Source organism: Medicago truncatula, chromosome 3, assembly GCF_003473485.1.
Source record: "Medicago truncatula cultivar Jemalong A17 chromosome 3, MtrunA17r5.0-ANR, whole genome shotgun sequence".
Taxonomy (NCBI): Eukaryota; Viridiplantae; Streptophyta; class Magnoliopsida; order Fabales; family Fabaceae; genus Medicago; species Medicago truncatula.
In genome coordinates, this window is record NC_053044.1 from 38,184,496 (window position 1) to 38,327,188 (window position 142,693).

Sequence of the window (142,693 nt, forward strand, 5' to 3'; positions counted from 1 at the left end):
AAATCTACTCAAAAACTAAAAAATAATAAATGTACTCAAAAACTAAAAAATAAAAACATTTATAACAACTAAAATGTAAGTTAATAGCATTATAATTACTTACTTGTGATTTTGTTGAATAAATTTGGTTGGATTTGGTTATGTTTTTTAGAGAGATTTGTGAGAGAAATTTGAAGAACAATTTACGAGAGATGAGATGAATAATGGATGAGAGAGCTTCTGCCAGATTTGTAGCAGAAGATCCTCGGCAGTTAACTCCCGAGGTTTTTCTCGGCAGTTTACTGCAGCCGGATTTCTAATTCCTCGACAGTTAACTGCCGAGGGGGCATTTAGGTAAATTACTCGTGTGTTATAACCTTATCAAATGTGGGAACAACAATTCTCTTATAGTGGGCCTTTTGGTTTTGGGAAGCTAGAAGCATGTTTGCTATAAACGTGCCTTGGGCGTCGTGATCACATGTGATCTTTTTTTTTTTTTTTTTACAAGTATGGAGATTCTATCCTCCCTTTGTAAATTTAAATGTATTCGATAAATTAACAATCTTTTCTATGAGGGAAAGAGTTATTTATAGATATCTTTTAAGGAAGTTATTTGTCAATTTTTATAGTTCATAAGGAAACTATTATTTTATTGTTTATAAAAATCATACTAATTTTTTTTTTTATTATTGTATACAATAATCAATTTTCACTATTATGAATAATAAAAATCCATAAAAAATTAAATTCTATTCCCCTTACACTTTTGGTAATAAGATTTAATTATTATAAATTATAGAAAATATTTTTAAAAAAAACACATTTAACTATTAATTTAAAAGTCGGGTGTACCACTACACTAAAAATTTCCAGTGTATCTTAGAATTTATTGAAAAATTGACTCAAAATTTGATGTTTGAAAGTTTATCAAAATTGTGGCGCAATTGGTGTTAATCGTGACGCGATTTGGTTGAGCAATTTAGAGGTTTTGGTTCTAGAAAGTTCATGGCGCAATTGGGAGAAATCATGGTATGATTTTGGGTGAAGTTCAATATTGTACTGATGTACGAGCTCTAAATCATCGTGTGATCCATGCAAATCGTGGCGTGATTTTGTCGGTGACTGAGTACTATATGCCTTCATCCTTTAATTTTTTGGGAAGCTTCGATAGAGAGAATCTTGTCAAAGCAAAGGAGGGAACTTCGTGTTTGACTGTTTGAGCTTCTTGGTTGGAAAACACTTCATGAATACCTTGGGTAGCGAGATCTCATTAAAAAAGTGATAAATAAAAACTTTTTATTGTTTTATCTTAGGATTCATATTGGTTTGAGTGACTTGGTATAATTGATAGAAGTTAGGGATTGTCTTTTGTAAGTGTGGGATTTAATTTCATGTACATCTTTGTATCACGGTTTCATAGTGGATTGAAGAATTGTTTTCCCATGAGACATAGGATAAAAGTAAGCAAATTTCTTGGTACATTGGTTCTCTATGCTCTCTTATCTTTGTAGTTTTGGTTATGTTATGCTTGTGGTTTTGTTTACACTTAGATCCAAGTCCATTCTTGTTGTTATTGTTTAAGCTACTTTGATTTTTATTACTTTATTTTAAGTTTGATTTCACTACAAAATTATCTTTAAATATAGTTAATTGGATAGATTGACCCTATTGGCCAATAAATATATAATAGCACTTGAGATATTTTACAATAGTGATTTTTTTTCAAGAATAAATATTATAGTAAAATAAAAAGTATTATCAACAATTTAAAAATAAATTAACATAATTTTTAATACTTAATTTTCATATTCATTACTTTAACATGTGTCCTTACGATACATTTTAACATTTCCCTTTAAAAAAAAATAGATAACAATACTTTTATTTATTTATACCTTCCCAAACTAAACCTTGTGAGGGATCAAAATAAAAACTCAACCAAAGACAAAGTTGAAGAACTAGGCCAGGGAATTTGGACTCTCACCATTTTGTCAACATAATCAAATTTCACAGCCACCCCATCTATTTTGCAACAAACTGGTTTCTCAGACGCAAATACACTCATTTCCCCACAACCCCTCACCCCAATTTTCACCAAACTAGCATGATCATCAAACTCCACAGACTGAACAGCACCACCAGAGTTAAGCATGTTCACCAACCCTATTGGAGCAAACTGAATCAACCCTTTTGAAAACACCCTCACTGGAGACACTGTCATTAGCTCAAAACTGAATGGCTCGAGTGAAACTTCCAATTTATCGGAACACTTCATGAGCTTCAGTTTCTTCTCCTTGAAGAAATACACAGCAAACACATCCACACCTTTGATGCACATTGGGCTTTTACCATTGCACCATTCAATATCTTCAGGACTTGCATAACATGTAACTAGGTGTGAAAATTCAGACGCACTCTTGTTTCGTCGTGTCTCAGGACACCACCCACCTCCTTGGCAATTGAATAAGCCCAAAACACCCGTGTACTGTAACGATGAACAAAACAAAAACATGGTATAAATAAAATCACCCTAAATTTAAATTAAACGATACTAAAGAATTTAATCAACATTATATGTATACTACTATATTGTACAAATGGACACGTATATGTTCATAACGTGTTCGTCTATCTACTTTTATTGGTCTATCAATTATTATTTCTCAAAAATTAAAGGAGAGGATGTTTGGTGTGACTCACTTTGTTGAGATTCCAAATTTTGAGCATTGTTTGGCCATCATGTAAAGGGTCTTCAAACAAGCAATCTCGTGTAGGGAGTGCGTAATGTTGACAACGCAAGATAGAACCATCAGGCAAAACAAGAGTTTTAAGCAACTTGAAATTGTGATTACCGACACAATCGCTAACATAAATTGGTCCACCAGAGACAGCTCTAGAGGCAGCATGAAATTCAGCACAAGGGTGAGTGGATTGAAACATGTCCCAATCTGGGTGAATGAAATTTCCCATCCATAAACTGTTATAGGCACAATGTACCATGTGACAACCTTGGAGCCAATATGTACCATTTGGATCACCAGATGGATCAGAACACCAGAAATCATCTCCTACACGTCCAAGGGAAATGGCTTCTGTGCCAAGGAGAAAGAAGTCGTTGCAATGCTCCATGCTGGCAATAACTCCATTGCCATTGAAATGTTTCTTCACTGATGAGGTCAGTGCTTTGTAATAGGCTTTAGCAAGCTCAACACGTCCACCATACTCCTCTGATAGCATCTCAAGCAACTGCAAAAGGAAAATAAACCGAAATGTTATGTTGAGCTTCGAAATCATCTAAACAATATATATATAACTCCTATGTTTCAAACCTTGTGCTTGTTTCTTGATTTGAATAAAATTTAACATATTTGGATTGACTTTAAGTTCGATAAAATTACATTGGCATCGTGATTTTGTGAAGCTCGAAAGTGTATAGCTTTTGCTAAGATCATAGTGTCTCATTGTGATATGTCAATCTAAACTTGTACTTTGTGTGTGTTTTATACAATATGTACCAAGACCTCTAAAGTGTACAATATCTTATCTCAATTTATTGCAACCATCCCCACCGTTGTAAATTCTAGCATCATTCTCTAGGAGCAGCATTTAGTGATATCATTTGTAACCTTTTATTTATGATGACAAAGACTACTACTCAAGTCAAATGACCATGAAGTGAACCACCGCTAAAGTAACCGTATCCGTATTTGCCTTGTCAAACATGAAAGAGTGAAGCCTACTCGGCATAAGATCATTTAGGACCACAAAAATAAAAAAAATAATAATAATCATAATTGAGAAACAAAACAAAAGACAAGAGAGAATTTTAGAAGACTTACATGAATAACGTCAACTTTAACACCGTCAATGCCCACCGATTCCAAATGAGAGTGAAGCCCTTCAAACATTTCTTGGGCTAAATTTGGTGGCACTAACCCTACACCATTGTTAACAATCTTATCCACCGCTAAATCCTCCATTGTCATCTTCAGCCCCGGAGACAGCTTCGGAGTAACAACCTTAGCTTCGGGCATGCCCTTCACTTTAGGTCTAACCCCACCCCAATACCCACAAAGTGCATGCCAAACATAAACATTCTCAACACTCTTAAACTCTTCCTTCAAGTCCCTAATAAAACCACCCATACCTTTGTTACATTCATTTTTAGGACTTTTATATTCTCTAAATTTATAATTTTCTTCATATTTTATTAGCCTACATGGCATTTGTTCCCCAGCTGAGGTTCGGTTCATACCTTCTTGGTCAGTAATTGGATCATCATCATGACAAATGGATTGCCAACCATCGTCTATTAAGACTAGACCTGGAGGACACCCACCCTCTGTAAGACCCTTAACACCTTCCCACACACCTTTGGGATGCACTTTCAAATAAAATGCATCCCAGGTGCACCAACCGAATTTATCAATGATATTTGGTGGTGTTTTTTCTTGAAGTAACTTGAATGTTCCTAAGTGGGTCCGGATTACTTTCATTGCTTCTTTTACTAAACGGTAGGGGTCATTGCTGACGTGGATGTAAAGACATGATTTGAAGTGGGACTCGAGGACATGTGTTGAACCACTCTCTGTGCAGATGTCCACGTAATCATGGACACCTGGTTGAAGAGAGGTTCTGAAGGAGTTTTCGATGATTGGGAGAAGTAAAACATAGGGGCGTCCGAGTGATTTGTTTTGGTCAAGGATTAACATTTGTGTCTCATGTTCTAACTCATGTCCGTTGGTTCCGGTCCAATGAGTTGTCCACCAAACCTTAAAACGGAATATACTCATGAACCGGATTCCTTTGAGTTTGCCAAGTGGAACCACGTGGTGGCTTTTGGGTTCGGTGGTGTTGAAACCAACGAAGCAACCATGTTGCAACGTGGTATTGTAGTTGGATTTGGAATTATGGAGAAAAGGGGAAGGGGTGGTGGTTGTTATGTTGGGTGGGACTTGAGTGAGAAAAGGGTGGCCATTTGCAAGAAAACATGAGTCATTTAAGGTGATGGATAAGGGTGGGTTAGTTATTTCGACGAGGCCTATTACATCTATGGGTGTAGCTGTTTTGGTTATGCTCGGTGGTGCCATGGTGATTGATGAGAGACTGAGCTTGGTTACTACTAGCTAGTTTAACTTGATAGCTAACTTGGCTCTATGGTTGAAAATTGGTGGCCAGAGTGTGGGTTTATATAGAGAAAAAAGAAAGCCTACATAGTTATTGCTAGAAGGTTGTGTTACTTTACGTACTATAGGTGTGGATTTAGTTTTGTAATAATAAACCTTAACTTACGAATTGAGTTTAGAAGAGAATTTTCTTAATTACCATTTTATCAATAACATGACTAATTTTTAAAACCAAAACAGTCATATTTTAAAAAAATTGTGAAAGTAAATTATTAAAACTAACAAGTTGCATGAAAAGCAAAGGACGTTTCTGGAATGAGAGTATTATAACCGTCAACCGCTAGGAAAATTGTGTGGACTAGGTTCAATTGGGGTCCGCAGATTGTTCTTTTTCTTGGTGGGTCAACGGTTCCTCTGTAGTTTTATTTTATAACGTAAAGTTTTTCTCAACTAGTGATCTGGAACAATCCTTAAGGATCTTAAATTTAGAAAAAAAAATTATAAAAATTAAATGTTATAAATTTTAACGTATTGATTACATAAATTTTTATAAACAGTTATAATTAAAAGAAGTGTTTCGACGATACTCGTTAATATTTTTCACGCATGAAATAAAACTATTATTTCATTACTTTTCTAGATGTTTCGTGCGCTTGCGATTATGCATCTGGGTGCTTAAATGAAGTAACAAAAATGCAACGGCAAAGTCTAATCACCAATTAAGGTTAAGTTACTATGTTATTATAAACTATTTACATGTTGTAACTTGTCGATGTGTATTATTCCTATGATTTACTTTGATCAAATTTTTAAATTGATATATTTAAATAAATGTTTATATATAATATACTTAATTTATCTCAAACGAATATTTTTAAAATATTAAATTTTTATTATAAATAATTGAAGAAAATAATAATCAAAATTGTATATTACATGTAGTTGACCGTGACATATGTTTAAAAGTCAAGAGAGTATAATTTATTAAAAAAAATAAGTTTTTGAAAAGTTTTAGAATGGAAGGATTCTAAAATGTTTAGGCCCCGTTTAGATTGGTTTATTTTGAGCTTATGTGGGTTTATTTACTTCCATAAGCCTTTTTAAAGGTGTTTGAGTAAATAAATAAAAATAGCTTATCATAGTTTCATAAGCTGCTTATGTCATATTTTAATAAGCCTAAATTTTTAGTTTACCCTCCGGCTTAAGAAGAAGCTTATGAATTTATATAACCTCCTTTGATTATCTCTGGATCCATTTTTTCAAAACATATATTTTAATTATAATGTTAGTTATCTTTTGCGGTGCATGAGTAACAAAATTGTTATATACTTATCTTACTAAATTAACACACGTAACAAAGATTATTATTTTTTTTTTGAAGAAAGATTTTTATTATTTTTTTTGTTACGTAACAAAATGAAACTGAATATTAATATTTTTCTTATATGAATATCTTTTTGTTACGTAACTATATACTTATCTAATGTTAATTTTATCTTATATAAATATTGATATTTTTTTAAGGACGAATATTGATTATACTATATATATATATATATATATATATATTATAATATTGTTTTTTACATCTTGATTTTTTATCAAAAAAATTTTGATAATTGTGATTCGATTTTTTTTGTTAAATTAAAATTTCGATAATTGTTTATGTAATGTCACATTCAAACACTTCAATTTATGTAAGTACTTTTTAGTGTACATATCCAAACATAAATAGCTTATCAAGTATAAGAGCTTATGATGTAAGCTCTAATGTTATAAGCCCTAATGCTATAAGCATCTATATAAGTTGTTTATCCAAACGAGGCCTTAATTTATATTTTAGGGAAAATTATACCCACCTCCCTTGAGTTTTCTTTAAATGTCACAAACAACCACTCTAATTTTAAAATAAACACTAAGTTTTTAATAAATAATAAATAGATAAGTACCTCCCTTCTCTCCTAACATCTCTTTAACAGTGTTATATTTTCCTTAAAATTTAAACATGAATCTAAAGCTCTCACCATCTTTGGCCATTTCACGTACTATTAAAGACAACTTCCTCCGACAAAACCATTGAATTACTTGCTCACTCACTCAACTCTCCAACATCTACTACGGTAACGAACAAAGCACCCTTTCGATCATGGCAAGATGCTATAAATTTTTCGTACAGTCTGAAACAAAGCTTCACCCTGCATCTGAAGCATACAAGCCAATTTAAAGACAAAAAAAAAATATTAAAAATACCAAAAGGGGACCTGCAGATGAACACGATTAACTACAAGCCAATTCAATTTTAATTTTATGTTTGATAAATCACTATCTTGGTAACCAAGACTTGGTTGGGAGGCTCTGGTGGGTTTGGAAAACGAACCTTAAATTTGATTTTCTTTTTATGAGAAATTTAAAGTTGATTACAGAGTTTAAAGATAAAATTGGGAATGGAAAGAAGAAAAAAAGGAACATAAATTTATCTACATGAACACACTGCCACCGCAAAACTGCATGTATCCATTCGCTAAAGAATTTAGATTGATGTTGTTAAAATTAATTGGTTGTACATGCTTAATTGGTAATTCATAGTATCGCTATTTTGATAAGTTTTTTCTCAACTTAACAAATGGTTAACAGGGTTAAGTTGAGGGGAGGTTATGTATTTTTTGAAACTAGAGAAGAGGTATGTGACATTTAACAAAACCTTAGGGGAGGTCAATGTAATTTTTCCTATATTTTAATATTTATTTGATATTTTTAAATAACTGGAATAACAAAATTTTATTTTAGGAGAAACTTTGAAATAACAATGTGATAAAGGATTATATAAGACCTCAATTGCACTTCATTCATCATTAAAAATATCTTATAGTATTTGTAATCTATATCTATATGTAAAGTGACAACTTTGTATTGAAATTTTATTGTTTTATTGTCCAATTATACCTTTCATTTTTTTAATCTTTTTTTAGTGAACACCTTTCATTTAAGCTATTCAAATTATAATTTTGTCTTTTGTATAATATATTTAAACTTTAATTCAAAAAAATAGTTAACCATAATTTAAAAGCGATTAAATACATCTTTTAGTTCTTTAAGTTTAACAAAAATATCAGGTTAGTCATTTAAGTTTTAAACAAGTTCTTATTATCCTTTTAAGGACCTATTAAAAACTTAAAAACTTAATAAAATAAAATAAAAACATCAAATAACAAGTCAAAGGACCTATCTAAGACTTAACAAAACGTAAATGACTAATCTGATTTTTTTGTTAATTTTAAAGGACCAGAAAATGTTTTTTGCTGAAAGAGAGCACTAACGTCTTCCTCATTCTGCTGGTTTAAATAAATAAAAAATTATCACCTCTTAAAACTTGGGTTAATGGAAGAGATAATATTTTAAAAGAGAGAATATAAAAACGTTAAGATTGTTCTAACAACTAATTTCTTCTTTCATTTATTTGATAATCCTTACATTCACTAATTCTCTACTTATATAAGCAAGAATTTGGCATATTCTCTAATAAACTAAAAAACGACTATCATATTGGATCTATCTAAATCCCTCTAAAATCAAACAACTCATACTATAAAATGGACTTGTATCTAATAATTATACTATTATTAAACTCACCTTGAGTATTCATCACGCAAAAATACCCTTACATTTCCATTTTCAACAATGATATTTCATATTAGGTAGGACACACTAAAAATAGGACACAACATTTTTCTTTAGGTTTTGCTAGAAATTTTCATTTGCACATGCATATGTGCAACAAGACCTCAACAGCGGTTAATTAAACTGTCGATTCATTCCAAAAGTTTTGGAATAACCGACTTACTGTATTCACATTCTAATTTCTGCTCTGAATGGTTATGCCATTGGAAATGCCATGATCATACTGTTCAGAGTGGGTCGGTAGCCGTCTTTCGAAAACAAGGAACCAGCTTGTGAATCTGTCGCTAGAAATCTCTAGTGAATGTTGGATTGTTATGATTTTTTTTTTTTATCGTATATTACCAAAAAATAATTACAATAATTGATGTCTTGTGTTGTGACCAACTCTTTTTTAATTTTTTTTTTTTAAGAAGTTAGTAAATAGCTTAGAAACAGAAATGGTTAAATAAATAACTTATTCAAAAAAAAAAGGTTAAATAATATCCTTTTTTATTCAAATATATATATTTTAAATAATTAAATAATGTGAAAAAAATTTAAGACCAAATCTTGTACTCAAAAACATGTGCTCGATTACTACTTGAATGGAACATTTCGAACACTGGAATTAGTAAACACATCTTTAATGATGAACTTCACCTAAAGATATATCGTGGATCTCATTAGAGTCTAATCTTTCTGATGCAATTTACTCATTTTTTCTTTAATAGTTCGACTATAAAAAACTCATATCGAGTCTTACCACTTTACCTCATATATTAATATTTTAATCATTTAAAAAAATATAATGCATGATGTTATGTTTGGATGAGAAAAGACAGTGATATAAAAGAATGAACATGAATTGAAAATCATTGGAAAGAAATATGATTTTAAGGTTGTTTGGCATGAGTTTATAATTGGTTCATAACTTGTTTTCAAATTAAAGATGTTTTGGATACTTTACAAATAATTGAGGTTTTCATTTGGCTCGGTTCCAAATTATATGTTCAATTTTATATCACTTTACAATATCGATGAATAATTAGTGTTTTTATTTTCTATTATAATTTTATTATTTATTGTTGTAAAAAAAAAAAAACTTTTATTATTTATTGCTTTTTATTTCTTTTGATTTTTTTTCTTCTGAATAACTTTATAAAGTAACTTGTATTTTCTTTTTCTGGTACATAATAAATATATTTTTTATTTGTGTGAAATGACATATAATTTAAAACGAAGGGAGTGGCACATAAAGTGATGAGACATTCATGATATCACCGCAAGTGCACGATTTTATTATCGAAATAAATTATTAATCTCAGAGGGACTAGTGAATCTTAAGGTAACCTTTTTCTTTCTCAAGTATGTAAATAAAGAAATATTTTTGGATTTTTATATATGATGTAAGATGGTCGAAAAATGATTTGATTGTTGTTTTGGAAATATAAAATGTTAAAAAAAATGTCTAGCAATCAATGGAGTTCATCATTATAACGACACTCTAAATCCTAAATATAATATATTCACTATTGCATCATTCACTCAATCTCTAGTAATCAAAAGTGTCTCACAAACATGGCTACGGATTCTCATGGTTTTCTTGTTGGTGAAACCTATTAAATCCGAACATTCATTTTTACGTCCCAAAAAGTCTTATACTATTTTCAGTTTCAAACTTTTTTTCTAGCTTTATCTTTCCAGCAACCTTCCTTATTTTCACTTATTGGAATGTTGCCTAAGATTTTGTTAAGCACTATAAAACTAGATTAGGTGAATGCTTTTCCTAAACAAAAGAAAGAAATAGAGGTTTGTCATAAGACTATTTTCTATGACCTCAAGACTAAAGTAAAATTGCTCACTCATCAGAAGGATGAGCTACCTAAATAAAACAGAGAGAGTGCACAGAGTAAAAACAATAAAAATTTATTAAAATAACAATGCAACTAGGGTTGGGAATAGGCCAGGCCGGCCTATAGGGGCCTATGGCCTGGCCTGTTTAAGCCTGGCCTGGCCTGGCCTGTTTATTAAAAAGGCTAGGCTTAGGCTTTTTAAAAAGCCTATTTAAGTAAATAGGCCAGGCTTAGGCTATCAAAAAAGCCTATGAAGCCTAATAGGCCGGCCTGTTTATGCATGTTAGGCTTTATAGTGAACTTTTTAAATAGGCTTTAAAGCATTATAGTGAAATAGGCTTTTAAGGCCTTATAGTGATAGACAAGTCTTACACTCAAATAGGCTTTGAGACCTATTAAACCTATTTAAAAGTAGATAAAATGGAATGTTTAGTGAGGCCTATTAAACCTATTTAAAAGTAGGCCTGTAAATAGGCTTTCAGGCCAGGCCAGGCTTTTAAATAGGCCAGGCCAGGCCAAAAAAATAGGCCTATGAAAGGCCATAGGCCAGGCTCAGGCCTGCAAAAAATTTTGTAGGCCAGGCTCAGGCCTATCAAAGCCTGGCCTGGCCTGGCCTATTCCCAACCCTAAATGCAACTACAATAGATTTTTGGTGGTAAATGATGTCAAACCAAAGAAAGCCAAAACTTAATTACAGATTAAGCACTACAATGTTCGTATATTACAATCAGAAACCTTAGAGTAAATGACAATTACACAAGGATCATTCAAGTGTCAAAATAAACCATAAAACATAAGTTTATGAAGTCATTACGGCCCCATCACGGTTTGTTACAACATAAGAAGAGGCTCTAAGATGACATGGAAGGAATGATGGCTACATTTTGGCGATGAAACTTTTTTTTTTAAGAAAGGTTTTGAAACTTATTTGGAGAGCTCAATGAAAATAATTATTTCAAGTGTTGCTTGTTTTTTATCGAGTCTTCGTGAATATATGCTAATAAGTTGGATCAATTTATTGTTGGTATTGTTTGTATTTTCTTCGTGTGTTAACCTCCAATTTTAAGGAAATGTCTTTGATAATTTGTAGTTTGGTCGAAGGTAAGTAAAATTTAACTATAAATTATTTCACTTAGTAATCAAACTTTAATTTCTAAACAAATCGTCATAGGAGGGCTTGCTAATCACTTGACTTCAAGCACAAGTTTGATATTTTTATTTGGATTGTTTTGGACATAGTTAGTACCCTGATTTGACCCTATATTGTTTTTTTTTTTCTTTTCATAGGTAACCAAACAACTACTAGAAAAATTTAGGAAAATGCTAACAAGTACCCTTAAAACATTTGATAAAAAGCTTAAAATAACAATTTTATCTTTGAAATTGTGCATTTAACTTATTGAAAGAATAAAAATCAACTTTTTTTACATGAAATCTTATAATTATTTTATTTTTTATGTCACTTGTTCGCATAACCAAAAGTTTAACAGATATCTTGTATCGGTTAATTTAAATCGAACGGTGACAACACTTAGGTTATGTTTGGATGAGAAGAGAAAGTAAGAGGAAAATAGTGAAAGGAAAGATTGTATGAGGAAAGAAAGAGAATGAAAAGTGAAGGGATTGTTTTAGTTGTTTGGTTTAATAGAAAATGGATTAGAACATTGGAGGAAAGAAAGATCTATTTTTTCTAATTGACATAGATACCACTTAGGGGTGCTTTGGACTTTTCAAACATAAGTTGTTGTTTTCCCAACCTTTCTGTCCCTTGGGAATGCTAGAGACACTCTCTTTTGAACACTATCTCCAACACCCACTTTCTAATTTGCTTAAATCATGGTGGATCTCACACTTTGGAAATGGGTTCCGCTTAAAGTGGTGGGTCACACATTGATTTAAGCAAATTAGAAAGTGAGTGTTGAAAAGAGAGTGTCTTTAGCATTTCTCGTCTGTTTCTCGTCTGTCCATATTGCCGTGGAAAGGTTTTTCGTGTGGGACGCATGTGTCTAGTTAGTTTTACTTCTTCCAAACCATGGAAAATGTTTCTTTCCCTTGTCTTTCTCTCCCTCTCACTATCTTTCCATAGAAACAAACACACCCTTAAGTTTCTGTTATTGATCACAGATCACAAGAACTTGCTTCCAACAAAGGGGAGAAGCACTTAACCTATGGACCCAGAACCTCAAAATTCCGAAAATAGCGATTGTACCTTTGTTTGGGACGAAAATTCGCAGCTTTACTTTCACGCCAGGTTATTTTCCCTGTCATTTCGAGAATGTTTGAATTTCAATTATACAACTTGTCATTTCGACAATGATATTCATTGCATTTGAATTATGAATATAATGACAAGCTTGTGTTAAATTTCTGGTTTTGTTGCATAGGTTTATACATTTGTGGGTATTAACTTATTTATTACAAATTTTCCCTGTTATTGCGCAGTCTTAAGCTTGTTTATTAACTGTGATTGTGCAGTAGTGGATTTTATCATGATCCTAATGCTGGCTGGTACTATAGCACCAAAGATGGTGTTTATTACAAATTTGAGGATGGAAATTATGTACCTTTAGATTGCAACAAGGTAGGTTTGGCCTTCTAAGCGTCTGTTTGGATTGGTTTATTTGAATTTATCTATCCACCGGCATAAGCGCTTGTGAGACTGTTTGAGAGAACTTTTGAAAACAACTTGTGACATGTCCATAAGTTGTTTTCAACTTATACTAAAGAAATTTATGTTTTCTATCTTTTGTTATAGAAATAGCTTATGCGTAAGCGCTTATGTTATAAGCTTAAAATTAAGTTGCTTATCCAAAAAGGGTCTAAGGGTCGTTTGGATTGGCTTATGAAAAATAACTTAAGCAAATAAATAAGTTTTTATGTTAATTCGTAAGTTCTCGCTAACGAAAATTGTATCTTCGTTAGCTGTTTTTTCATAAACTACCTTAACAAGCTTATGAATAATACATAAAAGCTTATATATTTACGTAAGTTGTTTTGCATAAGCTCAAAAATAAGTCAATCCAAACAGGCCTTAAGTCATTCACATCTCTTATTTTCTAAAATAAACTTATAAAAAATTGTAATTTCAAGTTGGTGATTGAAGTTTTATTGCTTGTGTTTCAGGATGATGATGTTGAAGAAATATATGTGTGCAAAGAAACCAAACCTGAAAGAACTCAACAAATACAAGACATTAACAATGAGGAGGATTGTGCTTCCTTCCTCGGAAACGAAATTGAAACTAACCAACAGATAGGAACCTTGACCGAGGAAGCAGGGGATGGTAAGTAATAATGTTAACCTGCAAACTTTATTACCGTATTTTATTGAATACTCCTATGCTTTGAGGACACTTGATTCTCTCCTTTGCTTTGAGCATCAACATTTTGGTGTTTCAGTCAAGCAGCAGTATTAATATGAGTAGCTTAAGCCTTCTAAGTAGATGTCTTTGTAATAGATGCAATGAACTCCACGAACAGTCCAACTTGTGGAAACCCTCCACCACCATCGGAATGGTATCCTCCTTCCTTCCACATCCTTTTTCTATTGATGATTATATGTTCAAAAAATTCTTAAAATTAATTATTTTGCTAACCAACAGGTTAGAAGACACACTTATTGATCTATACTTATCTGGCTACAACAACATAGCAGTTAGTGCAGCTGATACAGTGACAGACCCCGTGGAAACCAATGGATATAACTTCACATTAGAAACTGATGGTTTGTTCCTAACTTATGTAACTTTTCTGTTAACAAAAGTGATTACTGAGATCGCTCTTAAATCTATGTGTTTCTCAATGTATAGCTTACAGAAATGCTGAAATGGGAGGTGACTGGACCACAGGCCCAGCAGATGAAAATGGCATGAATGATAATGAAAAAACTGTAGATGACATTGTAGCTTACAGCGATGCTTATGAAGTAGAAGAAGGTGAGTGGATTCCAGATCCAGAAGATGAAAATCACTTAGCTGATGGAAGTTCCATAGATGAAGGTATTTCCACTTTGCTCGCAAGCCTAAGGAATCATCTGTAAGCTTGTGTCTACTACTAACTGGCATGTGCTATTTCATTCTATCTCTATGTACTTGGAAATAGTTTGCCAAAAAATTATGATGATGTGCACTATGGGTATACTGCAAAAATAAATGGGTTGTTTCCTTGAAGGTTCAAGTAACTAAGAAGGGCTTGTTTCCTTGTTTATTCAGTAATCTAGTTTTCCTTGAGTCCCCTGCTAAATGCTTTTGTTTCTCTGCATGGACTTTATAACACTGTTTCCACGCCATGAGTGAGATTGCATGCCGATTTTGTTCATATGTTTGATTTATACCATTACAGGCATCTTGTTCGAAGAAGAAAAATGGCGAGCTCAGTATGGTCAAGTCATTGAATCAAGGGAAGATTTGGTTTTAGAGTTTCCAGTTTTGGACTTGTGGAACTGGGAAATGGTCAGAGCATCCAAAAAAGATGGAAAAGATAGGGTGGCAAGGTTGGTTGGAAGACTGGTCAAACAATCTGCAAAGCGGCACCCATCTATCTCCTCTGTTGAAAAGAAATTTAGATCTGCTCCTATCTGCGAAGTAGATCTCGATCTGGTACGCGTCAAAACAGGTTTGCATTTTACTCTTGTATTTGCTGGTACACGTCTAAAACAGGATATAGCTATTATGAAGTGAAATGAGAGGCAACCATATATAATTTGATTTTTTATTATCTTGTTTTAAGCCTTGTTATTATACATAAATTTCATTTTAGAATCATGGGCAAGTTACAATTTATAAGCAATAGGGATAGTGTGGCTTACATGGAAAGTTTCAAAATAAAGCTGTATTGGGATTTTACAATATTAGTGCTAGTACTTCTTGGAATGAACACGGCTTATTGTCATGCTCTTTTATCAGGACAAGTGTATAGATTGCGAAACCCAAGTGCGAGATATGTGGCTTCATTATCAAGTTATGATTCTGCCGATCCAACAAAAGATTGGGATTTTCCTCAGTTATCATCTAATACAAATAGCACTCATGTCTCTAAGTCAAGTCAAAGTACTCCTTCTACTTCAACTGAAATTCCTATGGTGAAAGATTTGCCCACGTTGCCTAGTCAGCTTTCTGCATCCAAGGTTTGTACTCGGAAATTGAAATCTATCAATTAGTTGCTACTTTTTCCCCTTCTCCCATGATCACCCTTCATGTAATTCAGTACATCAAAAAGATATCTTCAGAATCTGTTAGCTTTCAGCTCATTTACGGTTTTGCCATGCCAGCAAATAAAATGTCAATATAGAGATCGCGCGGCTGAAAGAAGAATCTTGCATGGTGGCTTTGGTGTTGGTCCAGGGCAGAAGAAGCTTGGTGTCGATGATGATACAACATCATCGCCTGATGCTTGTCCAGAAGTAGCTACAGAAGAGGCCTTGAAGATGTCATTTGGACCAGGTAGTTATGCCAGAAATCTTCTGGAAGGCATGGGCTGGAAGGAGGTATGGACTGAGTTCTCTGGTGCAAAATATTCCATTTTTCTTTATTGAATTGAAATTCTTAGGATTATTATGTAGTTAGTCTTTCCTATTTAAAAACTATACCATCGGCATTGCCAACTAGCTTATAACAGAATTGCATCATGTCATCATCACCAGGGCAGGGTGTGTGATAATATTAAAAGATCTGGTCCTCAAATCTCAGATGACACATACCCTATATTTATATGAACTGTACCAATATATACGCATTAACACTTTCTTACTATATTTGTCAACAAAATAAATAACACTTTCTTACAATTATTAAACCATGCACAATAATACAATAATGTAAAGTATTAACAGCAGTTAATTTACGCTTATCCAAATAGAAAATGTAGAAATTTGGGGTCTAACTCATCCTTACAAAACCGGCTTGTAAAGTGTAGAGTGCCTCCTCAAATGTCGCAATTAGGAGACTAGGGGCGGATCTCAATAAAGACGGAATTTTCAACAGAAAACAATGTGAATTTATTATAATGACAAACTTTGATTATGTTACTTTACACTTTTTTTTACTTACATTTTACTCAGTTTAGATGAGCAAAATTCACAATTATTATCGGCAATTACCTTTCTATAATTTAATTATATTTTTTTAATGGCACTTCATAGATAGTTTATGTTCCCACCCTTGTGCAGGGAGAAGGACTCGGCAGTTCTACAAAAGGTTTGGTGGAACCTATTCAACCAGTTGGAAACATTGGCAGTGCAGGCTTGGGGTGGCCTCGTCGATGAACAAGGCTGACTATGTGTCAGCACCACACAGAAACTTACCTTCAACCACCAGAGCAATGTAGCCTATGTTTTTATTACGATTAGGATTAGAATCTGATACATTTGAATTTACAACACTCGCAAACCCTACCCACCCACCAGCCACTTGCGTTAGACCTCGGTGGTAATGTATCCTATGTGTTGTACATCACCCTCCCTTAAATACATGGTAATCCAGTTAAATCGCATTTGATCGTGCCATTGGTGTTCGGGTTTTTGAGAAAGAAGCAATTCTTATTTCTAAAGTTGATTCCACTCAACACAATTTGTAGTTTCTATGGTGGAATTCTACACAAATCAGTTCTATGGTGGAATTCTTATGAATCAATTTGTCTCCTAAGAACATTGCAAGTAGGTGTGTTCACGGTGTGTTTTGGATCGGTTGAGGCAGTAACTCATCCGATCCAAAGATAAAATTATATGCGGTTCGGTTGGCTTTGGATGATTAATCTTAAAAGCGGATAAGATCCAATTTAATGCAGTTTAAATTGGATCGATTTTTGGATATCCAAATTACAAATTGTAATACTTTTATTAATAATATTATAAAAATATGGTAAAAGAATAGGTTTGATACAGAATATAACATGATTTATTAAAAATTAATAGTATAGAATAACAATGATTGATTATCTTTCAGACATGAAATAGTAACCGCGGTTCGGTTTTATTTAGTTTTGACTTTGAATAAATCAATCCAAAACTGGAAACACCCGAGCAATTTGTCCAAACACATCAAATAATATTTGGTTTTGTGCGGTTTTCGATTTTTCTAAATCGGTTTGGATTTGAACACCCTAAGTTGCAGCCTTACCGGGATCAAAATTCGAACCCCAAATTCTCGACTTATTCATCTAAGCCAAAAATAAATATGAATCAATTTACCTGCTGAAATTAATTTATTTAATCAAAATCAATTCTATAGAGAATCGAGCACACAGTGCCATGGTTTAAGGGGGGTGATTCTATAGAAAATCAATTCTATTTATAGTGGTCAACATATTGGTTTTAGTTTTCAAACTTGTTTCCTATCTCGCTTGGAACCAACAGAATGTTACAAGAAAATTGTTGTCGACACATTTCATAGGGCTGAGAAACACATGTAAATTACTCAAATGCCCCCTCGGCAGTTAGCTGCCAAATTTGTTTGAAACCGGATGCAGTTAACTACCGAGGAAAACCTCGGCAGTTAACTGCACACTGTTGTTTGGGTTGCAAATAGAGATACTCCAATCAATGACACTTCTGGAATTCTATCAATTGACCAAAATGGAAATCTAGAAGGAAGAAAGAATCACGGTTCATGAATTCTGGATTGGCAAATTGTTGTACCAGATTCCAACGTAGCGAGAGGTGGACTTTACTGGAGTGATGAATCCAAGAGCAAAGGTTTTAGATTTAGATATAAAAATCTCACCATCTTTTATGCGTGTATCAGAAGAACAGGAACAAAAAGAAAAGGCAAGAAGGAGTAGAATCAAGTAGCCAATTGTTAGTATTATGTAATAATAACAACTTGTTGTGTTAATGATTTTGGGTTGTGGCAAGGTAGAGATGAGTTTTTGCAGAGTCCATTAAGTTCCTCTTTATGAGAAGAAGAAAATAGGAGGAAGAAAGAAGGAAGGTTCATGAATTCTGGATTTTCATTTTCCGCGGCAGTTAACTGCCGAGGTTTTCCTCGGGAGTTAACTGCAGCCGGTTCCAAACAAATTCAGCAGCTAACTGCCGAGGGGGCATTTGAGTAATTTACATGTGTTTCTCAGCCCTATGAAATGTGTCAACAGCAATTTTCATGTTACAAAGTAGCACCATCTCCAATGAGGATTATATTCCATTTAGAGCAAGATCAAAATTATTTCTCATCACAACAGCTAGTTTGCTTGGAAAAAAGAGGTATATCAAATGGAATCAATCAAGATCAATATAATATACAACCACCAGTAGAAACTTAATAATAAAAAAAAAAGTTTCCTACAAAAAATTAATCCAAAATTAATTCTCAGCCTCCTCAGTCACCGCCTTATCCTCCTCAGTCGCTGTCTTATCCTCCTCAGTCGCTGTCCTATCCTCCTCAGTTGTCGTCTTATCCTCCTCAGCCACCGTCTTATCCTCCTCAGCCACCGTCTTATCGCTGTCACTCTTACTATGTGGTGCATCAGACCTTCCATCCTCCGCTAAGTTCTTTTGCTGGAGTTCATGTTTCAGTCTTTGGATCTCCTGACCTTTCTCGTCTAGCTTCTCTTGCAACATAAGAACCTGCAGAAAAAATCCATAAGTAGGGTTTTCACAATATAGTTGGTTAGTTATTAATTTCAAAATGGTGTTTGGTGTCAGATCTTTAGAACACAATCATGCATGGTAAACCACTGATACAAAGCACACAAACATGCTATTGGGATGGGATGTTACATGTTTATACTCCCTCCAACCTTGAATATAATCAACAAATTTTTAAATTTTGATGGTCCAAAATATAAGCAAATTCTATATAACATTAGGTACATAATGATATCATATCATTCTTAAAATACATTACAATTAATTTAAAATTTAAGCGGAGGGCGGTTAAATTCCATAATTTCAATCAATCTAGGACATTAAATTCTCCAGTCCTATTAAAAATTTAAAAGAATAAAATAACATAACAAATTAGAAGACATAAGATATTCCAATATTTCATCTTTTCACGTTAATGAATTTTCACGTTAATGAAAATAAAAATGTCATCCTCTTAAAACTTTGAGATTCAAAATAATTTATCTATCCAAGAGGAAATTCCAATATTTCAACTTTTCACGTTAATGAAAATAAAAATGTCATCCTCTTAAAACTTTGAGATTCAAAATAATTTATCTATCCAAGAGGAAATGATATTATTAGTTTTTTAAAACTTAATACAGGTCAAGTTTTTTAGTCTAAAAAAATAAAGGTTTTGTTTCGTCTACTTATTTATTCAATTCACATCAAAACATTAATTGATGCAATGTAAGCCGTTTTCCAAATGCAACTGTTGAGTTCCTTCAACCTTGCAAATTAGGTTAGAGGAATCTTCCAACAATACTTTTCCCTTTTTTTCTCAAATTAATTCATAAACCAAATCCAATCAAGCATTTTAGAACTGAACATGCATTGCAACTTTCATATCATAAATAGAAAAGGGGGAGAAGTGAAAACCGTTTCATTTGATCTCTCCACATCATTTGTCAGTCCTTCCATATGCTTCTGCAACCCTGTAGTTAATGTTAAGGATTAACATTTACATAAATTGCAAGTGTGTGGCTGGCCATATAATTATAGATATTAGATAGATCAACGTATAGACAATTTGCATGTCTCTTAAGTCAAAAATAAAAAAATCACATTGCAGCCCCAAAAGTCTGCAATTTTAAAGAAAAGAGAACATGAGGCAACTACTCCTAACAAACAACTAACATGTTAAGAAGATTGTAATACAGAAATTTTTCTAGCACGTTATTATGATTCAAATGAAAAGTTTTAAAGTCACAAAATAACATTATTTTACGCAATGTTTGATATGAAAATTAACATGACTGCAAATACAAGTGCACACATCAGTCTCATATGAAAGGTGACAGCAGTTACTTAGTTGCTGGAAAGTGTAAAAGGATTGAAAAAGCCAGAACATAATAAAATGAATTTCATTCAGCTAAAACCTTCAAATTGACTTCTGAGTTGTGTATTCTGAGACTTCTGCAATGCAAGTTTCATCGTCAATTCATGTATCTGCACACCAAAAGAATGGGAAAGGACAATACAAAGATTAATTTAGCAGCCATGAATACCGAAAAATACATTGGGCACATTAAGCTTCTAATTTATTGGTGTGTGAACATATGAAAGTGTAAAATTTCATCCTGCTACAAGTACAACACATGAATGGAAAGGGAAAACATGACAATTAAGGGCATAAAGCAATACAATGGTAGCACCTTTCCTTCAGAAGCTTGATTTCCGATCTCCTCATTTTCTTCTTGCAGGGTTCTACATTTAGCCATCAGCATCTTCCCCATCTTGCTTTGGGAAGTAAATGTTATGGCCGTAATGTTATCTTGCAAATCCTTTATTTTTTTGTCCTTCTCCTCCACTAAATTCTGATAGGATGATAACTCTCGTCAGAACCACTAAAAAGGTGTGATTTTGAGTCTGTGTGTGTGTACGCATGTGAGGAAATGTTGAAATGAGGACAGAGATGTATAAATGAAACTAAAGAAACGTGAAATCAACTATCTTGAGCAACAAGAAAAAGCAAACAACACAATACATGGAACACCCTGGATTCATTTCTGCAATTTAAAGGTGCTTCTCTATTCTAATATTGTTGAAATTTGGGGCATAACTCATCCTTACAAAACCGGCTTGTAAGGTGAGGAGTGCCTCCTCTTTATAAACTCTTCTCAAAAGTGCTATCTATCCGATGTGGGACTAAATCCACCCCCTCAAAGCCAACACAGTGAAGGTGTTGGAGGCTGCGATGAAGGCTAACCAAAGGTCGCAATTTAGGCGACTAGGGGCGGAACGCAATTAAGGCGGAATTTCAAACAAATATGCCATCAGAAACCCCTAATTAGACATTCAAAAACCACCATCTATCATAAAAGTTATCAACTTCGCATCAATTTCCAAACACTGTCTGCATCGCATACCCAAAGTACATAGCTTGGCTATGCTTTCCTATAGTGTTAGGCTTATTCCATCTCATTGTGGGACTTCCAAAAACAAAAATTTCTTAATAAATTCGCCCAGTTGTCATGTGATAGAGTACTAATGCTATATAACAACACTGCCCATGATGTCAACAAGATGTTCACTTTATTTCTAGGTGAAAAAATATGAGTGGCAACTTGAACCAACCTTCTCCTAGTGCAACAAGAGTTATGACATCTAATTTTTCCCCAACATCCCTATGTATGTCCTTGAACAGGAGAAAGTGGTCGACCAAACTTTATTCAATAAATGTGAGTATTAATTAAATTAAATTACAAACCTTCAAACGTGTGAACTCTTCATGAACAGCCGGATCTAGTAACAACCTCCTTGCCTGAAAAATACATCCCAAAGAACATCAATGTATTTCTGTCTGAGGAAAATTACTAAAATAGAAAACAAGAATGGAATACAAGATACAGTCAACTCGATACAGTCAGTCAGCTAACAGAGATGCCACAGTTGGACAATAGAGCAGACAGTGATAATGTAAGCACAGAAGAACCACTTCAACAACAAATTCAATGTCATTCCTCGTTTGTCACAGCTATTGATGTAAGTTAAGTTAAAAGGTACACAACTAAGCACTTCTCCACTAAGCGGAGTCAAACACATGGATCAAACAATGCGTAGATAGATCATTATTGGTGAGCTAGTATAATTTCGAGGCAATGAGGGACTTCAAAACCAGACCCCACTCTGTTTTTACTTGTTAGATGGGTGTTTTTTGCCCTTGTAATGCATGAAACATGTACCACTTCAAGTTGTGTGTGGTGTATGGCAAGGGAGGCATGAAAAAAGCTTAAATTTTGTTTCTGGATGTTTCTTTTATGAAGTAGCATAACCAGTAACCAAACATTGGTATTAGATACATATACTGCTCATTATTTATATTTGATGTTACAAGACATTTGAAAAATTAAGTATTTCTATAGGTACAATTAACCATACGCTATAAGCATACCTGCATTGATGGCGGCTTGAGTTGTACTTTCAGATCCCGCACAGCAGACTGAAAGTTTCAGACAACCATAATCAAATTAAAAAATAATACTACTGAGAAAAATAAGAAGCACGACAACAATAATAATAATTATTGGAAAAACTCAAGTCCCACATTGAAAAGAGATTAGGTCTGAAAAAAGTTTATAAAGAGTCACGCCTGTATCCTTACAAGTTGGTTTGTAAGGATGAGTTAGGCCTAATAACAAAACCAAAAATGGTATCAGAGTCTATCCATTCGGCTACCCGCCAGAGTATTCATGTACAAAACCTAACAGTGTCAGCTGTGAGGGGGTGTATTGGAAAAAACTCAACTTCCATATTGAAAAGAATGGCACCCCTCCCCTTACAAGTCGGTTTTTAAATGATGAGTTAGGCCCAATATAAAAACCTAATAGAAATATATCAAATCTGGAGCTTTAGCAGCAAAAACCATATTGAAACGATTCCATGATAATTCTATGTCTTGGTGTCATTAAAAGCCAGCTATCAATTAAGTAAAGGACGCTTCGTTGAGAATTATTAAGCACAATATTGTAAAACCTCAAAACAAAATAGTTTGATGTTCTTTCTTGTCAGATGTACATGAGAGTTTGAGACCAAGAAAGACTGTCCTTCACAATTATTCCTACTACATTCATACTATACTTTTTTTAAGACAAACAAAGGGAACATACTTAGGTGGTGGAGCTGGATGCCAAAAGGAAAAACACACTCAGTCAATCTAATTGCTAAACAAAACAAGAATCTTGTGTTAAGAATATTACTTTCAACTCTGCTATCTCTTGCTCCCGTTTTGCAAATGTTTTAATGAATGCCGATTCTTTTTTCTTTGCCTTTTCAAGCTGACAACCAGTAGAGAAATTATAAAGAGTCAGCAAAACCAGTCCAGAGATAATGTATTATTTTGATGAAAAAAATGAAACTTTGATTCTAAACCTGCTCTCTCAATGACTCTTCAGATGATTTCAGGGCCTGAAGATAATTCATCAACATTTTTGGCTCTAAAAATGGGAAAGATTAAATAATTGTTCAGGTGTACATTTAAAATACAGAAAATAATAGTAGAAAGAACTAAATCGTGAACAGTTAAAACAGGTATAAAGTATATACTTCTTGCAAAATACTCAATGCAAACAAACCTGGAGTAGCCCCAGCACATACAACAGGCTCATTTTGAATTGAAGAATGCCAACTATGAATCTCAGACTTTGCGGCCTCAAGCTCACTCTGGAAATACAGATTTGATCAAATCTTCTAAGAAAGAAAGACGTGAAACTAAACCATGTATATGACAACAATCATGTGTGCAACAAGACAAAACAACCCTCAACTCTAACTGATTAGGGTCAATAATAGGAACGAATGAAGGATGCAAGAACATTCTGTCTGAATGATATCATTTCCATCCAAAAACTTTACATGAAGGTTGAAGCCTTTTCATTGTGAACCAATCATGAGTGTCCAAGCGTTAAATCATGTAATTTATAACCAAAGAACATTTCCTTCAGTAACGAAAGTTCAAATTATTTTATGTAAAAAAAGATTATTGAATTGAAAAGAAAAGAAAAAAAATGAAAAAGATAGAGGCGAACATAAAGGAGAAAACAATGTGAATTATTACGAGGAAAACGTACTTGGCATGTAGCAAGCCGATCCTTACAGCTCTGGAGGCTGCAAAAAACATGGTTACAAAGTAATATTACATCTCAATATAGTAATCTAATCTAGGCATAGCACAATAACAATATGATTCACAGTAGTTATGCTGAGAAATACCTCTCACGAAGTGACAAGATCATTCCTGTTGTTACACCAGAGGCAGTTTCTTCAACTTTAGATTTGGCCTACATCACAAATGATGGTAAAGAATCTAAGAGAAACCGTAACTGAAAATTGAATTGCTAAACAATTGCAATGTGTACATTGCATTTTATGTTACCAAGGGAACGGAAGTTCAGTTAGTTACAATGGAAATATAACCTACAATAGGACCTATGGGAGCTCTCATAAGCTCAAGTAGATGTACTCCCTTAATAAATTCTTATTTTAATGTTTTGACTAAGCTAAGTATATTATTGGTAAGCTTATTATAAACAAAGCATCTACTTCGGCAAAGCCAACTTTCATTGCTCACCAATACATCAACAAATAAACACCCCCAATCAAACCAGCATAACTAATCATTAATGTACTTGAACTTTATGAACCACAGAGACAGACACTAAAGCTCAACCATCACCCTATCAACAACAACCAAGCCTTATCCCCCTAAGTGGGGTCAGCCACAAGAATCAAACGAAGCCATAATGCTCTATCATATATCGTATCTCAATCCAAATCATTAATTTCTAGATTTGTCCTAATAGTTTCTTTTATAGTTTTTCTAGGTCTTCCTCTGCCTTTAACTACCAACTGTCTGATCTACTCTCCTTACTACAAAATCAACAGGCCTTCTCTCTATATGTTCAAAACACCTAAGTTGACTTTCCACCATCTTTTCTACGATAGGTGCTACCCCAACTCTCTCTTAATGTTATCATATCTTGTCTTATCCTATTACGAATCCAACGCAACATTCTCATCTCTGCTACGCTTATTTTGTTCTCGTAGAGAGTTCTTTACTTCCCAACACTCAGCCACATACAACATTGTCGGTCTTACAGTTATATGATAAAATTTTCCCTCCAACTTCGGTGGTACTTTTGCATCACATAAAATACATGAGGCTCTCCTCCATCTCAACCACCCCCCACTTGAATTTGATGGTTTATACTTTACAACTCCCTCTAGCTCAACCATCACCCTCGCCATACAAAAATGTTCAAATTGCACTAATGCAAGAACAAATTAACATATTTCCAGTTGCTTCTTTTTCTATATCCGAATACTTAACTCATAAACTATTCTCCAAGTCCCCAACACAGTCAATGAAAGATAGAATACCATAACATTCATTATCATAATCTAAAATACATCACATAACAGATTCGAGTAATGGATCAATTACCTTCTTCGGTGCAAAAGGATCATTATCATAATCTTCATCGTCATAATCCGGAGACGGTCTCTTAGTACCTGTAATAACAAACATAATTAACAAATCACCCAAAACGAATTAAACAAAACACAAATTGAGTATCAAATCAAAAACCTGAATGCCTTCCACCAATTTCACCTCCGAAATCGAAATCCTACAATCAAAACAATCAAAAATAAGTTCAAAGAGAATCATAGAAAACAATGATGAGAAGTGTTAACGTTTGACAGCACTTACATCGTCGAAACGAGTTGGGGAAGCCATGAAGTTGAAGTAACTCTAGGTATTGAAGAAATCGGAAAAGAACGGGGTGATGGAGACAAAGTCACGGACGAAGCACGTGACTTCTGATGCGGAACGATTGTTCTGAGTTCTTCTAATTCACCATAACCCCTTTATAAGTTCTGTTCTCAGAAATAAGACTTAAGGCTGCGTTTGGTTTAATGGAAAGATTAGAAGAGGGAGAGAAAGTCAGTGGAAAGATTCACTTTCTATAATTTGAACACTGCAAACAAGAAAGAAAAGAAAGTTTTAGGCAGGACCCACACTAAAATCTTTTCGGATTGGACGGAAACAAAAATGGAGACCATATTTTGTTGAAAAAGACAAAAATAACCCTGTAACGCTTTTTTTTCTTCAGAATAAACAATGTATACATTGGTATTAAATCCCTAAAAAAACAATATATGATGTCCCTAACAAAACAATATACAATGCTCAGACAACATTGCATAAGCAAAATATATCTTTTTGAGCAAATAAGTAAAATATTATATTTTTTAAACTGCAGCGCATTAAAAATTATCTACAAATTACTGTCGTTTTGCCGGTTAAAATTCTTGTATTTAAAGTTGGAAAATCATGTCATTAAAAAAAAGTTAGAATATCATGTACTCAGGATAAAGTTGGAAAATTGTTGTTAATATTGTTTAATTGAAAATTTTAAAAAGTTTATTTAAGATTTAATTAATAGTAGTAAAAAAATTGAATAAAGATCAAAGAACAATTTTAAGGTTATTTTTTTCATTGTGCAAATATTCATCTTTCACTTCTCTTATTTTTTGGCCTATTTGTATAATATATATTGTATATATTAGTAATTCTATACAAGGGTATTTATGTTAATTATTGAACATAGATCTTTCTTTCCTCTTACTTTCTATTATACTTTCTCTTGTATCAAACAATCATAACAATCATCTTACTTTCTACTTTCTTTCTTTCCTTGCATAATCTTTCCTTTCTCTTTCTTTCCTTTCACTTTCATTCATTAACCAAACACAGCATGAGAGATGAACTCACTTGAAAGAAAATAAAAATAATAAAATGGTTAAATGCGTGTATTTTTTTTTAATTTTTATTTTTTAAGTTCGGTGGTAAATATGTGTCATTTAATTCTTCCGTTTTTTTACATTGTAAAAAAATAGTTTATGTCCCCACAAATGTAGTTCAGTTGGCACCTATAACTTAAAAAAAAAAAAAAAAATTATGTCTCATAAATATTTTCGAACTCCAAATTCTCCGTTTTTTTACACATAATACGCATTAGTTTACAAATGTGTTTTATAGGTTAATCGTTGACCCGTGTTTTTTTATGTATTAACGACAAATATTTTTTCTATATTTTTTCTTAAATTCATTAGTGGCAAATATTTCCCTTAAAAAATTGATAACAAATGTTTATCTCATGTTTTTTATGTATTGCTAACAAATATTTGTCTCGTGTTTTCTAAAAAAATAAATTGTTTTGGGTTTATTTATATAATTATCAATGACAAATATTTGTCATGTATTTTTTACACGAAAATTGCTATATGTTACGAAGGATAATGGCAGACGGTTAGCTGTGAGCATGGGACTGGAAGATTTGATTTGCTATTCAGGCTCTCAACTGCCCGTCAAGCTTATCACAGGTGATGTTTCTAAGTATCATGCCTATGCGGTGTTCATTCAAAACATCAAAGATATCACAGCTTCCTGCAATTTCACTATCCAACACACACTCAGAGAAGGTAACCAATGTGCTGATTTTTTTACCAAGCTAAAAGCTTCTTCAGACACCAGATTCTTGGTCCATTCGTTCGCTCCCCAGGATCTCCAAGACATGCTGAGAAATGATGTCATGGGAGTTTTATTCCGTAGAGCTTGAGTTTTAGCTTTTCCCTCTGTTTCTTTTTCTTGTTTGACTGTTAGCTTTTTAACCAAAAAAAAAAAAAAAAGGATAATGGCAGACGAATGCTAAGAACAACAAAGCACGCCACTTTAAAGAAACCCAAATTTATAATTTTATCCTTTAACATAAATCATGTCTATGTAATTTTCAAAATCCACGGTTCACATTGATAAGAATTGTTGTTTACACATTTGATAAGGCTGAGAAACACGAGTAAAATACGATTTTGTCCCGGCTGCAGTTAACTGTCGAAGAACTTAAAACCTGAAATTAAATAAGGAAATACACTAAGTTTTTCCTTAATTAAATTTAATTCTTTAATAAGGAAATATTTGTAATTATTTGTAATTAATTTCATTGATGTCTATAATTATTCAAGGTAATAAAAAATATTCTTTTTTTTTAAGGTAATAAAAAAATATTCTTAATCTTAACCAATATATATTCTTAATATTTATTCTTTTTTTTTCCTTAATATTTATTCCTAATATTTATTCTTAATAGTGCTAAGATTTGACTCATAAAATTAAATGCAAATTACATTCAATTTTCTTAATATTTATTCTTAATAGTGCTAAGTTTTATAAGAAGATGTAAAAACAATTTTCATTGGCTATTGGTTATGCAAAAAATGAAAAGGAGAGAAAATTGAATGTAATTTACATTTAATTTTATGAGTCAAATCTTAGCACTATTAAGAATAAATATTAAAAAAAAAAAAGAATAAATATTAAGAATATATATTGGTTAAGATTAAGAATATTTTCTTATTAAACATTTTTCTTTTTATATTAATTAATGACAAAATTTTGTTCTGTATTTCATTTTTATGTACATAACATTGCTGAGTGAAGCTTGGTTGCTTGTGTGAAAAGGGAATGTTGTTTTAATATATGTCTCGTGTTTTTTTATATTTAGGGTTTTGTTAACGAATGTCTTCGGAGCATTGGTTAAGAAACTAAAAGTGAAAAGAAAAGACATGATTTGCATTAAAAAGAGTAATAGTTCAACTTTTAAAAAATAGAATACACAATTTCAACAAAAAAAAAATTCTTTTTTAAATTTCTTAACCAGTGCTCCGAAGTCACCGGTTAACATTTCCCTTATATTTATACTATATATAGAAGGGTTGAGTTGATTAACACCAACTTGTGACCCATGTGGGGCAACAAGATGATTGAACATGGCTATGTCTCAACGGGTAAATGACAAATAAAATGGGCATTTGACAAATAATGCAAGGGTGAAGGTATAACCGTAGGGTATCCAGTAAAACTTCTCGTATTTAAACACGGCTTTTTAGCCAGACTCGATGAAACCCGCAACCCGTTTGATTGGTATGGGCTAAACAGGTTGGGTATCCCATCTTCAGAGCTTTAAACACACAAATCCACATACAAATACACTATGCTATACTCTCTAATCCGTTTGCGCTTGATGTAGGCAGACTGGCTGCGCGTATTGAAGATGAAGTGGCGCGAAAGAAAGGTTTAATAAGAAGAGTGTAGATTTGAGATCTAGTGTCTGATTGACTTGAAATATACCTTTTCGGAAAGGAATTTACCCACGAGTAGAACTCATGCATTTGCCACGATGTAGAGGTGAGTTTATCCATTTGAAGTCATCTTAAAGCCCAAAACCGAAATTTTATTATTTTAGAACAACTTTATTATTTATGTATTGTTTTCAGTTTGTTATTTTTGTTTGTTATTTCGCTAGTAATGTAAGAGGCAGTTTTTTTGTGCTTGGCGCTTCTTCACTTGAATAATCATTCCTGCTCATCTTACTCCACCTTCACTGCAATGGCTGCTCACGCAAAGGACGAAGCGCACCTAAACGCAACAATCCCGAAACACATCCGTTTATTTGAGGCTATTCATTTAGAGCTACAGACTCGTCAGCTATCTCTGTCGCATGATCCAATAAAGGTAACACCTTTGCATGTTGCTCGTTCTTTTTTTGTTTCCTGAGAATTTGGATTATAATGATAATGATAATATGGTGTTTGTTTTATGTAGTCTCCTGGGACGAAGCATGGATGCAAGCTTTGCATTGGACCCTGCACTACCACAGAAAACGTATGTGCCTTGTTTGTTGTATTTTGTTGATTCATGCAGTTTTCACTGTTTTGTGTATCAGAGGATTTTCTAATCAGTTATTTATGATGTTGTTTTGTTGTTTAGGGATTCTATTATGATGCCATTTATTGTAACTTGGGTTTGAAGGATTATCAATTTAAAATAATTGAGTCTGGGGCATTCAAGGTTGTTGTGGTATTATTCCTCATTCTTATTTGATTTATATGATAATTAATTTCATTTATATTGAATGTTTGATGTCCGTCTACCAACAATGTGTTTGGAATTTTGAAAAATTGGACTTGATTTGGCAATCAAATCATGTGTCAGCCTGTTAGGAATGTTTAAGAACTGGAAATGATTTTATTTTTAGGTGTAAAAATCTTCTAAATTGAGGTTGTCAACTTGCATGTAATGTGATATTCACCCTTGAACTTTAGCGTTTAATTTTATTTTAATTTATTAAAAAGAAACCCAACGAATTCCATATATAGGCTCATCAATATCTCATTTTTACAAAGGGCTCCAAATGAAGAACTAGATTTCTAAAGCAAATCAAACCATTTTTTCTTTTGAAGATTCTAAACACAATGCAAGATGTTTTGACATCCCTCCTTAATCTAAAAATTATTCTTCTGTTGTTATAATTTGTTTTTTCAGTGCCAAACTTGTGTGTTCAAAATCATGAACTCTTCTTTAATTTGTTCAAAATAAATAAATAAATTATGAACTCGGATTTCTTGGGTGTTTTTGTTCATTCATACTATAAATAAACATTTTTATGTTTGTAATTAAACATGATGGATGATAACGAGTATGTTTGCAGGAAAAACAACCCATTGAAGTGACACGCGATCAGGCACTTGAGATATTTTCTGATGATAAGTTTAAGGCAAGTGCATTCACACTCTTGTTTCTGACATTAGCGTTGTTATCTTTTGCACCAAATGATTATATTGTATGAACTATATGCCCCATTTTATTTCACCTATAATTTATGATATGACAATTTGCTGCCTTGGCTGTATGACAATGGTTATCAGGTTGAAATTATCAACAATTTGGCCCCTGACGAAACTATCACAGTGTACAGATGCGGTCCCCTAGTCGATTTGTATCGTGCATGTTTGGAGGTATGTGTTTGATATGTTTTATGATACCATTTTTAGTTGAGTTTTATTTATCTGAAAACTTGTAACAATGCGAACACTTTGGTTTTTGGTTTTGCATTTCCAGGCTTCTTCAGCATATTGGAGGGGGGGCAAAAATAGAAAAAGTTTACAGAGTGTTTATGGCATATCGTATCCTGATCAAAAGAGTTTAAAGGTGATTTCATTTCACATGTTATTTTTTAGTAAAAACCATTCAGCTATGCATAATCACAAACTGTGTTGTGATGAACTTGGTGTTTAGTTGAATTACCTCTAAAGAATAAGAAAATGTTGAATAGTTGATAACAATATCAGTGGTCTAGATCCTCTGCGCTGTGTTACTCTGCTATTTTTGAAATAATGCTTGGATTTTGCTGTTGCTACGTGTACTATGCTTATTGTAAATAGTGTCTGCTGTTTGTGGTATACTGAATGTTCAGCTGAAGTACCTTGTGGAATAAGTAAATGACTAATCCATAGTTATTGCATTTGTTGGCCTCCTAGCTCCTCTATGCTATGCTACTTTGCTTAGCTTATCATTGTATTTTTTATGTAGTGCGTGGATAGTGTTTCTATCTGTGCCTGTAGCAAAATAGTGATGGACCCTTGTTCAATAATGCATCTTTGTCATGGAAGCTGGTCTATAGTTTTAATCTTTTTTTCACGGTGATACCAACTTAAATGCACGTCCTTCATAAAGCTATAGTTTGTAGCGTTGCTAAAACCGCTGTAATGATAGTACATTAGGACGCGAGAATTTAAGAGACGTCTGACTTTCCAAACATACACTAACTTGCATATTGTTGTAGCTGTTTATATAAATTATTATAATTGTTTTCCTTCTCTGCTATTATGCTGAGATTAAGAGGCCTTCACCGTGTTCATTTTCTTGTGATGCTGTAACCACATTCCAATTTTTCATGGGTTATATTTTGGCTATATTTTTTATAACTATATAATGCCACATGGAATCATATTAAATATACAATAACGTTATCGATTTTCTAGGTATATTGGTGTAGACCAATTTAACCAGATACTGGATTTCTAGATATTCTAGCCAGTCTTTATACTGGCTAAATTTAAAAATCAATTGGGTAACTGGCCAAAATGTGAGTACTGCTTGTGGTTTGGGTAATTAAACCAGTCCAAGGTTTCTTTATTTGAAAATATAAAATACTATAAAATATCAAGCCCCAATTCTGCGTGCCGTTCTTAGCACAGGGCAGCAATCAATCACTGATACTTGCAATTATTTTACAATGTGCTTTTATAATGTACAAATATATTAAGAATTGTTGATAATGTGGTGCTCCATTATGTAAGAATTGTTAATAATGTGGTGCTCCATTATTCTTGAGGGTGAAATTGGACAACATCTTTATTGTATTTAATGAATCTTTGTGGTTAAGTTGTAGGATTGTGGCCATGTCATATGGTGTATTATGATTTTATCATTTGATTATGCTTCTATCTTATTCTCTCCTTATTTTAGGAATATTTGCATCAGCTTGAAGAGGCTAAAAAGTATGATCACAGGATTTTGGGACTGAAACAAGAGCTTGTTAGTCTTCATGAGTGGAGGTACAGTGAGGTTATTCTTGTCTGATTACAGAATTTAGTATGCTTTTCTTACTGCTAACTCTTGGTCTGTCCTGTTTATGTTAGCCCGGGAAGCTGGTTTTTTCTTCCACATGGTGCACTGATCTACAACAAACTAATGGACTTCATTAGAAATCAATACAGACACAGAGGCTATCAAGAGGTAAAGTTTTAGTGTATATGTTTCTTGATAGTACTAGAATCAATCTTTTCTCACGTGCTCAATACAACTTACTCAAAATTATCACCGAATCTCTTCAAAGTGGATCTGTTGAAGCAATCTAGTCGTGGTCTTTATCGGTCTGTATTTTGTACTTCTTTAAATATGCTGTTCCATATTAAATACTCTGTCATCAAGCTTAATTTGGGAGCCACCATATTCCGCCAAGACAACGTGGTCACCTTCCTTGACAGACAATGGAATCAAATTCCCAGATTTGTCTCGTGATCCAGGGCAAACAGCTACCACATTTCCAGAATTAAGCTGGGAAGTCTTCTCTGGGAGGAGAACACCGGCGGAGGTCTTGGAAGGAGGGACAATTTTTTCAGCAAGGATGCAATTGAAGGTTGGAATCAAACGCTTAGCCATTTGCTTCTCTTCCTGATGGAGCTGTAAGCGTTCAAGGAATTAATCAACGACGTGTTGATAGACTAAACTGATATGGTTTTTAAAAAGTGAGTGAAAAAAAAAAAAACAAAGATACCAATGCAAAGCCTCAGTACCACAGCCAAGAAATTTACATCAAAGAATAAATCTATTCAGACGGTAATTCCAGTTCAAGTTTCATCGTCATCGGCTTCACTAAAACAAAAATCAACAAAATTGAAGAAAAAAAAAATTAATATTATAATATATAGAAATGTAATCGCACAAATCGGCTCTGCAGGATCATTATATATAAGATCAGCAGATTCCTATCAGAATGCGAAACAAATGATTAACACTCTTGATTTTGGTCCAATCATAGCATCTTTGATCAGAGCTCAAATATATGTAGCTATCAAAGACGTGGCATCAGACCCAATAACAAAAATTAATGTATAAGAAAAAACCCTCGAGAGACTGAATGATCTCGACCAACAACAACAAATGGTGGCATCGACAGATGAGATTGTTCTTTGGATCAGTATTTCTTTCAAAGAAAACAAGTGAAAATGAAAATGAATTAAAAATACAGAAGCCTCAGTACCACAGCCAAGAAATTTACATCAAAGAATAAATCTATTCAGACGGTAATTCCAGATATGTTTTATCATCATAGGCTTCACAAAAACAACACAATCAATGACCGCAAAAACAAAACAAATTTATAAAATAATAGAAAATGTAATCGCACAAATCGGCTCTGCAAAATCATCGTATATAAGATCAACAGATTCCTATCAAAATGCGAAACAATTGACAAGCACTCTTGATTTTGGTCCAATCATAGCATCTTTGGTCAGAGCTCATGTTTAGCTACCATAGACGTGGCATCGGACCAAATTACAACAATAAATTAAGAAAAAGAAATGATGAAGTTATAAAAAACCCTCAGGGGACCCGTTTCAAATCTCACACACAGCTCCGCAGAGAAATGATCTCAGACCAATATCAACAAATGATATCGGCTGATCAGATCATTCTCTGAAACGGAGCTGCTTTTTAGTGTGTCATACGGCACTTCCTATCAATTATTGGGAGATCCTCATCACTGGGTACTATACATAAACTAATTCAACAGTTTAAATGCACTAAACACAAGCAATCATAATTCATTCATAACCCTAAAATTTATAACCTAATACCCTAGCAAAACCTTACAGCTGAACATGTGAGGAATTGAACTAAAAGAACTCACAACTCAAGCACAGGAGACACCGCTCCGCCGCTGTGCAGCTGCAGACACGATGATTTTGCAGTTATATGGTGTTTACTGATTGTGGGCTAGGGCATCACATTTGTTTTGGGCCAAAAAGTGCTCTTTATACTTTATACGCTCTAGCTTTGAAAACGTCCCCCCCCCCCCCCCCCCCCAAATTGTTTTTAACTAAAAAATGTAGTACTATTTATTTAATAAAAAAATCAACATCTTGAATATCACATTTCTATATCATTAAATCCATAGTTATTTCTTAGTTCACCAATGCATTGTTATACAGTTCACCATGTTAACTTTCACCTATGAGTTTTTGTAATCTTGTTTAGTTTTTCACATTAATGACCATAAAAATAGCTCATCAATTCTATAAATAAAAAAATAAGAATTGCTCCAATCACTTTAAAAATTGAGTTTTAGGATTTGTTTGTGAGTTTGGAGGAGAGAAGAATGGAAGGCTTTGGGGTTGGAAAATACAAGGGAAAATGGAGAAATTTTTCACATTTTTTAAAGAGTAAATTTTAAGAGAATGATAAATTAATATTTATGATTACTATATTTTTAATTTTACAAATAATATAATAACATATATTAAATTTTAAGAATTCATATAAACCCTCAAAACCTGCTCCAATACAGTTTTTGAATTCTCGCAGATGAGGAGAGTTTTATACTGTGAAGAAAAATTAACCACCAAAAACACTCCTCTTCAATTTTCCTGTACTTCTTCCACTTGCTCATTTTTTTTTTCAAAAATTCTCCCCTCCCTTCACCTCCAAACTCGCAAACAAAGTGTTAAGGAATTTCTATAAAACTCAAGGGTTGTGCTTGTTTCATGGTTTCAAAAAAAATCCCGATTTAAGTTTTCCTTGCAATCTTATTTTCGTGAATATTATTTCACAAATGTGCTTGCCAAAATTCATAAACATTGATCTTTTTAGTTTGACTGTTTAACTTGAAAGTTATTTGAGGTATCGACTAATAGCTCTCAACAACGAATCTCGTTCGTCAAAAAATTATGTTGTGATTTTCTTAACTATTCTAAAGAGTGTTTGGTATGGTATTTTTTTTTTGGGGGGGGGGGGGGGGGGGTTTGAGCTACTAAACCAAGAAATGCACAAGATGAAAGATAAAGATAGAAGTGTGAAGGGATAAAAGCGTTTAAAATAGTTTGTTTGATGTTTGTTTGTTGAAAATTCTTACAAGTTCAGTATTTATGGGCAAACACTGGTCCTGCTTTCTCAAACGGCATGGCTTACGAAAATTAGCCTTGCACGGTCATTTATTCAAGTAATATGTGAATCCTCCCATTTATGGAGTGTGCGGCGCCCTAGAATAGGCTTGATTCTTCTATTATGTGGCATTGTCTGTTGTTCCTATCCGCACGTAACTTGTTCTTAGGATTCTACGGTTAGCGACACTATGAACATTAAATATGGATAAGTTATCCAAAAAAATAAATTTGAATAAGGATAAGTTATGATTTTACTCTCATGTGTTCGGCTTTTTCGCTCGCCTAACTTGTAATCAGCACCAGAAAATTCTATTGAACCTAAATTTTATACAAATAGTAATTACCGAGCTCGAATAATGTCATCATTTGCACCGTAAAACAAAAATAGTCGTTAGAAATCCTATATCAGCTTGCGAATGGGCAAAACTTGTTAACTCAGGCCGATTTGAATACTCCAACAATAACCATGGTCTCTTCGGCTAATTTAGCAATATCTCCCGATCATTAGATAAATTATTTCTTTAAATTATATTAGTTAAGTAATTTATTCATCACTCTGCCTTCTTTCTCCTCTTATGAACGAAAATTATTTTGGGGCTCTCTAAGATAATGTTAATCTTTATCCATGTACAAGTAAAGTGACTTCTAAGGTGTTCCTTTTTTGAACTTCCTTTCGTTTGTGAATGGTTTACTGCCCGAAAGAAATTGAGAGTTCATAACAAACCCTCATTCTACCCATGACTATTTGGTTTGACTTCGTAAGGTAAAAGCAACCAAGGATCGAGAGTGGAAAAAATGTGGTATCTACGAGATGACAATTTCCAACAAAATATTTTTATCTTTAGTTTCTTAACTTATTCCTTAAGAATCAAATCTTTGGACTTTCTCGATAAACTTAAACTAACTAAACATTGTGTGTTTCTTGCTAATAGGTTTAAGAGGATCTATTGTATTGAGATTTTAAAAGAATGTGTGATTGTTGACTTTTTGGGGTTTTAAAAGACTTTATTCCAAGGATTTTTCACAATTAAAATTTTTAAATCAGGATTTTTATATTTTTTGTAAGTAAACTTCGACGATTTCAAAGAATTTATGAGATTGAAAGGATTAAAATTTAATATTTCAAAAGTGAGGGAAATTTTTTATCAAATCATAATATGGTTAATAACAAAACAACAGAACACTTGTGAATCTGGAATATTGGTAGGGAAATACAATTAACCTGCTCAAAAACATGTTTTCTTGACTGGAATTCTAACAACAAGAAAGAATAGCAATAATATAATATGGATGTCTCAAAAAGTAGGTATTGACCCTACTAATACTAATTGTATTCAATTCATTTCCCTAATTTATGGTTACAATTTGGTCCCTATGATATTCATCCCAAACTTTTTAATAAGTTATGGAACCAAATTGATTGATTTAAACGAATAAATTATTCAATTTAAGTTTGAGAATCAGAAACTAAATAACTTGCAGTAAAATACTTAGGTGTGGAGTAATCAAAAACTAAAGACTGTAAAAAAAAATTGTAAAAAAAAATTACAGCACATAGTCAATTTAAGAAAACCTATAATATGTACCTAGTTCACAATTAGTTAAACACAACAACAACATGGCTAAAAGGGGCCCTCGAAAATTTAATTCCCGGATGGGGAAAAAGAGCATCACGAGTTGTTGATATTTAGCCCTGTTGATTGACAATCTAAATATGATCACCACATAAGTTGAGTGTAGGTCATAGATACGCCAATGAAAAATTAAAAAGTGTAAACTTACAAACCATTGTATACATTCAACAAATTCAATATTCTATTATATTCAAGACAAAATTTATTCTTGTATTGTGATATGGCTTGGTTGTTTTGGCGCTTGGTGTTTGATTGGTTGGGTGTTAATTATTACTCCGTAAAATTTATATATGCATTTTGCTTGTTGGAGCGATGAGGACTCGAGGCGGTTAAAGAGTGCATTTTGGTTGATTTGGCATTTCCGCTTTATGGATGATTTGGAGGGGAAGAAATGCAAGGATTTTTAAGAATCAATTCAAGCATATTGCCGAATTGGTGGATGAGGTTAAGGCCTTGTCTTGGTGTTGGGCGTTAAATAGGCTCCGTATTTCATCTTGCCTATACTACGAGTGGTGTTGGAAACCAAGGGAGTGCTTACTTAGGAGGCGTTGATTGGTGTTTTGTGGATCGGGGTTTTAATGGCAGCAACTGAGGTGTTTTTTGGGCTGTGATTTCCTGCTGTTTGGGATTGTTTTTGCTGGTTTAGTTGGGGTCTGCAGCTGTGTTGTCCGCCGTTTGACAGTCCCAGCGGTTGTTTGGGTTCCCTTTTGTTGTTTTGTCTTTGTCGGCAGCATTATGTGTATCAGCTTCCTGCCTTTGTCGCCTGTATTATGGTGTATTGGCTTTGGTTTTGGTTTCAGCTGTTGTTTATTTTCCCTTTGCCTTTGTCGCCTGCATTTTGGTGTATTGGCTAATTGTAATTCTTGCCTTTAGCACTTCTTGTGCTAGGATGTTAATGATTTCAAAACAAAAACAAAAAAACTTTTGCCTTAAGTGTACAAGTTAACACTATCCTAAAATAAAATAGGTTTTTCTAAAAGAAGATGCATCATACATCACGAGAGAAAAATGTATGGGGTTAAATTTTTAAATAAAACAAATTGAGATTAAATTTGTTTTTTTCATACTTTGAAAACATTTTTAACTTAAATCATATTTTATAATTATTTTCTTTGTTTCTAAAAAATATATTTTCTTTGTGTCAACACTAATAATATGTCATCACCATTGACCGCGAACGATCACTCCTCCAATCACCATCTATAGTCGTTGATGACCACTCATGTGTTTGGTACCACCTCCAACAACCATTGTTATTAAAATTAGGTACTACTAAATAAATAGTTGTATAATATTGTTCTGTAAATAACAATAAAAAATATTATTGTGGTTTTCAACATAAGTAGTGTGATTCACTAATATGACTAAAAATGAGTCGAGCGAATCAAATTTGACTTGATAAAAATTTACGAAGCAAAAATGATCTATGTTTTTCATATATTTATATGTAACTAGTGTATTTACCCGACGTTGTCTGGGTTAGACATATAATTAAGGATGACTAAAATTATGTTTGCATGGTATCCACAAATAAAAATCACTATGGACTGGACCGGTAGAGGACTAATATCTTAATGAGTAGTGATATTTGAACATCTATTTGAAACAACTTTTGAGACAATCTCTTTTTTCTCTTTTTTCTTGGTCAAAAACAATGGAGAGAGAAAAATGAAGAGAGAATAAAAATATAATGTGAGTATGTGAAAGAAAGTTGTCAAAAAGTTGTCACAAAGTGGTTGTACAAATATCATTTATCTATCTTAATGGGTACACTCAAATATAATAATATAAACCATATTTTACGTAGTCGTAAATTAATAGATGCGCTGACGGATGAAATTAACTTGATTTAGTAAATTAATAACACATATAGAATAAAATAAACGTAACAAAAAAAAGGATAAAATAAACATATTTTTGTTATTGGACTCACATTAATCCATACATGTTTCGAAATTAGTAAAATCATACAATTATCGTATTACTTAAATAAAAATTTCTCATCATGAAATAAAATATATCTGAATTTTATAATTAATGATTTTTGTTTGATCAGTAATTTGTTGTCAAAGTGAAAGTGTGTGGAAAAATATTTTTGTCTTATCCAAACAGAAGAAATAAGTTTAAGAGATGTCAGTTCAATGCTAAGAGCTTGACTTTGTAACTTTAAGATACATTGTCCAAATCTCACGTGCAACGGTTGTAAAATGATCATTGATGCCACACTTATTAATAATAAAATTCCACATGATTTAAATTATATTATAATAATGCAATTTTTTGTATAAAAAAAAATTATTTTACTCATTGATATTTCCAAATACCTTAATATTCATTGATACTCGTCTAACGGGATATTCACACGAATGTGAGAACGACATAAATATCATTTTTTTATCAAATAGAGACTTAACTATTATGCATACAAGTGGGCATCCATTATTATCCATGGTAATAGTATAGTAATTAGTAACAACATCAACAATAAAATAATTATAATTATTATAATAGCAAATATTATTAATAAAGTAACAATTCCATTGATTTTAAAAAAAAAATTAACACTTCCATTAAAAATAAATAATCTCAAAGTATATATATAGAGAGAGAGAGAAAAATATTGACACAATCCAAAGAATAATACACACCTTACAATAATTGATTGAAAATTGATAAAATATTTATTTGACGTTCAAAATAGCTACAATAATTTTTTGTGAATATATACATCTAAAAAGAACAAATGAAAAAAAAAAACATTGATAAAATTTAGTTTGTTATGTTGTTGCTTTACAAATGAAAATGTTCAACCTCATTTTTTTTCTTCTTGTATACCACAAAACGTAGTAAAATAAAATCAAAACATACTAAAGAAATAAACGAGTATCCGTCACTCTTTCTTCTCAATACAAAATTGAAATACCCATACCAAAAAATAAAAAATGATGAGATGAAAAAATAAACATTAAATATGAAAATTTATATTGAGAATGGAAATGGCCAACCAAAAAATGGAGTGATCAATAAAAGTTCAGCTTAAAAAAATGAGTTTTTGATAATCACTTATTCACATACAAAACAAAAGGAAAAATGATTTGTATACAATCTTTTCAATTCTCCATGTATGGCAAACACCACTTCTATTTTAAGTAATTTCAATATTGTTGCAGGAATCTTTTTTAACACAGTGTTAATTACATTCAGTGTGCAGTAGTGTTAAGATTCTCAACTTATTTGGAATTGATGTCCATGATTTTACATGTTTAACTTTTTGAATTAAAAAATAATTAAAATTGTAATCATTTTTAGTGTAATATATGGAGAATAGAACATACCTCCTTTAGTAAGTTTATATCAAAAGTTGGAATAAGTTTAATTAAGCCATATATTCTTTATTAAGTTCAATTGTGTTATATAATGGATAACAATTATTAGTGTCAGCTAATCAGGAATCTATATTGCAGCCCGTGTCGTATTATTTAAGTGTTGACATTCATAAAGTTAGATACATTTACCAAGTAGTTTTATTCAACTCAATGCATTAATGCACATCACATTTTTTTTTTGCGTGTCCCTACAAACAGATACATCCAGTACTGTAGCTAATTGTGGTAAGATGAAAAAACCTTTCATAGAAAGAGGTTCTGAGTTCAAAAGAGCAGGATGAAGAAGAAAGCTGCAGATCACGGTGTTTTAAAGGTATTATTTATATGCATAATTTCTGCAACAAATTTGGTATGTTAGATAGATGCATTTCCGAAGTATTAATCTGGTTCCATTGCATAACCCTTCAGAATGATCTATATTTCTTTGTAGCATAATTGGACTTCCCACTTTTAATTTGATTTAATGATTTGGAAGTCCAGATGTACGCAGGATGTTAATACATTAACAATGTTGTTATCATTGATTTATGATCTATCAATATGGTTAGCACTATAATAGATTCTTTCATCACCTACATATAAAGGAAGAGCATGAAAACTTATTTAGCAAATCATTTATAATGCATATTTTAAATATCTCATTCTGAATATACGATTTGTATCTAGCATTAGTCCGAGAACATAGTTTTGATTATAATTGTTTATATATTAAACAACATAAAAGAAAGTTTTGATTCAGGTATCCTTAGAGTTAACCTGATAGGTTGTGATCTAGCTATATATAAAGCTAGAACCGGATATCTAAATATATCAATATCTAACATTTACACTTCATTCTTTCAAAATTTTATATAAAAGGAGGTTATAACCATTGGAAGGTTATTAGAACCCCTATAAACAGTAGGCCACTTGATTTGTTTGACATTGTTGTAAAACTATATATGATGCGTACATGTTTGGATAATAATTCAAAAGATAATAAAAAACCATACTCATGGAAGACAAGTTTTATATGAAAGTCTTCATTTTTCATGTTTCTACATGTCTTTCTCTTATTAATGTTTTTATTTTGTCTAGAAAGGTTTGGACAATCCACATATTCTATCCGTCATTTGTTAAAGATGAATTTTAGTAGGTTATAAAAACCCTTATCACCATTTGAAAAATATTGAAGTTGATACACTATACTATAATTCAAGATATTCATTATACAGTAACCGATGATTTTACTTACTCTGGATCCTCTGCCACTTTCCTCCTTATCCTCATAGTCCCTTGACATTTTCCTCATCTTTCCCTGCTCCTGTCCAGTGCTTAGAAGGCACCTTCAAGCTGTAGAGTTTTACAAGTTAAATTAATTCATGTAAATATAGTGCAATTATCTGTGTGTAAATAATGAGTACTACCTCTGACATAACCTGGTTATGCATGGAGTCTTCAGCGGGTATCTAGAAGCTGGAAATAAGTTTTTATTCTCAATGCTTTTAAAAAATTTCTGAAAGGCATTATCTTGGGACTTATAATAAACCATAGTTTTTCTTCCGGTATTCCACTGATCCATAAAGTGTCCCAAATCTTTTCTAATCCCCATAAAAGTATAGCCTTCTGGATCTCAACATCTGTAGAATTTGGTCCTAATTTTGTAGGAAAGAATTTTACAACATTCTTCAAATTTTGAACTCTTCTTGATTCCTTAATATTTCAATAAGCTAAAATTTGGGGGATTTCATCCTCCTTCCGAATCACTTTTGCTAAATTGAAGATATATCTTAGCCCTTTCACTAATCCCTATTTTATTATTTTCTCTTAATTAGCCAAGAATTCTCTAATTAAACTCATCTTAATTGAGCTTTCTTGAATAACTTTTGGTATTTTAATATGATGTAATCTAATGTTTTCAATATCCCACACAAAACACACCTGGGGTGTGGAGGTGAAAGGTTTAACCAATTTTTTCATGAACCATCTTATGTATAAATATGTTTACAAATGAACTGGTAAATCAACACATCATGTAGAATACAATGCTTCAACTGCTGCTCTTTGTAGAGCACCATTACATCTCTCTAGATAACCGGAAATTCTTGGATTACATGACTCCCTCTCAACGACTCCTGGTTGTTCTGTCAGCCCAATTAATTGATTCAATACATTAAATATGGTAATATATTGCTATATTTTGCTCAACTTTATACATACCTAAACGAATGCGATGAACAACGATACCGGTTGTATCCACTCTTGCAGTGAGATTTTTCTGCACAAATTTTATCAAAAGTAAAACATTAGTCTAAATTTATTTATGTAGAAGGGATGCGATTCATTTTAAGAAAAATACTAACAACAATCAATTTTGCAATCTTGTGTTTTTTGTGTCTGATATTGTTCCGCATTTCAAGTGTGTAATATACTCTTCTCCCAACAATTTACCATAAAATAAAAACACAGTATACCTAATCGGTTGATAATGACGCGGACCTTAGGCCTACTCAGGTTATTTACATTTTATTATCATGGTCGAGCTAGTAGTGAACACATTAATGAAAAACAATCGATAAATTTAGATACAAGATAATCTAGAACAAATCAAGGTTATAAATTAAACTGCAACTAGAATCATCAATTAACATATTCGTGCAACAAGTGGAGCAAGATATAGACCTTTAGAGTCAGGTAGAACGCGGGGATCTCTGTTACGTTTTTGTCTACCTCCACTTTTGTGATCGGTTGATATACATTGTTCAAACTCAAATCGTAAACCTTCACAATTCTTTCGGTTAATGGGTTGACTTGGTGATACCCACAATCAATGACTCGATCAGAAACATCATTTTTTCTATGATGTAGCATTTGTTTTCTTTCACGAGATGTACACCAAAGTTTATTGGAAGAGCGCGTTCATAAATACGGAGTGATTGTTTTGTTTTTAGGGTTAGCGATTTGAAGAAGGATATGAATGACACCATAGTTGAAAAGTCAAAAAATCCGAATTTGCACAAATCTTCTAAAAGATGAAAAACTTTGTTTCTCCGAGGCTCCTAGTCTAATGAGACACTAATAATTGTTATCCAATATATAACACAATTGAACTTAATAAAGAATATATGGCTTAATTAAACTTATTCCAACTTTGGATATAAACTTATTAAAGGAGGTATGTTCTATTCTCCATATATTACACTAAAAATGCTTACAGTTTTAATTATTTTTTAATTCAAAAAGTTAAACATGCACAATCACATACATCAATTCCAAATAAGTTGAGAATCTTAACACTACTGCAAACTGAATATAATTAACATTGTGTTAAAAAAGATTCCTGCAACAATTTTGAAACTATATACAAACACTTTCTGAATACATATACTTTGATTTTTATATGATATATATCAACCACTTTCTAATGATACTTTGATTTTTTGTTTTTATATAACATATATCAAAACTTTCTAATAATGTTTACACACACGAACTTAGAATACTTTCACTCACTTTTGATTTTAACTAACTAAATCACAAATTTTATCATCATGTTTTTTTCCCCAAAAAATTATGGCTACAAAATTTGACCTCATTGAAAACATAACCATGAATAACAAGTACAAAAAGATTCAAAATTATGATCATTAGACCGTATTGAATTCAAAATTTCAAGGATCAATACCAGATTGATTTATTCAATATGATTGTTATAATTGAAATAATATGCATAAATTTCTATTTCTTTATTAACTTTTACAAACTTACAAGATTTTACATTATTTATTTTATTTTTCTATGTTAATTTATCTTTTCGAATTTATTTGTTGTATTTTATTATTATTTTTAGAACATTTGTATGCTTAGTTATTAAAAAAAAATTGCTAACTTTTATTGTTCCTGGTATTTGAAGGAAGCACAATTCAATGCACTATGTGGAGCCTGCAAACATCAATCTATGTTGGTTGAGGACTATAAATTCAAACGGACTTGCTGTGAATACATACTATTCTTTAAGAATATAATCACCATGAAATCAGTTGATGATTCAATTATTCATTTTTATGCATTTAAGTTCACTTCGTATGATAAAATTTTTAAAGCCAAGAATGAAGATTTATACTTAACTAATAATTTTTTAAAAAGCTAATTTGTGTATCTATTGTATATTTGTTTGTTATAGTTTATTTTTTTACATTGGAGATTAACCTAACCTTTCATATTATTCGAAGATATCATTGGAGTAATACCTACAAAGGGAGAACACATAGAATACAAATGCAGTCACCACAAATTATATGCCTCTGAAGTTAGACGACCTCATATAAATATTATTATCATGTTTTTGTTCTACATTAATAAACTTTGGTGGTGATCTATACTTTAATTTATTTGTAGGGGAATAAAGAAACTCAGACGCACATTGTGGGAACAAATGCAATTGAGTGCGTAACAACATACCTCTAATTTATTTTATAAATACTATACATATTGATTGCTACTATTATAATCCATGTTTTGATAGATTATTTAGACGGAAAACTAAAATCAACATTTCTTGGCTAAAAGATTTAAAATATTAACATGGTATGCTTGTTAATAATTTTTATTTTTGAATTTAAATCATTTTAAATTCAATATACTTATATATGTATATGTGTACACAACCATATTTAATATGTCTAACACGGGCAGTGCCGGTCACTAACCTAGTGTGTGTGTATAAATGATGTATTGTTTGGATACAATTATTACTACTGGGTAATGTCTCAGAACTCATATGTTAATAAAAGAGATACAATCATGCAAATATTTAAACATTAAAATACCATAGTAGAAAAAGAAAAGTATTGTATTATTCTACCCGAAACATTGAAATATCTGAGAATCTGCATTTGCTTGGGCAGAAAATGAACCTGATGTTTGAAATTGGGGGATAAGAGTTGTTGATTGACCAAAATGACTCTTCAATCAACTCCAAAAAATGATTGGCAAACGCTGATCTTAAGTTCTTACCATTAGTTTGCTAGTGCGTTCTACATGACATTAGCAAAACAATTTTATTCGACTTCATCTCAAACAGCCCACCAGTGTAACACGTGTCAACTACAAAAGTGACGGCAGAGCCTTCAGACAGCTCTTCCAAAAACCTTTTTTAACAGCACAAGATTTAGAGGTAAATCATCAACACTAAAAACGAATTTTTTCTGGTTACCTTTACCCCCACCTGACAACTGAAAAATACAACTAATGCATCTCTAGACTTAGTCGCCTTAAGTAAATCGATTATCTTGTTTAGAACTACTGCACTATATCTCGTGAGTTTAGCCCAGTTGGTAGGGATATTGCATATTATATGCATGGGCCAGGGTTCGAACCCTGAACTCTCCACTTCTCCATAATTTATTTGTGTGAGCTCTAGCCACCAGGCTACTTGAAAAAAAAAAAAAAAAACTACTTCACTATTAAGAAGACGACGAAGTTTATTTTTGTTTCTGTCTAACATCAAATGTATATTATTCTCTTCGAAGCCGAGATTTTGAAGGAGATTCTTAATCTTTTCGGATTCATCATGTGTATAGTTCATATTCACATCTTCATACCTCAATCCGAATAGAGCCTCCCATTTTATTGTGCAAGGATGTTGATCTGGATGACACCTCCTAACTATTTTCTCACTTCGACATGGTGAACGAGGCCGCTTAAGTGAAGCGAAAATTTGCTCACTCCTTCGAGAAGATCCATCCGATTCAGTTTTCTTAATAATCTCCTAAAAATCGGGAGAAGAGAAGCGCTGCTAAAATAGTATATATCAAAAAATTATAAATGTATTCAATTATCAACAGTACTATAAAATATTTTGTTTCGAATAATAAATTAAAGTTGGGTTGTTTGACGGGGCTAGACTGGGAGTTATCCTTGCTCCCCGTCCTAATCTATCAAAATATTTCTCTCCTCATTTTCCACCACAAGAAGATTTTGACTCTCGTCCTCATCCTTGCATATTTCCACCGGTCTTTGCGGTGAATTCATAAAGATAAAAAATACATAAACTCTATTATACCTTATGAATACATCAAAAGAGAAAGTTGTATACACAATTCCCTCTTAAAGTTGATCCTAAAACTTGTAGATTAATTTTATTCGTATAAAAGCACTAATTTGGTCTCTCTACAAAGCAAAGATTCATACATCATATTTTAATAAAAAAAAAAAAAATACAAAAACCAAAATGGTATGAAAGAAAAAACATTCGATCCATCGTAACAGACTCCGTGAAAAATGAAAGTTTCTTATTTTCAAAGTCATGAACAAATCAAGCACGGATGCACAACTCTCAGAACCAATGTCCATGATTGTTTTCAAGGTGATACGTTAGAAAAGGAATCGTGTTTCAAATATTATTTTTTTAATAAAAAGGTTATGGAAACAATCAAAAATGAGAATATATGAATTTTAAAATGATTTTGTTTTTGTAGTTTAGTTGTACCAAAAACTCTATTATTTATGTGCAACAACACAATTTATTGATAATATCATAACAAATATTTTTTTGTTAATTAATAATTTAACAGTTTAAAGAAACGTTTATATTATTTATTATTATTGGGTTGTAACCGACTAAGTTTTTAATGTATGATTTATTTAGCTATAAAAAATAATAATAATTATTATTTTCATGTAAATAATATATATTTCAAGTTTTCATGAAAGTTTTGCCACATAGCACATGTCAATTAATATATACACGTAGAAAAAGTTTTAAGAAAAATAAAATTAGAATCCACTTGGGTTGATTTGGTGGGTGTTGGTTTGTGAACTTGGAGTGTGCTCCTCTCAAGTTCATGTTCGATTCTCCTTGCGACAATTTTAATGGGCTAGTTTGATTTCTAAACAAAAAAACACAAAACTTGACTCAATGTTGTTGTTGCGTGAGACAAACTTAATTGAGAAAACATGGCATATATTGAAAAACAACTTTTATTATACTTTATAAAAATCAGTTCCCAATTTGTTATCAATATACAACTGAGTTTTTGCATAATCATCCATTTATATAAGAATAAATCTATTAGCACAATGTATATATTGTAAATTTTGCTCACCAGCTCTTTTAATGTCATATCTATATTATATCTTTTTTTTTTTTTTTCGTGTATGAATATGTTTTTAAGTTGCGCGAAAGAAGAAAGATGAATCAAAACTATATTTTGAATCCTAGTGTTATTTTCAATAATAACCATCAATGATATTTTTAAATGTATCTTGTATTTTTAAAAGACAAATAATATGCACAAATAATTTGATAACTAAACATCTATGTTATTTTGAAAATTCCAAAAACAATATCTCATTCAATAACATTCATCTTCTTTTTTGTACTATCTATTTTGTATTCTCTTTTAACATTAACCCAAACGACTAACCTCATATTTTTGTCAAACTTTAAAGGATCAAAAGAGGTATTTGGTTGAATTACACTCGCTATATAGATTCTATTTTTAGAAATTGAAATGCATGGTATCCCTCTATAGTGCAAAGCCTCTCTAACAAGGGTCATGTTTGTTTATATTAGAATTTTCCAAATAGCTAGGAAAACCTAAATATTTTTTAATTCTGTTTGTTGTACAAATGTGTTAAGTTTGAGTAAGTCTCATTTGATTCTCATCCACATTCTTGCTAAACCTAAGCTCTCATTAATTATTTTGTTGTTCAGTTTGTTTGTTTTTTGTTTCAAGGAATCATGAAGATCACTATTATGTTAAGCACCTTAAAACTTACTTTTGTTCAATTTGTTTGTTTTTTGTTTTAAGGAATCATGAAGATCACTATTATGTTAAGCACCTTAAGACTCACTTTCACTCTTTTGTTGCTAACAAAAATGCATTTTGATGTAGAGCGTGCACGATAAATTTGCAACATGGCTGATGTTCTCTAGTGTGCATGCATAATCAATAAAAGTAACTTAAGACATCTACTTCTGAGAAGGTTGCTCTAATTGTTTTTAACTTGGGTACCAATAAACTAAAATCAATTTTGTATGTTTATTTGTTCAAGGCTTAGATGCAGTTTTGGTAAAAAATTGATGGTCAAAAAGTCGGGATTACGTTTGTCTTGTGTTTGTGTGTGTTTGGTGTTGTGTCTTGTGTTGTTTACGTTTGTCTTATGTTTGTGGTTCTCTTTTGTTTCTTGTGCATGTGTTGTTTTTGTTTGGCTTTCTGTTTGTGTGTGAAATGTTGTTTAACTTCCTGATATTTGCAGTCACTTAAAAAGTAAATAGTTTTTTTTTAGGAAACTTAAAAAGTAAGTAGTTGTTGTCTAAAGAATCACTAAAAGTTCAAATGTGAATAATACATGTTGGTCGGAACCAAACCAAGTTCAGACAAGTAAAATATAGGGACCGAAAACATATTTAACCCTAAAATAATTGGGACCCACTAACTGCCACATCAGTCCGTTAAAGAATTAACCGCAGAGACTAATTTTGATAACATATATAAAATGTGAGGATTTTTAAAACATTTAATGAAATGTAAGGATAATTCTTCAAAGGGACGCAAAGTGTAAGGACTAGATACATATTTAACCCAAGATTATAAGAGGATCTCTTTGTGGAGAAAGAATGGACAGACAATGAGACTATTCATGTTGCTAATATTGGTGGTATTCATGTTGTTGATGTTCCGATTGTGATTATTGAACCTGAACTTTGAAGGAGGAGGAAGAAGACAGGGGTAATATGGTAATTTCACACCTATTTGGTCTTAGTAAGGGCAGAAGGGTCATATTCATTGGTTTTTGTTGAGTCATCATTGTCATAACCCAGTCAACATGTGCCACATGCAACATCAGTAATTAAATGTGTTTAGGACGAAAACTAAAATAATTAGTAATTGTAGGGAAGCTTTGGGAGGATAATAAGTACAAGGACTAAAATTCAATTGAGTCCTATTTGCAGAGACTATAGACATGTTTAAGCCTTTTCTTAATGGTACATGGATTATGTTTCCAACTTCATCGTGTTTCTCTTAAAATAAAAATTCTGCCATAATCAAATAACCTTTGCTTTCAAGTTCCAAAAGGTTTTTTCAGTTGAGATTTCAGAAATTGGAGATAGCTCAGCAAGATTTGCCATTTTTTCTTGTTTCGAAATTGGTTTCTTGTTTGCAAATCTAAAATTTTAAGACCCAAAATTAAAATAAGTTGAATGTTGAAAGTTAAATGAGGGAGAAAGAAAGCAGTGCAATGCTAACATTTTGCAATAATGAGGCAATTTTTACAGACACACAATGCACCTTTTTATACTAAAAACCTAGGGCTAGAGTAGAATTAAAAAACAATAAAATTTGGGAGTGATTTTGGAGGGAAAAAATTGAAATCGGATTGGGTGAAAATAAAGCTGAATTTTTAATTTTAGCATAAACAATTGGATTGAGTATTTGCATATTTGTGTTGTGTCAAAGTTTGGGGTCTATAGACTATAGTCCAAAATGCTCAAATCAATTGGATTTCACTTTACCTAGCTAAGATATACTTAATTTGCCTCTATATTATTAAATTTGATACTTTTATTTTCAACATTTCACTCAAATCCAATTAGATTAATCTCTTTAATGGTTCAATTGTGATTTTCGTAGTTTTCTTTTTGCTTGACCTTTTTCTTTCATTCTAGACTGAACATAATGGAACCGGCCATGTGGATACATGTACCCCACCATTTTATTTGGGTTATATTTCTAAAAAGTAGGACCTACATTGATTTAAGGGTTAAATATATTTTTGGTCTCTATAAATATGTCAACTTTTTGTTTTAATCCCTCTAAAATTTTCCTTCAACTTTTAGTCTCTATAAAATTTTCAATCACTACTTTTGGTCCCTATTTTTAATTTAATTTTTGTATTTTTTAATGAAATTGTGCATAAATGTGTAAAATATTCTAAAAAAACTTTCTTTAAAAAATTAGATTTTTTTTTAACAAAACACAAATTAAATATGAATTTTTAATCGTAAAAAATATAAAAAATCATATTAAATTCATGGTTTGTTAAAAAATTCTAATTTTTTTTGGAGTGATTCTTATAATATTTTGAATTTATCTGAAAAATTTTATTAAAAAATATGAATTCTACATATGTGTTTACTTTAAAAGAGGGACCAAAAGTGAAGATTGAAAATTTTATAGGGACTAAAAGTTGAAGGAAAATTTTAGAGGACTAAAATGAAAAATTGACATATTTATAGGAACCAAAAATATATTTAACCTTTAATTTAACCCAATTAAAAAGTAAATATTAGAAAAAATATTTAAAAGAGAAAGCTGCTAGCACATTAAACTTTAGTGGTCAAAGGCAAAGAATATGCATAATGCTCAAACTAATTAGACTTCACTTCATCTTGATTGTATACAATTAATTTGTGTTTATATTGTCCGATACTTCTGACTACAAAGATACCACACATGCATGAAACAACAAAAGTAGTGCTTGAAGGGGTTGTGTGGCAGGTCGATGGGAGAAACAAATAATGTTTGCATGTTGGGAAACATAATGGGACCCTACACAACCCATAGTTTGTATTTCACCACTCCCTTGTTGAAGGGTCAACCTCAATGTCTATCTTGTAGCCCATAATTCTCCAACACATCTCATCATTTCTCATATGGATGTACTAACGAAAAATCGAACCTCTCTCATATGTTTGTTTGTAAATTTGAATTATCAAAACTTACATTGCATGCTAGTTGCTAGATGCCATTGTTTTTTTCTTTCTAGATGCACATGTGTTAGAAGTACATTCATGCTTATACCCTTTTTCTCTGTTCATTAGTGGATCATCGAGGGGTCAAAAACAAAAACTTAATACCACTTGAGTTTTATGCCATTGTAACAACTAAGCTAATAAAAATACGATAGAGAACATATTTTTACCAGCTCAATTGCTACAATGGCATAAAACTCAAGTGGTAGTAAGATTTCATTTATACTCCGCTTAATCCAAAAATACCTTTGTCAAAAAATTAAACCTCGAACAACCTTGAAAATTTTAATGCAAGTGAGTCAATACTTCAAAATTATAAGAGAGAAAGACACTATATCTCCGCTTAAAAACTTACATATTATGTATATGGATGGCTTATATTGTACATTCCCATTTTATTCATTTATAAACAGTGTGGAACTAAACCACAACACTTGAATCCAACACAAATAAACAAACAATTAGCTAGGCAAAAATACATGTGATAAAGACAAAGGGGATAAGATGATAGACTTTTCTTCAATTCCGTGAAAAGATGAGAAATGGGATAAGATGGTGATGTTTTTATATTGAAGTTAGAAAGTGCAGCAAATTGGATCCACACAAATTGATTACCACCAAAAAAGTGAAATTAAAAAGATAAAATGAAAAGGAGGGAATTTAGTTTTAACTTCAGTGGTAATCTTCATATAATGATCTGTGGATACTTAATTAAGCATCATTAATCACTTTTTATCGGTACATAATCATAATTATGCTACTGAAAATTTTATAACCAAAGTATCAAGTCCATGTCCACATAAAGACGACTGAAAAATGCAAGCCACATAGGTTAAATATGAGAAATAATTAAATACCGAAAAATCTTTAACTTATACAAGACAAGAATTTTACAAAGATTTATGCCAGACCGTTTTAGTTGGTTCTAATCAAGTAGATGTCTCTCTACCAATGATGTTGCTAAAACATTTTCATTAGTTCTAAGCTTCTAAGAGAAACAAGTTTCACTTGTTAGGCACACATTAGCTAGGTAGGTTGGTACAAAGGATTAAACAATAATTTTACACAGTAAATATGTATAGCTTTATGCACTACTTGGTGTACAATGTTAAACTCTAGGGTAACGAATTTGATTTGACAATGATAAAAAATATGTACATATGTATATAAGTATATGGTTTGGTTTGAGTCCCACCCACCCTCAATATATTCTCAAATGCTATTTTTGTCCTTGCAATAATAATAATATTGTAAAACAGGTAAAGCCCTTCCATGAAGGCAACATTGAGATACTTAGCAGGAATTGCAGGGCCTAGTGGTTTTGGTTCAAATTCAACAGCAGAACAAGTTACTCAAAATTGCTCTTCTTTCCTTCCTTCCGGTCTAACCGCTCTAATCACTGGTAAGTCTCACATCGGTCCTCTTGACCTTGAGAATTCAGTCTCCGCAGTTGTGCACGGATATACATCTGTTCACCAACAAAAATCTCATACACGCGCGCACGCACACACTTTTTTGACCAAGTTGGTTATGTATGGTTTATACTATAATCTACTTATCTTTCAAATTACTTTGTTTGAGTGAGTCTTCTTTCTCATGAAGGACATGAGTGAGCAAGCATGGCTGTGCTAAATTGTAGTACTTGGTTAATTTGAAGATTCTTGTATGCATGTTTTTTTTTTCTTTCTGTAGTACTTGTATGAATATTTCTATTTTTTTGTTGTTTTGGAAATGAGCATATTGCTATTTCTATTTGTCAAGTCTCCATTTTCTTTTGTTTGTTTAGTTTAATCTTCATCCTATCTCTGCTAATTACATTTTATACAATAACTAATTTACTTGTTAAGCTTTCATTTGGAAAAATTGCATGGTTGGTTCTTACTTATTGAGTTGCAGTGTTTTGTCTCTTCTATGCACATGCCTTTTTGTTGGATTTTGGCCTCATTGATTATTCCCATTTACACTCATAATCTCATTTTCTACCCCAAAAATACACCTTGCTCCTTTTATTGATCATCATAATTTAACAATGAAAAAAAAATCCCAAAAGAGTTGAGTATTTGTATTGTATATATTTTGAAGTATTTTTTTTTTATCATTAATGGACCAGCTATTCTAAATTAATTAATGAAGTTGTTATTGTTGTTGAATTTTTACTTGGAAGGTGGAACTTCTGGTATTGGAGCTGAAACAGCTAGAGTGTTAGCAAAGAGAGGAGTGAGAATTGTGATTGGTGCAAGGGACTTGAAGAAGGCAATGAAAGTGAGAGACAATATACAAAAAGAGAGTCCAAATGCTGAGGTTATTCTGTTGGAGATTGATCTTAGCTCTTTTTGTTCTGTACAAAGATTTTGTTCTGATTTTTTAGCTTTAGATCTTCCACTTAATATTCTAATGTAAGTTTTGTCATCATATTGCTCCACCTTTTCATTTTATAATAATTAACATAGTGAAAGAAAATGGGTAAAAGTAATGATATTTTATGATATGTACACTAATGGTTAGAATAAATAAATTTTACAGAAACAATGCTGGTGTATTCTCTCAAGATTTGGAGTTCTCTGCTGAGAAAATTGAGATGACATTTGCCACAAATTACTTAGGTACATTTCTAATTCTTAATTCTTAATGCATATTTGGTATCATAATGGTACATAATGAAAGTGTTGATATTTTAGTGAATTGCAGGACATTTTTTGCTAACAGAAATGTTATTGGACAAAATGATAGAAACGTCCAAGAAGACAGATATTCAAGGAAGAATAATAAACGTTTCTTCTGTCATACATAGCTGGGTGAAGAGACATGGTTTTTGTTTCAAAGATATACTCAATGGAAAAAAGTACAAGTACTTTCTTATTTGTTAAAGTATGAACAATTTCAATTACACTAAATTTAAATACTCAATGGTTTTTGCAGCTATAATGGAACACGTGCTTATGCTCAATCAAAATTGGCCAATATTTTGCATGCTAAAGAAATAGCTAGACAACTCAAGGTTAGATTAATTAAAAAAAAAAAAAAAACTAAAATCTTTATTGTCTCATATGTGAATATATAATCATCACATTGCTACAAGAAAGTGGAAACAAAACTTTCTATGCATGTTGGTCCCACTAAAGCATTCATATTCATATATAATTATAGGCAAGGAAAGCAAGAGTAACTATGAATGCAGTTCATCCAGGTATTGTAAAGACAGGAATTATTAAATCTCACAAGGGGTTAATAACAGGTAATTAAGCATATAAAAAGTTACATTTAGTTTGATAATTTGAATCTAAATTTCATTTCATCAAAGGATGAATATATGACATTTGAAAATTCCATGCAGATTCCTTATTTTTCATAGCATCAAAGTTACTGAAATCGACATCACAGGTTTGTAAACATCATTCTGTTAAATTTTGTTAAGCATAGGGTACCAAACCCTGCAAAGTTGCAATGACTTTGATTGATGGATTGATGTAAACATAAATGGGGAACAACCTCAAGCAACTATATAGACATAGTACAATTACATTAATTGTTGTGGACTATGTAATATTAGAGAATATTAATAGTAATAGTAATATAATTATATAATATATCTCACAATTATATGTGGTGGTCCCCCAGGGTGCAGCAACTACATGTTATGTGGCTTTGAGTCCAAAAACAGAAGGGGTGAGTGGGAAATACTTCACAGATTGTAACGAGAGTAAGTGTTCTCGCTTAGCAAATGAAGAATCAGAAGCTCAAAAGTTATGGAACAATACTCATGCCTTGATACACAAACGACTCCACCAAGCAACAAACAATATGTAGTATTCCTCCTTAATTTTCTAGACTTAATAGTCTATAAGATATTGTATATATTGGATCATTTTGAGCTGTAAAAAAAAGGCAACGTAAAATGACTGATATAGTAACCCCCTCCCTATGTGTAGTTGGCCAATTTGATTTGTTGTACAAACAAGAGATCACCCTATAAAGCATATAACCATTATAATAAAGCAAATATGCATGAGAGCCAATGCTATATATTCCTTGTAATCGATTAGTATTATTATTACTGGTGTCTGGTAGTATCCAAGTATCCAAGTCTCAACAACAGACATGTTACATGTGCATATGCTAGCATATACTAAATGACCTATCAACATCAATATGGCATATTAGAAAAGGAAAAAGATAGCCAGACATCCTTTTTCATACACTTCTTATGTACACCCCTATGTATTAGGGGTATTTGAGTAATTTTACATCATATCATCACCCTTTTTCATCTCTTCTTTCAATGTTTTTGCCACGTGTCACAAATATGTGTGGGTGTAAAAGGGTGTATGCCACCTAAGGTGGTTCATGTATAAGAGCTCGTTAGAAAAAACCATTGCACGGGTACACATATCATCAAATTCTTTTTATTGTCATGCACATTAAAAGTCACTAGTAAGAAGTTTGTCGAAATTTGCTTGTATTGATACAGGTGATAGAAAAAAAAATGAACCAATAAATTAAAAATACAAAGAAAAAAGTCTTGATTTTTTTTCTTCGGAAATGCTAAATAGTGTCTTAAGACATTGGAAACTGGTGAAAAGTGATGAATTTAACTTTTTATAAATTAAAATATTGTTGAATCCAATACAAACCTACTACTCCTTCCGGTCTTATTTACTTCATTCGTCTCAAAATGATCGTCTCTTTAGCATTTTTTTCTCCGTGTCGGAGTGATTGTCACTTTAGAATACTAATTCAACATTTTTTTTTTACTATTATACCATTATTTATTAATTTTCATCCAAGTTAACTACTCCACCAACTACAATTAATAAGGATGTTTTAGTAAATGATACTAATTTTACCATTAAAATCAACACAATCAATCATTTCATCAAAAATCGTGCACAAACCTTAAATATCTACTCCTTCCGTTCCTTTATAATTGTCACTTTTGCATAAAAATTTTGTTTCTAATTAACTGTCGTTTTCAAAGTTCAATGTATCATTAAATGTGGCTTTGCCTATATTACCCTTATATATTTATTGCAGAGAGAGAAATATATGAAATGAAGCATTAAATAATTAAGGTTATTATAGGAAAAAGATAATTTGTTGTATCAAAAGTAGTAAAAGTATTTGTTGTCTTGATTTGTGTAAAAAGACAAAATGAGACAATTAAAAAGGAATAGAGGGAGTATTATTTTGAAGCGGAGAGACCGTAATAAACAATTGACTTCTTAGATTCATTGAGTAATTGATATATCCGATCTAAAATATAAACCGGATACATGAATTACTCAACAATTTTAAAAAAAAAATTATTTCTTATAACTACGACCGGAGGAAATACTTGTTAGCCTAACCTTTTTTTTCAACAAAACTTTCTTCAATACACCGAGTACAAGACTTAAAAAGTTTATGAACGGTAAAAAAGGGGGTGCAAATAATAGTAACCTATTAACCCAGTGATAAATGAGGCCCAATACCTCCCGAACATTCTGAATTCTCTCGCACTTTCTTTCTCTCTTTTTCGTAGCAGAGAAACTTGAGAGGAAGCAAGGTTTATGAATGGTGAATTTTTGTGAGAACTGAGAAGGAATAATGGGTATCATCAACAACAACAATATCAAAATAAATAGAGAAATTGAGAAGGTGAATGGGAAGGAATTGAATTACAGTGAATTTGTTGAAAGATATATGGACAAGAACAAACCAGTGGTGTTAACTGGATTAATGGATCATCATTGGAGAGCTTGCACTGATTGGGTTACACCTGATGGAAAACCTAATCTTCAATTTTTCTTCAATCATTTTGGTTCCTCCAAAGTTCAGGTACCAAAATTTCTACTTCTAAATTAATCAAAAAATCAATAAATATTTAAGGTGTAAGGACATTTAATTAGAGCTATAGAATGATGCAAGTTAAAATCTTTTGAATGATTAAATTGATTAGGAAAAATGGGTGGTAGTTGAATTTGAGATTCCTTTAAATATTTTGAAAACTAAAAATATGGATGCATGTGTGGTGATTGAAATTTTGGTAATGGAAAGGTTGCAGATTGTGATACCAGAGATTTCACTGATCAAAAAAGGGAGGAGATGTTGGTCTCTGATTTCCTTGAACGTTGCCTTGAAGTTGAGGGTTCTGCAGTTCAGTGCAGTAATGAAAATGGTGAATGTAATGGTGACTCTGTGTCTGTACCGTATTTGAAGGATTGGCATTTTGTCAAGGTATGGTGTTTATCAAGTATAGTTGTAAAAACTTCAATTTAAGGGGGTGCCAAACTTACTACTGAAGTTGAGGTTTTATGTCGTCTACTTTTTAATGATGTCGTCGTTCATATTATCAAGCTTGATGATACATGAACTTAAAATGCAGGGGTGATACGCGTTATGCATTTTGGATTACAAAATTCATTTATTGTTCCCAATTCCCATTCACTTTTGGTTCTTGGTCAAAACTATTGTGCAAATGAATTTGCATTGATACTGTTGATTTGCTAGATTCCGATTATGTATAGAATTTTCGGGCGTTCGTTTTTCTGTTTGTTAGTAAGCTAGCTCCCCGTGTTATCAATCATTGAACTTGTGGAATATTTAGTTAAACACACGTGTTACCAAGTTCAAATGGAATTTAATAATTTACCAAAGTTTGTCCTTTTCAACAGAGAATCCTCTTGTTGCATCAGAGCTATGGTATGTTATATTATTGTCTGTACAGATGATGATTTACTAAGTAATTTCTTTTTTCCAACTATTGCAGGAGTATCCAGAATATGTAGCATACATAACTCCAACTTTCTTTTGTGATGATTGGCTTAACTTGTATCTTGACAACTTCAGAATGAATACTCATTCCGGCAGTGACCAGCAAAATAAGGAAATATGTTGCTCTGACTATCGTTTTGTTTACATGGGAGTTAAAGGTTTGATTTTAGTTGTAATGAAATCTTCAAGTGGCAATGAATTTCAAATGATTCTGCACTTTTCTTTACAAAGACACGAACAACGCAACCGTAACTTCTTACTTTCACTTCTTCTGGCAGGATCTTGGACTCCTCTACATGCTGATGTTTTCAGGTCGTACAGCTGGTCAGCAAATGTCTGTGGAAAGAAGAGATGGTTTTTTCTAGATCCTTCACAGTGCCATCTTGTGTTTGACAGGCATGAATGCATTTTCCTAATCGAAATTAATGACTTTTTAAAAATAAAAAATAGAAGTTGGGCATTGTGGTACAGAAAGATAGATTAAATTATCAATACATATTTGTTATTCAAATTACTTATGTACTCTGCATTACTATAGTATTGACATCCACCTTGACCGAAATTTCTATAGATGATATTCCCTCATACCTCTCTTTTTTTTCTTCTTCTTTGTTTTGGGCTTCTCTCTCCAAAGTTTTGTGTGTTTTTCTGAGGTAAAGGGTGAGGATGGAAGTGCTTTGATGTATTGTCTTTTTGCTTGGTCTGCAGAGCTAATTTTCTATAATCTTTGATTCAGGAATGCGAAAAGCTGTGTATATAATATCTTTGATGAAGTATCTGACTCAAAATTCCCTGGTTTTGAAAAGGTAAAATTATAGCTTCCATCTTCTGATAATTTTATTCATTCCAATAACATTTCCTGCTTCAGCCTTCAGGTGAATTTGTAACTTATGCAGGCTATCTGGTTAGAATGCACACAAGAAGCAAGGGAAATCATATTTGTTCCCAGCGGATGGTATCATCAAGTTTATAATTTGGTGAGTTCTGGTTCCGATATTGATCGCCGTTATATTTATGCTTTATTTTGAAAGGCGTTCATACAGCCCCTTTATAGAAGGAATATTTTGATGTTCCAAATATAATAATGATTGGGCCAAGAAATTTGATATGATTTAATCATTTGATTGTATCTCTTTTGTTCTTTCAGGAGGATACAATATCTATAAACCACAATTGGTTCAATGCCTATAACCTTTCTTGGGTGGTAAATTGAGCAATACGATCAAGTACATATTTGCGATTCAGTTAGACTCAAGGACAAATATAACTGTACTAAGTGTATCACATAACTTTTCATGCTATGACAGTGGAATTTACTTTTGAGCGACTACAACGAGGCCAAGGAATACATTGAAGACATCAAGGATATATGTGATGATTTTGAAGGTCTCTGCCAGCGCAACCTTGCTGCTAACACAGGTGCAGTACCGTGTATCATGAAATTTTCATATGCTGTTGTGGCAACCTAACCTGGCTATCTTAAAGATCTAAATCGGCAATAACATAATCACTGGTCATCTTATATTCATTATTTAATGATTTTGAGATGATCAACTAAGTATAGAGGGTCACAGATTTTTTTCCAATATTGATGTCGCTAGTTTGTATAATTTCAGTTACATTTTTTAGGTATTAATGCCTGCTAGAGCAATTGACCTAACCACATAAACCAACTTTTGTAGCAAATTTAATAGAAACTACATTTTCTTGACATACTATATCAGATCGAGGATGCTTTGACTGATTACATAAGGTGAACTAACTTTAGTCTTAAAACAGGGATGAATTTTTTTGACTTCTTTACTTTCATTGCATACTTCGCATTGGCCAACTTGGTGCTCCTTTGCTACATATATGGAAGAGTTGGAAGTACCACTGGAAGTTTGTCAAGAGTAGCTCATCATTTATCTTTAAATATTGGCTCTATTAGGAAGGTTGCATCAGATATGAAACACGTGCATGCTTTAGAAGGGACTCGTGATTGCATCGTGGATATGATAAAAACATTTGAAGATCCTAGGTTTTCCAAATTCTGCATGCAGGTGGGAAAAACATATTTAATGATACATGAGCAATCCAATCTGTCCTCTGATTTTGAGAGTGCTTCATTGGTTGATTTGGTGGACCTCTGTGTTTTGAAAGCGTGCACTTCTTCTCAGATTTACACACCTGAAGACCTCATCAAATTTATAGACAATACCATCGCAGAACTGGGAGATATTAACATGGAGTCATCTGTATTGCACGTTGCTTGACTGTTCTATTGAAATTCATATTTGACAGCTGATTCTGACTACACTTGAAGTTGGGACCAGCTACCGCTGTTCACAAATTTTAATTCTTGCCACCTGATCTTACGAGACAAGAATGTTGCCTTACCAGTTACCATCCATTTGGCGCATGTCGTTGTCTAAGTAATCTTTCCTCATCACCCCGTCTTTAATTGAACTCTCCTACTTATCTTTAACAACATATCTCTATGCTTCCAATTCCATATTTCTACTTCTCTTTAATGTGTTCCTTGCTTTCCTCTGGTACATCTGGCTGTTCAGAAAACCTCTTTGATTTCAACTTTTCAATCTTGTGTATGTTCCAGTTGTTGGGCCTTCATTTTCTTTGTGCCCACAAAAGAATGACTTTTGTCTGACCATATTTTTTCAACAGCATATAACAACTTTAAGCGCATAAGTGAGAGGAACTTGGTTAGCGTATAAAGGATTGGTGACAGTCTTGGTCAATTTTCCTTTTGCAAGAAATGAGTCTGAATGGTAGTTTTGTGAAAGGTTGAATGTGGTCCACTGAGTTTCTCATCCCAAGACTTTATTGAGGCCTTTTTGATCCTACTGTGCGCTTGATAGATGAGTGGTTGGATACCTTGTATGTTGTTATGTAATTTACCAACATAATGTTGTATTGTATCTCAAATATTGGTCAAAGCTCATTAAATTATTGTTTTAGATAAGGAGGGACACATATTGCTTCAAGATCATTACCCCCTATGATTATCTTATCGACCATCTGGTCCGTATAAAAGGGAAACAGAGAATGAAAATGGTCTGTTATGCATGTTTGATTTTAAAAAAATAATAATTCTTTTAATTTTTGTTAAATAATTACAAAACGTGATATGCACAATTGAAGACCTATAGAGTAAAAATTGTGTCCAAGACCACACTAGCAGTGTTTTTCAATGGAACTGCACTGTTTTTCTTGTAGAATAGGAAGAAAGCACTCAAAATAGCCTTTGTTTGCTACTGTTGCAACTGTTTACATCTCAGAAGAAAGTGTTTTAAGTGTTCCCCTCGTATGATCAGCCTTTCCATTTTTACCTTAATTTAGACCATCATCTTTGGGATTACTGTATGATCCTTTGTGTTGCACATGGCAGGCACATACCAAATCCAAGTGTCCATTCTAGATTAACGAACGAGGAAAAACATGAGTCGGTTTCCCTCTATTCGGAATGTCCTCCTAATAGAGTAAATGGTGCAGTCAAGACAATGATTATTCGACTTTCTAAAATATTTTCATCTTGAGAAGAGAACGATACTTTACTCTTTTTGTTGTGTCTTTGAGGAACAGTACGTATATTGTTACATTATCATATAGCATATTCAAAATAAGTTTTGCTGTATTCTTTCAAAAAAAAAATGAAAAAGTGTTGTTGTATAAATTTATTTTCACAATTTGATCAATATGCATAAACTTATTTTCACGATTGGATCAATAAATCTCACAATTAGATCAAGTGAAATATGATGAAACTTATCGATATAATGCTAAAAAACAAACTTGTGCTAGTTGCAACATTTTTTTTATTTTGGTCAAGTGTTGCAACATTATTTGACTAGTGAACCATAGACAGCTATTCTCTTTTTCATGTATCATTTTGTTGAATGAATTTCTCACTTTCTTCTTATTCATCTGGCCGTTCATAAACCAATACGTCTTTTGATTTCAACCTTTCAATTGTGTATGTTCTGGCTGTTAGTCCTTCATTTTCTCTGTGCCCAAAAAATGAATTACCTTTGTCTGAGTAATTTTTTTTAGAAGCAATGCAATATCATATATCAACTTCAAGTGCATGGTCAATTCTCCTTTTGCAACAAACTGGTCTGGATGGTAGTTATGTGAATGTGGTCCACTGAGTTTGTTTGTATTCCAAGACTTCATCGGAGCCAGTTTTTCTTTTATGGAAATGCACCATTTTTCTAGTAAAAAAGGAAGAAAGTACTCAGAGTAGCTTTTTCTTGCTTCTGCTGCATTTGTTTACATCTCATAAGAAAGTGTTCTCTCTCACTTATAAATCCAATCATGTGATTAGCCTTTCCATTTTTTACCTTAATGTAACACATCATAAATCTCCCGCTTAGATGATCATCTTTGGGATTATTTTCTGGTCGTTTGTGTTGCAACATGGTAGGCATATACCAAGTGTCAATTCTAGGTTAATGAATGAGAAAAAACATGAGTCTGTTTCTTTCCTTTTTTTGTCTGGTTTGGGAATTTGGAATGACCATAGAATAGAGTAAACGATGCAGTCAAGAGTCAAGACAGTGATTCTTTTACTTTCTAAAATACTTTCGTCTTTAGAAAAGAGAACGTTATTTTACTCTTTTTGCTGTGTCTTTGTGGAACAGTATATTGTTACGTAATCATTTATCATATTCAAAACAAGACATGTTTTTTTTCAGTATTATAAATAAACCGTCGTGCTTCCTAATTTAGCATTGTTAAGCTTCCTATTTACTGGAACCATTTCCTTCTCGGTCTTATGGGGTTGCAGGTCTTCTAGATTTGTTTATAGCATGCTTGTTTTATGTTTGTTGTGGATTTGGATTGCTTGCAATCACAATCTCACATTTTATAAAAAATCTAGAACGAGCTTAAAATTTGGATTGTGCTAAATCCAACAACCATTGGCGAGATAACTATGTGAACGCATGCAATCCAAATATGTTGTTCTACACATGCAAAGCACAGATGGTGGAACTTGTATTGAGCTATTGGCAGCAAAATATGTGGTTAACATCGGAAGAAGGAAATCCCGTGAGCTTAGCTCAGTTGGTAGGGATATTGCATATGGGGGTTCGAACCACAGACACTTCACTTCTCCACAATTTAATTGTGTGAGCTCTAGCCACTAGGCTACTTGACCAAAAAAAAACATCGGAAGTTCATTAGTCAAAGTCAATTACTTCATCTTTCACAATGTTTAAGTTCTCAATGAATTTTAGTAGTGAAATAAATGGGAAGAAACACAATAGCCACCCTAGATATTTACATGTGCATGACCCCAAAAGTGAAAATGAAAATCTATATGGCAAAAATACATATAATTATATATGACCAAAAGGGAAAATGAGAGAAAAAAGACACAGGTGTAACAAGGAAGCCTGTAAAATAATTAAATCGGTGCCATTTATCTTCATGGGCATTTAACATTCCTTCCAGGACCTCCATAATAAAAATAAGTTCCCCAAACATTGTTATTACCCTGCTTAATGTTATAACAACTAGAATGGTCAGCCAAATGTTGAATATTAGCAAGAGGAAGTAAGTTATTGTCCCAATCAATGACTTGTAAGTTTCTAAAATAAGCTGCTTTTTTAAATCCTTCTTCTGCAAAATGGCCACTTCCCATTTGAGTGTCAGTGTGGTAACCCTTAGAACGAGCATTCACAATCTCTCCACCAAATTGTACCATGCTTGCATGACTCCTCAAGTGACTGAACATGTTTGCTGGCCAGTATCCAACTAATTGTCCTCCGTACTCTAACCACCAGTGTCCATGCTTTGGATCCTGTGTGTTTACAATGATTTTTCAGCATACTTTGCATTGTACTAATGTATAAGCATGCATATATACTTCAGTACCATTCAACTTGGTCATTGAGTGGACCACTAGAGACACATTGACCAAAAGACATTTTAGGAAAATCCACACCGGCAAACAACCACCACAAAAGTAGTAAGATTAATCATGGCAAATACACTTGTGGTTATTTTGTCTTAAAATAGTAGTTTTATGATTGGAAATATGTGTTAGAAAAGGCTTCACAGTAATTTAAATTGTTACTTTGAACTGCTTGTTCAACATTCTTTTTAGTATTATTATTGGATGAAAGTAGAAATTAGAAAAATAAACATCATGGTTATTGGTGAAGTTCAGCTTTTGAGTATGAAGAAACCATATACAGTAAGACCAGCATAAAAGTTAAGCGTGAACCACTGCTTTAAAAAAGAAACAGAAAGGACATAAATAAAGTAAACTCCACTAAGGTCCCCCACCAAAAAATTCAACAAAGGCATCAAAAAATGAAGCAAAAATATTAATATAACATAAAAAGGTAAAATAAGAAATAATGCAGTAACTATTTTAATTAGATTCAATGTTGTAGTTCATATTCACAAGGGTCTTGTTAACGAGTGCCTCCGGGGCACTCTTTAAGGATTCAAAAAGAAGTAATTATTTTATAAAAAAGTGAAATATTTCGACTCCTGATGCATTGATTACATATATTTCCATGATAAGTTACTATTTAAAGCCCTTAACTAGTGCCCCGGTGCACCGGTTAACATTTCCCTAATCATAATTATAAACCATTATATAAACCTTGTGGCTTAAGTAAAGAGAAGAGTTGATTGCATTTTTCTCCTTGATTATTGTTGAATTGAATAAAGTATTAATTCTCACCTTCCAAATCATTATACCAATATCAAACTGTCCACTGTTATAAGCTGATGTAGGGGAGATTGTTGCCCCTATTGCTATCTTGTTATTAGTTTGGATAAAGCCTGAACACAATAAGTTGTAGCATCCAGTTGTTTGATATGCATCTGTCTGTTAAATAACACATGTTTTTTAAAATCAATGCACAAGAAAAGAGGTTGAAATAAGGAAAAAGATGCATAAGTGATTACTATTACTATATTATACTCACAGTCCAATAAGTGAAGAACCTTGGATAGTTGTCACCATACAGTTCTGGACTTACCTGAAGAAAGATATAGCATACAATGAGAATGAAACAATGCATTCCTACTGACATTGAAAACTAGTGAGACTGATTTCAGTTTTTTCTTTAAGCTATTCAGGATAGCTTAATAAAACAGCTTATAGGTTATTTGAAAACCTTTATTTTATTTTTTGATATAGAAATAGCTTATACATAAGACTTATATGATAAGCGCTTAAGTTTAATTAAGTTGTTTATCAAATGAACAATGGATTTCAAATGAAACATGAAGTGGAATATTTGCATACTAATGATAATTTAGGGAGGGGGAAAAGTATATGGACATGCCTGCCAACCAGCTTCTAGGGTATTGAGATCATTACCAAAGGAGCCAGCAATAACCCATATCTGTGACAAGCTAAATTCATATCCATCTGTTACATGAGGTGCCCACACATTTATGTTTGCCTTTGCTCCAAAGTATTGATTTCCATTTACAAAAAGAATTGCATGCTGTAATAAGATTAATAAGATGCATTTAAGGTTGTTAATAGACAGATATGCAGCAATAAACATAGCCCTTTTTCTTTTTAGTTTTTGCTAGAAAAGTTATACATGTTTGGCATCCAATAACCAATGTAGGTACAAGAAGATCCTTCTCGTGTAATTCAGGATTTTGATATTACTTTTCTGAACAAACAAGAGACAAACAAACATAAGTGGTGATGTCCCTTCACTGTCTGTTAAGGTAGTGCTGTTCTTTTCTTTCTGGGAATGAAAGAAAAATTAGAGGCAAAGATTTTCCTCGTAAATGAATGCACAATTTGGATTGTTAACGCAACTAAAAAACACAATTAACCATAATTTACAACATGATTAATCATATATTCAAATTGTGCTAACCATCCAAATTGTTGTTGAAATTTACTGTCAAATTTATGTGTAAAAATATCATTGAGGTTACTATTTTCTAAATATCTTAAACTTTGATATTGAATTTGAAGGCACTGACCTCATGATCACTACTAGTTGAATCTCTCCGAACAGGTTTTGGTTTCCTTCCAAATCTTTTGATAGAACTTGCTCTTAGAATATCATCTTCTGTTGTTCTTCTGATTGGAACAGTTCCTTCTGGACATTCTTCACCAGAATCAGTCCACAACTGTAACCTCTCACTAACCTTTTCTCCATTGTTGTAGTATCCATTTGGCCTTTCTGGTGGATCCTGTAAACCTTAACCCTCTTACTTTCTGTCTCTCAAATAAACTAAAAATCTCAATGCCTAATTTATAAATCTTAGTTCAAATTAATGCAAAGTCATTTTGTATGCTTGAGTGGTTATTGAAATTATTACCAATGGTTTATGCCCTTTAAGCTTAGGATGATCAAAAGCTGGTTGATGATGAGATAAAATACAATCTATCAAATCACCATCTGGACTCTGCAACAAAATAAATAAATAAAAAGATAAAATAAAGTTAAACTATGTTTATATAAGCTATAAACTGTTTTCATAGGCGATCACTGAGAGCTTATAAACATGTCATAAATTGTTTCCATGACCTTCTCAAACAGTCTCACGAATGTTTACGACAGTATATAAACTCAAATAATCTAATCCAAAGAGGCAAAATATCAGTAACACTGCCACTGGTTATAGAGAAAAGAAAAATGCATGCCTGAATTGTCTTCACAGCAGGCTTATTGATTTTCATGAGGTGAGTTCTGATTCTTCTTAACTTAAGCAACTCTGAACCTGCTTTATAAGTCTGGTTAGTCTTCGAGGGGTGGATAGAATCTGAGACAATAGAGTGATGAGACAATGCTGGAGTAGTTGAAGTAAGAAGAAGTAACAACAAAGAAACAAAAACAGGTAGCATAGGTGGAGTGTTTTGAGAAGTGGACAATATGAGAGAATGGTTGTGTGTACATGCTTGTTTTGAGGCAATATGGTGTTGTCTTTTTGTGTGGTGTGCTACAAAATATGGTTCTTTCCTATGTCTTTTCAAGGAAACTGAGTATTCCTTTGCTTCCATTCTAATTCTAAACAGAACAATTACCAAGAAGTGAGTGATAGTGAGAGAGAGAGAGAGAGAGAGAGAGAATAGTGGTTTGAATTTTATGATCATACATCACACCAACATATAAAATAGAGTAAGAATCTACTACTATTAAGGTAGGACTGTAATTTCTTGTTTCCTGTTCTCTTCTAGCTTGTGTTTTACATGTCGTTATTTATTTTTTAATACAATTTTACATGTCATTATTATAGAATTAGACATAAATAAATTGAAATATTAATAAATATTGTCGTTATAAATCAATTTTATAGTTGAAACCAAAAAAATAATATAGTTTATGCTCAAATGTTTAGGAATTGTATGAGCTTCAAATACTACATTGTATGAGCTTTGTGATTAGTGTTTTATAGGTGAGGCATATGCCTCCCCTTGATAAATTGAGGGTAATTTATCTTATAAGTTGAATTTAATTATGGTACAAATGAGATGAAGATCACATGTTGAGTGAAGGAGATAAAAAGGTTTGATATTCTCGAGATGAAAATGATAATTGATTGAAAGAAAAAACCTATCAATGAGGTCTACATCATCTCTTGATGAATTGAGGGTAAGTTATCCCTAATTGCAAGTATGGTTTGATTCTCCAACGAAAGAGATAGAGATCACGTGTTGAATGAATGAGATGAATAAATTTGATGTTTTTCATATAAAATAGTAACCAATTGTAAGAATAAAGATTAAAAAAATAGAATTTTTCTTTAAAAGGGATAAGTTACCCCCAATTCATAGAGGAGTAACATAAAAAAAACTTATCAACATATTTTACGATTTACGGCTCATTTAAATAATAAAATCATATTTTAGGGCTTTACACAAGACAACAACCAAAATCATACTACCCTTTTACTTTTTCTTTTAATGTTAGCCTTTTACTTTTAACAACACTTTTTTTAAGGGTACTTTTTAAGTTTTAACAACATTTATTTTCTTTTACAAAAGTTTTAACAACAGTTGTATAAAAGGAGTGGAATCAAACGAAATCCCAATGTTTATTATAAAGGTTAATTATTTTGTAGGTATTTAAATTATTTTGTAATTTTTAAATAGATCTCTAAACTAAATAAAGTGTAACCTAAAATAATAATTTTTTTATTAGATTCTTTTGTTACATTTATGATAGTTAATCGTTGACACACATTCAATGAAATGACCTAATTAAAAAAAATAGTATAATATTTTATTGATCTGTTTTTTTAGTTTAGAGACAAATTTGAAAATTCATTAATAATTTAAAAATCTAAGTTATAATATGTATTAACATTAGAAGAGGGTAGAGATAAACAAATAAGAGTTGGTAGAAAGGAGAGAAGAGACGAGAGGGAGAGGGAGAGATATGAGATACGGTAGATATGATAGAAAAGAGAAGAGAGAGAGATAGAAAAGAGAAGAGAGAGAGGTATGAGAGAGATAATTTTTATCATGTACCTTTCTCGTCCCCCTCTTAGAGTGAAATGAGATATTGTAGAGAGAATAAAGGGTAGAAGGGAGGGGGAGAAGTATGAGAAGAGAATTATCGAGAGATACACAATAAATTTCTCTCTCTTCCTTGTTATATGACAAAAACAAAAAGATAGAGACATGATTGAATTTTTTTTTGACATAAACTGTGTTTAGTTTGAAATATTAATAGAATCAGAGATTAATTTGAGAACAACTTACAAAGACATGTACTAATTTGATGGTTTGCTCAAAGTATATTATTTTATGCAAAAAAATAGAGAAACGATAAAGTGGGTGAAAAGTGATAAGAAGGCCAGCATTATGAATATATGAAATTCTTTCATAAAAAACCAACTCAACTGATTGTGATTACAAATGAAAAGAAAAATATATTATTTTATAAAAACACGAATTGTAAAGTTTAATCATAAAATAATAATAAAAGAAAACTAGTGTAATTTTTTTTATTATAAATCGGATATTTATGTGCACAAGAACGTAATTTTAGTCTCTATAAAGTGTTTTAAATAGAAGAGGTTGTATATCACGAAGTTAATTATAGGTCACAATTTTTATAAAAACTAATAATTTTCACCCAACAAATGTAATTCATCGCAATGTCATTGTTGCTAGAAAAACTAGTCATAATCTTTTTGTAGCTATCACCTTTAAGAACACCACTTTAATCCTCAACCTAGGGGTGGACAACAACCAATTTCGGTCGGGGTTCAGGTTCAAAATGCCAATCCGCCCAAAACCAACAAGTTCAATGTCACAACTCATTTCCGTCCATACGAGTCTCCAATTTCAACGGGTGGCAGTTAGGCGGTTTCAAGGGTGGTTCGGGAGGACAGTGTCGGTTGTGGATCAAACAAAATCTTATGCTAAAACTTCGAAGAAAAAAAACAAAATTACAGTGCAAAAATAAAATAGAGGAGGAAGAAGCTTTCTGGTGAAATGGATCTCAGAACAACAAGGATCTGAGAAAATAAGGTGAAGTTAGATATAGAGAAGCAAGAAGCAATATGATTTATTATCTAGAGAGTATACATTAGCCAGAGAGAAGCTATGTGTGTGATTGTGTCTTTGTCTTTGGAGACTTGAAAGAGAATAGACAAATCCAGAAAGTTGGAGAAGTGTTTACAGGAAGGCATGGGCAAAAGAGAAGAAACGGTGCAGCAAGATGAAATGAAAGTATTAGGGTTTGTGAAAATTTTAGTATCAGTGGTAGGGTGTTTTGTGTTAGACTGGGTTAGGGAAAAACTGAAATTATTTGGGCTTAAGGCAACACCAAACTAGTTTAGCCCTGTATTTTATAATGAGGGAGTGATGCTACGAGTCAAGTTCGGTTTGTAACGATGGTTTCCACACCCCCGTTACCATCCATGGTTACCCAGTAGAATCTGTTTTCTTCCCCTCCCAACCGCCCGAACAAATTCGGACCGATTGTTTGTCATTTTTCTCTCGCGGGTCGACCTAACTTGTCCACCCCTACTTAACACCAACATCAAGTCGACCAGTTTGGACCTCAATTCCGACATTAGCCTCTCAAGCTCGCAATACTCATTCCTGCATTTTGACTCACTACTTATCCATTAATCTGGGCCTAACTATTTTTCTTAATTTTCAACAAGCTCGATAAATAAGTCAGACTAAGATACAAGTGGAGCAGAAACGACTCTATCTCTACATTGGACTTGGCTACGCCGATGATTTTCACATCTTATTTGTCATATTCCTATAGTTTCATCAACGCATCACGCCACATGCTACATACATTAAAGGAACTCATTCTCTTAACAATGAGTAAAACCTTATAAAAAAAAAAAAAAATCCAAATATCAATTTTTCACTCTAATTGGATAGGGAGTCATTTTTCTTCATTTTCCATGTCCACAAAACGCTTGCAATGGTGGAAATCAACTATAAACATCCCATGATTTATATGTAGTCACATACCATTATTAGTTACACAAAAAACATAAATATATATTTTAAATACCACGAACAAAAATGGAAACAATAATCCCTAAAAAAATCAAATAATGTCGTATTATATCGTGCCTTTAAGTTTGACACATCACAAATTTTAACAAACAATACATCATCCCCCCAATGAGTTATATACGTGTGCGACCACTATCCACACACATATCACCGTAAATAAATCTAAAAGATACATACATTTCTTCATCGATAACATCATAAGTAAATGCTTCCAAAATGACACTTGAGGTGCTACCTCAATGAAAAAAGCTTTCATTGTAATCTGAATGTGCTGAGCTCAAATTCTCACAGACAATTGTAAAATGGCCATCAGTATCACTTATTAACGAAAATTATATTTTCCCTAACTTTTTTTAATATTCCCAAAGTGGTCCATGGAAACTCGAAACACACTTTCAACTAAAATATTATTCCATTCGACATCAACCCAATCATACACTCCCATAATCTAAATTTTCAAGTAGAAGCCCTAACTTTCATTGACGTTTCTAAGATCTTCAAATTTTCACTCAATAAACATTACCATCAACGACCCATCTATCTTAGTCTTTCCTTGGCCACAAGCTAGATCATAACCCTAATTTATCGTTTGACAGACATAAAAGCTTATAATCAATGAAAGTCGGGGGAAAAGTGATGATACGACCAACATTTTGAATATGCGAACGAAACTTCTTTTTTTAATAATAAATCACCAAATTAAGATTTAAATTTAAGACTTAAAAAAATAGGAAATCACAGAAAAAGAATACTTTTGGTGTAAATCATATATGACTAGTGTAGTTGCATAGATTTAATCTCTCAAGTATTTTTCTTTGAAAGAATTCAGCGAAGAAACTCAAACACACATTTTTTTAAGATCATCAATTTTTCTTCGAAAGACATTAACCTCATTGATCCTTCCATCTTAGTATTTACTTGGTCACAAGCTATGTCATAGATGTATTATTTAACCTACATAAAATCCGATAATTAATGAAAGTTGGTGAAAAGAGATGATGCGACCGACATTATGAATATACAAAATAAACTTTGTTTTTTAAACAATAAATCACGGCATTAAGATTAAAAATTAAGTAATAAAGACTAAAGAGTATTTCTTTCTCATAAAATAAAAAAGTGTATTCATACAAAAATAAAAAATCAGGGTGTCCAATATTTTTTTGGTATAAAATCAAATATCATATACGTAATTGCATAAATTCAGTCTCACTATAAAGTTCTTTTTCTTAAAAAAAAGTCTAACAACAACACTCAACAAATCTTAAGAAGTAAAATAATTGTGTGCGAAAGTACGTTTCAACTTATTGAATATTTGAAACTAAAATTTAACAAGTAACTTACAAAACATCTCTATAAAGTGTTTTAAATTTACTATACTTACATAAATATCAGCCTCACTATAAAGTGATTGCTTGGAAGCTGTGAAGATCTTCATTACTTCCGGTAGCCATAACTTACATGTTTATGCTTCAACCATTCTCCAAATATTTGAGGCCTTACAACAAGAAGAGAACTACACTTTGGTGTGTAGATTTCATGACTAAAGAAAACTCTCATTCGACTTCCGGTGTTACTTGGGACCGTCCATCACCATGCATGGAGTTCTTCTCTTGAGTGACAAGCTTGGAACTTAAGTTCCTTTAGTTTTTTAGTTTTTTTACTTTGTAACCCTACCAAAAAAAAATGTACTATACTTAAGGTAGGAGACAATCTCTTCAAACACAATTTTTTTTGTACGTTAATAATAATTTCATTTTTTTTAATAAATAATAATTTCATTATTGAAAGTGTGACAATTTTTTTTTATATTTTTTTTGAAAAAATGGCGTGACCAAAGTTTTTTTTTTACAAGGTTGTAACAAAAGTTAAATTAACAAAAATTAATTGAGCTAACATGTGCATAAACAATTGAAAAATAAAGGTGCTCTCTCTCTCTTCCCTTTCCGTTTTGTAAGTCGTCGTCAAAACTCTAGTTTCATCTTCTTCATTCATCGAAGATGGGTGATTTAGGGTTAATATTGACCCAAAATCACCCTCTAACTCGTTTTTCTCTTTCCCTTTTATTGAAATAAGTGATTTTCACATTTATTTCGTTATTTTATTTTATTTTGTGATCTCGTCGTCTTTGTGCGATGTTGGTTTTGTCTATCGTCTTTGTGTGATGTTGTTTGTCTTTCTTGTTTCGTTCAAGTATTTGTTCAGTTCAAATTGTCAGAACAACTTCGATCAAGTGCAGATCTAATTAATGATTTTGGTGTCGTCCACATTGCATATCCGGAGACATGGGTATTCCGGAGACTTGAATATAGTCTTATGTGTAGGCTTTTGTACTTTGCCGTTTTATGCTATTAACATGAACGCTGCGAGTTTGTTCATCCTTTTTGTTTTTAGCAAATTTACGTTGTATTGATGTACTCTATCAATTTTGAATGAATGAATATCATTTATTTTTGTAAAAAAAAAACTAAAAATTATATAATATATAGTTTGATGAAATTTTATAATAACAATAAAATATATATAATTTTTTTTAGTCAAGTACCATAGTAGCTGAAACTCACACATATAATGCGGAGAAGTGGGGTGTCGGAGTTCGAATCCCCGACCTCTGCAAATAATATGCAATATCCCTAACAATAAAATATATATAGTTACGGGGCCAAGCGAAGAGTGAAAATTGATATCATACGCAAAGCACGTCTTACGAACTAATTCGACTGTTCCAGGTTTCAGGTTAAGCTTCTTCTCTCTTTCTATTTTTTCTTCTATCTTCAACTTTCTCTTCCGATCCAAAATCAAAACCGTTATCGTAATCGAAACTCACCACTCTCTTAGATCTCTTTCTCTCTGAAACTCATATTCTCCAAGCTCGTTATTTCTTCCTTTTTTCTCCAATCGCTTCGCTAGGGTTTCCACGAACCACTTCCCTTTCCTTTCATCATTCAAGGCAAGATAATTTTCCTATAAAAAATTGTTAATCGTGCATTCAAATTCAATTGCAGACGATATTTAACAAATTGTTAATTTTTTTCTTAATTTTTTTTAAAATTTTTTCATTCGGACCATGCTTAACACTCGGAAATTGTTATCATATGCATGTGATTGTTGGATCCACTTTTCTGCAAACGGTTAGGTTTGTTTATGGATAAGATTGTGAAAGTGTTTGATTCGCGAGAAGATCACTGCTATTATTATTATTATTGGATTTGAATGTAAACGTGTCTGAAAATGTGGTATTTGATGGAGTTTGTTATAGCACATGTTAATTTTTGTGATTCGTAGTAAGAGCTAGTAATTGTATTCATTAAGTGTGTTGTTGACAGAATTGAAGCTAACCATATATGGTAAAAAATAAAAGAGCGAGGTTGTTATATATGTTTTTAGTATTATAGTATGCATTAGTTGATTTGGTAATTAGAATATAATGCCTTGGTGGAAATTTTGTACACGTGGTAACGGAAAAAACCGGTGTTGTAGAGGCTACCTAGGGGAAATTTTATACACGTGTTAACGAAAAAACCGGTGTTGTAGGGGCTATGCTGAAGTGCCATAGCGTTACTATAATCGCTATCTGAAGGGCTTTGGCGTTAATATTAATTTTACCGCTATTCGACAACATGTTGTCCTTAATTGTGTAGCAAATAGGAATAGTGGTTTGTTAAAATTCGACTACGCATCAGCGCGATAGCACTGCTATAGCCGCTATTTGACAATTCTTAAAAGAAAGGTTATTTTAGTCAAATAATTTGGGTAGTGATAGATGGGTGTCATCAACAAGTGAACTTCTCGATAATGTTTGAGATTTTGAGTTTAATTGCTCAATTATTTAGATTAGTTGTCAAATGCGGTGATGAAAGATCAAAACAATGCAATAAGAATAATATTTTGGACGAGTTGTAGCATACAATCACAGCTATAATATTATGAGATACACGTGTCCTTAGCTTTTATTGAGAATAAGGGTTGATAACTCTGGGACTATTAATATTGAGATGGGTTGTCAAGAACTTTTTGCTACAAGACAACCATATTATAATAAATCACCCTATGTCATTCTTGAATGGTTTAATAAATTAATAGCATTTAAGGAAGAGTTCAATCCTGCTCTCCCTCTCTGAAATTTAGCGGTAATGTCATAATTGCAAATATATACTTAAATAATTGCAATATATCATATTGACGGAATTGTCGTTCTCTCTGTATCTTTTTATTAGGTCCTTAAATTGGCTTGAATGATCGTGTCGCGACAACCAGGCTATGACTTCAAGTATGTTGAGTGGGGATCGAAGGTAATTTTGGAATTGTGTGCATTGGAAGCCCCTAGAATTGGGCTAGTGAGGAGGGATTTGGGTATTCAAAAGCTAATTTGTGCCTTGTTATGCATATCATCTTGTGATACATCCTTGTAGAAAATCAACTGTTTTTTTGATCATATGATTTTGATGCTAACCACTAGCTTCCTTAAGCGAGGAGGTTTCAAATTTTCATCCTTCCATTTGCACATAAATGCATTTTTATCAATACACTAAATATATATATTAATGATGATAATACTGCGTAGGTGGACCTCTTCCACCAGAAGAGGTGGTATGACCGTGTTGGGGAAAGTTGCAGTTCCAAAACCTATAAACTTACCCAGTCAGAGGTATTTGATTTCTAGTGAGATTATTTACCGTCTCAGTTATCCAGTGTTTTTTTTTTTCCATGATCTAAACTTGCTTATTTTCTTTTGTTTTAAGGTTAGAAAATCATGGTCTGGACCCAAATGTGGAGATAGTGCCCAAGTGAGTAAATATTCTATTGAGCCGACTAATATATATTTTTCTGCTGCTTTTGTTCCTCTAGATTAGATAATTGATTCTTGTGTTGTCTTGTATTGTTTAGGGGTACCCTTGGCTGGGGCAGCAAATCATCATCTTCTGCATCAAATGCATGGGGTTCTTCTTTGTCTCCCAATGCCAATGCTGGGGCTAGTTCACCCAGTCATCTCAGTGCCCGTCCATCATCTGGTGGAAGTGGCACGCGACCTTCAACTTCTGGTAGTGATATGGCTTCTGAACTAACTACTACTAGTGCATGGGGTTCAAGCTCTCGGCCTTCATCAGCATCGGGGCCGCCAACTTCAAATCAGACTTCACAAACATCATTGCGTCCTCGCAGTGCTGAAACAAGACCTGGTAGCTCACACTTATCTCGATTTGCTGAACACGTGGGTGAAAACTCAGTGGCATGGAATGGGGCTAGAACTACAGAGACACTGGTAAGCTTCTGTTCTTATTTACGGTTAATCACTTATATGGTGTTAAAAGATTAATAGATTGATTTAATCAATGCTGAAGATGTTGCATCAACAATGACAACAATTGATGCGGGGTTTTATTCTCTTGTAGCTAACAAATTTCCATTTTACATCTTCTATCTTTATATGGCTTGGGAATGATGCATATCTTGTCAGTGGGCGTAGTTTCTTGGTTAATGAAAGTGTTAGCATATCTAAACAATATCTCATATTAGTATCTTATGATGCATGCGAGTTGTATCTCGTTTTGAGACGAATCTCTAGTGTGCATTTTTTTTTTTTTTTTTTGTAAAATGAATCTCATCTTGAACACCGATGAATTTGGATTCATTATGATGAACCCCAATTCGTTCTAATGAATCACTACCGCTATATTCATATAATGTCTCTATCCTATCCCGATCATCAAACGGGTCCTAATTATCACGTATCTTTTTCTATTAATTGCACCATTTTTTTTAATTAAAGTTTATTGTTGTTAACTATTTATTCATTCTTTTTGGCTTTTAGTTGATAATTTCTCTGTCTTAACTATGCTATCTTTCTTTTTAAAAAATTGAGTGTTTAAATATTTGTATTAGAAATTACTACCGTATAGACGGGCACGTTCACTAACATGCCCGTCTATCCGCTTTTCCGCTGCGCTTAATTGTATATATTACATCAGACATGTTTGACAAATAAGACTAAAATGAACTCTTTCAATAGTGTCAAATAGTGTTCCTATTTGTAGTGGTGTTGCTCCTATTTTATTGGGGTTTAACTAATTCATAATTAATAAGTTAAATTCCTATTGTAGTGTTGCTGTTTCCATTTTAATGGGATATAATATTTTTTTAATTAATAAGTTAAATAATAAAGTAAAAGGGATACATTTGTAAATGTAATAGTTTAAATGAAGGATAAAATTGGAAGTGAAAAAGTCACTCCAAAATCATGTATCCCCTTTATATATAGTTATAGAAGATTAATTAGGTGTCCATATTATATATAAGGATAGAAGATTAATTAGGTATCTATAATCTTTGACCTATTTAGCTGCAGTCTTGCTGTCAGATGCTCCACACTAATATCTAGATTGGCAACCATAAAAAGGGCAGCCCGGTGCACTAGAGCTCCCGCATATGCAGGGTCCGGGAAGGGGTCCCACCATTTGGTGTATTGTACGCAGCCTTACCCTGTTTTACACCGCTTTAGAAAATATTGTGGGAAATGACGGAAAGTGTCCCAACTTTCCAAGACTAATAAGGCAAGGCTCAGCGTCAGAGATTACTAGGGAAACCTTTGTTGGCTTGGCACATGCAAATCTGATCTACCATACACTCTTAACACTATAAGCCAATTCAGGCATGACTCTAGGGTAAGATCATTTCAGGCTAAGTGTTAGATTCTTAATACCTTAATACCCAACAACCGTGCCAAAAATAAGACTTTGCTTCTTTCCAAATAGTGGAAATTTTGCCATGAAGATCAGTTACTGATTGAAGGTCATCATCTGGTTGTTATGTTTCTTCTACTTGGAAACTATTAACATGGAACAGATGCATACTGTAGTTGCTCAGCGTGTAAAAGCTAAATTTTGAGCTATGGTTCCAGGTTGCTGTAACTTGCAAGATATTGTAATGTGGATGAAGATTATATTGAATGATTTGAGTATGAAGTATGATATTCCCATGAAACTGTTTCTCGACAATAAATCAGCCATCACAATATCCCAAAATATTGTTCTGGATTACAGAACAAAACACATTGAGATAGACTGGAACTTAATCATGAAGAGATTTGTAGAAGACTTGTAACCGGAATATATTTTCCTTTGAGATTGTTTGGAAATGTACCAAGGGATTACTTACAGGGTGCTATTAGGATCTTACTAGCCAGGTGAGAATGGGTTATATCTCAAGGGGGAATATTGTAATTTGTAAATGTAAAAAACGCCAATTTAGGACAGTATATTGCTGTACATGTTTACTGATTTATATCTCTTGTTTGAACTGATTTTCTCATTTATTTTCCTTTATCGGCTTAAACCTATACAATGTTAACCATCTCTGTATCATTAACTAAAGAATACAATCTTTCCAAATTTCTTTCAAGTTATTGTTGTAATTACTAATATCAGGGATGTTATGGAAGGTGATTTTTCATGTGTCTGATATTGTACCACTGTCCTAATGTAGGGAATTACACAACGCAAGAATGATGATTTTTCTTTGAGCACCGGAGATTTTCCTACTCTTGGTTCTGAGAAGGACAAATCTGTACATGATGTTGAGTTGCAAGGTAGCTTATTATGCATAACTATTATCAGCATTGATAGTAGTGCTGCCTTCTTTTGTCTTTACTCTTTAGATGCCTTTGTATTTTTAGATTTTTATAGTTTACACTGCATGCGTTGTCCATTGACGAGTGATTGCTGTAATATCCAATGCCCTGCCCTGTCTCAGACACACCTTTCATTTACTCCTTAAACTCCTAGCAGTTGCTGTGTGAATATGCACCCTGAAACTTGAATTTTTTTTATTAGAAATTTGTATTTTTCCCACAGTCTGTCACGTTCTGGTTCCGGAGTATTTTTTGGTCAGGTAAGACATGAAAAGAGATTGGGATGCCCGATTACTTGACTTTTTCTCTTGGTTTGCTATTTACTTGTGAGAATGTCTTATTAGCTTTATACTATTTTTTTTAATAAAATCCCTTTAATAAAATATGATAAGATTACGGGTGGCACATCTTATTTTGGTTTAAATTGATTTTCTTTTATACATATCAGTATGGTACTATAAGTATTGAATTAAAATTTGCTTTTGTTTATTAATCATGTTTACACTATATTTTGTTTCACTGTTTTTGCTGCTTTGTTTAGTCGTTTTGTTTGTATGACATGGATTTTAAAATAGTTGAGAAAGAAAGAGTGTCTTCAGAGATGTTAATTGTTGTCTTGAGTTTTGATTAAAAATTTATCAACCATTGGCAGATCACAGTTCTCATATTCGGCCAGACTCTTCTTCTGGACTTAGGAGAGATAAAAATGAGACCTCAACCATCGGTTCGTCTTCATGCTCTTGCTGTTATATTAATGTGTTGATGTGGTTTTTTGTTTGAATTCGGTGTTGGTTCTGTTTGGTTTTGTTACTGCCTATTTCTGCTTCTAGGTTTTGTGGTTTATCATTGATGGTGATGATTATGTGTTGCTTGTGTCATAGATGATGTTCCTGTTCATGATAATGCAAAGGGTGAAGCTATAAATTCTTGGAGAAGAGACTATCAAGCTTTTAATGAGGGTGGTATGAGGCCTGGAATAGAGAAATGGCCAGGGAATCTCCAGACTTATCATAATATTCCTCCTCAACACTTTGATGTTTGGCGTGGTGCTCCAGTAAATAACCATCAACGTGATATTTGGTTCAGAGGTCCACCCAATGGTCCTCCTTTTGCTCCAGGTGGATTTCCAATGGAACCATTTCCATTTTATCGTCCACAATTTCCACCTAATGGTCTCGCCAATCCACCTCAAGTTCCTCCTCCTGGAAGTGGTCCAAGAGGGCAGCATAATAATGGAGAACTCTACAGGCCACCTCATATGCCTGATGCTTACATTCCTCCAGGTATGCCATTGAGACCTGGTTTTTTTCCTGGCCCAATGGCCTATGAAGGCTACTATGGTCCTCCAATGGGATATTGTAATTCAAACGATCGTGATATCCCTTTCATGGGAATGGCAGCCGGAGCCCCTGTTTATAATAGGAACTCAAGTCAGAATCCACATGAGCCTGGCAATTCGCATGGTAGATCTGGTGGACATGATCCTGCGGTAAAGCCATTGGCCTCAGAACCGGTAGAATCCAGCCACACTCCTGATACTGTCGGACCCTACAGGGTTCTTCTTAAACAACACAACAACTGGGATGGGAAAAACGAGCCAACAAACTGCGAGGACTCGTTAAAAACTAATGAATCATTTGTCGATATGAGGGACCAAGTGACAGTGTCTGTCCAGGAGAATGATCATATTAGGAACATGAAGACAGATTTAAGGAGGACAAGTGCTCATGGCAAAGAAGCTTCTTCTCAAACATCGGGAAATCAAGGATCTAGTTTTGTAAACAATGCCAAATCACTTGAAAGCACCAGAAGCTTTAATAATGATAATATTGCAGCAAGGAAATTGGATGGTGTAGTTTCTAATACACTAGAAACTTCATCAAGATTGCCCTCCCCTCAAGATTCCTCTCTGATTCAAAAGATAGAGGGTTTAAATGCAAAAGCCAGGGATAATTCATCTACTAAAAGTAAGGAGGAGAGGAGGAATAAGTTCCATCCTGATAGCCATGCGGAAAATGAAGGCAGTGCTGGTGTTGTGTTTCCTGATACAACCCTTGCCACTGAAGTTAAAAATCCAACTGCTCGTGGAGTGGGTGCTTTTGGAGGCGAAAAGAATTTTGAATCATCATCTCTCAGTGGAACAGCCACATCCAGGTTAGCCATTTTTTTTATATTAACTGCTTGAATTGTGGTTCATTTACTGTGGTGAATATATTGAAATGCTTATCCACAGGCATATTTCTCATGGCATGCAAGGCAGAAGCAATCATCGTAAAGGAAGACTTGATGCTCAAGATGCTGATGGTTGGCGAAAGAAGTCTGGGGTCATAGATTCTTCAACTTCATTAGGTGCACAGTTGGATGCAACTAACATTCTTGTTGGTGAGCATCAAATATCTGTTGATGCCTACGAAAGGTCTGGGTCCTATAGCCAAGTAGGGCGCGAAGGAGAGTCTATGCAAAACTTGGCTAATTCAGCTGATAACCATGCACAGGTAATGCACACACCATTTCTGTACTTACTGCTTGCTATGCTTACATTGAAATCTTGTACACTTTGAAACTCTTCAGCATGCTAATAATACAAAAGAGTTGGCCAAGCAACAGACTAAGCAACGGCAGGAGGAAGAGGTGGAGCGGCCTAAAAAGCAAAAGGCTAAAAGTATAGTGAAGTTAGGTGAGGTAAACAAGCGCACACAAGCCGTGGAAGGGTCAACACAGAAAGTGCATGATGCAAATTCTGCCCTACAGAATAAGCAAGAAGCATTTCAACCTTCTGAATCAGCAACAGCTTTGGGTAAATCTGGAGCAGCCACTTCATCTGTAATGCCTAATGACAATGATGCCAACATTAACAGAGTTCAGAAAGCACCCATCTTGTCCAGTGAAACATCTTTAGAGACAGTAAAGAATGCCGACAAAGAACCTGTTCTGAATCACAATAAATCAGCGACCTTGTTCCACAATGTTAATTGTGGTGATGCCACTAATGCTTTACAGGTTCACAACAATGTCGCATCAAGGCAGAAAAGAGCGGGCTATAAACATAAAAATAATCTTTCTCAAGAGAAGAATTTGAATGTTTCTACAACCTCAAATGTCCCAAAAGTTGAGAATCACACAGTGGCTCATGTTAATGTTTCTTCTGGCATTGCTGCTGGTACAAATGAAGTTATTTCAACCTTCAGCTCAGGCTTACCCATGAATTCAACTTCTACGGTTGAGTCGCCTGTAAACCAGAAAAGGAAGAATAGCAGGAATAGTAAAAACAAACAGAAAGTTGAAGAGCCTTTGTCCGTGGCTGCATTACCATCAGCAACTGCAAAGGAAGTCAATCTTTCTAGAAGCTCTGTTGAAAATAAAGCCAGAAAAGACGTCGAATTAGATCAGGGCTCAGACCAAAGATATATAGAAAATGAAGAACCTTATGGTAGAATGAATGGCCAGTTGAAATCACAGCATTCTCGTAGGATGCCAAGAAGCTTGCAGGCTAATAGACAAGCAGAGAAATCCCATGGGAGTGATGTTTTGATGTGGGCACCTGTTAAACCGCTAAACAAGATAGAGACCTTGGATGAATCAAGTGAGAAAAGTAAAACTGAGGCAATTGTTCCTGCAAAGAGTGATCAGCAGGTGCATAGTTTAAAAAATAAGAGGGCTGAAATGGAGAGATATGTTCCAAAACCTGTTGCAAAAGAAATGGCTCAGCAAGGAAGTTTACAACAAGTGGTGTCCTCGATAAGTCAAGTTCCAACAGATGACTGTGTTGAAAGAGTTGATTCTGGTCCTCATGGCCCCCAGAATACTAGGCATGCTATTTCAGGTGTTGGAAAAATGGGTTCCGTAATGGAATCTAAAAATGGAGATAGCAGGCAGAGTAGGGCTTGGAAGGGAAAAGCACATGGATCATGGCGGCAAAGGAATTCAATAGAATCAAATGATATGCATGACATGCAAGATGGAGTGAACCATGGTTCAAATTCCTGTCAAAATATTCAAATACCAATGGAGCGTCAGCAATTGCATGTGTCTGAAACAAGCTTGTTGAGAGGGCATTCAAAGCATGCCAATGACACTAGTAAACCTGATGGCAGGGAGAGGCAGGTTCCTTTTAGACGACAGAAGGGCACTGGGGTGAACCATGAAGTTGATGAGAAGAAAAATGCTGGGGACACAGGGAAAACTGAAACATTGTTATCATCGTTTGAGCAAAATCAACCAGATCTCAATGCTGTTTCCATGGAAAGTCAAAGTACTGGAGATCGTATTTCATCTCATTGGCAACCCAAATTTCAGGCATCAACTAATAATCCGAGAGGTAACAGGCCCAAGAGAAAGGAGTCTGCTCATGCTGCTGCTGGTGTATCATTTTCAGATGGTCAAGACAACGAGTCTGGCACTCTTACAGCACAACCTCCCAGCCAATCAGTTCCGGAGAAGTCAAAGGGTGGGGATGCTTCAAATTTAGGGAATCCAGGGACTGTAAGAGAGACTAGAAATGCTCCACCAAAAGGCCGTCCCCACTCCTCGAATCAGGTAGCTGCTAGCTCAAGTGAGCTGGCTCCACCAGGTATGGATTTTAGGCATCAGCAACGTCCATCATCTGGAGGACGCAGAAATGGAAACCAAAACCGTTTTGGAAAGGGACATGAATCTCAGGGAAACTGGGAAACAACTGCCCAAGATGAGTGGCATCATCATAACCAATCTGGTAACCGGGAAAGACAAGGTCCAAACTTTCATAATCATCATGAGTATCAAACTAATGGGCCACATGTTGGTGACAGCAAATCAGACTACTCTGAACGGCCTGAAGATGGTAATTATCAGGCTGGGGGAAGATTTAGGGAGAGAAGTCAAACTCACTCAAGACGAGGTGGTGGAAACTTCTCTCGCCGCTAGTTAGAGTGGTGGTTTTGATTAGAAGCTGTTAATGAGTAGTGGTTCTACTTCAAGATGGTTTTTGTGCTCCATCAGAAGCCCATATGTATTGGTGCTTTGTTCAGTCTTATTGGGGTATATTTAGTGCAGGTTTTGGATGATTTGAGTTTTGAATGGTAATTGCAGTTGCATCAGTTATGTTCTGATGGTCGGTAGGCATTGGGCAGGGCTAGGAACAATGAAGACGATGCCTCCTTTTTTTGAGGCTGGGGAAAGAAAAAGTTGGATGGCCGGTGCCCTGTTATTTATTATTCTTCATATGTATCTGAATGAAAATAGTAATTTGATGGCATCGCTTTTTGTTTCTAGTTTCATCAAAACTGCTGTCCATTGACTCTGTACTTGTTTCTTCCTTTCTATTTTATATAAGCTTATATATTTTTGGTTCCGACAAGGTTTTTGAGTTTAGTTTTTGAAAAAAATATTTTTTTTGATTGCTAACATATTCAAAAGTATTGAGTTTATGATGACATTTTTTAGTATTTATTTGTAACCTGTATAGCTAAATGAAATTCATGTTGTTATTGTCCCGTGTCTTTTCCCGCCCTTTTAACTCTAGTGTGAGGGGGGGTGAGGTGAGAGGCTAAGGTTCTCTAGTAAGACACATATTTGAGTTTATGGATTATAATTTATATAACTTATAAGTTCATATGACTAAAAAAAGGCCTGTTTGGTTAATGACATTTTTTCATGAGCTTATAACATTTTTTTTATGTTATTTCAAGTAACTTATAGTTTAAAGCTTATAGATTATCAATTTTCTTCTTAATTTTACCCCTGCAATCTTAATTGAAAAAAATAAATATTAATACTTTTTTTAATGTAATTTTATATTTATAAGCTACTTTTAACTGCTAATTTTATCAAACACTACAAATTCATTCAACTAGCTTATCAACTTGTAAATCATCCGTTATACAATAGCTTATCATATTTTTTTTTTTTACCAAATAGTAAAATTTCAGCGGAATAGTCACAACATTCTCTTACGTAAAATGAGTTCGTGAACTAGCTCTATGAGAATTAAGATAATTAACTCAACCATCTCTTTCACACTGAACACCCAAAGTAAGAACAGTTTATATCGATTTTAGCAATTTGGATGACTCATTTTTGTGCATCAATTTTTAATTTTTTATCGAGACAACTTTTTCAAAAATATAAATTTCATTAAGATGGGTTACACATTCATAAATATTTCTAAACGAAAGATGATGTGAATATTTAGAGTGAGAGAATAAAATTATTGTACTATTATTAAATTTTAACTAAACTTGGGTGTAGTCGATTTTTTTGGAGTGTTTGGTATTTTCATTAAATTTTATTAATTAAACTTGAGTGCAATAGAATTTTTTTAGTGTGGTTAGAAAAAATTATGATCTATAAATATGTATATATATATATTTTTTTTTTTTTGAGGAAATGATATATTTGTCTTACGAGATAAAAACATGAATCATAGGTGGAAGAGCAAGTGACTTTTTTTTTATTGTCAGTGTGTCAGATTATTGAACCCAAGTTAAATAACGAAATTTCAATCTAATAATTATAGGGTTTATTAAGTTTTTGGTCCCTATAAATATCTGCAGTTTTGTTTTTAGTCCCTATAAAAATAAATCATACTTTTTAGTTCCTACAAAATTTTCCGTTAGTGTTTTTAGTCCCTGTTAAATTAAAATTTGTTTAATTATGCTTAAAATTTTAATTTTTTAATGATTTTTGACATACTTGTTTAAAACATTATAAAAGGTTCCGCCATAATAAATTAGCTCAAAATTTTATTTTTAAGTCCAATTTTTCTTTAGTTTTATCTTGAATTTTTGGCGTTTAAAAAAAATTATATTTCATTCATTGCATGTTAAAAAATTCTAATTTTTTTATAAAAGAGATTATTATAATGTTCTTAACATGTCTGTTAAAAATCATTTAAAAATATAAAAGTTTAAGTATAATTAAACAAATTTCAATTTAATAGGGACCAACACATACTTTTAGTCCTTGTAAAATTAAAATTTATTTAATTGTGCTTAAACTTTTAAATTTGTAACATATTTTTCACATACTTATTTAGAATATTATACAAAGTTCCTCCGCAAAAAAGTAACTTAAAATTTTATCATTAGGTCCAAATTTTCATTAATATAATCTTGAAAATTTGGCTTTTAGAAAAATTCATATTTAATTCATTACATGTTAAAAAACTAAAATTTTTTATAAAAAAGTGTCTTACGATGTTATGAACATGTATGTAAAAAATCTTCAAAAATTTAGAAGTTTAAGCATAATTAAACAAATTTTAATTTAACAGGGACTAAAAACACTAACAGAAAATTTTGTAGAGACTAAAAAGTGTGATTTATTTTTATAGAGATTAAAAACAAAACGGCAGATATTTATAAGACCAAAAACTTAATTAACCCATAATTATATAAGGTAGCGAGCAAGTGAATAAGTGGTATGTGCAATAACATTTTTTCATTCATATTCACATTCACACGCAAGTTTTGAACTAGTTCTTTCTACTGTTCTAGGTTAAGCTCTCTTCAATCTCTACGATTCCAAATCCAAACGTTGCCGTTATCCAAAACACTACTCTCGTAGATCTCTCTCTCTCAAAACTCACATTCCCCAAGCTCGTTTCTTCCTTTTTCTCTTCAATCGCTTCGCTAGGGTTTCTACAAACCACTTCTCTTTCTCCTCATTTTACCCAAGGTTTTTCTCCTTAAAAAAATATCAATAACCGTGCATTCTAATTCAATTGCAAACCATGTTTAACAACTTGTTAATTTGTTAATTTTCCATTCGGACCCGGCTTAACACTCTGAACGTGTTGTCTTATGCATGTGATTGTTTGTTAAATCCACATTTCTGAAAATGGTTAGGTTTGATGAGCTTGCTGTAGCACGTGCTAATGTGTTGTGAGCATGAAAATGTCCTTAATTTTGATTGTAGATAAGTGCTTAGAATTTTAAGATAGTAGAGAAAGTTATGTTAGTGGCAAATGTTATGTTATAATTCCAAATGTATGCATAAATAGTTGCAATATCTCACCGTCTCTTTGTCATCAGGCCGTTAAATTGGATTGAATGACCGCTTGGAGACAACCAGAGGACAACTTCAAGCATGTTGAACGGGGAGAGAAGGTATTTTGGACTTGTGTGCATTTGAAGCCACTAAAAATGGGCTAGTAATGTGGGATTTGGGCATTCAAAAGCTAATTTGGGCTTTGTTATGCATATAATGTTGTGATATGTCCTTGTAGAAAACAAACTATTTTTAATGTGTTATGATTCTGATGCTAACCGCTTGGTTCCTAAATTGAGGAGGTTTCAAATTTTGATGTCTCCTTTATGTGCACATGAATGCCTTTGCATTAATCTAATGATGATAATATTGCACAGGTGGGCCTCTTCCACCAGAAGAGGTGGTATGACCGTGTTGGGGAAAGTTGCTGTTCCAAAACCTATAAATTTACCTAGTCAGAGGTATTTGATTTCTAGCTGAACTATTTACCTTCTCCGTTGACTAATATGGTTGGCTCATGATATAAACATGTTTATTTTCTTTTGTTTTAAGGCTAGAAAATCATGGTCTGGACCCAAATGTGGAGATTGTACTCAAGTGCAAGTGGGTAGATATTTTATTAATCTGGCTAGTAAGTCGTTTTCTGCTGCCTTTTGTCATCTAGACTGGGTAATTGATTCTTGTGTTGTCTTATGTTAGGGGTTCCCTCAGCTGGGGAAGTAAATCACCATCTTCGGCATTAAATGCATGGGGTTCTTCTGTATCTCCAAGTGCCAGTGGTGGGACTAGTTCACCAAGTCAACTAAGTGCCCGTCCATCATCTGGTGGAAGTGGAACCCGGCCTTCAACTTCTGGTAGTGACAGGGCTTCTGAGCTAACTAGTAGAGCATGGGGGTCAAACTCTCGGCCTTCATCATCATCTGGTGTACCAACATCAAGTCAGACTTCTCAGGCACCATTGCGTCCTCGCAGTGCTGAAACAAGACCTGGTAGTTCAGAATTATCTCGATTTGCTGAACATGTGACTGAAAATTCAGTGGCTCAGAATGTTGCTAGAACTACAGAAAAACTGGTAGGCTTCTGTTCTTTTTTGCAGTTGAGGCTTATGATACTATCATCGGTCACTTTATACAATGCTTTTCTTGTGATATATGGTATTAATAATTTTTTTTTATTAATTTAACCAATGTTTTAGATGTTGCATGGACAATGACAATAATTGACGTGGGAGTTATTCTGTAGTGAATAATTTTCTATTTTATAGAATCTACCTTACTATGGTTTAGGAACGATACATAGTTTAAGATGTTGCATGGACAATGACAACAATTGACGTGAGAGTTTTATTTATAGAATCTACCTTACCATGGTTTAGGAACGATACATAGTTTAAGATGTTGCATGGACAATGACAACAATTGACGTGAGAGTTTATTCTTCTGTAGCCAATAATTTTCTATTTTATAGAATCTACCTTACTATGGTTTAGGAACAATACATAGGTTGTCACTGGGCATAGTTTCTAGGGTAAGATTAATGGAAGTGTTAGAATATCTAAAAAAATATGTCAGAACTTTTTTATTGTATTTTAAAGCTATTTTAAAATATATTGGATGGTTGTTTTGGACAGAACACATTAGTGATGTTTAATTCGTATGGCTTACACCATTTAGTGGGAAAAGGGCTTTGGTTGTGCTTGTTGTATTCGACATTCAACTCAAAATTGAGTTGACAATCGTGGCATTACTGCTCTGCAGCATGTTTCATGACCTCTGTGACATGCAGAGGCAGCAGTGCGTCACATTTTGACGGTGACATGTCCATCACACTACATGGATGAAGATCCCACTTTGCCCTTCTTTATGTTTTCCTCTTCTAGGAAAATCGACTGTCCTCCTGCCTACTCCCACCTCTCTTTTCTACTTTCAGCAGCCCACCCGTTTTCTTGTGATTTTCCAACGAGTCAGTGGTTTTCTGGCCAAGTCCTATCTTCTTCACATGTTTTTTTCCCCCAATCCTGGCATTTTCCAGCAACTTTACCCCTCTGCCACAGCTGTTCTTTATTGATTCGGTTCCACTCTTTTCGCCCTTGTTCACAGGTCTCAACACATTTTTTATTCTGTTTTTTCCTTATTTTTATTTTCATTTCTTTTGGCTGTGATGTGTATTTACTACTTACCACCTCACAGTTAACAGCATGCTAATTTTGATCTCACAAGTTTATTCATATTGATAACTTTTTTAATTGATTGCATCATCTTTTTAAAAATAAAAAACTTCCTTCTATGGTGTATTCTGTTTTTGATAAAATTTTGTGTTCATATGTTTGGTTAATAAATTATTAGTTAGTTATGTATCCATAATCTTTGGGATATTAGCGGGAAACTTTGTCAAAGATTGGAAACCAATCCATATAATATATCGTGGAAACATTCAGTTGTCTAACTGAGAAAGTAATCTTCGGAGTTGTTTCTAGATTTTATTCTATTCCCTGCTTTATTTCCTTATGTAACTTTGGTTAGTAGTCATAGGCTGCATTTGTTTCAAAACTTTTCATGATTTATTTATTGAAATAATTTCCCTTGTAATACCATGATGCGAGTACTATTATTGGGCACCTTTTAAAATGTATTTGGCTAACATGTATAACATCCCCAAGAGTAATAAATAAAAGCGGGATGTTGAGGTAGTTATAATAAGAATTTTAATAAAATATTAATATAAAACTTCATTCCTTCCCACTGGAATATAATTTCCCAACCACTTAGGAATAAATTTTTAACCCTGTAACAAACATAGGTATACACAGGAATGGATCCTCTCAATTTCCCAATTTTCATCCTTAAATCTCCTCTTTTTATTTCATTGAAAATCCTCTTCCTCTCTCCTTTTCAATGGAAGGTGAGAACTTCAATGGACCCTCGTGTCAAATGAGAGGATCCAGTGCCAATTTCAGTGGGCTAGTTTGGCTTCTTAAAAAAAATAAAAACGAGGATCCATTCCCGAAATATGCATTTCCTACCTATATATTCCTGGAACATGTTTTCTAAATTATTTGACAAACACATCCTTATTTTAGCGGATTTGGAGTTGTACTAGTAAAAGTAATGCTACAGTAGTATTTAACCTTGTTATTTGTAAAAATAAGTTGAGTCATCAACTCTTTCCAAATTTGTTTGAAATCCATGTGTTGTAATTATTTGAAGTGATGTTATCAAAGCTGATTTTTCATTTGTGTCTGATATGTACTACTTTCCTAATGTAGGGAATAACACAACGCAAGAATGATCATTTTTCTTTGAGCTCTGGAGATTTTCCTACTCTTGGTTCTGAGAAGGAAGAGTCTGTACATAATTTTGAGTTGCAAGGTAGCATACTATGCATAACTATTATCAGTACTAAAGTTATTATGGTTTTATATTGATTAACAGTTTTACATTGAAAATAGTGCTGAATTCTTCGATCTTAGTCTACATTTATATTTTGTTAATTTTCACAACATTGATAATAGTGTTTATTTACTTTTCTTAATTATCTGGTGCCATGCCCCGTCTCCTCTCAATTTTCCCCTGGAGTTCTTCTCAGTAGTTGTTATGCACCCAGAAGGTTAAAGGTTTTTTTATTAGAAATATCATTTATGCCCACTGTCTGCCATGTTCGGGTTTGAGGGGAGTTTTAGCGGTGTTCTTTTTCCGTGTTAGACATGCAGAAAGATTGACATACTCTATTACATGACTTGCTCTCTTAGTTTCTAGGTGTTTTCATTTGCCATTTTTTTTGTGAGGCGGTCTTATCGTCTAGATTTACTATTCTTTCCTTAATAACTTTTTTTAATAAAAAGGAAAAAGTTTATGGGCGGCAAAGTAACGGATCGCCAAAACTCCACTACTATTCTTCAAACAGTCGAAAAATGTAAGGACAAAATATATTTAACCCTTTTTTATTTACACACATTTTTTTTACTAATGTATTATTTAAGTTTTTAGTCCCTATAAATATTCACAGTTTTGTTTTTAGTCCCTACAAAATAAAATCACACTTTTTAGTCCCTGTGACATTTACCTTAAGCATTTTAGGGACTAAAAATGTTGATGGAAAATTTTTATAGGGACTAAAAATGCTGATGGAAAATTTTATAGGGACTAAAAAGTGTGATTTTATTTTGTAGGGACTAAACAAAATTCTGAATATTTATAGGCACCATTTATTTAATTAACCCTTTATTTTTTAATATTTTAATTTATGGTTAAATGTTTTTCATCCTTATAAATATTCCAAATTTTGGTTTTAGTCCCCAAAAAAATTTCTTCGACTTTTAATCATCCAATTTTTTTTTCCACCCATAGCTTTTATGAATCTAAAAAATATAAGCAAGGTGGCAAAAAAAATGTGAGTAAGAATATACAAAATCACACTTTTTAGTCCCTGTGACATTTACCTTAAGCATTTTAGGGACTAAAAATGTTGATGGAAAATTTTTATAGGGACTAAAAATGCTGATGGAAAATTTTATAGGGACTAAAAATGTTGATGGAAAATTTTATAGGGACTAAAAAGTGTGATTTTATTTTGTAGGGACTAAAAACAAAATTCTGAATATTTATAGGCACCATTTATTTAATTAACCCTTTATTTTTTAATATTTTAATTTATGGTTAAATGTTTTTCATCCTTATAAATATTCCAAATTTTGGTTTTAGTCCCCAAAAAAATTTCTTCGACTTTTAATCATCCAATTTTTTTTTCCACCCATAGCTTTTATGAATCTAAAAAATATAAGCAAGGTGGCAAAAAAAATGTGAGTAAGAATATACAAAATGTTACAACGTCCATTAGGCTAGTTATAACCAAATATAAAGCGTTTCTTTAAAAAAAAAGAAAGTATAAAGCGTTCCTTAAGGGGACGTTTGTTTGAGGGTTACATAATTTATTCCTAGGTTTTAACTTCCCCAGGAATTTAAAGGTTAAATTTTTTTCCCAGGAACATCTAGAAAAAAGTTTTTGGTTAATTGTTTAATTCCTGGTAACTTTTTTAAAAATAATTCCAGGTTACAAGTAAAATATGTTTGGTTTGCGATGTAGAAACCTAGTAATCGATATTATAATTACACAAATGCCCCCATTGTATAAACCATAGAAACATCGTGTGTTAGACAAAGTGATCCTTCTTTACACTCTGGTAGATATGAACATGGGTAGTTGTTTTATTAAAAAATAATTGAATTAATTTAATAGGGTTAAAATTGGAAGAAAATAGGAAAAGCTATAAGCTCAAAAGCTACTTGAAATAGCATCTCAAAAAACATTATAAGTTAGTGAGAAAAGCTATTTACCAAACACGTCTTATTCTATCAAAACAAGCTTATAAGCTAGTCCAATAAGCTATAAGCTAGCTTATGTGTGTTACCAAACACAGCCAAAGCATTAACGGAAATCTCAATAGTTCAAAACAACTAATAACTTGTAGTTCTAACCAGTGATAAAAGATAAAAAAGATCTAATTATTCTCCTCTTCCCCAACATAATCATTATCCTCATTTTCAGTTAGTTAGGCATCTCCTTCAACTTCAATTGAATTCTCAGAATCAATAGCAGAGGCTTTTTGCATATCGGTGATAGCGGTTATGGCTTACATAGTGGAAGATTATCTTTTTAAAATATCAAAAATAAAATAATGTTGAGCAAGTGATGAGTTTGGGTCTCATTTAAATGATAATCTTCCACTATGTAAGCCATAACCGCTATCACCGATATGCAAAAAGCCTCTGCTATTGCAGTGGTAGTGGAATCGTAATAGCGTATCAGCTTTCGTGATGGTTGCTCAAAATCCCGATGTGTAATAGTGGTATAGCGGCGCTATTCCGGTTATATACATGTCAGTGTAGTACTATAAGTCTGGAATTTAGAATTTACTTTTTCTTTATCAATTCAGGTTTCGACTATATTTTGCCCAAGTGTTTTTGCTGCTATGTTCTTTAGTTTTGTATGGCATAAATTTTGAAACGGTTGAGATTTAAACTATTATATGCTGCTGTGGCTTTATGATGTTAAGGAATATATTTGCTGAGATCTAAATTAGTGACTTTAGAAATTGTTGAGATTTTATTTATCGTTTGTTGTGAAAAACTTACGTACCGATGGCAGACCACAGTTCTCATATGCGCCCTGGCTCTTCTGCTGTACTTGGGAACAAGAAAAATGAGACCTCAATTGTTGGTTTGTCTTCATGATCTTGCTGTTATATTAATATGTTGGTTTAGTTATGATTCTTCCTATTTCTGCTTCTAGGATTTTGTGATTTATCATCGATTGTCATGATTTTATGTTGCTGGTGTTACAGATGATGTTTCTATTCGTGCAAATGAGAAGGGTGAAACCGAAAATTCTTGGAGAAGAGACTATCAGGCTTTCAATGAAGATGGTATGAGGCCAGGAATAGAGAAATGGCAGGGGAATCTACATCACTATCCTAATGCTGGTATTCTTCCTCAGCATTTTGATGTTTGGCGTGGTGCTCCAGTAAATAGCCATCAAGGTGATATTTGGTTCAGAGGTCCTCCTAATGGTTCTCCATTTGGAGTTCCTGTTGCTCCGGGTGGCTTCCCAATTGAACCATTTCCATTTTATCGTCCACATATTCCACTTACTGGTCTTGCCAATCCACTTCAAGTTCCCTCTCCTGGAAGTGGTCCAACAGGGCAGCATAAGAATGGAGAAGTCTATATGCCCCATATGCCTGATGCTTACATTCCTCCGGGTATGCCATTGAGACCTGGTTTCTATCCTGGACCTATGGCCTATGAAGGATACTATGGACCTCCAATGGGCTATTGTACTTCTAATGAACGAGGTGTTCCTTTCATGGGAATGGCAACTGGACCCTCTGTTCAGAATAGGAACCCAAGTCATAATCCACCTGAGCCTGGCAATTCACACGGTCGATCTGGTGGACATGGACCTGCAGGAAAACCATTGGCATCAGAGCCAGTAGAATCCAGTCATACCCCTGATGCCGCCAGACCATATAGAGTTCTTCTTAAGAAACATAACAAGTTGGATGAAAAAAATGAACCAACAAACTTGGAGGACTCGTTAACAACGAATCCTTCATATGCCAATGTGAGGGACCAACCAATAATTCCTGTCCCGGATAATGATTGCAGAAGGAACATGGATATGGATTTAAGGATGACAAGTGCTTGTGGCAAAGAATCTTCTTCTCAAACTTTGGGAAATCAAGGATCTATTTCTGTCAATAATGCCAAGTCTCTTGAAAGCATAGGAAACTTAAATAAATTTGATAATTTTTCGGAAAGGAAAATGGATGGTGTAGCTTCTAATACACTAGGAATTGCCTCAAGACCGTCTGCCCATTCCATTCTGATTCAGAAGATAGAGGCTTTAAATGCAAAAGCCAGGGATAACTCTTCTACTAAAAATAAAGAGGAGAGGAGGAATAAGTTTCACACTGGTGGCCATGCGGGAAATGAAGCTCGTGCCGGTGTTGCGTCTCCTGAGACAAGTCTTGTCACTGAAGTTAAAAATCCAACTGCTCGTGGAGTGGGTGCTTTTGGAGGCGAAAAGAATTTTGAATCATCATCTCTCAGTAGAACAGCTACATCCAGGTTGGCCATAACTTCTTGATATCAACTGCTCTAATTGTTGTTCATTTATCATGGTGAAAGTATTGAAATGCTCTTGCACAGGCAAATTTCTCATGGCATGCAAGCCAGAAGCAATCATCAGAAGCGAAGGCTCGATACTCAAGATGCTGATGGTGGGCGAAAGAGATCTGGCGTCTTAGATTCTTCAACTTTATCAGGTACACAGTTGGAAACATCCAACTTTCTTGTTGGCGAGCATCAGATATCTGTTGATGCCTATGAAAGGTCTGGGTACTATAGCCACATGAGGCGCGAAAGAGAAGCTAGACAAACCTTATCTGATTCAGCTGATAGCCGTGAACAGGTAATGCATACACCATTTTTGTACTTACTACTTGTTATGCTTGCATTTAACTCTGCCACAATTTTAAAATCTTCAGCGTGTCAAAACAAAAGTGTTGTCCAAGCAACAGAGTAAGCAACTGCAGGTGGATGAGGAGGCTCGGACTAAAAATCAAATTGCTAAATCATTAGTGAGGTCAGAGGAGGGAAAGATGTTGTTCAAGCAACAGACTAAGCAACTGCAGGTGGATGAAGAGGAGCGGATTAAAAAGCAAAAGGCTAAATCTCTAGTGAGGTCAGAGGAGGGACGCAGTCGCGCGGAAGCAGTGGAAGGGTCAATGCAGAAAGTGTATGCTGCTAATTCTCCCCTACAGAATAAGCAAGAAGAATTTCAACCATCTGAATCAGCAGCAGCATTGGGAAAATCAGGGGCAGCTAATTCTTCTGAAATGCCTGATGCCAGTGATGCTTTACAGGCTCAAAACAATGTTGTCTCAAAGCAGAGAAGAAGTTATAAACAAAAGCATAATCGTTCTCTAAGTAAGACTTCAAATGTTTCCACCACCTCAGCTGCCCCGGAAGCTGAGAATGACACTATGGCTTATGTTAATGTATCTTCCAGCATTGTTACCAATGACGTAAGTTCGTCCTTTGTCCCAGGCTTACCCTTGAATTTAACTTCTATGGTCGAGTCATCTGTAAACCAGAAAAGGAAGAATAACAGGAATAGGAAAAACAAACAGAAAGTTGAAAAGATTTCATCCTTGGCTGCATCACCAACTGCAAGCTCTGTTGAAAATAAACCCAGGGAAGACAGAGAGTTAGATCAGGGCTCACTTCAGTCATCATCCTTGTCTAAAGATTCAAACCAGTATTCAGAGCAAAAATATTCAGAAAATGAAGAATTCTATAGTAGAAAGAATAACCTGTTGAAATCACAGCATTCTCGTAGGATGCCAAGAAACATGCAGGTTAATAGACGAGCAGAGAAATTCCATGGGAGTGGAGCTTTGGTGTGGGCACCTGTTAAACCACCGAACAAGATAGAGATCTTGGATGAATCAAGTGAGAAAAGTAAAATTGAGGCAATTGTTCCTACAAAGAGTGATCAGCAGGTGCTTAATTTAAAAAATAAGAGGGCTGAAATGGAGCGATATGTTCCAAAACCTGTTGCAAAAGAAATGGCTCAGCAAGGAAGTTCACAACAAATGGTGTCCTCAAAAAGTCAGGTTCCTATGGATAAATGTGTTGAAAGAGATGATTCTGGTTCTCAAGGCCCCCACATAACTCGGCATACTATTTTAGGTGTTGGAATGGTGGGTTCTGTCATGGAATCTAAAAATGGAGATAGTAGGCAGTCTAGGGCTTGGAAGGGAAAAACACATGGATCATGGTGGCAAAGGAATTCAGCAGAATCAAATGATGTGCATGACATGCTAGATGGAGCAGACCATGGTTCAAACTCCTGTCAAAATATTAAGACACCGATGGAGCATCAGAAAGTGCAGATTTCTGAAACAAGAGGACAATCGAAGCATGCCAATGACGCTAGTAAACTTGGTGGCTTAAACAAGCCAGAAAATCATGCTTCAGCTCCGGTTTCTGTTCCTATTATAAAAGATCATAAAGCAACGGTTAGGGAAAGGCGGGTTCCTTTTAGTCGGCAAAAGGGCTCAGAGGTGAACCATGTTGATCAGAAGAAAAATGCTACGGATACAAGGAAATCTGAAACACTGACATCTTCCTCTGTGCACAATCAACCAGATATCAATGTTGTTTTGAAGGAAAATCGAAGTATTGGAGAACATTTGTCATCGCACCGGCAACCCATATTTCAGGCATCAAATAATCATAGAGGAAATAGATCAAAGAAAAAGGAGGTTACGCCTCATGTCAGTTTATCATTTCCAGATGATCTGGACATGGAGTCTAGCTCTCCTGTGGCACAACCTCTCAGCCAATCAGTCTCTGAGAAGAGCAAGGGTAGAGAAGCTCCAAATTTTGGGAATCCGGAGGCTTTAAGAGAGAGTAGAAATGCTCCACCAAAAGGCCATCGCCACTACCCAAATCAGGTAGCTGTTGGCTCAAGTGAGCATGCTCCAAGAAGTATGGATCCTAGGCATCAACATTACCCATCATCTGGGTTGAGGAGAAATGGAAGCCAAAGTCATTTTGGAAAGGGACGTGAATCTCAGGGAAATTGGAAAACACGTACGCAGGATGACAGATATCATAACCAGGAAAGACAGGGTCCTCCGAACTTTCATTATGAGCATCACTCTGTTTGGCCACATGGTGACAGCAAATCAGACAACTCTGAACGACCTAAAGATGGTAACTATCATGCTGGGGGAAGATTTAGGGAGAGGGGTCAAACGCACTCAAGACGAGGTGGTGGAAACTTCTCTCGGCACTAGCTAGTAGCTATAGTGGTGGTTTCGATTAGAAGCTGTTAATGGGTAGTGGTTATATTCCTACATGGTTTATATGCTCCACCAGAAAGCCTTACATTTATTTATTAGTGTTTTGTTCAGCCTTGTTTGTTGCTTCCTTTAAGTTTTGAATGTTAATGTAGTTACATCAGTTATGTTCTGATGGTTGTGGTAGGAATTGAGCAAGGCTACAAATAATGAATACGATGCCTCCTTTTTTTAAGGCTGGGGAGAGAAATAGTTATGTTGGCTTGGCTCCCCTCCCTTGTGGGTTATTATAAGATTGAAAATAGTAATTTGATGGCTTTTCTATTTTAGTCTCATCGGTGCCTATCTCTGCTTCCTACTGAACACATTAGTCCTTTAACTTTACACTTTCTGTTTCCCTTCGTTTTTGTTTTCATTTTTTTAATTAGTTTATTTTCAATATTGTTTTTAATAATTTAATTAGAAAATCCTAAGAAAAATATCAAATACTTATTTGTGTTGATGTTTTCTTCTAAAACTATATATACATTTATCTATGAATGTCATCAAGAATTGGATGGGATGAATAATTAAATAATTTTGCAGTCACTTATATAAAGGGAGATGTTTTAACTGACTTTACAATGAGAAAATCATTCAATGCTTACATAACTATAATATTTGATGGTGTGTCTTGAAGCAATTTAATGGAGAAAGAAAGCAGAGAAGAGAGAAGACGCTTGCTTGCTTGACTGTGTAAGTCACTAACCACTTTTTTGAATTTTATTAGCATAAAACTTGTTCACTACACGTTGCATTAAGCGTAAATCAAAATAAGCTATGATGATCAATATTTAAAGATAAATATACTTTTATTTTCTCTCATATTTGTTTCTGTAGATGAACAAGTATAAAAAAAATGGAAAATGTTACATGAACACCCTTTAATCATACACCATATTGTAAACCTCATGCATTAGGGACATTTTAATAATTTCATCTCACAACCATACTTTCTCTTTCATCTCCTCTCCCTTTTCCTTGCCACATGTCAGGATTTTGTGTGGATGTAAGAGGTGTATTGCCATATGGGATGTAGATGTATCACCACTAAAAAAAATACAAGTATGAAAAGAAGTGAAATTTTTCTTCGAAATTATTGTATGGTATTGGTTGGAGACACAGAGGAACTTTCTTGGTGACTGTGATCCCAAATTTCTCAGTCTTGTCTACGTCTTGAAGAGATGCATCATTTGTAGGTAAACTTCCAGTCAAACCAATACAAAAGATTAGCAAGCATATACTCGGTGGTAGCAAGCCCAAACGCCATACCAGGGCATTTTCTTTTCCCAGAACCAAACGGGATAAATTGAAAGTTTTGACCATTAAAATTAACCTTGTTATTTTCAAATCGTTCAGGTAGAAAATCTTCTGGCATTTCCCAAAATTCAGGGTCCCTCTGGATTACCCATGCGTTGATATATACCGTTGTTTTATCAGGAATACCATACCCTCCGAGTTTAACACTAGATGTTGTTTCTCTAGGAGCCAAAAGAGGACCAGCAGGATGCATCCTCAAAGTTTCTCTGATGACACATTTCATGTACTCCATTTGATTGACATCACTGTCCTCTATTTTTTATTTATTCCCCTACAATTCTCCTTACCTCCTCCTGTGCTTTCTTCATTATGGCTGGATTTTTTACAAGCTGCCATAGCCCATTCTAATGTTGTTGAAGTTGTGTCACTTCCTCCTAGAAACATGTTCTGAAATCATGGAAATAGAAAACAGTTTATACTTGAGTTAAGAATAAATTTTGGCAAGATTATAATGCTAATTAGCCACTGTCAGTCAATGAGTTCATTCTAATATAAAACTACCGATGTTTTATGAATCGTTATCTTAATATGTTTTGAGCCTTTAATTAGGTGAGATTAAATAAACCAATATTTAAATTGTCATCATGCTATCCGGTGCGAGGGATTAGTCTCTGCAGTTACGCGTATTTGCACAAACAAATTGTCATCGGGACATCGAAAAATATTGATGTCGAGGTGACAATCACGGTCCTAGATATTTGAATATAATTTATCAATGGATTTTTTTTCCATGAGGAGAAAGGGATAGATAGAAAAACCATTAAGAGTGCTTTTAAGTCATTTTGTGTGAGCTCGAATTCTGTAAGACCATCGTCCTGAAGTTGAAGGAGAATGTCAAGGAAATCTTTCTTCTTAGGGTCCCTCCTAGACATCTTATGCTCTACAATTACACGATCAAGGAAATCATCCATTTCTTCAGAAGAATCCTTAATTTTTTTTAATTTGGCCAGTGAGAACATCAACCCAACCTAACATAGGAAACAAATCTCCCATACTAAAATCTAAAACTTGAGACGTTATCCTCCTGCCAAGCTCTCCCAATCTGTAACCTTCATCGTCATATTTCCTTCCAAATATACACCTACAGATCATCTTGTTTGTTGTTTCAATCAACATCTCACTAAGGTTCACACTGCAACAACCACTACTCAAACTCATAGCTTTACGTATCTTATCAACCAATGCAGCAGATTACTCTTCTCTAATAAACTGTACTGATTGCACCCTTTTCTGACTCAACAATTCATTCACACACAGTTTCTTTTTCTGTCTCCATGTATGGCCATAAGATGAAAACGCAATGTCCTTACCACCATAGAATAAGGCTTTTGTCAATGTCGTGCTTGGTCGGTTCGCAAAAACTATGCCATGTGTTTGCATGACTTCCTTGGCCATATGTATTGAGGAAACCACCAACACAGGAAGCTGACCAAGATGCAACATCATTAGAGGACCATACTTTTGTGAGAGGGATTGAAAAGAGCGATGAGAAAGTGTTCCTAATTGAAGGTAGTTGCCAATTATTGGCAATCTAGGTGGGGATGGAAATAAACGTGAAAAGGGTGGCATTAAGATCGTGTGGTATTTTCTTTAGAATTGAATATGGTAGATTTTGAAACATTCTTCCTTCCAACATGTTGATTGATATAAAATATTTATGTTTTGATTATGTATTTTGTTTAATGTATTTTTTATTGATTTGTTTATGCGTGTGTTTAAATACTGAGAAATTAATTTCGCGCTGTAAGAAACTACATAAAAAAATAAAAATAAAAAAAAAGGATACGTGTTGGATTTAGGTGGTAGTGGTGGCATGTGTGTCTGATCAGACCCGTATATTACCAAATAAATCGACATGGCTTGGATTGGAATCATGGATCGATGTAAGAAGAATGATATACTAGATCCTACAAGAAAAAGAAAATAATATGATGTACAATTGCTGTATATCCTTCTTAGTTATTTTATTTTTTTCTAATAATTCCTTAGTTATTTAAAATATAGCGTCCGTTTGTTATAGTTTTTTTAAGAAAAAAATCACTTATTTGAAAAAAAATAATCATTTTAAGAGTTTTGCATCCGTTTGTTATAACTTTTTAAAAAAATCAGAATCTAAAAACAGCTTCAAATGAGAAAATATTAAGAGCAGCTTCTCAAAAAATAGATTTTTTTTAGAGGAGAGAGAAAATATTTTTTAAAAGATTGAACTCATCTTGTAAAAAAAAAAATCTCTTTTGTATAGTTGTATCTAGGGGTGTTCGCGGTGCGGTTTGGTTCGGTTTCAAGCATAATAATCATCCAAACCGCGAGAGAAAAAAGCATGCGATTTGGTTTGGTTCGGTTGATTTTTAAAAAGTCATCCAAACCAAACCAATGCGGTTTGGATTGGTTCAGTTGATGCGGTTAATCGCGAGATAAATAAAAAATTACATTAACTCTAATATTGCCAACTAGTACCAAGCAATTTTAATTATTCAAAAAAAGAACTTGAAGTTCCAAAATAGCATTACAATACCAATAACAGTTATTTATCTAAAATAACATTACAATACCAAAATAATATTTACTTAGTTTGGGCTTGGGTTCACTTTGGTATTGGGCTGGTACAGTACTTACTTAGTTTAATAACATTGAGTATTTTTGCGGTTTGGTTTGGTTTGGTTCGGTTGCTGAGATGCAAACCGCAAACCGAACCGAACCGCACGGTTCAGTCTAAAAGTCATCCGAACCAAGTACGGTTTTTTGCGGTTTCGGTTTGGGTTGGTTCGGTTTGCGGTTTTTCTATTGGGTTGGTTTGGTTTTGAACACCCCTTGTATCGAAACAAACTAGATTATTTGTTTAAAAAAATGATTTTTATTACCGTAAACAAACGTAAAATAGATTCTGATTTTTCATAAAATCTCTAAAATATAATCTCTAAATTATTTTACGTCAAAATTACTTTTATTTTAATCCGTAACAAACGGGCCTATATATGTTGAGTTTTGACTCAAATTATGTGTTTCTGGTGGAGCTGAAATCGTGACACGATTATACAACAATCGTGATACGATTTTTTAGGCAGAACCTGGAGGAAGTTGATGGAAGGGAAATCGTGACACGATTTTGGGATATGCATGCAATACAATATTGTGTACAAGCCTTATTGTGGCACGATTCTGACAAATCGTGACACGATTTTGCCTGAATTTGAACAGTATATAAGCACTCTATGACTTATTTGTTGGGTAAGTTTGGTGAATCCTATGAAAACCAAAGGAGAGATCTTTTAGGGTATTTAGATACTAAAGGTTGATGGTCGTTGGGTGATGTTCAAAGCTTCAAGATCTGAATCTTGGAGAACCAGAAGAGGGGGTTCTAGGGAGAGGTTTCATGCCTTTTGAGGAGAGATTCATGGGGTTGGGATACACATCAAAGGAGAGTTTTTGTAAGAAACTTGGGTGAGTCTTGGGAGACCAAAAGAGAAGATCCTTAGAAAATCAAAGGCTAAGGGATGGTTCTCTTTTGTGGTTAAATTCTAAAGTTGGGAAATAGTTGGGTGTGTTTATATCTTTTGTAAGTTTATTCGTATCCCCTTAAGAGCCAACTCATCCGAAGGGTCCAATCTCATTTAAAACTCGATTATTAGCATAATAAGTTTATATCTTTTGTATTTATTTTATTAGAATATCAGCATTTAGGTGGGCACTCTAGTGCCTCTATGTCCGCTCTTTTTATTGCAGCGGCGTATGTAAATTATTATGAGCTATATTTTTCTTTAAGAAATTTGATTTTGATTAAAATTTTATGTATAGATATTTATGAATTTTAAATTGTAACAAAATCATGTTTATTATTTTCAATGACACCTGTAATATAGCAAATATCATATATATATATATATATATATATATATATATATATTCTTATCTTTTTCATTAACAAAAACAATATAGCAAATTTGTTTAAGGGTATAATTGAAATAAAGAAAAATTCAACCTAAAATTTCATATCCCTTTATATATTGTTATTGATTTAGGAATTAAATATTAACAAAAGCTTGTGAAATCAGTCATATTACATTCCTTCCTCTTTAATCATATTTGGTCGTGATTCCTCCACCTTAACATATCGCAACTCCCCTCAACCTAAACATACCTCAACGCTCACTTCTTCCACGCCCTATTCAAAGATAACTGATTTCTTAAAATTGTACTAATATTTTTCTAATCCCTTGTTGGTTCCTATTATGCTCCGTAACAGATGGCATAATGCTAGGCGGTTGGGAGTTCAAATTCTATCATCTCATATTTTTCGTGAAGGTAATTGTTGTGCGGATAAGTTAGCCTCTCTGGGACATTCCTGTGTTGGTCAAGTTTGGTTACACAATCTACCTTCTGCATTGTGTCTTGTTTTTTTTCCGTGATCGATGTGGCTTTCCTAATTACAGGCTCCCTTAATTTGTTTGAGTCTATTGGTGTTTCTGTTTATTTTTCTGTTTTCTTTTCTGTTTGTGGAGGGTTTTGGCCTAGTCCCCCCTCCTTTTGTAATTAATTTTTTTCCCCCTTTTTTTAATAAAATTTCTTGAGTGTCTCGGTAGAGGATGGAGGTATCTCGAGGTGCCAACCTAGTTGGGATGTCGACGACGCCTCTTGATGCTGTAGTCACTCTCCTAGTTCATCAAAAAAAAAAAATTCTAATAAAATAAATACAAAAGATATTTGATATGCTTTTTGTTAAACAACCAAATTTATTAGATAAGTGACAAATAAAAGTGTTACTAAAGTGATTAGTTAATACTCATATTTTATGTTCTTGAGTAGTTAAAAGTAAAAGCATAATAATTTTTAGGGTTACACTGAAAGATTTGATTCCACTCTGTGAGTTATACTTCAGATAGGGGTTTGGATGATATTAATAATTTGACCACCCATAAAAATAATTATTTGAGTATGACTATTAAAATAATTATAGTTTGGATGATATTAATGAATATGAGTATGATATTAATATTATTAAAAATAAAAAGTGGATTCTTTTCGGACCTTAACTATGAGTATTAAAATAAAAATTGAGTGAATTCGCTAAAAGGTGAATCCGTTTCGCTTCTTTTTTTCGTTAAGTCTTTTGAGTGGTCCACACGAATGATATTTATGTAAGTTGTTGATCGATGTGTTTATGATTTTCCATTAAACTTTGACATTGACAGCCCCTAAAATCTCTTTATTAATGTGATTTGTTGTTTGGTTATTTATTTTAGAGATTTAGAATTCTTCCCGAGGTGTTTCTTTGGTGTGGTTCATTTGAGATGAAAGTAAATAAGTCTTGAGTTTTGATGCATCTTTAAATTTGTAACTATGATATTTCATTCAGGCTAAATAAAATTCATTGAGTCATCTAAGCCAGCATGTGGAACTTGATGACTTGGAACATATTCAAAGTGATAAACTATGATTCTTTGCATTTTCTACGGGGTGGACGTTGTTGTTTGAAATTACTAAGAAGGTTTGGATAATGGTTTTGACATGCGACCACTAGGATAATATTTATACGAGGGTTAATGGTTTTGTGTGTGTCAAATTTTTAACGTAATGTTTTTTATGTAGATAGTTGTTTTGTGTTTGTAGTTTGTGGTGTGATCGAAGTATTACACCACATAGAAATAAAAAAATAAAAATTGTTGCTTTATATCGAAATTTTAATAATATTTCGTTTATTTGTTAAAATTTCATGTCACTCTCTCAACTACGATTCTTCTCGTTCAACAAAAATAATTGAAATTAAATTCTCATACGTAATAGTGATCTTTTACAAAATTTGGAAGGTCACTTTTGTCATCGGTTAAATCAGTTCAGGTAACTAAGCTTGACTTTGATAAGCTTCAAGTCATCAACGTCTCTCAAATAAATAAGAATAGTATTCATAGGGATCTATGTGGCGGAGGTGGTAAGGTATGTTGGCATCCAATTTGGGTGACAAATTGGCGCGGCCCTGGTGTGGTAGAGGAATCTTCGTCATTGTCGTCGTTTTGGAAGTTTTTTCTTTTATTTTTCGCGTAGCAAAGAGTGAGAGAGAGTCAGAGAGAAGGTTGAGAGGAGGAGTGATGAAGAGTTGCACCATAAGAGAGTGAGAAAGACTAGTAATTTAGCGACAATATTTAATCATTTATATTATATATTAAATATTAAAGATAAATATTAACATTAATTATGCGAGGCAATTAAAATTTTATTCTTTAATTTTGACTTTTTCAAAAGGTAAAGAAATTGGTTTTTTTTGTCAAAAGAAAAATGTGTAAGTTGCTAAAATAGACCTTAGTGATAATAATTGTATTAAAACATTGAGTCAATTTCTAAGATGAGTGATGAGTAGATGTTTGTTTGGACACTCATAGACTTATCGAATCAATTGAATACATAAGCATGGCTAACGGATCAAAGCATAAAAAAGTTTTAAGATCTATCTTCTTTTTTTTTTTTAGTAAAGTTTTAAGATTTTATCTGTAATCTTGAAAGTGGATATTGTTTATTAAATCATGTAACGAATCATACGTTATGTACTTTAGGTAGTAAAAACTAAATCATAATAATTTGTGAGGGTTACACCGGAGAAAAATATTTAGACTGGGCCAAGTTTTTTAAATAATACATATATATAGTATAAATATGTAGAGGTTTATTGATTTTTATAGTATTATACGTCAAATAATTAGAGGATAACAATTTTTTATACTCGTGTGTTATCGCGATTTTCGGGTGTCAAATCATTAATTAGGCTTGAACCTTTCAATCTTTGATATTCTCTATTTTTTTTTTGGAAGGGCAAAATTGAGAAAAAAATCCTTAGATTCTAAGTTCGGGGGTCGTTTTTGCTACGGGAAGGTGTTAGGCACCCGGAACGATTATGGTATTCCATAAGAACCGTTCTCCTAAGTTTATTTCTACGTTTTATTTTTATCGCCTACTTATTAAAAAAGGGGTTTTATTTGAGTGAAGAATGGGGGAAGAAGATGATTGAGATTTTATTTTACTTGGCTTGGAGGAGTTTTAACTCATTGCCTACGTACCCTTTTAAGGGATCAAAACCAAACGTAGTTCGTTCTCGAAAATTGTTTTTGTTTTTGTTGGTTGATTTTAAGTTTGAAAAAGGAATTTTGAAGAATGGAGATGAGAGGCCTCAAGGGCATGAGATTTGGAAAATGTGAGGTGGAAGTAGTTATTTTGCAAAATAAAGTCTAAGTATGATTAAAGTTCATTGGGATTTTTTCTTAAGAAAACAAAAGGAAAATGAGGAGTTTTGACTCCTATTTTAGGAAAAAGGTTTTCAAGTGAGGTTATTCACATTTTTTGAAAAAATGATTTTTTTGTCTAAGCGTTGTAAAACCTAAGCATACATCTAAACATATATTCCCTAATCATGCATCTAGAACATCCATGTGGGGTGTGTGCATGTGTCGGTGTACATCACTTATAGTGTCCATAGTCCTTTACAGTGAGTCCTAAATACATGCTATGGTCTTGCAAGGAATTAAAAAGGGAACTAATCTACCTAAAATTATTACAAACCCATTTGATATAGAAATGAATAGAAAAAATAAGGGTTAATAGACTTTTACCCCCCTGCCATTTGGGGGTCTTTTGGTTTACCCCCCTATGAAAAAAAAACTTGGAGATTCCCCCTTGCAAAATGAAGATTCTTTGGTTTACCCCCCTAAGGCCATCTGACTGGATAAATGAGATGACGTGGCTTGCTGATTGTGTATTTAATTATTTTTTGATTTTTTTTTAATTTCCATGTGGCACAGGCAATAATTTTTTTACAAAAAATAATACTAAAGATGTGAAATACCTAAACTACCCCTAATGCTTAAAAAAATAAGAAAATTTTCCAATTTTTTTTTGGAAATTATAAAAAAATTCGAAAAAAATAATATATATATATTTTTTTTGAAAATTATATTCCAGAATTTATTTATTTTTATGAAAATGTATGAATTTTTTTAATTTCGAAAAATATTTTATAAATTTTTTTGATTTTTTCTATATTTAATTTTTCCCAAAAAATCTGAAATTAAGATTTTGACAATTAAAATAAAATAGAATTTTCAGATTTTATTAAAAATAATTTAAAAAATATCAATTAAAAACATCATCTCATCTTCATCTCTTTCTCCTCTCATGTTCATCATCCCTAACACAAACATGGAAGAAGAAAAAATTATGGAAAAATCAACATATTTTTATTCTTAATCATCATCATCATTAATCCATTTTAGAGAATTAACAAGAACAAAATTTCAGAATAAACAACCAAAATTTGTTCAACAACAACAACACAATCAAATTGTTCAACAAGAACAATACCACAACAATAACAACAACATTTCCTCCTTCCTCTCTTCTCCCTCTCGTCCCTATTCTCCCTTCTTTCTCTGTTCTTCTTTTTTCTCCATCTTTCTCAATCAAACTTTGTTATCCATCTTCTCTCACATCAATAACAACAACATTTCCTTCTTTCTTCAAACCCAATTCCAAACCAGAAAAACAAAATCAGATGGGAAAGAATTATTCAAAAACCCCCAATTTTTTAAATCCCTCAAATCCCCAAATTTATCAAATTTACATATCATAATCAAATGAAAGGTGCTGAGGGGAACGATTTTAATTCGAATTACTCTTGTAAGATTCGAATCAAACACAATTTTGAGTTTCTTGCCCAGATTGAGTTTCTTGTTCAGATTTAATGGATTTTTTAGAAATTTGTTTTTGGAAAATTAAAAAGGTTAGGGATTTGGAGAGGGAAGAAGAAGAGGGAATTGTTGTTGTGTTTTTTTTTTTTATTGTTATGGGATGTTGTTGTGTTGTTGAGGAAAGAAGAAGAGAAGAAGAAGCTCGATGGAGGAGAAGAGGAAAAAGAAAAAGATTTGGAATTTTTAATTTATCATTAGGGGTATATTAGGTATTTCACACTTTTTTTGACGTGTCAGTGCCACTTCAGCCATCGTTACACAGTCAGCATGCCAAATCATCAAATTTATCCAGTCAGATGCTGAATGTTGGCGTTAGGGGGGTAAACCAAAGAATCTTTATTTTACAAGGGGGAATCTCCAAGTTTTTTTTTCATAGGGGGGTAAACCAAAAGACCCCCAAATGGCAGGGGGGTAAAATGAAATGAAATGGTTAGTATCATAAGGCATAAAAATGGTAAAAAAGGTAAACAAAATTGAATAGAATAGCAAAAAAGAAAAGAGCAATGAAATGAAATAAAATGGCAAAATATACCTAGAATTAGGTATAACACTTAGACATGCATATGGCTTATAATTCCCTCATCATAGCCATTTTAAAAGAGATTTGATTTTAAGCTACAATGTGAGGATCATAAGAACACACACAAGCAAAGCATCATACCATATTCCTAGAGATATTTTTACACATTATTGAACATGTAAAAAAAATAAAAAAAAATAAAAAATATCACAAAATGTCAAAAAATGCACCAAGAACATATAGGAATTTAATGAGCAAGAATTGAAAAGAACAAATGAAGAAAATAAATGCAAGAATAAGCAAGTAAATTCTAACATTTAGAGAAAAAATTAAAATGATAGGGAAGAATTTTTTAGAAAATTTTTAGGAGCATAAAATGCCGAGAAAGTGTAAAAAAGTATTTAAAATACAATAAAAAAACAATTAAAAAAAAACTCAGCAGGATATAATCTGGACCGTTGGATGAATCCAGAGGTCCAGATCTAACTCCCAAGATCTCATCACAGCCACTGGATCAAAGATCCAAGGGTTTAAAAAAAACACAAAAAGATAGTGTAAAATTGCAGGAAGCACAATGACCGTTAGATCAAAGATCTAACGGTTCAAACAGAAGATATACCATATTTCACACAGAAGATCACACACATGATTCAAGATCAAAACACACAGCAGCCATCAGATCTTGGAACAATCCAAATCTGATGGTTCACAACACGAGGGAGCACAACAAGAGCACGCACGCGCGCGCGTGGGAACGGAGGAGCTATATAAGGAAAACTCACAAAAAACTCACAAAAACAAATTTCCTTCTCTCTCTAAGTCCCACTTAGAGAGAGAAGCTCTCCCCTCTCTCTAAGAAGTTGACCGGAGAAGGTGGAGGAGGAAGCTCCGGCGCGGCGGCCGGCCGGTTTCCGGCGGCGGCGCCACCGCGCCGGAAAAATCAAACTACTTTTTTTTTAAAAAAATTTATACCAAAAGCTTCGTCTCCTCCTCCTCTACACAAATCCGGCACTAGTTTTAGAAAGGGCTGAGAGATTTGGGCTAGATCTACACTTGAACTTCGAAAAAAAATTCACACTTTTTTTGAAAAATAACTACGGATCTAGATATCCTTTTCTCTCTAGAGTCCGAATTCGGCCTCAAAATTTCCAAAATCCGAACACAGAAGCCTAGATCTACAAATCTTTATCCGTAACAAACTTTTTCACATGCAATTTCAAGCAAGAAACGCGCGGAAATGGCTTAGAAAGGAAGGAGAAACGCGTTACATCTGTCGTAGAACGGAGAAAAAAGATATTCGGAAAACTTCGAATCTCTCCTCTTCTCTTTCGCGCGCGCTATAGCCTCCGTTGGTGTTGTTTTTGCTCGAAAATCCGGTACGATTTTGGTGTTGATGTGATGATTCGAGGTGGTTTTGAGTGAATCCGGTTCGGATTCGTTGATTTGGTGATGATCGGAGTTGGTTTTGAGCAGATCTGGTTCGGATCTGTTGATTTGGTGATGATTTGTTCTTGGTGTTCTTCCCTCTTTTCTGAGATTTTTTGTGTTTGATTCTGTTAGGATGAGAGAGAAAACGAAATTCTGTTTGTGAGTTGGCACTGATTTTTTTTTTATTGATCTGACACATTTACTATTTATAGCCTGTCATGTGTATCTGAGAACCAATGAAAAATGACATCTGTTTTGGGACTGATGTGGATCGAAAATCTGGACTAAAATGCCCCTGGGACCTTTCTGCAAAATAAAAAACTTGAAGGACTGGACAGCAATAAAAAATGGACTAAAATGAAATTTTTAAAAGTTTTGGACCAAAACGTGATTAAAAATAAAATTGAACTAAAAAGTAAATTTGACGAAACGTAAAGCGAAACCAAAAATAAAATCAACAAAAGGACTAAAACGAACCAATTACTGACATGAGGTATTTTAAAATACGTCCCTGCCAAAATTTTGACAGGAAAAGACCAAAATGCCCCTAGGGACTAAACTGACCCAAACTGACTCAAATGCAATTTTGAAATGATTTTTAAACAAAGACTCAACAATGATTTGTACAGACAAGTCGAAAAGACTCAGAGGCAAACACAGGGACTAAAATGGGTTCCACTGCATAAAATGACCAAAATACCCTTTTGTATGATCTTTGAAATAAAATGCAAGAAAAGTAATGCGATGTTTCAGAGAGTTCTTAAATGACTTATAATGCAAGAAAAGACACTTTGAATAGTTTTATGCAAGAAAATCGAGCTTGAACGTACTTTGAGACAGAGACAGTAAAATATGCAGATGAAAAGAGAGTAAAGATTCAGAGTAAAACAACAGCGAATTGACAAATATCAGTGTTAAAAAAAGAAATTTGAATGAGTATTTTTAGGTCCAAAATCAGGGTATAACATCGTGCGTTCACAATGTCTTTTATTTTACGCATTTGTGAAAAATAAAGAAAAAAAATATAAAAAAAAATATATGAAAATAAAGAGGGATCAAATAAATAACTAATGTTGATATTCTCTGTCTAATTTTAAAGTGGTGATTGATGTAATTTAAAAATTTGTTCATAAAATAATATAACCTTACAAAACTTTATTTGATTATTAAAAAAAATAAATTAAGTTATTTGACAATAATAGATACATCTATACTACTATATATAAAGGAAATAAGAATTTTGAACTTACTTTTTTGTTATTTCAATTATACCCTTAATAAAAAACTTCTATAGTAATGTAATATATGCTATATAAAAAACTTCTATAGTAATGTAATATATGCTATATATAAAGGAAATGGGGATTTTGGGCTAGATTTATTGTTATTTCAATTATACCCTTAATAAAAAAAAATTATAATAATGTTATATTGTTGATGTTATTAAAAAATATAAGAACTTATTTTATACTTGCTATGTTATTGATATCATTGAAAAATATAAGCATGGTTTGTTGGGTTAGTTACAATTTGAAAGTCACAAATATCTATACTTACAATTTTAATCAAAATCAAAATTTTATGTAATTACAATTCATAATTTACACGTTTTAGCGCAACAAAAAGAGCGGAAAGACGACACGTGAGTATCCTTCTTTCTGTTAGTAATACATAAATGTAACAACGGTTAAAATTTACGATCACTTTATATTTCTAACATATATAATATTTTTTCTCACATGACATGCATGACTGAAGGAGACTTATTTAATACATGAAAAGTGAGGAAAATATGTATTATTTACAAGATATATGGATGGTTCATGTATGTAGTTGTTCATGCATGTAATTTGTAGAGTTGTTTGTGATTAAAATGCATTATTCAAAAGTCGTGTTTAGTTCATGATAACTAGAGAAAATAAATTGTGTGTGATTTATCTAATATGTAAAATTATTTTTAAATTTAAATTTAATTAAATATTATTTGTAGTTTTATTTTGATTTAAAGACTTAAATTAAATATGTAATTGGTCCATGCAATTACTTGATATTTAGGATTGGCCGCTGCAAGTTTTTTTGTTCAATTTTAACCTCTGCACTTTGTAAAAAAATTGGTTTTAGTCCTTGTTCTGAGTCAACCGTTAAAAAAAAGTTAAAACTAATAGAGTGCCATGTGGCCCAATCATCCTATGCCACGTGGCACACTAAAAAAATTAAGAATATTTGATTTTTTTTTTGTTGAAATAAGTCTTCATCCAATTCAATTCACGATCTTTCATAGAAGGTTTATGTGCAGCTTATTGATCCATTCAATTCAATCCAATCCATGGACATTTTCAATGTTTCGACCCCCAAAACCATTAGTTTCTCATTTTTCTGGAATCCCAAAATGTACATCCCCTTTCACGTTAACTTTTCCCTTTCTATCTCACAACTTCCACTTAACAAGGTTTCAAACCGTGGTCCATTTTAAACGACCCACCAATCATCGCAATTCACTGAAGAACAAATTTTTGTATGAACTAAACTTCTTGACGTGAATTTTCAAATGAATCATCTTCTTAATATAAATTTTCAAAGGTATATGTTGATGATGATGACAATGTTGTTGAATTTGAAAAACAAAAATCATAATTTTAGGTGGAAATGTTTTATTGAATAAATTGGAGAATTAGGTTGAGTCATTTTTATGACATTGAATGAGATGAAAGTTGGGTTGTATTTTGATTGATGAAGAAGATGGAAGGGAGGTGGTTGGTCTCATGATGTTCAGTGGGATGGCGAAGAAAGAAGAGGATATTAGAATATAAAATACTCATTGTATAAATTATTAATATATTGTTTATAAAAAAAATTGGGACCCAAGTTATAGATATTTGATGCCCAAAATACTTGATGTTCAAGTTAGAGTTACTTAAGTCTCAAGACAACATCATTGTATAGATACGCATTGCAACATTATGAAACACTCGTGAAAACAACTCTTTCAAAAGATGCATAAGATTTTTTTTTCTCTTTATTATTTTGGTTATTTATAAAGTAATAGAAACACTTGTTTTTTATTTATTTAAATTTGTAATTCTATCTTTTCCTGTGTCATATGGCCTAAAATGATTGGGGCCATTAGTTTTGACTTTTTTTTTTTTTTTGTTAACAGTTGACTTACAACATGGACTAAACCGGTTATTTTATAAAGTGCAAGAACTGAAACCAAATAATTTTTTTTTGTAAGAATCAACACTAAATATGGTGTAACTCGAAGAATAAATGACATATATAAGCCTTATTTAAATAACAAAGCACTTATTCTCCGAAATTTTTAAAATAACTCTTGAAAATTGACTCAAAAAAGTTGTGAATCAATTCACAATAGTAATTAATCGCACAACAACAATAAAAATTGTAATGGTTTTTTCTTAGCAAGATTTAAGTTGTTTAAATTTTTATGTTATTCTAACAAAAAGAACTAGTTTAATTGTTTCTTAGAGCCAAGACTTGGTTTGTTTTGAGAAAAAATGTTTAAATGTTATCTAATAGTGGGTATCTTTCTTTATTTTGACTGATTGTCACCACCAACAAAATTTCGATCGATTATACATTAATAAATTTATATCACATATACATATTCTCTTTTTTCTTCCATGAGGTGTTAGTGACCAAAGTTGTATCTTATTATAACCTTGATAAAATTGATAAATGAATTTAATAATAATGTCACTCCTTTTCATTTAAAAATAAATACTATTTCCAAAAAATCACTACGAAATTCCACAAAATGAACAAATTTAGAAAAATAATAGAAAAACAAAAGTATTAGTGAATATGATTATTTAATTTAATTAGTCGAAAAATAGTAGGAGGAGATGATGCAAGTGCCAGGTGTCTTACCATATCGCTTCTGTCTATCATCTTCTTCTTCTTCTTCCTCTTCATTTATGTTATGTTAGGGTTCTTCGGAAATTCAATTTCCTTTCAAAATTCTTTCCTTTTTTTTTCTTCCTTCCATACTTGTACTTGACATTCATCATTATCAAATTCAACAATTTTGCTTCTCAAACTCAATTCCTCTTATTGGACACTCTTTCACCGCGTAATTCTCTCTTTTCATTTTCATTTTCATTTTCTTTTCGCGCATTATCTTTTTCTTTCATAAACTTGTTACTCTTCTCAAATGCCACCTTTTATGTTTATTCTCTTATTTTCAGTTAATTCATTTTCTGTAAGTCGGTGATTACATAAATTATCAATTTGTGCTATTTTTCTAGCTTTAGCTTAATGTTTTATTATTAAACTTAATTGTTACTGCTTTCTGAATAGGTCCTATTGATTGAGTGATTTTGATAAAGTTTAAAGGCGGTTTAATAAAATGGCTTTTGTTGCCCATCAACCACAGGTATGGTATATTTACTTCTTCAATGACTATTATTAAATTTTCAATTTAATTTTGATCTTTCCATTGATGGCTATTACTTATTATCAGGAAAATAAGCCTTATATATAAGCACTTATATGATCAACATTTCTGCTTATAAGCGTTTAGTTAAGTTAATTATCCAAACAGGTCCTAAACTCAAGTTTGACAAGTCTGATTTCTAATAACAAAGTTTATATCCGGAATTGTTATAAATTTTGATTTTGATTTTGCAATCACAAGTTCACAACTACCTGTGGGGCTTGAGTATATGATTTATGAACTTCCTTGGTGATTTTTTTTTCCTCCTATCATCAGGGTTTGTATGTGACATCTTCCACAAGGCATTTGTCATGGAGCAAAAGGATGAAATTGAAGCAGTGTTTGACAAAACATCATATGATTGGAAGAACAGACTGGCATCACCTATTAAAACAAAACATTTGTTTAAGGTAGAGACATGTTTGTGTACTTTTGGTGAAAAATTAGATACGGTCTTTGGTTTGGTGTCAGGGTCACTTCAAGAAGTTTAGTTTGAAATTGCCTACTTAACATCAATGTTAGAAGTATCTTATAAGTGGCCCAATAATAACATTTTCGGAGATAGTATAGTCAAATTTAAATGCAATTCTAAGGTGCCTCCATGAACTAAGATAAACGAATTGCAAGTCTTGATCAACCAAATATATATTACATATATAGTACATTTGAAGTAAGTGTGTTTTTTCTCAAATGTTTAACTTCTTGTAGAATTGGAGGTTTGTATTATGCAAGAAAAATGAATTTTGGGGTGAGAAAAACAAAACCGTGCTTGTGAACACTACTTGCATCTCTTTTTTGTTTTAAATATCAATATTATAATTCATATTCATCGATTTCGATATTCAATTAGTTTCTTCAGTTCCATTCCCTGGTGATTATTGCTAATACAAAAACATGCATGAATTGAATGTTCATGACCTTGTATCTGTCTTCACATAAAGGGTTTATTTATTGTTTCCAGTGTCGGGCCTCCTTGCTTTTGTGTATCCAAGATCAAACCTTTGAGGATTTCATGCTTCCAAGGCAGAACTCAAAATGATAATTCAGGAAGCAGGGCTAATTGGTTGAGGGCACCTAAAACCTCTGTTGGACTAGAGGAGAGTGGGGACACTCACAACGTGCCATTCTCGTATGCATCTGAAGCAGGTGATAACCTTGCAACATCATCTGCTTTTCATGGACTCTTCAAAAAATGGCTGAAAATGTTGCGCACACAATCATCATGTCAAGAAGTAGAGGAAGTTTTTGGAAGACCGACGACTCCCACAGTTTTACCTGAAACTCTACAAATGACTCATAGTAAGGATGGAAGTGAGGTTTTGAAGCTGGCATTGTCCCATTTTCTGGCCTTGGATGCGGCAATAACGATACCTTTGTTGATATTGTAAGTATAATGATATTTTCCTCTCTGCATGTTGTGATATTTGTGAAAGGAAGACGCGTGCACCTTTTTTTGGGGTACCATAAACATGTTTTGTTGTTCAGACTTCAAGTTAATTTCATTTCTGCTCGTCAATTGTCTGATTTAATTTCATCATGCTTCAACTTCGATATTTTGGTTGTAGCAAACTTTAGATTGGAATTTAAGGAAAATAAAATGAAGGGGGAGTGGGTGACTTGCTTACTGCCTAGTCAATATATTATGTAACTAATTTCTGCATCATTGTTCAACTTTTCTTGCATTTTAAATAAGGGAAATGTTAAGTAGTGCCCCAAGGGCACTAGTTAAGGAAAACTAATATAGAAACTTTGCATTGAGAAATGGTGAAAAGTAGAATGTTTAACTTTATGAAAGTCAAAAAATTGTTGCTTTTAATAAAAAAAATCTATTTTTGCTTCCTTAACTAGTGCCCCCGCACTAGTAAACATGACCCTTTAAATAATGCCAAATACATTGATTGCACAATAATGCTTTTATGTGCCTAATTTTATCTTCCATCTGCAGTGTTCCTCTGTACCTGGCTGTTAATGTAAAATATGGTGCTGAAGTTTCAAAGGAACTAACTCCATTATGGGTTTTTGGGCCACTAATTGTGGCTTTACACATCATTATAATCCGTGGTCTGTGTGCACTCTATGCCTCAAGCTTCAATCGGACTGTCGAAATACTTAGGAAAGTACCTTCTTGGTGCATTTTGGCAAACTACTACATTTTTGGCGGTGGGCTCAAAGAACAAATTGCCGTCTATCTTCTGCGGCCTATATCGAGCTTAAAACACATTGATTATATACAGCTAACAAGAAGGATATTGAAAGTATTGCAGGAATGGTTAATGGACAAGTATCTTGATTATGTGGAATCAATATGGCCATATTATTGTCGGGCAATCAGATTTTTGAAGACATCTAATCTTATTTAAGATTTAATGTATTCTTAAAGGTAGTCTTCAGAAAAGTTAAAGGGGGTTTGATTGGAGGTGATATTCTATAGCATAGAAATTTTCCAACGAGATCTGGCCAATCCCATTTTATGGTGCTGGGGTTTTGAGCAAGTTAATGATAACGAGGAAATAAGTTTCTAATTCATGTTGAATTTATATTGTTCTTAGATGAGGTTGTAATTGATTTTTGTCATTGAATGGCTGCTTATGTTACAAGGTTCGATATGAGATTGGTTCCATTCTGCAACTGCTCATTCACTCATTTGTCATTGTCTGCCTGTCTGTCCCACCTCTCCCACTGTCCTGCTTACACAAACTTTGTACCATCTATCATGTTGTTTAACCTGGGAAAAGAATTCATGAACAAACCTCTTTCTGGTTGAGGTGCGAATGGGCAAGGCTAGACTTAATGTTCATACATTGTCAACCATTACAATTGATCAAAGATGATTTCTAACTGAATGTTTTGTATGTTGTGGGGTTTATATTTGTCTCATTGAGTGTAACATTTGTCAGCCATAATCAGAAAAGTACATTGATTTGCATGGCGATGGTGATGCACTTTGTCGTCCAATTATCCCCAGACCTTTTGTATGTGGCGGTGGAGGTGGCGAAGGAAATTGTAGATTGATCTATACCGATTCATAATGGATGATACATTTTGCAACTTCAATATTAATGTTTAACAAAATATTTACAAAAATTGAAATTGGTTCAATAATTGAAGATATTTGTTGTGTATCGTGGACAGAGTTCGTAATCTGTGTAGGTGTGGCCTGTGAGGTGGTGCATCCTCAAACATTGCGTGGAGCCATTGGGGGTGCCAAAAACCCTAATTATATGATTTTCTAGCCAAAAAAAGTTCTAATATTTTTCATAAGAACTATTTTACCTATTCACTCTAAATAGCTGATTAGCTTTCATTATTATGTCACTTTATTGTATTGTAATTCTTTTTGAAAGTTGCACTAAAGAGAAAGAAAAAAAAACATGTTAATACGGTTACATTTTACTCGTTGTTTGTTGAACTCTAGATTGTTAGGGTCTCTTTCTTCTGAGAATCAGAGGGCTAACATCACTAAATTATTAGGGTTTCTTTCTCTTGAGAATCAGAGGGATAATATCAAAAAAGAGAGAAAAAAAATCTTTGAACGAAAATAAACTTATTGTATTATATTCTAGAGTATATTTTCTCTTCTGAAAAAAGTTTGAATTACATTTTCCTTTCTCCTCTTATTTAAAAATATACGCTCTTTTATCTTGGAAATTAAATATTAGAAAAAATGATATTCCCCCTCTCTTATAAGTATGTGTTTGCTTCAGTGTTTGACCCCTTCTTTCTCCACATTTAAAGCGCTTTTTTATTGTGGTTTTGAGAAGCTACAAATTGTAGCTTATGTGCAAACGTGACTTTATGCCTTGCTTTTGCCAAGACGTGGAAATTGCACCGCTCCATCAAACAGGCTTAAGATGTTTGAATTACACTATGCTACTACATTGAGAATTAAATATTTAATATTACCTCCGTCCCTAATTATAAGATCCTTTTGAAAAATAATTTGTCCCTTTTTATAAGATCCTTTTGGTATTTCTAAGTACATTAATTATTTCTTTACCAACATACTCTTATTTATTTTGCATTCTTTTCTTCAATCAACAATAAATATTATATTGAAAATATAAATTAACTCTTTCTCTTAAGGATAAAATTGTAAAGCAATAGTAATTATATACAAATTTAATACTACAACCAACTTTCTTAATCTCCGCAATTTTGACAAAAGGCTACTATATTTAGGGACGGAGGTAGTAACAATTAACTTTAACTCTAACTTTTCTTAGAATCAACTTCAAGCCATCGTTTAAGAAATCTGTTTCCTTTTTATAATCAAGAACTTTTTTCTAGTTTTTTCCTCCAAAAAAAAACTCCAAATTTAAATGATAATTAACTTTAAATATTCTATTATTAATTTTATGATTTTATAATATAAAATTTAAAAATAATTTTAATCAGTTTATTTTATTAAAAAAACTTTAAGTGCATAGATAAGATGACACAGTGCTTTTCTAATTTAATTTTGATTGCACATGGGAAATCAAGAATCCGATACTTATTTACAAATAAAAAACTTAAATTTATCAGTAATTAATATATGTTGGTAAATGCCGGGCGGGCCAGGGCAAGGTTGTTTGCCTTGCGAAGAAAACAGTGAAGTCGGAGTCGGAGTCGGAGGCTGTTTGCGTAGCAGCGACTATTCAATTTCGGCGTTAATTCAACTTGTTTGCTTCTTCTTATTTCAGAACAGAACCTACAATCACCATTATTATACTATACTAGATAGATAAATAGTTATGGCAAACACTACAAATAGCAGTTGTAGTAGTTCCTCTTTTCCATGTTTACCTCATTCTCCTTTTCAACGTTCTTCTCCCCACCAGGTACCTATCTACCTTTCTTCTCTTCTTTTTTGTTATTCATTCCACCAACTCGATGTTATCAATTTCAATTTAATTTCTGCTTCAAAATACTCAATTTCACCCTCGCTTCGCTTTGCTGTTAATTGATTTTTGTTTATTTTAGATACATATAAATCATGCCACAACCACTTGTGTCATGTTGGCGGATTGATGCATATGTTCAAATATATTTTTTCTATAGAACCCTATGTAAATCATCGAATTCAAGAGGGTTGGTTGAAATGGAGAAAAGCCTCCAGTGTTTTATGTGATACCAAAGTATCCCTCAAGTTGAAGGAATTTTTTTTTATCGAACAACTGGAAGACTACCTGAATGTTGGGCGGTGAAAGACCAACACAAGAGTTAGATGAGATATTGTGTTGAATGCGTGGTAAAACTAGATTAGATAGGATAAGAAATGACAACATTAGAGAGAGTTAGGTTATCACATATGGTAGAAAAGATGGGGGGAACTAGCCTTAAGTGGTTTGGACATGTAGATTTTGTAGTAAGAAGAATTGATCCATGTAACTGACTCCACTTAGTGGGATAAAGCTTGGTTGGTGTTGTTGTTATACTGTGATCAATGAAAAATGTCTAATAAACGTGTCAAGTGAAAACAAATCTGGAATAGGTTTTATTTTCACTTGCTCAAAGCTTTGAATTGAATTGAATCTCATACAACCTAGAATTTTTCTTATTCGTCTTCATCGTTTTTATGAAAATAGTCTAGGGCCTATACAGTTCAATTTTTATCATTCAGTTAATGATACAGTTAACACATGTTAAATACTAATTAATGACTATATGCATAATTGTTTATTCTCGAAAACTGATGATGTTACAAATAACTTGTACTATAGTTTTTTTTCTTCTATTTTCTGTGAAATTGAACTTCCAATGAACCAATTTATTTGAATTTTCCATTTGAGTAATAACTCTAGGATTAAGTCCATATTATATTGTTACTTAAAATTGCTTGGCGTTGTATCTTTGAGTATAGCTTTATTTACTTTTCCTCTTACATGCTTTCTTTTCATTTAATATTCAGTTGAGCTTTTCACGACGGTTGTTTGTCAACCAAATAAATGGTTCTCGGCTACGGATATCCACTAAAGGTAGCTTGCTTATTTATTGGTTGGTCCACATTCTGCATTAAGCTTCCAACTCAATTGTGCATATCTTCAAAAGATGTATCAAGTTTGATATAAATGATTACTTGCACATTTCTTCAATAAATCTGTTGTAAAAATTTGGAAATATTTTAGCGTAACTTGCAACCTACACCTTTGAATTCTGGCCTGTATGTGGATTAGGCCTTAGGGGCTATTGACCGCTGAACATCACACTTTGTCAGAAAAAATCCTTCGTTAAAATAATCATGAATTATGGTAATGTTTGAACATTAGAATACTGAACGATAGCATTTAAGATTAGGATGCATTTGCAATTTCCCCACTATTTTTGTTGTTGTAATATGACAGTTCCATAAATGTATATCATTTGCTTGATAGTTCCATAAATGTATATCATTTGCTTGATGGAGGTTGTTTTTGCATAACGTGTGAAGTTCACAGTGGTCATAGCACAATTCAAATCTTAAGGGTTTGTCTGCGCATGGATCCAACTTGAAGGGTGTAAGTTGCAATTTGCCCAATATTTTATATGCACTCTCTTGGATATGTCTTTGTTAACATTGTGTTTTTTTTGTATTAGTATCCTGGTTAGACAAATCATGCCAGTTTAAGTTTATAAACAGAAGGCCACAGTTAAAAGGAAGGTTCCAGAAACAACAAAATGCTCTTTTTGTTGTCTCTGAGGATCAGTCACAAAACAACGAGCTCGAAATACCTGCTCCAGTACCAGAAAACAACAATAATATTGCTCAAGACATCTCTCCTGCTAGCAACCCATCTTTTCATTTATCAGGGAGTGATGGAAAACCAGGTTTCATATCATTTTATAACCGCCCATACAGAAGAGATAGTGAGATTCTTTTATTGAATTCAGAGAGGAGTCAAAACAACATATTGTGGTTTGTGGGCCCCGCAGTCCTTGTGGCTTCTTTCATTTTTCCTTCACTCTATTTGCGTAAATTGCTTTCAATCATTTTTGAGGACTCATTGTTAACAGGTAACTTTTCTTCAGAATAATTAACTATTTTGTTTGTTCGTTTTAAGTATTTGATGCTATATTCCCTTGTCTGCTACAATGTACACAACTTACTATTTATTAGAATACACAGAATACACCCACTAGTTTTTATGAAGGAGTATTTTAGCAACATGCACCTTAGGGTGTATTTAACTTTTCTAGCAAATGCATATAGGAGCTGCTTACTTACACCCACTGACTTTTTTAGGAGTATTTTAGTAACATGTATTTAACCATTTTTTTAGTTATAACTTGCGAAAATACTCCTAAAAAGCTAGTCAGTGTACAATTGCAAATCCCTTTATTGTTTTCTGCCATTCGGATGCACTCCTTGGTAAGTTAGTATCATCTTCTTTTATCTGTATTGACTAAGCATCTAATGATGAAAACCTGTGGAGAAAAGAGAAATTGAATGTGTTTGGGACTATTGTTAGGGGATGATGCCAGGGAAAACATCTCGCATGTTCATAACTTGGATATGATGCTCATTGATTGACTTGGAACTATTTGTTTCTTCACAAAATGGATGACTTCAATCATTGGATCATTGGGCAGAAATGGAGATTGATTTATACCGACACATAATGGATGATAAATTTTCCAACTTAAATATCAATGTTCAACAAAACATTTACAAAAATTGAAATTGGATTAGTAATTTAAGATATTTGTTGAGTTTCATGGGAAGAGTTTGTAATTAGCGTAGTTATGCTAGGACATTGGTAGTTGTGACTTGTGAGATTATAATCCTCAAACACTGAAATTTTCAATTCCTTGCTCTACATAATAATTTTATGATGATTTCTTTCTTAGCTCTCAATTGTGTGTCTTCTTTGAACCCAAACTCTAAAATATCTTCTTTGTTCATCTCCAGATTTCCTCATATTATTCTTCACAGAAGCAATTTTCTATGGTGGTGTTGCTGTATTTCTTTTTCTGCTCGACCATTTACGGAGACCCATACAATTAGACACTGCAACAAAAAATACTGATACACTGCCCCCTCAACTTGGACAGAAAATCTCTTCTGTTGCTACTCTGGTACTTAGTCTTGTAATTCCCATGGTCACTATGGGTTTGGTCTGGCCATGGACTGGCCCTGCAGCCTCCGCAACTCTTGCTCCATACCTGGTTGGTATAGTTGTCCAATTTGCATTTGAGCAGTATGCAAGATATCGGAAGTCACCTTCATGGTCTGCAATTCCATTAATCTTTCAGGTAAGAACAATCCAATCCTCAGTTTGTCTTCCTGGTGATAAAAATGAGTACAATAAAGTAGATTTATCCAGTTTTACCTAACTGGTTGTCTAAATTCATATTTTGATAATCTGAGCTTATAAATTGTTATATTTTAATTCAGCTTAGTTCTCTATCTTTTCTTGGATTGAATAAACTAAAACATTTCAAATACTTCTGTGATAACTTTTTTCAAATTTCATATAACAAATTAAGTTGTTATTTACAGGTGTATAGGCTGCACCAACTAAATAGAGCAGCACAACTGGTGACAGCTTTATCGTTCACAGTTAGAGGAGCTGAGTTGACCTCACACAACATGGCTATAAACAGCTCTTTGGGTACCCTTCTAAATGTCCTACAATTCCTTGGTGTGATTTGCATTTGGTCCCTGTCAAGCTTCCTCATGAGATTTATACCTTCTGCTTCCAACCTGATGCAGTAAAGTCCAGAATTTCTTGTGAAATGTGAAGTTTGTTAACAATGTCATCTTACATATCAAAGCACCCACTTCATCTTTGGGCAGATTCTGTACATGTACTTGGGATATTTTTTGGTGTAAACTCTTAACTCTAATTGGACATTTGCTAATCTTCTGACTCGCTTAGATTATAAAGGATGTTTTCAGGAATTTGTAATTGAGGATTTTGGATACTGAAGAAGCAAATGGAGGAGTATTTATAGTTCTACTTCTGCATGTGGCATGCGTGTGTTCTGAATGATGTGCTTGTTTTTCTCAAGTATATGCTCAGAATTAAGGGAATTAAACCCCTTGTTTATGGGGTCCAAGTCCCTTACCACTTGACCCTATTTATTGTTGGTTGGATTCAAATTATACTCGGTATAAGAATTTATTTTCTTAGGCTTTCTCTTTCTGACCTTGTGAACCTTTGATGTTCGATTCACTTAAAAAAAATTCAATAAAAAATTAGTTTAATGAGTTTAATTGTGGTGGGTTGATAGTGTAAAACAGTTTTGCACACACAATCAATCAAAATATTATGAATTGCCATGTTTGATCCACATAAATTAAAATCATTAATTGATGTGGCAATTCAGAATGTTTTGATTGGTTGTATGTGCAAAACTGTTTTGGACCGTCAACCCACCACTATTAAACTCATTTAACAAATATGACAATCATGTGAATATTGTTGACTAATTAAATGATGTATGTACAGAACTTGTTTAAACTAACAATGTATATGAACTAGTATTGAACCCATGTGATGCACGGTAAAATTATGAGAAATTATACTCCCTCCGTCCCAAATTGTATGACGTTTTGGCCATTTCACACGTATTAAGAAATGTAATTAATATTGTGTGGGGAAGAGAAATTATGAGTTGTTTTACAAAATTATCCTTAATAAATGGTATGGAAAAGATAAATGAAATAATTGAAAGAAGAGAGAGTAATTAATAATTAAGGATATAATAGGACAAGTAACATTAATATTTCATTGGTATTGTAAAACGACATATAATTTGGGACAATTTTTTTTTCCAAAGTGACATACAATTTGGGACGGAGGGAGTATATGAACAGATATTTCTACTATTGATAATAATATTAACTTTATTGGCATGGTATTATATTCTAAATAAATATATTACTACAGTTTATGTCATTCATGATAAATTTTTATTATGATTCTTTTGAATAAATTACTATGTAATATAAGAGTCAAATGTGTTTTTGGTCCATTAACTATTTATTTGGTATCATTTTGGTCCCTTAACTAAAAAAAAGATTGTTTGAGTACTTTATCTTTATCTCCGTTACCTGTTTTGGTCCCTTCCGTTAAAAAAATTCAAAAAAACGTTAGGGTTTGTATTATTCATCTTCTTCCTTCTCCTTTCATCCTCTTCTTCATGATCTTCATCATCAACAACACACCAACCCAGATTTTTTTTCCTTTTCATCATCTTCAACAAATCTATAAACATAATCAATTTCATAACTTAATCAATAACCAATTTTTTCATTCATGAACATCTCTTCCAATCTAAACAACACAATTTCTCAATCTCCCTAAAGCAAATCAACCAAAACCTTCGTATCTATTTCCTATTTTATTTATTTTCCAGATTCAATAACAATGGGAAAATCAACCAAAATCTTCAAAACATCCACAACAACTACAACTAGCAATTGAAAAAGTCCAGCAATAAAAACCCAGATTGAATCCAAGGTTGAAGAGCGGCACCGATTTCCAATTTTTTCTGAGGTAGATTGAGTGTTGTTGGTGTTTTTGAGATGATGAATTTGAGTTTTTAAATGTTTTATATTTTAGGTTTGAATATGAATGAAGGTGTTGAAGATGATTTGATTTTGTTTAGAGATTTGTTTTTTTCTTTTTTCTTTGTTGTTGCTGCTGCTAATTGAGATGTTGTTATTGTTTGTTCTTGTTGTTGGGGTTGTTCTTTTTTTCTTGGCTTATTTGATTCAATGGTCCTCTAATTAATTTCAAGTTTTCATTTTGGTCCCACAATTAATAAAACGTATGATTTGGTCCCTCAGATTTTCCTCCATTTGCCAAATAAATCCCAATAGTTAACTTTAACTTTAAATGTCTATGGTTGATCAACCTTAAAAATGATCTATCATAGACCTTATTAATTTTGTTAATTTTAACCGTTCGATCTATTTATCATAAAAGGGACCATTAGATCTTCACCTTCTTGATCATGATCTTCATAAAATAATAGTAAAGATATGAAATACCTAAAATATCCATAATACCAAATTAAAAATCCCAAATTCAGTTCTTCTCTTCATCTCCGGCGAGCAACTTTACAAAGTTGATGATCCTCATCATCTTCTACAACATTCATAAAGAAAAAAAAAACATAAAAAATCGAAAAACAACAATAACAACTATCAACAACACAACATTAATTCTAACACCATCAAATTCCAAAACCACCACCAACACCAACACCATCAAATTCACCACCACCACCATTGTGTAATTTAACACCAGTAGAATCATAATCCAAACAACAAGAACCCATTCTTCATTCATCTCTTTTGTGAAAAAAAAAAATTCAAATCGGATACCAAAAAAATGTTCTTAGGAACTTACCAGTTGAAACAAGAACCCATAAATCTCCAATATTAATTAATCTTTAACTTAAAAATTCATAAATTTATCAAATCAAATACAACAGCACATAATCTCATCACTACACTATAATTTTGAAATTAAGGTTAATTTTAGGATCAATTGGTGAAGAAGTTGAATTTTCACTATTGTTGTGTTTGGAAGACTTATTAAGGATCACGTTGTTCTTGTGTTGATGTTGATTATTACTGTTGATGTTGAATATTCTTGTAGTTGTTTTGGTTGATGTTGTGGTTGTTCTTCATGCTGCTTTCTGTTTGTTTGAAGTTTTCTTTATGAAGATATGAATATGATTGATGAAGATGAAGAAGATGAAAATGTAGAAGATGAAGAAAAGAAAAAAAAAATTAGGTGTTGGTGGTACACCATAAGATAAAATAGACTTGCCTAATCCAATGGTTCTTTTTTTATAAAAAAAACAAACAGTTTAAATTAAAATAAGTAATAGGATCTATGGTGGACCACTCTTAAGGTTGATCCACTATAGACATCATTTGGGGTTAAACTTAACAGCAAGGACTATTTGGCAAACAGAGAAAAAGTGAAGGACTTAAACGTACGTTTTATTAATTGTAGGATCAAAATGAAAACTTGAAATTATTTGAGGGACTAATGGATCAAATAAGCATTTTTTCTTTTTCTTTTTCTTTTTCAGGAAAGTGTTGTTGGTGTTGTTCTTATTTTCCAGAAAATGGGGGAAGAAGATGAAGAAAATAAATTAAGTTTTTCAGTCAATGCCAAAATGACATGTGGATAGTAGTTAACGTTTTTTGATTAAAACTAACGGAATGGACCAAAACATGTAACAGAGATAAAGATAAAGTACCTAAACAACCTTTTTTTTACTTAAGGAACCAAATCAATACCAAATAATAACTTAAGGGACGAAAAGAGCAATTAAGTCTATAATATAACTATTTTTTCATGGGAAATGTTAACTTGTGCCCTTAGGACACAAAGACACAAGATAAGAATCTTAAAATAGAATTAAACAATAAAAATTGTATTGAAAAGATAAATTTTTTAACTTTTAAGGTTATGAATGCACAATTTTCAAGATCAAATTTCTTTATTTAGTTTTTTATCTTGTGCCCTTAGGGCACAAGTTAAAAAGACCCTTTTTTCATTGTTCGATCAATTTAAGGATAAACTGCATTCACATCCCCTTAGGTTTCTTTAAATAACAAACATACCCCCTAGTTTTAAAAAAACACTTACATCCCCTCTAAACTAACTTTATTGGCCTAAAATGTTGATGATTTCTTTCTTAATAACTTTGATTTATTCCATTACAACAAAACTTCAATACAATACAATGTAATCTTTATCTACCGACTACCGTATAATTTACATCTTCATCGCTAATATCCCTACATCCCACCGCTAGAGGATGCGTGTCACCGTGGTCAACTTCGAATCGAGTTCACCGTCGTCCTTTTTGATGGGTCGAATCCCTCTGAATTGAAATCGATGACAGGGAGTAGTAGTAATACCGATGATGTTAATGATGCTGATGAATGAAGTAATTTTATTGATTCAGTTGAACTTGAAATTGAAAATGGAGAGAAATTACGGTAAGTGATGAATAGTTTGAGTTTCATTGGCGAAAGAATTTGGTGTAATGGTGTATTTGAGGGCGGTGAATCAATTTCCAACACACATAAAAAAAATGATGGGTTAATCTCCAACACACAAATAAGGGAGGTCAATGTTTATTTTTAATTTAATGTGTTCCAATAAAAACAATATATGCAATATAATCCGCACAAGTTATGTTGAATAACTTTTATTTTTTGTTTAAAAAAAAAACTTTTATTTTTGGAATTTATTTTTTTTTGAAGGAATTTTTGGAATTTATTGAGAAATGCAAATGAACTTTTTATTTTATTTTTACAAAAAAAATTGGGGGCATATATCTGACCCCTCGATCCTACAACCATGTAATCAACAATAAATGATAACAAAAATGGTAAAATAGATCGGACAAAAAATCAACATTATTGAAACCAAATGTGTATGGATAATACACCAAAAACGTAAATTAGCGAACCCAACATAGAGAACGAAACTAGATGACAAATTAAAGACTTTTATTTTTTCGATCCCATGGCCTTCTCCCGCGTCTCGTAAAATTTCCAAAAATGCTCTTGTGCATTCTAGATTTTAAAATCCGCATTCATGTTTACTATTTTGGATTTTGAGTTTTGCTTTTAAAAACAACAAAAAATTAAGTAAAAAATGTTAAAAAATCTGTCTAATAAAATCATAAAAATAGCACCAAAAAATTCTAAAGATCAAATAACTAATGCAAATTTTTTCGGATTTTTCCGAGAATATGAAAAATGAAAAATGGGTCTAAACGATGGAATTTTGGATTTTGAGGGGCGGACTCCCGTAAGAAGTCCCTTCTATGAGAGTCATGGTCCTTGAATTTTTTCTGATTTTCTGGGGAAGTTTCAGAGCGATCCGATCAAGTAGCCTGAAAACCCGCTTTTTAACTAAGAACAGGTAACAATGACCCAAAACAGAAGGATGAAATTTAGGAAGATTAATATTGTCCATAAAATGACTATCTATGTTACAAACATGTTTAGAATTTGTGCTGATACAGTTCAGATTATATAATCCGAACTATTTTACCTTGAAAAATGGTGTTTAGGGGGTTTCCGGATTATGTAATCCGAAAACATCATGTAACGCGCTCTATTTTTTGAAGTTTCCGGATTACAAAATTCGGAAACATCAGGTAACGCGCCCTATTTTTTGAAGTTTCCGGATTACAAAATCCGGAAAATTCCGTTACTCATTTTTTCACCCTTTAACAAAAGAAAACACCATTCCGGATTATATAATCTGGAATACTACGAGGGTAATTTTGAAAAAAAATTGAGCGCGCGAGGAATTACATAGGGTGGAAAAAGTAATGCTCCAAATTAAATTGATAAAATTAAGGGGAAATTAAACATATATCCCCTTTATTATATAAGTATTGATTAAACAAAGAAATGTAAATAATTTTTATCATTGACAATAATTTACGTATTACCATACTACAAATATTAGTAGAATTAACATTTTTTGACAAAATGTAAGATGCAGAGTAAAATATCATATGCTAATATATGAAGGACACAGTCTCCGTGAGCATAACTTAATTGACATAGACAATGCATTGTTATATGTAAGAGTTGTGATTGGAATTCCGAACAACTCAATTATTCACCTTAAAAAGTGAATTAGAGTCACTAGACTACTCGACCAACACACACACACACACACACACACACACGTAAAGTATTTTTGTTCAAGTGTGCCGATCCTTTTTTGGTGGAGTTTAATCATGACCGTGTATTTTGATCCAACAGATGATATTAGCTCCTCTCATCTCTCATTTAAGTTACTCCTCTCACTTGATATGCTCTCATATATATATATATATATATATATATTAACATATGTGAAGTGGTTGACTTGAACATGTATTTTAAAACAGATGGAGTATTATTTTGATTAAAGTCAAACAATTATTATTTTGATTCCTAAAAATGGGAGCCCCTAATATGGACCCCTAAATTAAAGGACCATGGATGAACCTCAACAAATGACCTGCTGTAGTCTGTCACCGTTCTTTAGGATATAAAAGCTACATACAAAAAAAATCTTTTCATCTTCTTTAAACACTCAAAACCCTCTTTCTCTGTCATGCCAGCTAATCTCTGTCATACATGAGGATTGAAGGCCCTCTTTCTCTCCTCCAAAAATGTTCAAACTTTTCACTTTCTAATGCTTGTCCCTAATTTCCCTGATTGATCATAATATGAACCAATTCTTGTGGCCCATTAACGTAGCAACTCTGTTGGATATTCGGATCGTGATAAGTTTTAGGAACAAAAGGTTCCTTTTTTGGATTCAACAACAACGTTGAACAATAGTTCTAACTTTTGGCTAAGTTTTCATCGATGATTTGACACTTTTTCTGAACAAAATAGCTCTAATAAAAATCAACTAAATATTATAGAAAGAGTAAAGATAAGATTGTCTCGATCTGTTCAAGTTCAACTCTAATGGTTTTTTAAGTTCAACTAGCTAGATTTTAAGTAATTGTTTTTCTAATGGTTATCATTCTCGTGACATATTTTATGAAAGATCAGCAAATCACCTCCTACATTCCGATTCATGAAGATTATTCGTTAAGATTTACAGTTTACTTTAATGAAAAAAATCAAATATTTTGAAATTTCCTATCAATAAGATTTCGATAGATGAAATGAGTTTTACTTTTTAAATTGAGGAAGACAAAATAAGTGTTTTTTTTTCCTAAAAGATATGACCGGCTAGAGCAGGTCATTTGTTGAGGTTCACTCATGATCCTTTAATTTTGGGGTCCATATTAGGAGCTCCCCCTAAAATTAATCTACCAAGGATGTCTGATTTTCGTCGGATTTCTTTACTAGGTGGATATACAAAAGTTTTCACTTTTCACTAAAGTTTTGTAAGGCGCTGTCTTGCGTAGGCAACCTTCTTAGATCTCTCACGGCAGGAGAGGTTTGCCAAAAAAAAATTGTTTGAAAAAAGGCTTGCATAATAAATAGATGCCATTAGATATATCTATATTTAATTAAACGGTAGTTATTGAAAGCAGAGTGACATACATACCGGAAATTTCTACCATCATTATAAAGATGTTAATTTTGTAATTGAACCAGAGTATATTTAAACGTAGGAAATAGGTTAATAGGAGGGAAAACAAATGAATCAGTCCTAAAATGATAGAAATTTTTTTGCTGGCTAGAATAATATTTTTAATTAAACGAAAATAGGAGTTAAAAAAATCTGGTTAGAATATTAACACCAAATTAGCGAAGTGTATTTTTGTATATTTTCTTCCTATCATACCCTCGTTTTAATCCACCGATATATTCTTATTTTTTTCGCACACTATCTTTTTCCAATAAATTCAATATGTTATTTTTCTCTCTTAATTTGTTAGTTACTATCTTTTACTCGAACAAATTTATTTATTTTCTACACACTTTCTCCCTCTTATAACAAGCAATTGTCAATTTTTTAAATATTGCACATCTCTTTAATTATTTCAAGTCAATATAAAAATTATTCCAACTTCACATTAATCAAAAGCTAAAAAAAATTAACGTTCCTCCAACTCCTTTAATCAAAATTAACTTTTCTTTTGATTCACACCGTGTCACTTATGTTCCACTCTTTCTTCCTTTTGAACATTAATGGAATCTTTTTTTTCTCTATCAAATTTGTTCTAAAATTTTGCACTTGAATTTTTTAACAATTACTACCCATCTTATTCATAGAATTATAACTATTCATGGAACTATTAACATAAGCAACAAAATTTTGTTTAAATTTAATTTAAGATAACAAGAAAAGTAACATTAAATTTATTAGAAAAAGAAAGTGTGCGAAATAAAATAGGAATATATTGGTGAACGAGGGTATGATAGAAAGAAAATGTGCAAAAATACACTTCACTAATTTGGTGTGAATATTCTAAAACGACACTTAAAAAGGAACAGACGAAGTTTTATAAACACATAATTTTTGTCATCCTTAATTATATGTCTAACTCAGACAACGACTGGTAAATACACTAATTGATACTTGAAAAACTAACTAGATTTTTTTAACTCCTATTTTCGTTTAATTAAAAATATTATTCTACCTAGCTAAAAAAATTCTATCATTTTAAACTAATTCATTTGTTAACTCCAAAGATTTGGTCTAGTGGTAAAAAGATAGATCTTGAATCCGAGAGAACCTGAGTTCGAGTCCCGTTAGTGCCTTTGAAGGGAGGTAAATGTAATTATCTTTGTAAGTGCTCTTTGATCCCGAAGGTCTTCCCGGCCTTGGACTGGGGCACCATCCCCTCACCCTAAAAATTTGTAACCAAAAAAGAAACTAATTCATTTGTTTTCCCTCCTATTAATACATTTAAATATATTCTGGTTCAATTACAAAATTAACCATTTTACAATGGTGCTAGAAATTTTCAATATGTATGTCACTCTACTTTCAATCACTACCGTTTAATTAAATATAGATATTTCTAATAGCATCTATTTATTATGCAAGCCTTTTTTTCAAAAAATAAAATAAAATTGCAAGCTTTGTACCAAAAAAAAAATTGCAAGCAACTCCTACCGAAATCCTCATTGCGGCCGAATGTTTAAATGTTGTGTTGAATGCTTCTGTTATAGTGTTGGCTTGGTGCGGATTTTGATTACCGCATTTCCCACATACAATTTGATTATGCTCTTAGAAACTATTTAATATAGGTGTGTGTTCACATGGGAAGGTGGATTCCTTTCCCATCATGGGAATGGTGAATTTGGACCATAGATATATTAATAAATAAATTGAATGGCTAAGATTGATCACCTATAACCCTTTTATAACTTTTTTATTTTCATCCTTTAACAAAAATTTGGACCCCACAATCGGACCCCACCTACAGGGAAAATGTTATTTTAAATAGGAAAATTATATGGTACACCCACTATATTTGAGTGTACCGGTACACTCACTCTTTAAATTCATAGTTAAATGGGTTGCTTTTTGAAGAATTTTTTTTTTTTTTATCATTTATAATTATAATAACTAAATTTTATTCATCAAAAGTGTCAACGAAATAATTTTTTATTTTTTTAAATTTTTAAACATTCATTATTTTTTACGATAATATGTAAAAAAAGTTACTATGATTCCTATAAACAATTAAATAATGTTTTTTATTATGAAATGTTGTTCTATAAAATATAAATATTGACAAATAGCTATTTACTACATAAAAAATTATTGTTTATTTATAAAATTAAGAAGCAGAAGTACCGGTACACCTCATTTTGTGAGTGTAATCCCCTTGTAAAATGAAAATTCTTTGGTTTACACCCCTGATGTCATTTGACTGGATTAATGAGCTGATGTGGCACGCTGACTGTATAGTAATTGGTGAAATGGCACTGACACGTCATAATTTTTAATTTTTAAAATTATGTTAAAAAGATGAAATACCTAAAATACCCTTAATGATAAATTAAAAAAAAAAAGTTCTCATTTCTTTTTCTCTCTTCTTCTCCAGCGTAATCCCCTTCTCTCTTCTTCCTTCTCTTATCTCCCACCTTCTCTGTTTATCTTCTTCCTTCTATTATCTTCATCATTCTCTTCTCTATTCTCTTCTTCCTTCTATTCTATCCCACTTTCTCTCTTTTTGTTATTCCTTTTCTTCTTCCTTCTCTTCTCTTTTCTCTTCTCTCTATTTCTTTTCTTCCAGATCATACCCTCCACCCCTCCAATCAAGAAACAGCAACACAGTCAAGAAATTGAAAAAGAGAATTTTCGAATTTTGAAAGAGAGAATTTTTGAATCCCGATTTTTGATTCTTCATACATGGAATTGATTTTTAACCACTTGGGTTTGATTTTTGATTGGAAGAGGAAGCAATCTAGGTTGATTTTTAATTTGATGATTTGTTTTTAAAGAAGTTGTTGTTGTTGTTGTTTTACGTTGAAGTTGTTGTTGTTTCCGATTCAAATTTCATTTGATTTTATTTTTCTGGTTTGGAATTGGGTTAAAGAAGAATTTTGTGTTGTTGTTGTGTTGTAATTGATGTGTTGTTGTTGTGTTGTTGATGCTTGATCCAAAAATTGAAAATTGATGAGAAGGGGATGGATTGGAACAACCAGAAAAGAAGAGAAGAAGAGATTGTTGTGTTGTTGTTGTGTTGATGTTGTGTTGCTGGAAAAAAGATGAGATTGAAAAAAGAGGGTGAGGAAGAAGATGAAGATGAAAAAGAAATAAAAAAACAAACAATTAAGTTTTTAATAAGTCATTAATCATTTTTTTGTCTCAAGTGCAATTCCAAACAAAACCAATGACAACCTGTTTAACTTGCTATTGCAGGTAAAAAACCACATTTCCCATAGTGGAAAGGGATTGCCCCTTCCCATGTGAAATGCTACCTTTAATATATAGAGGTTTTTAGTGCTAAATTATAAAGTTGGATTTCAAATTGGGGATATTCTTCGTCGGCTTTTGTATTGGAATCAATTGACAAAATCGTCGTAAAGATATGAGTGGGAGAGGAAATTTAGTTTAAAGTAGTATATTCTAATAAGAGCGGTGGTCTAGAAGTTCTAAGAGTAAGGGATTTTACTCAAATCATAACAATAAAATATTTGTAACTGCCTCAATGATCCAATCAAGTATAAATTTGTCTGTAGTAATCCAACTTAAATTTTTAATTAAATAGTAATATTTTATTCAAGTTTTGATTATTTATAATTGCAGGATGCAAAATTACAATTCATTAAATAGTGTAAAAAAATTGTAGGAGTTCCCGAACCCCAAGAACTATAAAAGAGTTCTAAGGAACTAAAAACTCCTAATAATTTATATAAGCATTGCTAGAGGGATCCACTTGACACATATGTATTGAGTCTGGGATTAATCAAGTAAGCATGCTAAAGGGTTTAATGCAAATTGATTTTGTTTTTAATTATTGGTAATTGTATTATATACTCCCTCCGTCCCTGAATAAGTGACCTAGTTGACTCTGACACACGTACCAATGCATATGTTTTATCTTTGATATCTTCAATTCTCTCTTACATGATTATCTTTGTAAATTAGTATAAAAGTATGGTGAAAGTATGTCAAGTCAATAATATATATTGTCAACTAGGTCATTTATTAAGGGACGGAGGGAGTACAGTGTAAATTGAATTTTTGCCACGTACATATCTAAACATAGGTTGTCCTTAGAAAATCTTATCCATTCTAATCTACAATGAAAACAGAAACGTCAGATCTGAGAGAATATCATATCCAGTTTTATGGGCAAATAACTAAATTATAGCAGAATCAGATAATTGGGGCCATAAATCTAGCAAATCTCAAACTAAATTACAGGAAAAATCGAGTGGGGTCTCTAGATTGGACCCTATGTTTTAGGTAAAGTGGAAAAACAAACGAAATTAACCAATTATAGAAAATAAAAAGTGATCCGTAAAGATTATAGAATATGCTTTTCTGGGTCATTTTCAACAAAAAAAGTCAAAAGTCAAATCTAAGCCTTTTTACTTAGCAAAGTAAAAAGGTACCCACGTTAGCACTTTGTGCATTATCTTTCATATAGTTGAAAACTAGTCAAAGAGAATACGATCTAAACAAAGATAAGAACAAAAAATGTATGCTTTCAATCTGAATGAGGTTAATGGAATCATGGAAAAACCAATCACATAAACCTCGTAATTAGTATTGAAGCAGCTTAAAACACACAAGGTGCTTAAAAACTTGGATTCAATTTGTGCAAAAGATGGCCGTCATACCCACTATGTATGTCGCATGCGGATGGAATTTTGCAACTATAGTTCAAGTTTAAAAAAATAAACAAATGTAAAGCTCATACATTAGAAAAAAGCATTCAAAGACTTAAACAAGTAAACAAAAGAAAAGACATAAAAACATAAAACAAGGAAGAAGAAAGTGTAACAGATCTAAAATCTAAAAGACTAAGACATAAAGATGTGTTTGTGTTTGATGATAAGAGAAAATGGAGGGTGGGTTTTTATAGAGAGTAAACTAGGGCTACGTATTGCTGCCGCGGCACCGTTTGCATTGCAACTTGGTAATAGTTGGTTAGTTGGGTAGGGTTGTTGGCAACGGGTCGGGTAAGATTGGCCAAAATAATAATTTATGCTCACATTTGACATCATTATTATTTATAGTGTAAAATAATTTTATACATATCTACCAATAACAATAAAAAAAAGTACATATAATGATATATACAAAAAAATAAAATATATGTACATTCAAATGGTATATTCAGTGATTTGATTGAATGCGTATATGATATGATATACTTATATGATCTTAGCGTAAAATTAGATGCATGCCCTTTTTGTTGTTTCAATTTTTTTTATTTTTTTTAATGAAAGTTGCTTCTAGTTATATTATGGATTAAACAAATTTTCATGCTTAAAAAATAATAAAATTTTGTTTTTGCCCCATAAAAAAGAATGACATGTTTTTGTTCCTAAAAAAAAATTTCATGTACACTATTTTTTTTAAGACATAAAAATGTAATAAATTAACATCGGTAGTGAACCACCTAAGTACAAGATGTAATAAAGTGTTAACCCTAGAAACAGTCAGTCATACAATGATCATACAATGAGGAGACAAAAGCAAAGGTCAATCGATACTCAAACATAATAAAGGGTTCGACCACCATCTTTGAGAATCGTACATAAAAGTGGCCTTATTAGCTTTAAGCCACCAAAAGGAGTGAAATTTAACTTTTTCTACTAGTTGTTCAATGTTGGTTTGGATATTATTATGAAGTCTGTTGTTACATTCATTCCAAACCAACAAGGCACAAAGTAACTATATAAGTTGAAGAAAGGATTGACGAGCCTTCGAGTGACCTGTAGAGTGAGTAAACTGAATGAAATGGTCATCAATATTAAAGGGGTTAACACCTGACATTCCGATCCAAGACCTGATATGATGCCACAATGTACTGAAAGTGGCACAATGAATAAACAAGTGAGGCGCAGACTCTTCCTTGCCGCACCCTGTAACACACATAACTACTTCGGCATTGATTACTCCACGTCTTAGAAGATTATTCTTAATCGACAACCTGTCCCGCAACAACCGCCAAGCAAAGATGGAGACCTTCAGCAGCACCTGCTTATGCCAGATAAGATCTCCCATAGTACCATATGGAGGATCAGCCTGAGTTTTCAGTTGTTGATAGACACCTCTCACAGTGTAACCACCATCAAAATCAGAGTCCCATTGCCACCTGTCAGAAAGATCAGACTGCAAAACAACACCATTAAGTAATTTCCTACACTCCTCTAGCATCTCCTCCTCCCACAGCCTCAACCTTCTCCTCCAACCCCACACCTCTCTGTCAACCTCCCCACCAAGAGCAACCAAGTCAGCCACCGTACTTAGTTTATTAGACACTAGATCAAATAACCGACGAAACCTAGTACAAAAAGGGACATCACCAAGCCACCTGTCATACCAAAAGAAAGTACTAGTGTCATCCCCTACTTTTTTGACACCCTCTCTACATCGCCTACCCCATCCCTAATCTTCGCTACTTCACACCACCAAGATGAAACACTCCGGGCCCCAACCTCCCATCTTTCTCACCATATCGCGCTGCCAGTACCCTATACCATAACCCAACTATATCCACCAACATCCGCCAACACCATTTACCTAACAAAGCACTATTAAATTCATGCAACTTCCTCACCCCCAACCCTCCATACTCCTTACGTAAACAAACAGAGCTCCAAGCAATCCAGGAAATTTTCCTGTTATCCTCACTCCCTCCCAAAAAAAATTATTAAAAATAGATTCAATGGCAGAGATTATACCTGACGGAGCCAGGAAGAAGGAAAGAGCATAGACAGGTAACACGGTCAGGACAGACTTAAGAAGGACCAACCGACCCCCCATAAGAGAGAAAACGACTTTGCCACCCCGACAATCTAGATTTAATGGTATTCATCACTGGTTCCCAGAATGCTAACCTCCACGGGTCACCACCAATCGATAAGCCCAGATACACGAACGGAACCTTGCCAACCTTACAATTTAAGATAGAGGCTGCCTCATACAACCACGAATCCGCAACATTAATACCAACTAGCAAACTTTTGTTGAAGTTTACTTTCAAACCAGACATCTCTGCGAACAAAGTCAAAACCGCACGCAAGGCACACACATTGGCCCAATTCTTTGCACCAATTAATAAAGTATCATATGCAAATTGGAGGCGGGAGACCGCTACCGAATTTGAGTTTCCAACCGTGTACCCATTGAAAATATTATTTCCCACCGCCGAAGTCATCATAGCATTCAGACCCTCAACGACTATCAAAAACTGAAAAGGTGAAAGGGGATCCCCTTGACACAGTCCCCTTTGCAAAGGGAACTCATCTGTAGGGTTGCTGTTAACAAGAATTGAGGCAGTTGCAGTCGTTACACATTCCTTTATCCATTTCCTCCATAAAACCGGAAACGCCATTTTTTTCATAACTGCGTCTAGGTACCCCCAATCCGCCGAATCAAATGCTTTTTCAAAATCAACTTTAAACAACATCAATTCTTTTTTATTCTTGCGAGCCTCATCTACCACTTCATTAGCAATCAGAATCCCATTTAGAATCTATCTGTTTTTCACGAAAGCTGTATGAGAATCTGATATAATCTTTCCCAACACCAATTTCAGCCTATTAGCTAAAATCTTAGACAAAATTTTGTAAAGAGAGCCAACCAGAGAAATAGGCCTGAAGTCAATGTGTATTTATTCCTCAAAAAAAAAAAAATCAATGTGTATATTTGCATATATATTTAGAACATTGTAAAAAGTTTCTCTGAAAAAAATGAAGTTCAAAATTTAATTTTTAGGTTGAGATTTTCGGTATTTTTATCATGTTAAGATGTTCTAAATTTTTCTAAAAAAAATTACAATGTTCTAAATATGTCTAAAAAAAAATTCAAAAATTTAAAATTTTAAGAATAATTAAACAGTTTTGAAATGGGTTAATACCTCAAAGAGACAATGTAATTTAAGTGAGCCTCAAAGAGACAATGTAATTTGAGTGAGATCTGAAAGTAACCTTATAAAAAAAACACAAATTTCACCTTGTAATTTTGAATTCTTCATATTTTATTCCTTCGTTAAAATAATAATTTAGGCAAAGCTTGAAAATAGTCCCCATTTAAAAGACTAAAATATGAATAATCCAAAAGAAGAATGAGTTGTTTAAGTAAAATCTGAAAATAAAGCTAGAAAAATCAAATTGATCATGAGTTGAGTCATATAGTTATAAGACAATAAAGCAAGATACACAAAATAACAAATGATTAAAAGAGTAAAAAACACACACAAAAAATTTAAAAGTAAATGAGAAATAAAAAATCAAAATCTTAATTCGGACGATCAAACTAATTTCATACGACTAATAGTCAATAAATCAAGATCTACAACTTTTAACCTCAACCATCTACGATGAAAACAGATTTGATAGTCTTCGCCCATATCAACTATCTATCATAAGTTATATAATTTCATCCAAAACTTCAATCTTAATTTTTGTTCAAGAAAAGCAGACAAAGGGATACACCAACAATCGTGGCGTTTGGATGTTATTTTGGGGTGGGTCAAATAGTTATATATATATATATATATATATATATATATAGGGCATATCAAGTGAGAGGAGTAACTTAAATGAGATATGAGAGGAGCTAATATCATATGTTGGATCAAAATAAACGGTCATGATCAAATTCCACTAAACAAGGATTGGCACACTTGAATAAAAATAAACGGTCATGATCAAATATCCTCTGCTCAAGAAACGTGTCGCTTCCTCTTCTATATTTTTCCTGGTTTTCCATACGTTTTCCTCTTCAATTTTTTAAATCTGCAATTAGACTTGAGAGTTATGCACACCATGATTCAACTTCCTATGTATTATTAAGTTCTATGTATCAACTTCTCACCCACCCAATTTCTTTGTCGTACTGGAATTCTTCAATTTCATCTTTTTTGAAATTACTTCTTCAAACTGTACATGATGCACATCAACTTCCTGTGTATTTTTAAGTTCTAATTGGATATTTGAACTTTATCATGATTACTTAGACAGAAAAATTAAATTCTAATTGGTTCTTCAAACATTTTTATAATTACTCTGGTAGAAAAAATTCAATTTTTATATTTTGAAAAACACATGTAGATGTAGTGGCTGAGCTGAGATCGTTGGTAGTGAAGGTTATAATGATTTAGATTTAAGGTGGATGACAGATTTGGATTTTGTAATTGGAAGAAGAGAAGAGAGATCCAAAGAAGACAATCAAAAGAGATTAGGTGTGTCAATCCTTGTTTAGTGGAATTTGATCATGACCGTTTATTTTGATCCAACAGATAATATTAGCTCCTCTCATCTCTCATTTAAGTTACTCCTCTCACTTGATATGCCCTATAGATATATATGTTGAAATGTTTAAAGTGTTGTATTAGGAGCAGAAAGAAAGAAGCTTTTACCGGTTATAGAATGTGTGTATCGTATGTTGCATAAAACACGAACGTATTCGTCACACGTAGTGTTTCTTAAGGATATTGTTTAAGGAATCTTAGAAAGAAAATGTTATATTGAAAATACAAATCAAATACTTATCAATGTCCTACGTACACATTTTTTCTTTGCAAAAATTAGCTATTTTTCTGATATTGATCTCAATATATAATAATTATTGTTTACTTGAGAACTTGGTCATAACCTACACTTAAATGTAACATAAAGACGAGGTCGTAATACGTCTGATTTATAACAAATAAAAAACTTTACTTACATGTAACGAAATAATTGTAACGTTTTAAATATGATGAAAAGCTAGATAATATTTTCAAGTTAACTCAACCACATTAACCTTCTGGGACGTTGTCTAATCCTCTTAGTACCATACAATTTTAAATTGATTCTGATTCAACAATAAAATTTTAGACAACTGAAAGCAATCCTTTTGTACAATTTGTTTAATGAATTTGCATAAGTTTGAATATCGCGATACACAGACAAGCACACCAAAAAAGCCAAAGAGACCAAAACAAAACTTAATTGCTCATAGGCCTTGATATTCCATAGTTTTACATGTACAGAAGGTGGTTAGTCTGAGCTATGCTAACATTTACTTGCACAAGATGCCTAAAAAACTTGGGGCAAAAACACTACCGGGTATACAAAGAGGGCAGGATCTCAGACCCTGTGATCCTTTAACGTGCCCATAAAACTGGTTAGCCCCGGACTACAAAAGATTGAGCTATAGATACAACATTACTTCTACAAATGAAAAAATTGATGAGAAAGAGATACATCTACACTACTACTCCTCTTTCACGTCTAGTGAATGCAGTTCAGCTAAAAGACGATCATATTCATGCCGGGCTTCCTCTATTTTACTTCTAAGCTGTGTCACCTGCACAATCATAACCACTTCTCTTAGATCAGAGATACAAAACTTCAACCGTACAATTTATCGATGAAGGTTTGTGTATCTTCTTTTCTATGTCGTTACTTTAGGGGTGGATAATTTGGAATAATTCATTTTAATGCAGAATCCGAAGAATTCCAGTACTCAATAAATCTTCGAATACAACTCAACCAACAGTACACTGTACAAAAGCTGTTCTCTATGAATTAGGCAACAGGAAAATCAAAGTAATTAACCAAACATTACCTTTAAATTAAGTTCTTCCTCTCTCTTTTCAAATTCCAAACAACTGCAGGGAAAATAATACAAATAAGATATATAGCAACCATTTCTAATTCTAAATAGGAGAAATAAACTGAGTCGGGTAAGTCCTCTGAAATCAAAAAAAGAAAATGAAACCAATCCAACTAGTAAAACAATAGTATTCTCTACAATCAAGAATTATCAGACTGGCATTAATTAGAAATATACTCACTTCGCATGTAGTTTATTATTTTCTTGCATCAATGTTATAGTCTCTGGGTTAACGACCTGGTCTGCAGGAGTTGTGGTGATCTACATAAAATGCAAGGGTTAAGTGGCATTAAATATCTTACAGTGAACTAGATTGCAAGAATCAAAAGTACAGGGAAATCAAGTAATTTAAAATGGGCAGTTTATCTCTAGAGTACTGAGGAAAACATAATATACACCAAACAGACAGTAAATTGGAAAAGATATAGGTATCAATAGTACAACTTGGTACTATAAAGCTCCGACTATGGTGGGGCCCAAAATAGGACAGAGACACTGTGGGTCTATGTCTCTATGATAAATAGTCTTTCGTTGCACTTTCAATCCTGTTCGCCTGCCTTCTACAAATGTTTATCAATAGCGATAACAGAATTGAACAGAAACTAAATGTCATGCTGAGTTGTCACATAAATTTGCTCTATCTCATTGTTATACCAATGAAGAACTAAGGATCCATTTGGCTTGAGAAAACACTATTTGCTTATATTTTTAATCGGCAAAATTGCTCATGCAGTCTTTTAATCTGTTGCACGGACACTTCTGATTGAAGGCGTGTCCCGGTGTCCGACATGTATCAAGTCCGACACCGATACTCGTGATTAATTGAATTATGTCATTTCTCAATTTATCTGTGTTGACATGTTCGTGTCCAGTGTCTGTGTCCGTGCTTCATTTAACTTATTTAATTCTACCGGATTAATCTTTTTAAGTTCTTATTTTTACAACTCTTAGTTTTGGTTTAACTCTACTTGAAAAAAGCTGCATGGCAATTACAGTGGTGACGTGTCTGTAACTAACAGTGTTATGTGGCAAGTCCAAGTAGACTTTCTACATTTTTAAATTAATTATTTATTAATAATTAAAAACCCCAAATTAATTAGGGTCCTTTAAAGTTTAAACCCATTCAAATTTGAGGCCTCTTCAATCATCTTCAGCATTCCCGCCACATGTAATTCAATACCACCCTGAACCTGAATTTTCTAATGGCCGCCTTTTCATGATTTTTTTGCTGGCCTGAATTCATTGATCGTTTTAGCTTAATTGTACAAATCTATGAATTTTCCTAAACTATATGAATTTTTATTTGAGCTTAATTGTACTTGCCACATAACCACCGTAATGGCCGGATGGGCTTTTATAATGGAGTTAAACAAAATCTCAAAAGGACAACACTGTGCATGTTATGATACATTGCCACATAACCACCATTAGAGAATAGAGACACATCGGCACCATAATAGCCAGATGGGCTTTATAAATGAAGTTAAACAAAATCTCAAAAAGAGGACAACGCCGTGCATGTTATGACCACAGAAAAGGACCACAGAAACAATTTCGCCATATTTAATTACAAAATGGTCACATTGTTTCTTGTTTTCAAAGATTTGAATGGAAAACAAGTGATACACCAACAAAAAAAAATTAGTCATGGTTTAATGTACAAATCTTTGAAAACATGAAACAAGTGAAAAACAATATGGTCGTTCTGTAATTAAAATTGAAAAGTAAATGACAATAGCAAATATTATTTAAACCATACAGACTATAAAATGTTTAAGAACACATTTATATGAAAAATTTGCTTAAAATAATATGTACGGATAAAAATAAAAATTCAAAATAATGACCAAGAAACCAATACATACCTGTTTCTTCTGACTGAAACCAGTACCAGTTACACATTCTTCACTTGCATGCTTTTTTCTATTCTGAAGGTCTATCAATTCATCTGTCTTCCTCTTATTATGATATTCTGAACAACAAAGAAGAAACATTAGTTTGATGAAATTGGATATGCTGGTGATGTCACAGAAGCAGTTAACTTGCTCGGATCTGCTTTGAGGGTTCATATTGTTTTGTTCAGAATTCCAATATGCTATATTTCTATTGAAAACAGGAGGAACTTTTATTTTGTAAGAACAGTTATTCCATACCAAGTGATTTCTGCAATGGTGGATGTGATTGGGCAACTGGAGTTTGAGGCTTAGCTGCCGGACGATACCCAATAAGTCTACAATGAGTATCCCTGCAAAAGTTTAACTTGAACATGTCAGATATTAATGCCTAAAGATAATAAAATTATTTACTGGTAAAATTGCTTTATAAGTCCTTATAGTTTTATTAAATTTTTTACCAAGTCCTTACATTAATGAGCACGATAGGATACCATTGTCTTAAGGAACTATGGATTACTTCTTATCTTTCTTATCCTGGACACCAAAACAACCCTGAAGGTTTTATGCAGAATTCTTATATTTTAAATTTTAAAAAGCCCTATTAATGTTGATAATTTCTTAACGTAGCTGAGTTATCCCTTATACTTCATTCAAAATTTCATATAAGTTCATATAAAGTCTAATAATGATGGTTGGAGATTGGGGGCCCAATTAAAAATTATCAAAAGCATGAGGACACTATTAAAACTTTAAAACGAATTGAAAAATCAATAATTTAGAAGAACTTGTGTGAAAGTTAGAGCTTATTTTTCAAAAAAATACATGTGTATTGCTATTTAACAACTAATCCAAATCAAACACTAGCA

At 32.9% G+C, this 142,693-nt stretch overlaps 12 protein-coding genes, 5 non-coding genes and 1 pseudogene across 38 annotated transcripts in view; 7 read left to right on the forward strand and 11 right to left on the reverse strand.

Annotated features, from left to right (window-relative positions):
• Positions 1–1,765: 1,765 nt before the first annotated feature.
• Positions 1,766–5,069, reverse strand: LOC11436988 (galactinol--sucrose galactosyltransferase). Its single transcript, XM_003601166.4, has 3 exons — positions 3,819–5,069; positions 2,680–3,225; positions 1,766–2,464 (listed from the first exon to the last, which is right to left on the reverse strand). Exons 1-3 carry the CDS (start codon positions 5,067–5,069, stop codon positions 1,901–1,903), a joined length of 2,361 nt encoding a protein of 786 aa, XP_003601214.1. The 3' UTR covers positions 1,766–1,900.
• Positions 5,070–12,637: 7,568 nt separating this feature from the next.
• LOC11435645 (uncharacterized) lies at positions 12,638–17,231 on the forward strand. Its single transcript, XM_024778117.2, has 10 exons — positions 12,638–12,866; positions 13,091–13,196; positions 13,739–13,898; positions 14,073–14,130; positions 14,217–14,338; positions 14,424–14,612; positions 14,956–15,228; positions 15,519–15,739; positions 15,884–16,099; positions 16,781–17,231. The coding sequence occupies exons 1-10, from the start codon at positions 12,784–12,786 to the stop codon at positions 16,874–16,876; spliced, it is 1,524 nt and encodes a 507-aa protein (XP_024633885.1). The 5' UTR covers positions 12,638–12,783; the 3' UTR covers positions 16,877–17,231.
• A 1,471-nt stretch (positions 17,232–18,702) lies between these two features.
• LOC11431725 (FKBP12-interacting protein of 37 kDa) lies at positions 18,703–26,191 on the reverse strand. Its single transcript, XM_003601170.4, has 14 exons — positions 25,920–26,191; positions 25,797–25,836; positions 25,653–25,720; positions 24,422–24,489; positions 24,280–24,316; positions 23,785–23,872; positions 23,582–23,646; positions 23,410–23,487; positions 22,605–22,652; positions 21,921–21,974; positions 20,866–21,027; positions 20,590–20,659; positions 20,090–20,145; positions 18,703–19,171 (listed from the first exon to the last, which is right to left on the reverse strand). Exons 1-14 carry the CDS (start codon positions 25,944–25,946, stop codon positions 18,908–18,910), a joined length of 1,125 nt encoding a protein of 374 aa, XP_003601218.2. The 5' UTR covers positions 25,947–26,191; the 3' UTR covers positions 18,703–18,907.
• Positions 26,192–32,625: 6,434 nt separating this feature from the next.
• On the reverse strand, positions 32,626–34,644 carry LOC11438487 (10 kDa chaperonin, mitochondrial). 7 transcript variants are annotated; one of them, XR_005645200.1, is made up of 4 exons: positions 34,491–34,605; positions 33,391–33,488; positions 32,922–33,296; positions 32,626–32,791 (listed from the first exon to the last, which is right to left on the reverse strand). XR_005645200.1 is itself a non-coding variant. In XM_039831483.1 (3 exons), exon 3 carries the CDS (start codon positions 33,273–33,275, stop codon positions 33,006–33,008), a length of 270 nt encoding a protein of 89 aa, XP_039687417.1. In that variant the 5' UTR covers positions 33,276–33,296; positions 33,428–33,488; positions 34,528–34,626; the 3' UTR covers positions 32,626–33,005. The 7 variants fall into 7 exon arrangements, 6 of the variants coding, with proteins under 6 accessions (XP_039687417.1, XP_039687416.1, XP_024635600.1 ...); XM_039831483.1 differs by having other exon boundaries at positions 32,626–33,296; positions 33,428–33,488; positions 34,528–34,626; XM_039831482.1 differs by having other exon boundaries at positions 32,626–33,296; positions 34,528–34,624.
• Positions 33,395–33,486, reverse strand: LOC112420557 (small nucleolar RNA snoR77Y). The gene has a single exon (XR_003010737.1). It is a non-coding gene; the product is annotated as a small nucleolar RNA snoR77Y (small nucleolar RNA).
• Positions 33,545–33,708, reverse strand: LOC112420563 (small nucleolar RNA snoR2/U65). The gene has a single exon (XR_003010744.1). It is a non-coding gene; the product is annotated as a small nucleolar RNA snoR2/U65 (small nucleolar RNA).
• Positions 33,862–33,952, reverse strand: LOC112420559 (small nucleolar RNA snoR77Y). Its single transcript, XR_003010739.1, has one exon. It is a non-coding gene; the product is annotated as a small nucleolar RNA snoR77Y (small nucleolar RNA).
• LOC112420565 (small nucleolar RNA snoR2/U65) lies at positions 34,010–34,169 on the reverse strand. Its single transcript, XR_003010746.1, has one exon. It is a non-coding gene; the product is annotated as a small nucleolar RNA snoR2/U65 (small nucleolar RNA).
• On the reverse strand, positions 34,216–34,387 carry LOC112420551 (small nucleolar RNA Z112). The gene has a single exon (XR_003010731.1). It is a non-coding gene; the product is annotated as a small nucleolar RNA Z112 (small nucleolar RNA).
• Positions 34,645–52,414: 17,770 nt separating the features above from the next.
• Positions 52,415–55,615, forward strand: LOC11432681 (short-chain dehydrogenase TIC 32 B, chloroplastic). Of its 3 annotated transcripts, XM_039831484.1 has the most exons (9): positions 52,415–52,567; positions 52,797–52,939; positions 53,702–53,933; positions 54,061–54,140; positions 54,226–54,379; positions 54,457–54,535; positions 54,685–54,772; positions 54,872–54,918; positions 55,156–55,615. In XM_039831484.1, exons 2-9 carry the CDS (start codon positions 52,810–52,812, stop codon positions 55,342–55,344), a joined length of 999 nt encoding a protein of 332 aa, XP_039687418.1. In that variant the 5' UTR covers positions 52,415–52,567; positions 52,797–52,809; the 3' UTR covers positions 55,345–55,615. The 3 variants fall into 3 exon arrangements, with proteins under 3 accessions (XP_039687418.1, XP_039687419.1, XP_003601227.1); XM_039831485.1 differs by lacking the exon at positions 52,415–52,567 and having other exon boundaries at positions 52,584–52,939; positions 54,244–54,379; XM_003601179.4 differs by lacking the exon at positions 52,415–52,567 and having other exon boundaries at positions 52,587–52,939.
• Positions 55,616–57,013: 1,398 nt separating this feature from the next.
• On the forward strand, positions 57,014–61,258 carry LOC11438488 (2-oxoglutarate and iron-dependent oxygenase JMJD4). 4 transcript variants are annotated; one of them, XR_003010437.2, is made up of 10 exons: positions 57,014–57,351; positions 57,571–57,750; positions 58,283–58,445; positions 58,566–58,683; positions 59,024–59,093; positions 59,184–59,264; positions 59,435–59,491; positions 59,595–59,706; positions 60,067–60,701; positions 60,952–61,258. XR_003010437.2 is itself a non-coding variant. In XM_003601180.4 (9 exons), the coding sequence occupies exons 1-9, from the start codon at positions 57,121–57,123 to the stop codon at positions 60,540–60,542; spliced, it is 1,488 nt and encodes a 495-aa protein (XP_003601228.2). In that variant the 5' UTR covers positions 57,014–57,120; the 3' UTR covers positions 60,543–61,258. The 4 variants fall into 4 exon arrangements, 3 of the variants coding, with proteins under 3 accessions (XP_003601228.2, XP_024635274.1, XP_024635275.1); XM_003601180.4 differs by having other exon boundaries at positions 60,067–61,258; XM_024779506.2 differs by having other exon boundaries at positions 58,566–58,641; positions 60,067–61,258.
• A 2,240-nt stretch (positions 61,259–63,498) lies between these two features.
• LOC11436542 (uncharacterized) lies at positions 63,499–67,397 on the reverse strand. The gene is made up of 7 exons (XM_003601181.4): positions 66,926–67,397; positions 66,601–66,687; positions 66,259–66,471; positions 65,595–65,759; positions 65,232–65,285; positions 64,985–65,131; positions 63,499–64,090 (listed from the first exon to the last, which is right to left on the reverse strand). The coding sequence occupies exons 1-7, from the start codon at positions 67,373–67,375 to the stop codon at positions 63,716–63,718; spliced, it is 1,491 nt and encodes a 496-aa protein (XP_003601229.2). The 5' UTR covers positions 67,376–67,397; the 3' UTR covers positions 63,499–63,715.
• Positions 67,398–73,408: 6,011 nt separating this feature from the next.
• On the forward strand, positions 73,409–83,736 carry LOC11436989 (protein MODIFIER OF SNC1 1). 5 transcript variants are annotated; one of them, XM_003601182.4, is made up of 10 exons: positions 73,409–73,510; positions 74,992–75,066; positions 75,339–75,422; positions 75,517–75,561; positions 75,662–76,037; positions 78,257–78,359; positions 79,054–79,125; positions 79,283–80,555; positions 80,635–80,896; positions 80,973–83,736. In XM_003601182.4, exons 2-10 carry the CDS (start codon positions 75,035–75,037, stop codon positions 83,301–83,303), a joined length of 4,578 nt encoding a protein of 1,525 aa, XP_003601230.2. In that variant the 5' UTR covers positions 73,409–73,510; positions 74,992–75,034; the 3' UTR covers positions 83,304–83,736. The 5 variants fall into 5 exon arrangements, with proteins under 5 accessions (XP_003601230.2, XP_024635211.1, XP_024635210.1 ...); XM_024779443.2 differs by having other exon boundaries at positions 81,009–83,736; XM_024779442.2 differs by having other exon boundaries at positions 80,662–80,896.
• Positions 83,737–85,816: 2,080 nt separating this feature from the next.
• On the forward strand, positions 85,817–97,065 carry LOC11436543 (protein MODIFIER OF SNC1 1). Of its 6 annotated transcripts, none has more exons than XM_024777902.2 (10): positions 85,817–86,054; positions 86,411–86,485; positions 86,744–86,827; positions 86,919–86,969; positions 87,066–87,438; positions 89,632–89,734; positions 92,511–92,582; positions 92,707–93,991; positions 94,073–94,334; positions 94,411–97,065. In XM_024777902.2, the coding sequence occupies exons 2-10, from the start codon at positions 86,466–86,468 to the stop codon at positions 96,727–96,729; spliced, it is 4,569 nt and encodes a 1,522-aa protein (XP_024633670.1). In that variant the 5' UTR covers positions 85,817–86,054; positions 86,411–86,465; the 3' UTR covers positions 96,730–97,065. The 6 variants fall into 6 exon arrangements, with proteins under 6 accessions (XP_024633670.1, XP_024633672.1, XP_039687420.1 ...); XM_024777904.2 differs by having other exon boundaries at positions 87,078–87,438; XM_039831486.1 differs by having other exon boundaries at positions 86,919–86,963.
• A 529-nt stretch (positions 97,066–97,594) lies between these two features.
• On the reverse strand, positions 97,595–99,732 carry LOC11442187 (cytochrome P450 71A1-like; annotated as a pseudogene).
• A 12,895-nt stretch (positions 99,733–112,627) lies between these two features.
• Positions 112,628–116,153, forward strand: LOC11431726 (uncharacterized). The gene is made up of 5 exons (XM_003601186.4): positions 112,628–112,858; positions 113,086–113,161; positions 113,498–113,631; positions 114,183–114,605; positions 115,167–116,153. The coding sequence occupies exons 2-5, from the start codon at positions 113,135–113,137 to the stop codon at positions 115,579–115,581; spliced, it is 999 nt and encodes a 332-aa protein (XP_003601234.1). The 5' UTR covers positions 112,628–112,858; positions 113,086–113,134; the 3' UTR covers positions 115,582–116,153.
• Positions 116,154–117,764: 1,611 nt separating this feature from the next.
• Positions 117,765–122,312, forward strand: LOC11435648 (uncharacterized). The gene is made up of 5 exons (XM_003601188.4): positions 117,765–118,041; positions 119,112–119,178; positions 119,777–120,193; positions 121,089–121,432; positions 121,680–122,312. Exons 1-5 carry the CDS (start codon positions 117,955–117,957, stop codon positions 121,893–121,895), a joined length of 1,131 nt encoding a protein of 376 aa, XP_003601236.2. The 5' UTR covers positions 117,765–117,954; the 3' UTR covers positions 121,896–122,312.
• A 16,927-nt stretch (positions 122,313–139,239) lies between these two features.
• The window catches only part of LOC11439451 (protein MICRORCHIDIA 6), a 13,352-nt gene continuing 9,898 nt past the window's right edge, over positions 139,240–142,693 (reverse strand). For both annotated transcript variants that reach the window (XM_003601192.4, XM_024779689.2), the window contains 5 exons: positions 142,086–142,177; positions 141,798–141,904; positions 140,114–140,193; positions 139,885–139,927; positions 139,240–139,623 (listed from right to left, as the gene is read on the reverse strand). In XM_003601192.4, coding sequence (XP_003601240.2) covers positions 139,531–139,623; positions 139,885–139,927; positions 140,114–140,193; positions 141,798–141,904; positions 142,086–142,177 — 415 coding nt within the window. In that variant the 3' untranslated portion in view covers positions 139,240–139,530. The remainder of the gene's footprint in view (positions 139,624–139,884; positions 139,928–140,113; positions 140,194–141,797; positions 141,905–142,085; positions 142,178–142,693) is intronic.

Excerpts from the sequence above, each read along its gene's own strand:
- LOC11438487 (XM_024779831.2), bottom strand. The coding sequence starts at position 33,275 with ATGGCTAAGCGTTTGATTCCAACCTTCAATTGCATCCTTGCTGAAAAA.
- LOC11431726 (XM_003601186.4), top strand. The coding sequence starts at position 113,135 with ATGGCTTTTGTTGCCCATCAACCACAG. Across the intron at positions 113,162-113,497 it reads TTGTTGCCCATCAACCACAG|GGTTTGTATGTGACATCTTC; the intron begins GTATGGTATATT and ends TCCTATCATCAG. Across the intron at positions 113,632-114,182 it reads AAACAAAACATTTGTTTAAG|TGTCGGGCCTCCTTGCTTTT; the intron begins GTAGAGACATGT and ends TATTGTTTCCAG.
- LOC11436989 (XM_003601182.4), top strand. The coding sequence starts at position 75,035 with ATGACTTCAAGTATGTTGAGTGGGGATCGAAG. Across the intron at positions 78,360-79,053 it reads ACATGATGTTGAGTTGCAAG|ATCACAGTTCTCATATTCGG; the intron begins GTAGCTTATTAT and ends AACCATTGGCAG. Across the intron at positions 80,556-80,634 it reads AGTGGAACAGCCACATCCAG|GCATATTTCTCATGGCATGC; the intron begins GTTAGCCATTTT and ends GCTTATCCACAG.
- LOC11436988 (XM_003601166.4), bottom strand. The coding sequence starts at position 5,069 with ATGGCACCACCGAGCATAACCAAAACAGCTACACCCATAGATGTAATA. Across the intron at positions 3,226-3,818 it reads TTAAAGTTGACGTTATTCAT|TTGCTTGAGATGCTATCAGA; the intron begins GTAAGTCTTCTA and ends TTCCTTTTGCAG. Across the intron at positions 2,465-2,679 it reads AAATTTGGAATCTCAACAAA|TACACGGGTGTTTTGGGCTT; the intron begins GTGAGTCACACC and ends TCATCGTTACAG.
- LOC11431725 (XM_003601170.4), bottom strand. The coding sequence starts at position 25,946 with ATGGCTTCCCCAACTCGTTTCGACGAT. Across the intron at positions 24,490-25,652 it reads ATCCTTTTGCACCGAAGAAG|GCCAAATCTAAAGTTGAAGA; the intron begins GTAATTGATCCA and ends TTTGTGATGTAG. Across the intron at positions 21,975-22,604 it reads TCAAGCCGCCATCAATGCAG|GCAAGGAGGTTGTTACTAGA; the intron begins GTATGCTTATAG and ends TGTATTTTTCAG.
- LOC11435648 (XM_003601188.4), top strand. The coding sequence starts at position 117,955 with ATGGCAAACACTACAAATAGCAGTTGTAGTAGTTCCTCTTTTCCATGT. Across the intron at positions 119,179-119,776 it reads GCTACGGATATCCACTAAAG|TATCCTGGTTAGACAAATCA; the intron begins GTAGCTTGCTTA and ends TTTTTGTATTAG. Across the intron at positions 121,433-121,679 it reads CAATTCCATTAATCTTTCAG|GTGTATAGGCTGCACCAACT; the intron begins GTAAGAACAATC and ends TGTTATTTACAG.
- LOC11436542 (XM_003601181.4), bottom strand. The coding sequence starts at position 67,375 with ATGATCATAAAATTCAAACCACTATTCTCTCTCTCTCTCTCTCTCTCT. Across the intron at positions 66,688-66,925 it reads CTGCTGTGAAGACAATTCAG|AGTCCAGATGGTGATTTGAT; the intron begins GCATGCATTTTT and ends ATTTTGTTGCAG. Across the intron at positions 64,091-64,984 it reads TTGGTATAATGATTTGGAAG|GATCCAAAGCATGGACACTG; the intron begins GTGAGAATTAAT and ends GTAAACACACAG.
- LOC11436543 (XM_024777902.2), top strand. The coding sequence starts at position 86,466 with ATGTTGAACGGGGAGAGAAG. Across the intron at positions 87,439-89,631 it reads CTAGAACTACAGAAAAACTG|GGAATAACACAACGCAAGAA; the intron begins GTAGGCTTCTGT and ends TTCCTAATGTAG. Across the intron at positions 93,992-94,072 it reads AGTAGAACAGCTACATCCAG|GCAAATTTCTCATGGCATGC; the intron begins GTTGGCCATAAC and ends GCTCTTGCACAG.
- LOC11435645 (XM_024778117.2), top strand. The coding sequence starts at position 12,784 with ATGGACCCAGAACCTCAAAATTCCGAAAATAGCGATTGTACCTTTGTT. Across the intron at positions 13,197-13,738 it reads TACCTTTAGATTGCAACAAG|GATGATGATGTTGAAGAAAT; the intron begins GTAGGTTTGGCC and ends CTTGTGTTTCAG. Across the intron at positions 14,339-14,423 it reads CTTCACATTAGAAACTGATG|CTTACAGAAATGCTGAAATG; the intron begins GTTTGTTCCTAA and ends CTCAATGTATAG.
- LOC11438488 (XM_003601180.4), top strand. The coding sequence starts at position 57,121 with ATGGGTATCATCAACAACAACAATATCAAAATAAATAGAGAAATTGAG. Across the intron at positions 58,446-58,565 it reads TGTTTACATGGGAGTTAAAG|GATCTTGGACTCCTCTACAT; the intron begins GTTTGATTTTAG and ends TTCTTCTGGCAG. Across the intron at positions 58,684-59,023 it reads TGCCATCTTGTGTTTGACAG|GAATGCGAAAAGCTGTGTAT; the intron begins GCATGAATGCAT and ends TCTTTGATTCAG.
- LOC11432681 (XM_039831484.1), top strand. The coding sequence starts at position 52,810 with ATGAAGGCAACATTGAGATACTTAGCAGGAATTGCAGGGCCTAGTGGT. Across the intron at positions 52,940-53,701 it reads TCTAACCGCTCTAATCACTG|GTGGAACTTCTGGTATTGGA; the intron begins GTAAGTCTCACA and ends TTTACTTGGAAG. Across the intron at positions 54,773-54,871 it reads TCACAAGGGGTTAATAACAG|ATTCCTTATTTTTCATAGCA; the intron begins GTAATTAAGCAT and ends AATTCCATGCAG.